At 41.2% G+C, this 144,179-nt stretch overlaps 7 protein-coding genes and 2 long non-coding RNA genes across 32 annotated transcripts in view; 2 read left to right on the top strand and 7 right to left on the bottom strand.

Moving 5' to 3' along the window:
• ift57 (intraflagellar transport 57 homolog (Chlamydomonas)) overlaps positions 1–5,580 on the bottom strand; it is a 16,633-nt gene extending 11,053 nt beyond the window's left edge. Inside the window, exons 1-7 of one of the 3 annotated variants that reach the window (XM_062023021.1) lie at positions 5,386–5,580; positions 5,080–5,251; positions 4,548–4,722; positions 4,297–4,448; positions 1,476–1,563; positions 1,342–1,410; positions 1,138–1,263 (exon numbers count right to left, since the gene is read on the bottom strand). In XM_062023021.1, coding sequence (XP_061879005.1) covers positions 1,138–1,263; positions 1,342–1,410; positions 1,476–1,563; positions 4,297–4,448; positions 4,548–4,722; positions 5,080–5,234 — 765 coding nt within the window. In that variant the 5' untranslated portion in view covers positions 5,235–5,251; positions 5,386–5,580. The remainder of the gene's footprint in view (positions 1–1,137; positions 1,264–1,341; positions 1,411–1,475; positions 1,564–4,296; positions 4,449–4,547; positions 4,723–5,079; positions 5,252–5,385) is intronic. The other 2 variants (XM_062023022.1, XM_062023023.1) reach the window with 2 other exon arrangements.
• A 20,170-nt stretch (positions 5,581–25,750) lies between these two features.
• LOC133631035 (uncharacterized) lies at positions 25,751–93,781 on the top strand. 14 transcript variants are annotated; one of them, XM_062023014.1, is made up of 6 exons: positions 25,751–25,785; positions 29,725–29,841; positions 61,081–61,165; positions 62,774–62,984; positions 63,135–63,290; positions 83,710–89,019. In XM_062023014.1, the coding sequence occupies exon 6, from the start codon at positions 83,735–83,737 to the stop codon at positions 87,800–87,802; it is 4,068 nt and encodes a 1,355-aa protein (XP_061878998.1). In that variant the 5' UTR covers positions 25,751–25,785; positions 29,725–29,841; positions 61,081–61,165; positions 62,774–62,984; positions 63,135–63,290; positions 83,710–83,734; the 3' UTR covers positions 87,803–89,019. The 14 variants fall into 14 exon arrangements, 13 of the variants coding, with proteins under 13 accessions (XP_061878998.1, XP_061879001.1, XP_061879004.1 ...); XM_062023013.1 differs by lacking the exon at positions 25,751–25,785 and adding an exon at positions 26,763–26,972 and having other exon boundaries at positions 29,729–29,841; XM_062023011.1 differs by lacking the exons at positions 25,751–25,785; positions 63,135–63,290 and adding exons at positions 26,763–26,972; positions 79,645–80,064.
• Positions 55,993–63,374, bottom strand: LOC133631214 (uncharacterized). Its single transcript, XM_062023372.1, has 7 exons — positions 63,345–63,374; positions 61,503–61,680; positions 61,350–61,430; positions 61,241–61,291; positions 60,813–61,163; positions 60,490–60,588; positions 55,993–58,319 (listed from the first exon to the last, which is right to left on the bottom strand). The coding sequence occupies exons 1-7, from the start codon at positions 63,372–63,374 to the stop codon at positions 58,237–58,239; spliced, it is 873 nt and encodes a 290-aa protein (XP_061879356.1). The 3' UTR covers positions 55,993–58,236.
• Positions 70,420–72,308, bottom strand: LOC133631381 (uncharacterized). Its single transcript, XR_009821458.1, has 3 exons — positions 72,139–72,308; positions 71,926–72,010; positions 70,420–70,451 (listed from the first exon to the last, which is right to left on the bottom strand). It is a non-coding gene; the product is annotated as an uncharacterized LOC133631381 (long non-coding RNA).
• On the bottom strand, positions 74,784–93,909 carry LOC133631036 (uncharacterized). The gene is made up of 3 exons (XR_009821387.1): positions 93,849–93,909; positions 75,211–75,261; positions 74,784–75,129 (listed from the first exon to the last, which is right to left on the bottom strand). It is a non-coding gene; the product is annotated as an uncharacterized LOC133631036 (long non-coding RNA).
• Positions 93,910–96,833: 2,924 nt separating this feature from the next.
• On the bottom strand, positions 96,834–101,659 carry cavin4a (caveolae associated protein 4a). Its single transcript, XM_062023575.1, has 2 exons — positions 101,144–101,659; positions 96,834–98,014 (listed from the first exon to the last, which is right to left on the bottom strand). Exons 1-2 carry the CDS (start codon positions 101,540–101,542, stop codon positions 97,439–97,441), a joined length of 975 nt encoding a protein of 324 aa, XP_061879559.1. The 5' UTR covers positions 101,543–101,659; the 3' UTR covers positions 96,834–97,438.
• A 2,078-nt stretch (positions 101,660–103,737) lies between these two features.
• tmeff1a (transmembrane protein with EGF-like and two follistatin-like domains 1a) lies at positions 103,738–122,530 on the bottom strand. The gene is made up of 10 exons (XM_062023005.1): positions 122,216–122,530; positions 110,122–110,231; positions 109,918–110,047; positions 108,191–108,220; positions 108,021–108,117; positions 107,808–107,956; positions 107,651–107,710; positions 107,461–107,584; positions 104,824–104,985; positions 103,738–104,743 (listed from the first exon to the last, which is right to left on the bottom strand). The coding sequence occupies exons 1-10, from the start codon at positions 122,337–122,339 to the stop codon at positions 104,650–104,652; spliced, it is 1,080 nt and encodes a 359-aa protein (XP_061878989.1). The 5' UTR covers positions 122,340–122,530; the 3' UTR covers positions 103,738–104,649.
• An 8,972-nt stretch (positions 122,531–131,502) lies between these two features.
• Positions 131,503–141,506, top strand: slc39a6 (solute carrier family 39 member 6). Of its 8 annotated transcripts, none has more exons than XM_062022994.1 (12): positions 131,785–132,015; positions 132,128–132,208; positions 132,386–132,591; positions 132,657–133,146; positions 133,222–133,456; positions 133,522–133,691; positions 133,758–133,931; positions 133,990–134,062; positions 134,136–134,498; positions 134,575–134,655; positions 140,448–140,638; positions 140,835–141,506. In XM_062022994.1, the coding sequence occupies exons 3-12, from the start codon at positions 132,404–132,406 to the stop codon at positions 140,985–140,987; spliced, it is 2,118 nt and encodes a 705-aa protein (XP_061878978.1). In that variant the 5' UTR covers positions 131,785–132,015; positions 132,128–132,208; positions 132,386–132,403; the 3' UTR covers positions 140,988–141,506. The 8 variants fall into 8 exon arrangements, with proteins under 8 accessions (XP_061878975.1, XP_061878981.1, XP_061878978.1 ...); XM_062022990.1 differs by having other exon boundaries at positions 132,128–132,232; XM_062022991.1 differs by lacking the exons at positions 131,785–132,015; positions 132,128–132,208 and adding an exon at positions 131,503–131,638.
• Positions 141,507–142,458: 952 nt separating this feature from the next.
• The window catches only part of crfb16 (cytokine receptor family member B16), an 8,091-nt gene continuing 6,370 nt past the window's right edge, over positions 142,459–144,179 (bottom strand). For both annotated transcript variants that reach the window (XM_062023002.1, XM_062023001.1), the window contains exon 6: positions 142,459–142,882. In XM_062023002.1, the coding sequence (XP_061878986.1) occupies positions 142,590–142,882 (293 nt within the window). In that variant the 3' untranslated portion in view covers positions 142,459–142,589. The remainder of the gene's footprint in view (positions 142,883–144,179) is intronic.

Here is a 144,179-nt window from a genome sequence, read left to right as displayed (position 1 = left end):
TTTTTGTCCTGTCCAGCTTCTCAGGCAAATCATATAGTTGATGTAGATGCCCATATAGGCTGTTGAAGTGAAGTGAAGTGAAATACATTTATGTTCAGATTTACTTTACAAAAGAGAAGTGTAGGATACTTCTCTTGTTGCCTTATTTGTATTTGACCACTACTGTTTTCTGTTTATTTGTTACTGACTGTGGCAGGACACCTCTGCCTCTGTTTCACTTTATGTTGCTGGTAAATAATATGGTTGTAGTAGTAGGCTAAAGTTAAATTTTTTAGTATGCACTAATTAAAGGGGCAGAGCTTTGAAAGACATTTTAGCTTTTATATTTTATAAGATATATTTTTTGTAAGAACCACTATTAATAAATATATTTCAGTGAATAACTTATTGTTCAAATCTGTATATAAATATGTACATAAAGTGTTGTAATTATATTGTAAAATGGATGGATGGATGGATGGACGTTTAAAACAAAACTGTTATTATTAATTAGTAAGTATAATTTTTTTTAGCCTTTTTAGAGAAAATCACATCATTGTAGTAAATTATGCAAATTATTCGATGTCATGGTGACCACGCCCATAGCCATGCCCCCACCGCCACAGGTATCTTGGCAGTTTATGGGAAACACTGCACATGGTACCTTTTTTTATCAAATCCACGGCAGCCCGCATTCTCGTTGACTCTCCTTCGACAAATGGACAAAGTTTTTCGGTAAGTAGAATCACAGCTGACCTGGACATTCCAAAGTTCTCTTGCCGTCTGAGAAGTGTTGTATCCGAAAGAGCTGCAATCGCTTTCTTTTAAGGTATTCATGTGTGATTTCCACAAGCATCTGTACAGATGACTCGCCTTCATATTTCCAATGGTTAGCTCCGAGTTACGAAACCGCTTTATTATGAAGCTGGCTGCGGGGCGTTCTTTCTGACGTCACTTCCTGTGTGGGGTGTGGTCTTTCTGGTGTCACTTCCTCTCCGAACTCAGTTTGTAAACGATCAATGAGTCCATACAACGCTAAGAGTCGGAGATTCAAGAAATACACGGCACACTTACCTGTGTAAAAAATTATCAGAGGATAAGGGGTTTTCTGTTTCTGTTGTTTGATTGGTTTGAATGATTGGAACGTTGGATTATTACCTTGTTGTCGGTCCTGATGGTGACTTTAAGCAGTGGCAGGACTCGTTCCACTTCCAGATTCCACTCGGCCGCGTCCACTGTGGACTGCAGGATGTTGTCGGGTTTAGCCAGCGCCGCGGCTGCTTCCTATAGTACAATCAGAGGCAACATTGTTGACTGTGATTGCTCACAATACAAGCTGTCAGGCAGTCCGCGTGAGCTCACAGTGCGACTGCTCTGAAGGGTCAGTGCCTCCAAGTCCACCAGGTTGACCTCGTCTTCATCAGGCTCCTCCTGAGAAGACAAGACAAGGTCAAATGACTGGATGGATGGAAGGAGCCTACGAGGAGACCACACACCATAATCTCTTCCACTTTGTTAAAAGTCAGCTCTGTGTCATCCTCCATCATCGACTCTTCTTCTGCGTTTTCAGTCGGGTAATTTGGCCTGAAATGAACGACACAAAGCAGGCACGTCACATTCTGCCATGTGCATAAACACACACAAAATAATCACATAATAAGCATTCATACATATGCACTTACACATTTTCACAGACGCACTTACACAATCATATATACACGTTTGTATTTGTTGTAATATGAAGTCACATGTCTTTCGGTATTGCCCTAGACTAGGGTTGCATGGAAGTCAACATGGGGTTTTATGGTCAAAAGTCGTTTATTTTTGAAAGACACTAACTTAAGGGCCATAAAAGGCTACACACACACACACACGCACGCACGCACGCAAACACACACACACACACACACACACACACACACACACACGCACACATTATACAGTATATATTTGCTAACCTATGCCATCCAATATTCCATCCATTATATACCACTTATCCATATCGCTCTAAGCATATAGATGAAACCGGCACTCAACCTTGATCACATGTGTCCCATGTTAGGTATACACCTCTGGCTAGGCCATAGCTAAATTCTTCACCCACGTCAGAATCAGGTGGACCAAACGCTACGTATGGCGCTATGCACATAGAACTCATTAAAGGGCCAAATACTATTAACCACGGTCCAAAACAAATGAGAGAAAGAGTCAAGATGACATTGTTAGATATTAGTATTTTTATTTTAGAAGAAGTCCTCCTAAAGGTCAGATAGGCCGACTGGTTCAAGCCAGCATTGTTTCTCACTTCATGCTTATACATACTTGCTAGTGAAGAGTTCAGCCTTAACACTATATAATCATGGCTCGGCTGGTGGAGCGGCTGTGCCAGCGACTTGAGCGTTCCGGGTTTGATCACCACTTCCGCCATCCAAGTCACTGTTGTTGTGTCCCTGGGCAAGACACTTTACCCACACTGGTTTAAATGTAGCTTAAAGAATGTAGATAAAGGGTTTCACTATGTAAAGCGCTTTTGAGTCCCTAGAGAAAAAGCGCCATACAAACATAATTCATTTTACTTCACAATGATTACTTTTCCTCATCTCGTTCTCTCTCTCTCAACAATGAGACCAACAATGAATCCAAATATATTGCTCTTATTCTTAATACAATTTGTAAAATATTTAAACTGTGTGATTATTGACTACACCCGCATTATCCTCCATCCTGGGAGGAGTTAAGCCAAGACCCAACACAAACGCCCACATAATCGCACACACGCAAGCATATATACACACACTACAGATGCAACGATTATAGATATTTACTGTATGATTATAGTCTTAGTAATAATCACAGTTTCACAATTATCATGAATATTATGCATTAATAGATTTATTTTACAATTGATGTGTTATTTATGACTGTTGGAAATAACAGCAATCAAAAAACATTAAAAAAGTACAAAATAATAAATATAAACAGAGTCTAAATAATAATACACAAATTGATTAATTAATAATTGTATTATAAATATATCAATCAATCAATGTTTATTTATATAGCCCTAAATCACAAGTGTCTCAAACTATGGTTAACTTTATTGATCCCCCATTGTAACAAACTCAAGTGGTATTGTCAACAACTGTCATCCATGCCAATTTATTCATTTTTAATTACCGGTATCCATTTTATGCTGTGTTAATAATAACTGAAATGCACATAATTATATCCCATGGTATAGCTCCTGACGTTATGTTAGTGTTTTTCACTTGCTATCTTAACTTACAATGCCTACAGTTTATTCAACACAGACAGGAAAAAGCAATCTATAACGTTAAATGGTCACTGAATGAAGCTCTTGACAGGAGTACCCGTTGCTGTTTGTTTACAATGAACTGACTCAACGCTAAGCTACTGATTGTAAATTACACGTTTATATTTAACTCAGTTCTTCAAGAAGTCACTTGCCACTACCATAATTTAACTCAGTTATTATGTCTTACCTTTACTTTGGCGTTTAAAGGAGATTCCGTGAATGCTGCACCATATTGGCAGGTTTTGCAAATGGGTGAGCTATCGTCTTAAATGACTCCCTGGTCATTTTTAAGTACACAAAATATTCCTACGCTGCTGACTTCGGCTTTTTTTCGGGTTGGTAACGAGTTCCTTACGTGTCTGGCCATAGATAAAGTTAGGGTCACTGGGCCTGACCTGAGCTACAGACTTCTGCAGTTGGTGCTGCCCTGAGTTAGGGACTAGATGTTTATCTTAAACTAAAACCTATGGGATACTGCATTCCTCCATATGGCTGCGGGCACCTTGGGACCACTCTCCTCACATCTTAGAGGGACGTGGCATTGACGAGTATGAACGTGTGAGTGGCACTTACGCACAACACTACCACCAAAACGAAAACCATGTCCCATCACATTCCAACAGATACTACAATAGTAAAACCAGTTAATTATTGCATCCTTAATACACACACACACATATATCCTAGCATACACAAAGACACACACACACACACACACACTCACTCACTCACGCACACGGGGCGGTATAGCTCGGTTGGTAGAGTGGCCGTGCCATCAACCTGAGGGTTGCAGGTTCGATCCCCGCTTCCGCCATCCTAGTCACTGCCGTTGTGTCCTTGGGCAAGACACTTTACCCACCTGCTCCCAGGCCACCCACACTGGTTTAAATGTAACTTAGATATTGGGTTTTCACTATGTAAAGCGCTTTGAGTCACTAGAGAAAAGCGCTATATAAATATAATCCACTTCACACGAATGAGATATAGATACATCAAGGCACCTTTTAAAGGAGAAGCCCCGCCTCCTGAGGGCCTCATCAGCAAGTCTGTCCAACACAAAGCAGACGTGCTCGCCCGAACCCGACTTCAGTTTAGAGGGCGGGATGTCCACCTTCAGCTCCTGCTGAGACACACACCTGTCAGCACATTTGTACTTCCACCAAGCAGAAAAAGTGAAAAGTAAAGGAATTAGTAAATGTGGTGGGCCCACTTAGAAAATGTTACATTAATGACTTTACAAAAGAGATTTTACAAAAGAACGCAGCTCTGCCAGGATGTTGGACACAATGGCGGTGGGCTCGTCATCTTCTTGAGGTATGGCGAAGGACTTCCCACACGCGTTGATGAGCCAGGCCGCCATGATGGTGAACATGTAGAACTGCTCGCCAGGATTGGACGCCAAGTACCGACTGGACACAAAGTAATGTCTGCAGTGTGTGGGAGAGAGGGGTGGGGGGCAACATAAACATATCAAGACATGATTTCTCTTTCTTTTCTTATATTCTATTCTGATATTGCTAGCTTGCTCACCATAGAGTCATTGCTATGTATCTGTGTAAAGAAAAATATTATATAAAGCAATTCATTACAATCAATTGAGAGAGCAGTCCATTCTGCTAAGATGGAAAATATTTCTCTATCAGTAGCATCATAATTTGAAAACTGTATTTAGCTTCTTAAAGCGTCTTCATCATCCCCAAATGGGCAATTTGTTTATTTTGGGTCTTGCATGAGTATGTTAAATGACATGTGTCGGGAATAGCTCTATACATTATTTGTCTCACCTGGACAGAGTCTTCATGTTGTGTTTGGACAGGAGCTCCTCTTCGTAGTTCAACACTTTTAGTTTCTCCAGCAAAGCCTCCATGAGCACAAACACCTGGTGAGGAGCTCCGGGGCCGCGTTCGTCCTCCTCCCCGCGGCGACGGTCGTCCGCCATGGCGACTAAAGATGAACCTTGCGAAGGACAAGAGGGACAGAATGAATAGGCTAGCGTTAGTACGGTGGCTAAGCTAACACTACTGTTTGTCGCCGTTGCCTGACAACGGCAAGCTAACTAGCTAGCTGAGATGCTAACATTAGCCGCTCACCTCTAGTCAATCTGCGTCAGCGACCTGGATCTATTCTGCCCAAGTGGATGTCCATAGCATAAATTCATAAGCAGACACCAGTAAGGAAGTTAAATAACCAGATACTCGACTTATTGTACTTTATTTATATCTCGCAAGACCCTGCCGTTTTTCTTCTACGGTTATTAATCACTCTGGATGCTGTACTGCCACCTAGCTGCCTTGTGCGTAACTTCAATTCACTGTTCAATTGTGTTTATATTGCTCTTCAACCTTCAAATTCGTGTTACAGAAAAAAAGCATCTGAATGTAGTGAACCTTTCTTCACAGAAAACTGTATTTTTAAGACTTTTTGAGGCCTTTGTTAGCTTTTGCAAACGTTAACAATAATTATTGGGTACAAATACACCCCCATCACAAGCAGAACGTTGGTTCAACTTTCCAATGTTTATGATTTTTGTTGTTGTTGTTTGCTTTTATTTTCTTTTTAAAGGAATACATTTTTATGCTGACATTTGTTTTCTTTCTCATCCTTTTTTATTACATTTTTTTATAAACCATTATTTATAAAATGCCTCATTTACATATAAGCAAAGAAATAATAATGATCAAAACATGTACAGAAACAGTGCAAAAACAGTACAAAACAACGCCAGGGGGTTGTAAACTCAATAAAGCAACTAAAATAGAATGCAAAATATACAAACCCCGTTTCCATATGAGTTGGGAAATTGTGTTAGATGTAAATATAAACGGAATACAATGATTTGCAAATCATTTTCAACCCATATTCAGTTGAATATGCTAAAAAGACAACATATTTGATGTTCAAACTGATAAACTTTTTTTTTTGTTGCAAATAATCATTAACTTTAGAATTTGATGCCAGCAACACGTGACAAAGAAGTTGGGAAAGGTGGCAATAAATACTGATAAAGTTGAGGAATTCTCATCAAACTCTTATTTGGAACATCCCACAGGTGAACAGGCAAATTGAGAACAGGTGGGTGCCATGATTGTGTATAAAAGTAGATTCCATGAAATGCTCAGTCATTCACAAACAAGGATGGGGCGAGGGTCACCACTTTGTCAACAAATGCGTGAGCAAATTGTTGAACAGTTTAAGAAAAACCTTTCTCAACCAGCTATTGCAAGGAATTTAGGGATTTCACCATATACGGTCCGTAATATCATCAAAGGGTTCAGACAATCTGGAGAAATCACTGCACGTAAGCAGCTAAGCCGGTGACCTTCGATCCCTCAGGCTGTACTGCATCAACAAGCGACATCAGTGTGTAAAGGATATCACCACATGGGCTCAGGAACACTTCAGAAACCCACTGTCGGTAACTACAGTTGGTCGCTACATCTGTAAGTGCAAGTTAAAACTCCTATGCAAGGCGAAAACCGTTTATCAACAACACCCAGAAATGCCGTCGGCTTCGCTGGGCCTGAGCTCATCTAAGATGGACTAATACAAAGTGGAAAAGTGTTCTGTGGTCTGACGAGTCCACATTTCAAATTATTTTTGGAAACTGTGGACGTCTTGTCCTCCGGACCAAAGAGGAAAAGAACCATCCAGATTGTTATAGGCGCAAAGTTGAAAAGCCAGCATCTGTGATGGTATGGGGGTGTATTAGTGGCCAAGACATGGGTAACTTACACATCTGTGAAGGCGCCATTTATGCTGAAAGGTACATACAGGTTTTGGAGCAACATATGTTGCCATCCAAGCAACGTTACCATGGACGCCCCTGCTTATTTCAGCAAGACAATGCCAAGCCACGTGTTACATCCACGTGGCTTCATAGTAAAAGAGTGCGGGTACTAGACTGGCCTGCCTGTAGTCCAGACCTGTCTCCCATTGAAAATGTGTGGCGCATTATGAAGCCTAAAATACCACAACGGAGACCCCCGGACTGTTGAACAACTTAAGCTGTACATCAAGCAAGAATGGGAAAGAATTCCACCTGAGAAGCTTAAAAAATGTGCCTCCTCAGTTCCCAAAAGTTTACTGAGTCTTGTTAAAAGGAGAGGCCATGTAACACAGTGGTGAACATGCCCTTTCCCAAATACTTTGGCATGTGTTGCAGCCATGAAATTCTAAGTTAATTATTATTTGCAAAAAAAAAATAACGTTTATGAGTTTGAACATCAAATATCTTGTCTTTGTAGTGCATTCAATTGAAAATGGGTTGAAAAGGATTTGCAAATCATTGTATTCCGTTTATATTTACATCTAACACAATTTCCCAACTCATATGGAAACGGGGTTTGTATATATGTAACAAAGTGTAAAGCCACAGGCTCACACAAGTTCTGTAAATAATCCAAATTTGGAGCACAGCATCATAGTTTTCACAGCGTTTTGGTTGTTGGAGGTAGAAAGCATTTGAAAGTAAAGTTCTAATTATTTTTTAAAAGCACAAAAGACAGGTCGGCTATTGAGAAACTTACATTTATGAATATACAACTTAGCCAATAGTATAATGTGTGTATAATGTGGTTGCAAAGATACAATTCATTTTCAAAAAATGTTTGATACTGTGTAAATCCAAATAGGACATCTTTAAAACAAAGCACAAATTTGTCGTGAATATTCTCCAGGATGAAAAGATAGATGCCCTGCCATAGTGATCGAGTGCTTTCACAAGTCCAAAACAGGTGGTAAACAGTCTCTGGATGCATGTTACATAAGGTGCAGGTAACATCAATGTCCTTCTTGTATCTAACCACACTCAAAAAAAATTACTCATTGGATGAACTCAATTAAAATGAGGGCAGGATTTCCATCCAACAAATATATGTTGCCCCAACTCAAAATTAGTACATTCTCACAATACAATAAAATGAGTTAATCCAACTAATTTTTAGCAAATAAAGCCAAACTGAAATTATTGCAATAACTAAGCGGAATTGATTTACATTTGTCAGACAAATTTTTAACAGATACAGCTAAAATAAAATTATTTTGTTTACTAAGTGAAATTGATTTATATGTGCCCAACTCAAAATTGATTGGAAATTAAGCAAGCTAAAAATCACCCTTGGTCCCATAAAAACACATCAGACAAAACCTGGTTGGTATTTTTAATGTAGAATAATCCTTAATTCAACAATCTTGAATATAACACCACAAGATGTCAAAGTTACTTGCAAACACATACCAAAATGTTGAGTTTGAGTGAAAACAAAACATCAAGAAGTCAATTTTACATAAAGACCAAGATGTCAGATTTGCGTACCAACACAGACCAAGAACTTAGTTTTATATTAACAAAGATGTCAAATTGACTTGATACAAAGCACAGAGAACTCATTCTTAGTTATAAAACACCAACAAACAGTTTTACCTTTTCTTACATAACTCGAGGCAAACTTTACGAGAAATGGTTGTCCAAAATAGCTTAAAGTGGTGTAAAATTAACACTCAGCGCCACAAAGGAAACTGCAAAAACACATTTGATGCCTGCGCAAGTGAGCTAACGTAGCCATTAGCTTTAATGTACTAGAGTTAAAGAAAAGAAAACAAGGCAAATACAAAATGGCAACAAACAAAAATAAATAAGAAAAACTTAACATTCACAGACCAGGGGCCGTACTTTTCAAGCTTCTTAGAGTGCCATTTTACACTTAAGTCCTGAGAATTTGCGAAATTTAGTCCTACTCTCAAACTTAAGAATAAAAGCTTTTTATCAACGTTCTTAAGTCTAAGAATCACTCCTACTCTCCACGATATTTAAGAGACCTTCAGAGGTGTCTTAAGTGGTTAGGAGTTGCCAGCAGGGGATGGCACTGAGGCGAGAGAGACGTGCGCGAACATTCAGGGAGCGGAACGATGTTCTGGATTTGTTTGATGACGAGCAGCTGATCAAACGGTATCGTTTAGACAGAGCGGGTATTATTTTTGTCACAGATTTAATACTTTTCGATTCCATGTTGATTTCTGCATGTGGCTGCAGTGGGCTAGTATATATAGAGCCACCCACACCAGTTTCAAATTAGTTTCCTAATTAATGAATTGGAAAGAAAATGTTATGACACTAGCGTATGTGTGTGGCCGTGAGGTGAGTGACGTCAGTGAGTGTGTGGGCGACAGAAGAGAGGGAGCGGTAGCGTGAGTGCCGGCGGGGACTAGTTTGTTTTGTATTATTTTGTAGTTTATTGTCAACATATACACTCCCATTGTCCACTTAAATATTTCCAAGATATTTCTTTATTCTTAGACAACGGATTCCCTTCCGTGATTGGTCATTTCTATGGACACAGAAATGACGTCACCTAAAATTCCATTTACGGCACATAGTAATGTCGTAATCCACGACACTTAAGATTCAGTCCTACACTTCGCTGAAAGTGTGAGTAAGACGCTTGATAACTAACTTTTAAGTGCAGCTTTCAGCAAGAATTTATTTACTCTTAAGTCAACTCTTAGCAGACTTCTTAGGAGTAATTCTGAGAAGCTTGATAAGTACGGCCCCAGGAATCTGATATTAATGGGATGCTAGTAGCAAATATCCTTTGAAAGTTAGCAAATAAAAACAAAACATGAGAACAGTACTAGCTATAAAAAATAAAAAAAATAAAAAATCCTAAATCTTGAATCGAACTCAATCCATTTATCCTGAGTTGAGTGATAAAACGGAGGAGAGAAATGGATGCGAGAAGTGTGGAGGGTAGTCACACTCAGAGATAAAATGGGGAGGTAAAGTGACCAAACTGTTCATCCAGTCTAAACCCCCCGTAATCGCTCTCCACTCCCCATGACTGCATTTCATATGTTGATAGTGTACTTCCAGCAGTTTAGTAAACAGCCTCTTCTTCCCTGTAACTTAGTCAATTCTGAGTCCAATTCTCAAGTTCAAAATGTTGTAGGTCATAGATTGTCTTTAAATGGGGTGAAAATGAAGGCAAAAACAATACAACCAAAAATAAAGATCCGATGATGAACTTTGTCAACAAGTGTTCACCTCACATGCAAACAACTTGATTTTCAGCTGCTGTATCTTTGTGTTCAGCTTGTGCCCATCCAGGTTCATTAGGATCTTCTGGAAAAACTCAAATGTGTACTTGAGGTTGTCTGGAAAGCTTAGATCAAGGGCATAAATGAGCCCAAACATCATTATGATCCCCATGATGATGGTGTCCACGTTGCTCAGGACTTTGATGCCTTCGATAACAACTCCAAACTCCTCTGGCTGCCTATCGCCATCTCCACGGATTATGTATATCCCCATGACTGTGAGGGCAATGTCCCTTTCTACATCCTCAGTGGCGGAGGCCTGAACAACAACACAAAAACAAAACACTTGTGTTAGGTAAAATGCTGAACACCACTAGAAGAAAATGAATTTATATATGAATTAGCTTTTTTTTTTTTTAAAGTCCTCATTGCTTGTCAAATCAATCATTCATGTATCATGAGTTAAACGCGATTGGAAAGTTAACCATATAAACTCCTTGGCTCCATTCAGACAGAGAAAAGTAAGAGCTTCCTGGTGACACCAGAGACCAACCGTCGTGAAGGCGTCCTTCAGTTGCCAGGCTCGTACACGATGCGGGCCGCCTCGCCTTCACCCCCGGGCCACGTGTGCCAGATCAAGTTGTCAGTCCGGACGGTGTGGTGCCTTACCAAGGTGTCTACTCGCTTGGAATCGACATCACCCCAGAGGACATCGAGCCGCCCCACCTGCCAGTCCCGCAGCCCGACTGCCCGACGCAGGTGGAGCCCCCTTCCCACCGTGTCTCCGGGGTTGCCCGCTTGCTGAACCACCGGTAGGCAAGACAGCAACGGAGTCCCCTCGGAAGTGAATCCCTGGGACTCATCTCGCTGTGGCCTTATTTTTCTTTCTTCAAACTTTCGCTTTTTGGACAATGGACTTTTTATCAGTTATAGTTCCTGGACGCTTTCTCTTTGATAAGTGTTCCTTTTTGTTTGTTTACTTTTTTCGCTTCTTTTTTGATGTTCCCGCTCTTAGTATGAGCTGAAGTCCCCTCCTTACAAGGAGAGAAGGGGGAGGAGTAGGGATTGACTCTAACATAAAACCAAGTACTAAGGACAAACTTGGAAATAGTCAACATGATGGCTGGGAGGATGAAGACTTACCAGCCACCAAACACGAAAACTAAAGTGTTGCTTGGGCTGCTTTCAGCACTGCTAGTTTTAAGCATTTGCTACCTTGCTGGAGACGTTCCTTGGGAACGAGAACATTTACACGTTGGACATTCTACAACAAGATTTTTGAAACAGATATGCTGGACTGTAAAACGCGAGGTGTTTGCTATCGAAAATTACACCAGCTTTTTTACTGATGAGCAAGGAAGAGCGTGTAAACATATCAGCTTTCCAGGAACACTTTTTCAACCAAGACTTTGACAATCAAGCCCCCGACAACCACGGACTGGTTGAAGGGATCGAGATTTTCGAAGGCAAGCTATTGGTGTCCACGTTGGAACCGGTACAGCTTGAATCAAGGGAAGTAAAAGTGAACTGGACCAAGACGACTGAAGGAGGACCACAGTGGTTCTACACCCAAGCTTGTGTTACCCTCCACAACCTGACGTACTGGGAGGATGAAATGGTGCTCCCAGCTCCGCATCTTCGTCATCGATGCCTTCAGCGGATCCGGGAACCGACGGAGTTCCTGGGCCGCATGAACTTTACCTGCACAGAACCGAAGGTGAAAACACAAGCTACAGCCAACATCCAGGAGGTGAACCAGACAACTGTGCAACCATCTGAACCACTGCAGGACGATGAGGATCCTCCGACGGTGAACATCACCCAGACGTGGCCAAAGAAAGCGGTCACCTGCATGAAAGAGAAAGCATTCAAGCTGGATCCATGCTTGTGGAACTTGGGTCCATACAGATGCAGGAAAGAACAGTTCCTGGTTCTGAGCCGTGTCACAGAAGAGCAACCAGTCGCTGGGGGTCACTTTGGACTAGCCGAAACATACGTCGTGCCCTACGCCGGGCGGGGGTCAGTACAGACTCCGCGAGGTGTACGTCGAGGCCTGGCTGAACGACTCCCTGCCATGGATCTGGAAGAGGTCCGTGGCACACCTGACGGCGAGTCAACGTGCCTCGTCAAAAGGGGACAATGTAAGAAGCTTACATGGCCCAAAGTTTTCCGACGTTTGGGTCCAGAAGGTGCCTACTCCCGATGAACTGTGGGGGGTGCCACAAAATGACTTTGCTAAAATTGATGAATGTGTCCTCGAAAAAATGTTCCAGGACCTAAATAACTCTGACTACTCCTGGGAAGAAGGCACTCACACGTAAGATGCCTCCCCCAGATGTGATATCTGGCAGCCGCCAATATCCATCCATACAACGGGGGGCTGGAGGCAGGATTTCACCCGTCATGGACTACACAAGACGATTGAAAGGGGCCCTGGAGCAGTGGCCACAGTTCATCTACCCCAACCTGCAGAGGCCTTGGTGGGGTCTCCAGGAGGTCGAGTTCAAGGCATGGGTTCTGCCATGCCTGGAACTGACTCGAAACTACTGGATCAAATACCAGTATGTGGCCTCTGTTTACTCGGTCGCTGACGGTGTTGCGGACTGGTACTGGTGGACTGGCTACCGACCGAGCGTCGTCATGAGCCCGAGATCCTGGAAAATGACCTGTAACAAAGACAACACCTCCTGCACCATTGGCCTGGCGCGACGACCGTGTGGGGCACTTGAAACTTGGGGACCGACACGTGAGTCGTGGTACCAAGGAAAGTACGAGACTTTCGCACAAGAGGTAACCTGGATTAAAAATAATGCCCGCCTGGAAAGAAACCTGTCAAGATCTACTACCCGCGACCAGGTCTGGCAGTGAGGTCCGTCTGAGGGGAACTATGGGTGTGCAAAGGTGTTGCTGGGTCCCGTGAGGCTCCGTGGGAACATCCATATGGACATGGTACCGCACGTGAGTTACGCCGAAATGACTCGCCTCGAGGGCCACGCATTTGGACAGAATCTGTGTATGGGCAAATAAATTGATGGGTTCCAGTGGGTCGGACGCAACAGGATCTATAACAATGGTACCTGTGCAGTGCCGCTCGAGCACTGGGTGAGTGCGGGACCCACGAATGCTCATTAGTGGAGATATCTGGCAAAGCCCTCATAGCAGGAGTAGAACGACTGTTGGAGGTGCCAGGAGAGATCCTGGGAAAAATTGAGGAAGGTGCGACCATGACTTGTGGGACTTTGTTAGACCCTTCGTGCTGTACGGGTTGGCGGGTCTCGGAGCCATCATCCTGGGGCTCCTGACCTTGCAACTACTCAGTTTCCTTCTCGGAGTGTAATAGCAGAAGTGGGAGGTTCCCCCGCCCATAAGGCGGGGCGTCCTCATGGTACTTAGGCAGGGACGCCGGCGTACTTCTCTCGGTACGGTTCCGGTTTCCACTGCGACAGAATAGAGTTGAAATTACGACATACAACCATGTCTGATAGAATCACGCCTGTGAGTGATCATGTTTCCAATACCATGGAGTCCATGCTATGGCCATGGTTCGTGACCTATCTGCTGGGTCGGGTCTCAATTGACTCCTCCCGCCTAGGCATGCTCCAAGGAGCGGTCATCCTCCTGTGGATGATGCTGGACACAGCTGCTGTGTTCTGGGAGCCTTTGGGGGTAGTGGCCACCGTCCTCGAAGCGGTGTCGGTGGTCCTCCTGGTGGCTGTTCTGCTGGCCCTGACCACCCTTTTTCGCAGCTTCAGACGACAGTGGCTGTAAAGACTCGGGGCCGTGATCCTCTGGGGCGTTGACTGGAGAGCCCTCACAGTCGTCTACTGGGTCGAAATGAGCTCCTCAATCCTGATGGCTGCCTGGTTCATGGTGTACGGTGCCCTTTTCCCGAGACGTTCGTCCCTGGGAGGGTCGAGCCCACCACCTAAAATCCGAAGTCCCTGGCTGAGCCAACTGGCAATGCGGAGGGCCATGGCACGCCGCGCCTCGACATAAGAAAATTACCGGAGGGCACTACTAAGTTGGGCCCTCGAATTTGCTTTTGCTTAAATGTCTGATGTATCTCGTATGTGTTTTGGGTTGTTTAGGATGCCACCCAGTGCGGCGAGTGTGAGCAGCTGTTTGATGGTTGTTTCTGGGATGCAAAAGGGCAGTTGGTGTGTTCCCGCTGCTACCTGACCCGCCCTGAAAGGGATTTTGCATGGGGCGTCCTCCACTTCCACCCTTGCAAGCTGCCATTTGTCATCTTATTGCTTGTGCAATGCCTATGTGGTGTAAGGCGGATGGGGGATCCCTGTCCGAGCCCCGCATGGTGGTAGGTGCCCTGTATTCATCAGTGTACACCACCGTTTGGGAGTTTCCCGATGGGGGGGGGGAGGGTGACATCTACTCACTCCAAGGGGGATTGCAGGTTTTTAGCAATCAGTGCCAGGCGCGCTCCGCCAGCGGACGGTCGAATGGGGGTACTCGGGGCCCAGCGTGCTCCGTTGCCAATGAGAAGGCACAGCGGATTGAGGGACCTAAAGCTTCCCCCTCTCCGGTGTCTGAACAGGACTGAGCTCCGCCCACCCCAGTGATGGACGAGCCTGACCTGGGACCCCCCGAACCGGCCGTGGTGGAAGTTACCCCTGAGCCGGCCGAGCTTCCTGGGCCTGAGCTTGCCCTGCCAAGTGCGGGGTGTGCTGATAGTATCCAGTTAGGCGAATCGGACGTTCCACCCGCTCCCGATTCTGATGATGACTTTAGCAGTTGAGCCTATGACCCTGTGCAGCAGAAGTTGAGGGAACTGCGGTAGAGGACGCATATAGAAGAGCTCGAAAAAGGGTTGCAGGAAGCGCTGGCTGGTCTAGATGCCTGCCTTACCAAAGCGCGCCTACATACACTAGCGGCCCTTAAGGTCAAGACGGTTACCCCTGTACTGGAGGCCGTCACTGAGGGATCCCGGCTCAAACGGCTGAAATTAGGGACCCCGCTGGGGTTCCCTGAGATCAATCCCGTGCCTGTGACGCCGGTGGCCTCGGTGGAACCTCCTAGGGCTACCTCGCCTCCGGATGTGGAGTTGTCTGCCCTCCTCTCTGACTTGAAGGAGTTTGCAGAATGTACCCCACCATCCCTGGTGATTGACAACGCCCCCTCTCCTGCTTTTCCCCGTGGTTGCATTGTCATTGACGCTGACAACACGGGGGCGCCCATCGTGTTTCTGGACGCCTCTCCGATCTCGGGGTCCCTTTCCCCTGGTTCCCCTGCTGGACCTGGTCACCCCTTTGGCGCTAATGTCCCTGGGGACGATATTGACACCACTGTCTGACCCCCCTACCGTGGGTTTCTAGAAGGGGGTGTCAAAATAAGTAGAAACCCCCCCAGCCCTACGATCCTTAGCGAGACTAGTTTCACCACTTCTAACAGCAACGCATGGCGAAACCGAAGGGCACAGTGGCAAAATCATTTATATAATTATGTGTGCAATCAATAATAATACTCACAATCAGTAATCATGTATGTTAATCATAGTAAAGCAAGTGTGTTAAAACAGATCAATCATATGGGAAGTATGTGTATTATCCTAGTGTGACAGAAAGAGAATACTTAGGAGTAAACAGATGTACAAGTAATGGCAAGTAGAAGAACGACCCTTGACACAATCCCATGTTTGTACAAACCTCCCAAAGTGACTTACGTCCATAACGTGACACTGATAAGGAACACGTGAATTAGAAACAGATGGAGAGGGAAAAACAGGAAGTTGGATAAGTCTCTTGGTTATCCAGAGTCTGCCGGTCGATGGGTAGTAACAAGTATACTGTGGCCACTAGAATGTAAGTACGTGGGACAAACTGAAACCATAACCAATGTACTGTTGAGAATAATAGAATAGAATAGAATAGAATAGAAAGTACTTTATTGATCTCTGGGGGAAATTCAGCACCACAGTTCGCTCACAATAGATAATAATGTGATGTATTATAACCCCATAGCAAGGAGAGAGGTGGTTGGCTTAGAGAGGTAACCACCCAGAAGCGAAGGGTATATAAGGATGTAGAATTCACTATTATAGGGGATTTCGTACTTGGACGTGGCATCGGATGGACTACAGAGAGGACTCTTGACCTGCTTGGACAAAAAGCACTTTTCCAACTCTCCAAGAAGGACTTGTTTCGACAAACAGGAGACTTGTCTCCATCTGATCTCCCCCTGCGACAAAAGCAGAAGAGGAACAGGTATCGACTTCTGCATTCTGGCACCAGAGGACGGACTTCCGAATCTACCAGAGGAACAAGGGCGTTGGCCACCCGGGCAACGGCTCTTGGCCCACACCACTTCTCCTGCTGGCCCCGCTCTTCTGCTGACGCAGCCGAAGCCTGGATGGGATCACCGGGCCCGGTGACCTATCCAGCTTCTTCTAAATTAGGGAGACACTTTTTTGGACAGTTTCGGATTTTCCCCAAAGGACCTTGCACAGTAAGATCCAAGCGAACTTCCATTTCAACTGAATTAGATACTCATTGATTAGCCATTTATTACATTTTTAAAATGTTTCATTATTATCATGAATTATTTATTGACACTGTGCAATGCTTACGCTATTGAGCCTGCAATAAAAAGCATTATAAAAAGTATCACGATTTCATCCCTTATCGTACTTTTGCATCTTAGACGTAAAAAGTTAGGACTCCTGTGTGTCCCACACCTAGCTCTGAAAGGTCACTCTAATGCAGTCCACTTACAAATATGTCCTGAAGGGCTTTTCTTTTCCCAGCCCTCGAATCTAACCTAGTGAGTAACAAAAGCCAAGATTCATTAGAGGCAAGCTTCCATTAAACAGCGGGATTTGGGGTTTTTGACTCGGTCTTAAAGGCCTACTGAAATGAAATTGTTTTATTTAAACGGGGATAGCAGATCCATTCTATGTGTCATACTTGATAATTTTGTGATATTGCCATATTTTTGCTGAAAGGATTTAGTAGAGAACATCGACGATAAAATTCACAACTTTTGGTCGCTGATAAAAAAAGCCTTGCCTGTACCGGAAGTAGCGTGACGTCAAAGGTTGAAAGGCTCCTCACATTTCCCCATTGTTTTCAATGCAGCGAGAGCGATTCGGACCGAGAAAGCGACGATTACCCCATTCATTTGAGCGAGGATGAAAGATTTGTGGATGAGGAACGTGAGAGTGAAGTACTACAGTGCAGTGCAGGACGCATCTTTTTTCGCTCTGACCGTAACTTAGGTACAAGGGCTCATTGGATTCCACACTCTCTCCTTTTTCTATTGTGGATCACGGATTTGTATTTTAAACCACCTCGAATACTATATCCTCTTGAAAATGAGAGTCGAGAACACGAAATGGACATTCACAGTGACTTTTATCTCCACAACAATACATCGGCGAAACACTTTAGCTACGGAGCTAACGTGATAGCATCGGGCTCAAATGCAGATAGAAACAAAATAAATAAACCCCTGACTGGAAGGATAGACAGAAAATCAACAATACTATTAGACCCTGGACATGTAAATACACGGTTAATGCTTTCCAGCTTGGCGAAGCTTAAAAATGCAGTTGCTAACGACGCCTTTGAAGCTAACTTAGCAACGGGACCTCACAGAGCTATGATAAAAACATTAGCGCTCCACCTAAGCCAGCCAGCCATCATCTACTCATCAACACCCGTGCTCACCTGCGTTCCAGCGATCGACGGAAGGACGAAGGACTTCACCCGATCATCCGTGCGGTCGGCGGCTAGCGTCGGCTAGCGTCGGCTAGCGCGTCTGCTATGCAAGTCAAAGTCCTCCTGGTTGTGTTGCTACAGCCAGCCGCTAATACACCGATCCCACCTACAACTTTCTTCTTTGCAGTCTTCATTGTTCATTAAAAAAAATTGCAAAAGATTCACCAACACAGATGTCCAGAATACTGTGGAATTTTGAGATGAAAACAGAGCTATTTTGTATTGGATTCAATGGTGTACTAATACTTCCGTTTAGCTAGTGACGTCACGCGCTTACGTCATCATACATAGACATTTTCAACCGGAAGTTTAGCTGGAAATTTAAAATTGCACTTTATAAGTTAACCCGGCCGTATTGACATGTGTTGCAATGTTAATATTTCATCATTGATATATAAACTATCAGACTGCGTGGTCGGCAGTAGTGGGTTTCAGTAGGCCTTTAAAGGCCCACGGCACATTCTAAAAATACTATTAAAATAAACAAAAACATTACAAAAGTGAAATAACAAAGCTTAAAGGTGAAATGTAATTTAGAAAAAGTTGCAATGTTGACTTATAAAACAGAGCTGTTTTTTTTGCTTTCAAACTGTCAATGCTCAAAACATAATATTGAATCAAAATCAATGTTATTATGAATTATTGACCTATCCAAGGTTCCGATTACTTCACATCAAAAATTCCACTTTGAAAAATATTTTTGGTGGAAGATTTTGCATATTTTGTGTGTTTGCCATTAAAAACATAGTTTTGTTTGACAAAAAATGGCGGAAACAACATTAAAAAAAAAACATTTTGAAATGAGGGATAGATCTGAAGTTGATGTAGACTCTAGAGATTCAAGCGTTAAATATAAAACGTATGTAAGCCCTGGCACAACATTATCATCATTTCATGACCAAAGCAAAACACTTTTTACAATTTTATACTGAAATAAATACACCTACAACTTATTAAATAAAAACATAGAAAAATACTACCAGCAGCGGTAAAGTTTAGATCCATGAAGGACAGAAGAAAGTTAATTAATGTTTATAACTGAATAAATGTACATATGCATAAAAATGTGTTTTCTTTTTTTTATTATTTTTTTTAATGAATTAAGTAACGTTTATGACAACCTTTTTCCAAAACACAATATAGAATGTGAGATAACAGGATCATGCATACATTTATCATTTGTTTTCAAAAACGCTTACAAAAAAGTGGGACCCCAAAAATTTACTGTGGCACCCCATTTTTAGGAATTTATGGCGCCAACCCTGCTGTCAACAGAGGAGAAAAATGCTTTATTTAAATAAATATATTATCTATAAAGCAAGTTCAAGTATCATTGGCAAATTTTCACCTAGTCCCGGCCTTGGCGTGCTGCCCGCCTTGGCACGCATATACAGTGTTGGGTTAGTTACTGAAAACCAGTTACTAGCTACAGTCACAAGTTACTTTATTTTAAAAGTAACTCGGTTACTACCTCAGTTACTTACACCAAAAAGTTATGCAATACTGTGAAAAGTAACTATTTAGTTACTTCTTTTTTTCTAGTTTTTTTTTAAAGCTCCCATTAATGCCCTTTTAGCCTTCATTTCAGTACTGTTATTGCACTGGAGAGTAATACAATCTGTTGATCAGCGCTAGGATTTTTCAAAATGGGGTCCCAGGTACCCCATCAAGTCATAAAAATGGGGTCCTACAGTAAATTTACTTTTTTGTGAGCATTTTGAAAAAAAAAAAAAGATAAACGTATGCATTATCCTGTTGTATCTCACATTCTATATTGTGTTTTGGAAAAAGGTTGTCATAAACGTTACTTAATTCATTAAAAAAAATAATAAAAAAAGAAAACAAATTTGTATACATATGTAAATGTATTCAGTTATAAACATTCATTCACTTTCTTCTTTCCTTCATGGATCTAAACTTTACTGCTGCTGATAGATGTTTCTATGTTTTTATTTAATAAGTTGTAGGTGTATTTATTTCAGTAGAAAAGTGTAAAAAGTGTTTTGCTTCGGTCATGAAATGGTGTGCCAGGGCATACATACATTTTATATTTAACGCTTACATCTCTGGAGTCTACATCAACTTCAGATCTATCCCTCATTTCAAAATGTTTTGTTTTTTTTCATGTTTTTTTGTTTGTTTGTTTTCCGCCCTTTTTTGTCAAACAAAACTATATGTTTTTTAATGGCAAACACACAAAATATGCAAAATCTTCCACCAAAAATATTTTTCAAAGTGGAATATTTGATGTGAAGTAATCGGATCCTTGGATAGGTCAATAATTCATAATAACATTGATTTTGATTCAATATTAAGTTTTGAGCAATGACAGTTTGAAAGAAATTGATTAACGTGGACCCCGACTTAAACAAGTTGAAAAACGTATTCGGGTGTTACCATTTAGTGGTCAATTGTAGGGAATATGTACTGTACTGTGCAATCTACTAATAAAAGTCTCAATCAATCAATCCACTCCCTCGCTCTCTCGCTCTTTCTGTCTCTGCCCCTCCCTCACCAATGCTGCGTGCGCACAATTTGTTTTGTTTTTAACCCTTTCTTTACCCTGAACGTACATTGAAAATACATGCAACCCTAACTCAAAATGCCGGACATTTGAGCATACTTGCCAACCCTCCCAGTTTTACCGGGAGGGCTGAATACCGGAGTATTCAGCGCCTCTCCCGATAACCTCCCGGCAGAAATTTTCTCCCGACAAACTCCCGGTATTCAGCCGGAGCTGGAGGCCACGCCCCCTCCAGCTCAATGCGGACCTGAGTGGGGACAGCCTGTTTTCACGTCCGCTTTCCCACAATATAAACAGCTTGCCTGCCCAATGACGTCATAACATCTACGGCTTTTAGAGAGTAGAGTGCACAACTGCGCACACAACAAGGAGACGAAGCAGAAGGACGAGGAAGTTACAGACATGGCGACGCCGTCGACGAGCAAGATGAAGAAATACGCTTGCAAGTTCCAAAACGAATGGAAAACAAGAATTTCAGTTCATCCAGGACAGTTCGAAGGGGAAGGGGTATGTTGCCTGTACATTTTGTAGAACAGATTTCTCCATGGAACACGGTGGCCGAAATGATATACTCATTCAGGAACGGAGAGCGAAGCACATGGCGGCGGCAGCGCAGCACCGTTCACAGCCCAGTATTATGGGCCACCTCGCAAAATGTATTATATATATAATAAAATAAATATATATATATATATATATATATAGCTAGAATTCACTGAAAGTCAAGTATTTTATACATTATATATATATATATATATATACAGGTATATATATATATGTATATATATATACAGAGGTGGGACCAAGTCATTGTTTTGCAAGTCACAAGTAAGTCTCAAGTCTTTGCCCTCAAGTCCGAGTCAAGTCTCGAGTCAAGACAGGCAAGTCCCGAGTCAAGTCCAAAGTCAAGACTGGAAAGTCTCAAGTCAAGTCCCAAGTCCTGCATTTTGAGTTTTGAGTCCTTTCAAGTCCTTTTAACCACAGACTAATATATTAACACAGATTGTGTATGCTTTTCAAACGCTGTATTTATTTATTAAAACAAGTGCATTTTAAATTGCAGGAAAGAAAATTGTGCTGACATTGCACTTTATAATAGCACTATTAACCAGTCATTTTAAACATTTGACTCATTCCTTTACAGAATAAACACATTTGAAAAATAAAGTGCAACTGTACTTATTTGTGCAAAAGTGTTAACATTGAAAAAACATGACATATAACATAACAAAAAGGTTGTACTTTTTATATGTCAGGGCCATATGCTGCATTGCATTTGCAAAAGACCAAATTGGCCAAGAGTCTGTCAGTCATTTGTGCACGATGGGGGCGTAGTATGATGCCACCATGGCTGAAAACTCGCTCCACTGGAGCACTGGAGGCAGGCACTGCCAAGACTCTCATGGCCACTCGGAACAGTGAAGGAAGAGTCTTCATGTTCAATGCCCAGAACAAAAGGGCATTCTGTCCTTCAGCTATGTCAAGGTAGTGACTTAGCTGTAGTGCTGGAGTAGTCCCAACATCCTTCTTCTGTCTCTTGTGGTAAGCAGCAAACAGCCCTTCTCCTTCTCCAAGGTCCCCTTGCTCTTTTTCATCAACAAGAGGCGCAGGTTGCTCAGTCTCTGCGGCATCTTGCAGGATCAATTCTGGTAAACATGTAAAAACAATAGCAGAAACAAGAGACCTTATCATTACCATTTGTGTTGGTGATGCAGTGTGCTAGACTGAAATACTTAGTTATTGCTGCAGTCAGTTAGATCAGATTATGAGGGAAAAAGTTACATTAGACTCAGTTACATTTACCTTTAACCTGTTGTGCCACCTCTGCCTTGACGTCACGACTGACCAGCACATGGGGCTCCACCCACAACAGAGAAAAGGCTGGATCCAAGACAGCTGCTTTGAGGTAGACTGGATCTGAAAAGGGAGCAGTGATCCCATCTTGTGTCCTGGCCATTTTCACATTGATGAAGATTCCAAGAAATCTTTTGTTCAGGGATGTCTGGAGACTTCTGACCAGGCCGCTCAGAAAACAGACCTGAGGCTTCAGTTTCTCAAGGTGGTGGTTGAGGGACAAGATGGATGGAACAACAGCACTGATTGTGATGACCTTCTCCCCCTGTGTCAAATCAGTTGCTTCTCCAAATGGCTTCAAGATGTTCACCAAATCTTTCAACAGATTCCACTCCCGTGCTGTGAATGACAACTCCCTGTGCCCAGCCTTTTCTAGAACAGCACAGAGCCTTACATGATTGCACTGGAGAACAGCCTTCGCTTGCCTCAGTGTTGAGTTCCATCTTGTGTTGACTGCAGCAGGGATGCCTTTCTGTTCCCCAAATTCAGCATCAAACACATCTTTGAATGTTGTGCTTGTGTGCAGCAGTGAGCTGAGTTTAGATAACTTCGAAAGAGAAGGAGATACCACTTTTGTTTCTTTCAAACCATCTCCCACCACCAGCTGAAGAGTGTGTGCAAAACACTGCAAGCGCTTTTTCTTTGCCATAGCAACATCTACCGTTTGCTGATCTTCCACGGTTAAATCACACCAGAGCTCAGGGTCATCCAGATGATCTCCATCATCGTCATCCTCTTGTTCACTGGGGAAGCACACAGTGAATGCTTTTCGCATGTTAGCAGCATTGTCACTAATAATGTAGTCCAGTTTAGCTTTAATGTTGTATTCATCACATATAGCCTCAAATTTGTCATAGATTCGTTCAGCTGTATGTGAGCCTTTGAAGCGCTCACAAGCCAAGAGATTGGACTTGAGCTCTATCCTCTCTGCCTCTTTGTCCATCCAGTGCACAGTGACACCGAGGAATCCCCTCATCTTTCGGTCAGACCAAATGTCGACAGTCACTGAAACATGGTCAGTGTGGCTCAATTGAGTTTTTAATTTTGATCGTCTTTCTTCAGTGAGGTTCTCTGTTTTTGATGTCAGTGTTCTGCGACACACTGGGGTGTACTTGCTGTCAAGTACTGTCAGAAAGTGGCGAAAACTCTTGTTTTCCACAATAGACAGGGGCAAGTTGCAATCAATAATCAAGTCAGACAGTATTGCATTGGTGATAGCTTTCTGCTGTGGATGAGTCATACTGTAATGCCCGACACGATTGTCCAGGAACTGCGAGATTGAAGGCTGTTGTGGTCCATTTGTGATGCTTTTGTTCATCAGGTATTCTTGAAATCTGTAAGCATATTAAACAGATGTCAGAAAATCCCTTATAGCCACATATGAAAAGTACTGAAACTACTCTTTATTACTCATTTTATTAATATCAATCTTAACAGTGTGTGTGTGTGGTAAACATTAGGTTACAGTTGCTGCACTAGTCATGTATTTTAAAACTTATTTCGAGTTGAAGGGATAGTTCGGGATTTGTGAAGTGGGGTTGTATGAGGGACTACACGGAAAATGGCGGGCAACCCACTCACAATAGAGAGAAGTAGACAGGCTACCAGCACACGACTTAGGCTTTACATTGCTGTGGATGGGGTCAGCAGCTATTGATTGATTGAAACTTTTATTAGTAGATTGCACAGTACAGTACATATTCCGTACAATTGACCACTAAATGGTAACACCCCAATAACGTGTTCAACTTGTTTAAGTTGGGGTCCACGTTAATCAATTCATGGTACAAATATATACTATCAGCATAATACAGTCATCACACAAGTTAATAATTGGAGTATATACATTGAATTATTTACATTATGTAAATTTGTATTTTATTTTTTTGTCATTAAAAAATACAATCATGTGTGCTTACGGACTGTATCCCTGCAGACTGTATTGATCTATATTGATGTAAAATGTAGGAACCAGAAATATTAATAACAGAAATAAACAACCCTTTTGTGCAAATGAGTGTGAATGATTGTGCCAATGAGTGTAAATGGGGGAGGGAGGTTTTTTGGGTTGGTGCACTAATTGTAAGTGTATCTTGTGTTTTTTATATTGATTTGATTTTTAAAAACAAAAAACCTTTTTTTTTTTTTTTTTTAAATTTCTTGTGCGGCCCGGTACCAATCGATCCACGGACCGGTACCGGGCCGCGGCCCGGTGGTTGGGGACCACTGAGGTAAACAACCAGCAGTATGTCGGAAAGCTAGCTAAAACGGTACACATATTCATAATATAGTATACATTTTAACTGACCTTTATTTTACTATTTTTGACTTTTTTTAGGTGGCTAAAATACGCGGTGCTGCTGACCGCCGTCTAACGTTACGTTACTTTGTGTGATATATTGACTAACGTAACCCTGCTTAAAAAAATCACTGAACAAAAAGTATGAATAAGGTAGTGAACTACAACAGATTCCCGTGTTTGCAATAACGTTATAACGTTAGCAGTGAGTTTACAGCCTCACTGATTTAACTACACAGCAAATAAAAGTCATGTTACTTAGCCAATAAACGTTAGCTTACATTCAAAACTTACCCTTCTTTGTGCAACTTCAAATGTTGGACGAAGTTGGAAGTTGTTGCCTCTCCATCAGTAATTTTCGAACCGCATGTGTTGCATACTGCAAACCGTTTTGTGTTGACCACCTCGTAATTTTTATACCCAAACGAAAGTATTTTAGGTATCATTTTTTGTTCACTGGCGTGTGGTTTGGACATTTCTTCTTCATCGGTTGTCCTGCAATTTGATTGGATGAATGCTGTGGGACGAAAACAAGGTAGATCAAATTTGATTGGCTATTGTACTGAGAGCACACACGCTTGACACGCAACGCTGATAGACAAGTACACAATGAAAAATACGAAGCGCGCCCGAATAACTTTTTAATCTTTGGGTTTTGGGGAAAGTAGCAAGTCATGTCAAGTCATGTCAAGTCAAAAAGCTCAAGTCCAAGTGAAGTCACAAGTCAATGATGTTAAAGTCTAAGTCGAGTTGCAAGTCTTTTTACATTTTGTCAAGTCGAGTCTAAAGTCATCAAATTCATGACTCGAGTCTGACTCGAGTCCAAGTCATGTGACTCGAGTCCACACCTCTGTATATATATATATGAAATACTTGAGTTGGTGAATTCTAGCTGTAAATATACTCCCCTCTTAACCACGCCCTTAACCACGCCCCAACCACGCCCCCACCTCCCGGTATCGAGGTCTCAAGGTTGGCAAGTATGCATTTGAGGCATTTAAGAAACTCCGCCCGGACAAAGAAGACATGTCCGGGGAAAAGAGGACGCATGGTCAGTATATATTTTATTATTGAATGTATCAAATGTGATGAATATTTAATGGACCACAATGGAAACAAGCCTTTTGGCTTTTCGTGCCATCCATTTGCCTTTTTAAAGCATTACATGGATTCAATTATTTAGGATGTCAATACACTTCTCAATCAATCAAAACCAGTTTTTAACTTTATTGAGCTATTACCATCGCAGTACAAAGTCTTGATTGGGTTGCGAAAAAAATTGCCGAAGCCAAATTTGTCAAGTGTCTAGAACAGGGGTCGGCAACCCAAAATGTTGAAAGAGCCATATTGGACCAAAAATACAAAAACAAATCTGTTTGGAGCCTCAAAAAATTAAAAGCCATATTACATACAGATAGTGTGTCATGATATATAAATTGAATCAAGAGGACTTAACGGAAACTAAATGAGCTCAAATATAGCTACAAATGAGGCATAATGATGCAATATGTACATATAGCTAGCCTAAATAGCATGTTAGCATCGATTAGCTTGCAGTCATGCAGTGACCAAATATGTCTGATTAGCACTCCACACAAGTCAATAACATCAACAAAACTCACCTTTGTGCATTCACGCACAACGTTAAAAGTTCGGTGGACAAAATGAGACGGAAAAAGAAGTGGCATAAAACACGTCCTAGAAAGTCAGAGGAAGTTATACATGTAAGAAACTACGGTGGGTTCAAGGACCGCCAAAATTAGTAGGACAAAACGGCGCTCGCCAAATACTCGAATCAGTGAAGCATGTTTAATATAAACCGTGTACTTTATAACGATTAGGGAGGTTTGTGTCATATTTGTCCTCCTACAGAAACCATATTAACACAAAAAATATATATATTTTTCCCCTCATCTTTTTCCATTTTTCATACATTTTTGAAAAAGCTTCAGAGAGCCACTTGGGCGGCGCTAAAGATGCGGCTCTAGAGCCGCGGGTTGCCGACCCCTGGTCTAGAAGATAAATTCATGTTCGATCGAGTCAAACGCTTTGTAGAAGTCCAAGAAAAGAAGGAAGCCTTTTTGTTCCCCCTCATCTTCTCGCCACCCACCCAGCCCCTCCGAGTGACGTCACAAGGAGTTGGGGGACACGGTTTCCATTTTTAGTTCAACGTGTAAAGAAGACGCGTGGACGTGAGGACTTTTTCTCTTCTTGCGTGCTTGTGTTGCTGCTCCAAAGGTAAGAAGCAAGTTTAATAAGATGAAACAAACACGGCATCAACTCGATGACTTCAGCGCATATTTTCCGGATGGCCATGAAGTAGTTTTAACGCTTGCATGTCGCCAAACTAACAGTCAAGAGCAGGAGGGTTTAAAAAAATGGACTGAGACACTGCATTTTCTCACATGTAGCCGGAGTGCGTGCAAACAATAAGTTACTTCCATGGATCTCCATAGCATAAAATTATAAGTAGACACCAGTAAAGAAGTTAAATAACCCGATACTCGACTTGCTGTGCTTTTTATCTAGGTTTTTATCTGGCCATTTCTCACTCAGCGATGCTCTATTGTCATCTTTCTGTCGTTTGCATAACTTCACTGCACTATTCAATTATGTTTATATTGCTTTGCAACCTTTAAATTCATGATTCATAAGTCAGAAAAAACATCTAAATCAGTGGTTCTTAACCTTGTTGGAGGTACCGAACCCCACCAGTTTCATATGCGCATTCACCGAACCCTTCTTTAGTGAAAAATAAAATGTTTTGTTTTTTTTCAAATTCAAGACAAAGTTATATGTTTTTGGTAGAGATGTCCGATAATATCGGTCTGCCGATATTATCGGCCGATAAATGCATTAAAATGTAATATCGGAAATGATCGGTATCGCTTTTTTTATTATCAGTATCGTTTTTGTTTTTTTAAAATTAAATCCACATAAAAAACAGAAGATACACTTATAATTAGTGCACCAACCCAAAAAACCTCCCTCCCCCATTTACACTCATTCACACTCATTCACACAAAAGGGTTGTTTCTTTCTGTTATTAATATTCTGGTTCCTAAATTATATATCAATTCAGCCTGCAAGGGATACAGTCCGTAAGCACACATGATTGTGCGTGCTGCTGGTCCACTAATAATACTAACCTTTAACAGTTAATTTTACAAATTTTCATTAATTACTAGTTTCTATGTAACTGTTTTTATATTGTTTTACTTTCTTTTTTATTCAAGAAAATGTTTTTAATGTATTTATCTTACTTTATTTGTTTCATTTTTTAAAAAAGTACCTTATATTCACCATACCTGGTTGTCCAAATTAGGCATAATAATGTGTTAATTCCACGACTGTATATATCGGTTGATATCGGTATCGGTTGATATCGGTATCGGTAATTAAAGAGTTGGACAATATCGGCATATCGGATATCGGCAAAAAGCCATTATCGGACATCCCTAGTTTTTGGTAACACTTTAGTATGGGGAACATATTCTAAGTAACAAAGACTTATTTTAGAGTTTTTTGGACACTAGGGGAACATATTCTAAGTCATTGGTTCTCAACCTTTTTTCAGTGATGTACCCCCTGTGAACATTTTTTTAATTCAAGTATCCCCTAATCGAAGCAAAGCATTTTTGGTTGAAAAAAAAGAGATAAAGAAGTAAAATACAGCACTATGTCATCAGTTTCTGATTTATTAAATTGTATAACAGTGCAAAATATTGCTCATTTGTAGTGGTCTTTCTTGAACTATTTGGAAAAAAAAGATATAAAAATAACTAAAAACTTGTTGAAAAATAAACAAGTGATTCAATTATAAATAAATATTTCTACACATAGAAGTAATCATCAACTTAAAGTGCCCTCTTTGGGGATTGTAATAGAGATCCATCTGGATTCATGAGCTTAATTCTAAACATGTCTTCACAAAAAAATAAATCTTTAACATCAATATTTATGGAACATGTCCACAAAAAATCTAGCTGTCAACATTGAATATTGCATTGTTGCATTTCTTTTCACATGTCTTTTTGACAGACATTTTAGTGAGGGTCAAACCATCATGGCATGGGGGAAACTCTGGATTTATGGTAATGAATGGAATAGCCTACTTGATTTGATGTTCAGTTTATGAACTTACATTCATATTTTGTTGAAGTATTATTCAATAAATATATTTATAAAGGATTATTAGAATATTTTTTTTAAATCTCACGTACCCCTTGGCATACCTTCAAGTACACCCAAGGGTACGCGTACCCCCATTTGAGAACCACTGTTCTAAGTAACAAAGACTTAATTTAGAGTTTTTTGGACACTAGGGAACACATTCTAAGTAACAAAGACTTCATTTAGATTTTTTTGGACACTAGGGGAACATATTCTAAGTAACAAAGACTTAATTTAGAGTTATTTGTTTAGGGTTAGGGTTAGGGCCAGGGTTAAAGGGTTAGGGTTATAATAAGGCCATAGATAAGTACTTAATAATGACTAATTAAGAGCCAATATGTTACTAATTTGCATGTTAATAAGCAACTAATTAATGGTGAATATGTTCCCCATACTAAAGTGTTACCATGTTTTTTTTACTGGTGCACAAAATGAACCGTGCATGAACATCACCTTGTTCAAAGAACAAAACCAACACAGTGCATGAACTCACAACAAATTACACACCTGCAAATCAGTGTGACTTCTGCTGTTGCCGTATCCGTAATACGCCGATAGGGAGAAGTTTTTATTTACACGATGAGTCGGGTGTGTCTTGACCTCCGCCGAACCCCTGAGCCCGACTCACCGAACCCCTGGGGTTCGATCGAACCCAGGTTAAGAACCACTGATCTAAATGTAGTGAACCTTTCCTGACAGGAAACTGTATTTTTAAGACTTTTATCAGGCTCTTCTTTCCTATGTCTTTTCTTTCGTTTTTTTAATTGATAATATTTTTTTATGCCCACATTTCTTCTTTCTCCTCCACTCTCGCCAGCCAGCGCCTCAGAGTGACGTCACACGGGATGGGGACACCGTTTCATTTTTAGTTCAATGTGTAAAGAAGACGCGTGGGCGTGAGGACTTTTTGTGTTCTTGTGCTGCTGCTCCAAAGGTAAGAAACAATTTAATACGATTAATCAAACATGCTGTCAACTAAATGACGTCTAAAGTCATACAGTAACAAGCAATTACACCTCTATTAAACTTAAATACCATAGATCAAATATATTTACCCCAGTAATATCATCAAAACTTACCAGACTGGATGAAGTCCTTGGGCTCTCATACTAGTGTGGCCTCAATAGCCCTGCTGTAGTGTGTAACATGCTGGGAATTATCTGTGCATGTGATGGAAGAATGCACTGCAAATGTGATGGAGGAATGCACAGTACAGGGTTGAAATTCTACTAAAATTTGCATTAAATCAGGTTGTATTAGCAAATAATCATGCAGCAAGATCTAGCAAGATTCAATGTTTATTCCCATTAATTCCCGTTAATTCCTATATATCAGCGCATATTTTCGAATGGTCATGAAGTTGTTTAACGCTTGTGTGTGCTAATGTGTTCTTATTTTAGTCTTGTTGGCTAACATGCATGTCGTCAAACAAACAGACAAGCGCAATAAGGTTTTAAAAATGGACACAGACACTATATTTCTCCCGTGTGGCTGCAGTGTGTACATACGAATAAACAGTCAAAATATGTGTTTTGCTAATGTGTGTTTTGCTAAAGTTCCCACTTTTATTTTTTACTAATGTCGACTTCATTTAGACTTGAAATGCTAGTTACCAAGTACATTCTAAATACGGTTTCTTCATTCTGGGCTATAGAATTAAGAAAATGTTTGGAGGAATCCTGTGGACTAGGGCTACCCAATTTTAAATTGTACTATTGGGCAGCAAATATTACCAAATTGTAAATGGGTTATACTTGTATAGCGCTTTTCTACCTTCAAGGTACTCAAAGCGCTTTGACACTATTTCCACATTCACCCATTCACACACACACTCGTGGTGGGAGCTGCCATGCAAGGCCCTAACCACAACCCATCAGAAGCAAGGGTGAAGTGTCTTGCTCAAGGACACAACGGACGTGACGAGGTTGGTAGAAGGTGAGGATCGAACCAGGAACCCTCCGGTTGCTGGCACGGCCACTCTCCCAACCGCGCCACGCCGTCCCCTCGTTCCAATTGTCACATTGGAAATATGCATATGAGAATGATGAATGGGAAAGTTGTCATCCAACCCAATACCTGTGTTGACCAAATGACGAACGCAGTTTTAAAATCTTCTCTTAAAATATAGCTACAGTGTAGAAAATATTTCTCTTTACAGAATCCACTTTTATACCACATTCAAAATTTGGCATAATAAAGTTTTGTGAGTCCGCTGTTCTAGAACGACTTGTTTAGTACTTTTGATGTTTTACTCAGAGATTGCAGTAGGTAATTAATACCTACAACACACGTTGAGACACCTACGACTACAGTCGTCCCTCGTTTATCGCTGTGAATCGGTTCCGGACATGACCGCGATTAATTAATTTCAACAAATTTAAATATTTTCAAAGCTAGAAACTTAAACCTTGTGAATACAATTTTCAACATGAGAGCCCTATAGACATGAAATAAGACCCTTTAGTAGGCCTAGGCGACATGGCCTAAAAGTTAAATCTCCCATGTTTTCACAAAACAATATGTATCTGAAATTTTTCTGATCAAGTAGTCAAACAAAATTGTAGTGATGAAGCTTAAAGCATCTCAAAAGGCACAGTTCACATTCATAGCTTGTGTGAAAGGAAAAGCGGGCAAAGTGAGAGATGTGTCATTCTTTTATACAATACAAGCGGGAGGGACGTAGTAGGCTGCTGAATAGATTACTACAAAAGACTGTATGCTTACAGGTGTATGAACCTTTGACACTGAACAAATGACTTAGCAGATGTCGCTTACAATTATATGAACCTTTGACACTGAACAAATGACTTAGCAGATGTCGCTTACAATTGTATGAACCTTTGACACTGAACAAATGTCTTAGCAGATGTCGCTTACAATTCTATGAACCTTTGACACTGAACAAATGACTTAGCAGATGTCGCTTACAATTGTATGAACCTTTGACACTGAACAAATGACTTAGCAGATGTCGCTTACAATTGTATGAACGTTTGACACTGAACAAATGACTTAGCAGATGTCGGTAACTTTGAACAACCTCCATAGACTAAAACATTGTACATTTGTACATTAAGTTCTCAAGGCTAAAGCATCATATGTTAGGTTTGATTCAAAGTTTAAAAGCACAGTACTTTAGGTTAATTCCTGACTAAAACAACGTCTAAATGTTATACGATGACATATAAATGTTTTCAAATACAATTCAATATACACATTTTTTTTGATTTTTTTCCCCTGGTATTTAAAGAAACCAATGAATACAAATGACAGAACTTATGACCTGACTTTAAATGATGACTAAGCGGATGCTGAGACTCTTGACTCACATTTGGTTTGGTGTACAGTATCTTGTTTAACGTTTAAGTGTGAAAATGGGCAACGGGGATTTGAACAAGGCAAGTGTCAGGTTCAAACACCGAACTATCTATTAAACAGGACAAGAAGCAAGGAATCAAACAGGATTTAATTTAGCTCATGAGGAGAGCGCATGGACCTGCACCCTCGTACAATGTCGCCCCACGCTCTGAGGAAAGAGTTCCATGCCTCCCCATTTATTTAGGCAGTCTCTGATTACATAGCTGCAGCTGCTTCCAAGGGGCGGGGTCTCATTAAGCAGCAGCCGCACTGGGTCATAAACAGTTCAAACAGAAGGTGCTTGGAGCGGTGTCAGGTTTGCTCGTAGATTTCGGCACATTCCATCGCACACAGTGGAGTTTTACAAGCTGTCCGCCTTTTGCTTGATAAAACCAGAGGCAGCTTTCTAAACACAAATGGATATAACCACAGGCCGCAAGGCAACCTGAACTGCAAGCAAACAAGTTGTGTGATAACTTATATACAATTATTCTGACAGCAAGCATGTATATTCTTCAGAGATTCGTAATATGTCTTCGACTTTGCCCAGATCACTGATCAAATCAGTCTGATCAAATCACTGGTTAACATTTTGCTCAGACGAGACTGGTAGAATCGCCAATAAAGAGACAGATAAAGTTATCAGAAACTGACAACAACTATACGCCTATCTTGTGAAATTCCCCCCAACTCGTTATAAGAACTGGTAGTTTTTGACATTCTGGATTATTCTCCTTACACGATCCAAGGAATGTTGGTGACGTGTATCGACAACAACCCAGAGCCTGTAAGTATATGTTTCTGTGTTGGTTCAAAAAAATGTTACGGATTGAATATTGAACTCCCTCTGATCAAACGAACACGCGGCTAGTGGGCTGAGTCGAGGTCTATGGGGTCTGTCGCTGAACAACACCACATCTTTAGCGGCATGCAGAGCGACCGTTTTAGTGGTCGTCTTCCAATGTTTACGCAAAGCGTACAAAGTAAAGGTATAGAATTTGAAGTAAATCCATATTTTTAAATATGTAATATAAAAACCTACCTGTTTAGTAAGTGTCAGGATGTTCTAAGTATATCTAAATATTTAAATTTAAATAATACAAATCGGTTTGTTAAATCTAAATGTCGAATATAAACATTAGATATAAATGTGAAACATTAAATATAAACCTTAAATCTAAATTTGAATGTTAAATGCAATGACTGAAGGAGGTACTGTCTTCCCTGCCATTGGAGAAGCTCAAATATAAACTATTCTCAACATAAATTCTCTTAATTCACTGAGACCTAGAACCTTTTTAATCAATTTGTGAAAACCTTTTCTTTCAATGTTTGAATAAATGTCAAAACTTGTCTTTTTTGGGAAAAAGCCAGGGAGGTTGGTATTTTGTCCTACGGAAAGTTAGTTGTAACAGTATGATGCTATTGTGAAAATTATAGTATGGTTATTGTTATGTTCGGCGGGGAAGGAGACGACACAGCAACAGGGGTAAAGCTCAACAGTTTTATTTTTGAGCTTGATGATGCGGTGGAGTGTGTATGCTACTGTGCATGTTTGCAGGACTATGTGAAGCGTTACAATGAATATTTACCAGTGGTTGTTGTAAGTGTGTGTTGAGTGAGAAGGCGGCCAGTCCAGTAGGGCGAGGCAGGTAGGACAATCCGTGATACAAGCGGGGGTCCTTGGGGCTGAGAGGGGCATCAAGAGGTCCGAGTCCAAAGGGGGGGTCGAGGACCGAGGGAGGCAGTCAGAATCCAGAGGGGTCCAGAGAAGTGAGGCGCACAGCGGAAGGTCACTTGGAGCGAGCAAACAAAGGTGAGGAGCCAGAGACGAAAGCTTACTGCAAGCATAGACTACGTTCCATCGTTGGTTCTCTGGACACGCTGGCTTTTATGGGGAGTGGTGTCATCAGCAGCAGGTGTGTCGATTGATGATTGCGCACAGCTGTGCCGGCTTGTGGCAGCAGAAGCAGAGCGTGTATGGGCGTGTCCTGCGGCGCGTGCTGACGAAAGAGCAGCTGACTGTGCACGCGCCGTAACAGTTATGATGTTAATGTATTTCGAATATGTATACAATTCCAATATGATATATCACATGAGAATCAGCACCTCCAAGTCCGAGTCCATGGTTCTCGCCCGGAAAAGGGTGGAGTGCCATCTCCGGGTTGCGGAGGAGACCCTGCCCCAAGTGGAGGAGTTCAAGTACCTCGGAGTCTTGTTCACGAGCGAGGGAAGAGTGGATCGTGAGATCGACCGGCGGATCGGTGCGGCGTCTTCAGTAATGCGGACGCTGTATCGACCCGTTGTGGTGAAGAAGGAGCTGAGCCGGAAGGCAAAGCTCTCAATTTATCTACGTTCCCATCCTCACCTATGGTCATGAGCTTTGGGTTATGACCGAAAGGACAAGATCACGGGTACAAGCGGCCGAAATGAGTTTCCTCCGCCGGGTGGCGGGGCTCTCCCTTAGAGATAGGGTGAGAAGCTCTGCCATCCGGGGGGAGCTCAAAGTAAAGCCGCTGCTCCTCCACATCGAGAGGAGCCAGATGAGGTTGTTCGGGCATGTGGTCAGGATGCCACCCGAACGCCTCCCTAGGGAGGTGTTTAGGGCACGTCCACGGGGAAGACCCAGGACACGTTGGGAAGACTATGTCTGGGAACACCTCGGGATCCCCCGGGAAGAGCTGGACAAAGTGGCTGGGGAGAGGGAAGTCTGGGCTTCCCTGCTTAGGCTGCTGCCCCCGCGACCCGACCTCGGATAAGCGGAAGAAGATGGATGGATGGATGGATATATCACATATATTTTCAGTTTCTTACTACAGCATGTCCGAAAAGGAGTAGGAGGAAGCAGAGCTTATTTAATCCTACCCCTTTTTGTTCCATAGCAATTTCTAACACATTTGTTTGCACTCCAACTGTAACACAACAGTGAATAAATTAATGAATACATTAATCAGTAAGTCAATAAATAAGTAGATAAATGAGTAAGAACCGTAAATAAAAAATTGAATACATAAAGAACTATTAAAAAGGTTCTCATAAATGAATAGTTTAATAAGTTATGGTTCACTCAGATGAATAAGATTCAAATTTTTTCAATAAGATTCAAAATGTTTGTCAGGGATTTTTGGCCCAGAACATATTCAGCTTTGTTCATTATTAAAGTATTTCTTACCACCATATTTTGCATATTTTTATATTAGGTTTCCAGTCCATTTTATCATGATGTACAACAGCCAAAAATTTGGTTTTACTGTGTCAATGTCTACTCCATCTATTTGTATTTGTGTTTGATTTTCTCTTCTACCATTACCGAAAAGCATTATTTTAGTTTTACTGAGATTCAAAGTCTGTTTTTGTCTAACCATCTGTTTAATTTATTAATTTATTCAGTTATTATTTGTATTACCTTCTGTGTGTGTGTTCACCCCTGAACAAAACACAGTCATGTCATCTGGAAATAATAACAACTTTTAAGTCATTTGAAACTTTACAAATGTCATTTATATAGAGGTTGAAAAATGTTGTTACCAATATTGATCCCTGGATATATTTAGTGCTGTAGACGTATGTTCACCTAGCTTCACGTATTGCTCCTTGTAGCTTCTTACCCATTTCAAAACCAACAATCTGATGCCATACTGTTAAACTCATTTGTTAGTTAAGATATTATGATTAATTGTGTTCAATTTCAAATGCTTTAGTCTGATACATAAACACTGCAGCTGCACACTGTTTACCGTATATTGCATTTGTAATCGTTTCCGTTATTTAGATTAATGCCATCGATGTTGAGATGTTAGCTCTATACAGAATAGAATAGAATAGAAAGTACTTTATTGATCCCTGGGGGAAATTCAGCACCACAGTTCGCTCACAACAGACAATAATAATAATAAATAATTATAAATAATATAATATATATAATATATTATATATATAATATATGAATAATATAAATAAATTCTACATATATTCTACATTTAAGTGCAGTCAAGGAACATATGCATTATACAGTCGGATGGCTGTCGGTATGAAGGACCTCCTGTGTCGTTCTGTGTTGCATTTTTGGGAGTCTGAGCCTTCCACTGAACGTGCCCATTCTCTCCGCAAGGTCCGAGTGTAGTGGGTGGGAGGTGTTGTCCATAATGGCTAGGAGCTTTGCTGGACTTCTCCTCTCTGACACCACCGCCAGAGAGTCTAGCTCAGACCTGGGCATTGTACGGCCCGCGGGCCGCATCCGGCCCTTTGCGCATCCCTGTCCGGCCCGCGTGAGGCCAATCATAAATTACAAAATAAATTTAAAAAAGTATCTATGTCGAGTGTGCAATACAACGGTGCTGCTTTTGTTTTGAAAAGCGTTATTTGTATTACTTCCGTGTGGACGTATGCGCGTGTGCGATTGTGAGTGAATTGAACGGCGCAATTACAAATTACAAAATAAAGTTTAAAAAACATCTATGTCGTGCGCGCAATACAACTGTGCTGCTTTTATTTTGAAATGTGTTATTTATGCCGTATGTCCGGAGGGGACCTGTGAGGGAAGGTGCATAGAGACAAGTGATGAGATGCTAAAAAAAGAAAAGTTGATGAGGAATGGCGTGTTTCCAACAAGAGATGGACTGCCAAGTATTTCTTTACATAAATTAATGGTAAAGCCGTGTGCTTAATGTGTGGTACACAGGTTGCTGTGTTTAAATATCATTTTAATCGCCACTACACGAAGAAACACGAGGGAAAATACCGGGATGTGTCTGATGAAGCGCGCGCAAGGGAGGCTGATGCGTTAATGGTAAAACTGCAAACCCAACAAGGACTTTGTGCCATATTTCACACCCCCAGAGATGCAGCCGTCAGGACAAGTTTCGTCATTTCTCACAAAAGCGCCAGAAAAAGTAAGGCGTTTTCTGACGGAGAGTTTATTAAGGAGTGCTTATTGGACTTTGTTGCGCTGATAATGCCCGGAGACATGGACTGTTTTTCGCTAACTTTGGATGAGAGCTCTGATGCAGTCAATTAAAGAGACAACCACAGGTAATGACTTGTTCACAGAGGTAAATGCGTGTTGGGACAAGCTGGCAGGTGTGACAATCCAATCCACTTTATTTATATAGCACATTTAAACAACAAAATGTTTCCAAAGTGCTGCACAACAATATTACAAACAATATTCAAATATTATCCTTAGCTCCACCAATGACTGAATAAAAAGAAAAAAACAATTACATATAAAACCAATATAAAAAACAATATAGAATAGATATGATTAAAAACTATTTTTAACAACAGATGGTTGTCCAAATCTGATGGGGAAAAATGTTGGATAATGCAGGATAAAGTGACCTTAAAAAGCAATCTGCTTTTGTATAAAGTTAAGTTAGGTTAAATGAAATTATTATTATTATTATTATTATTAATTATTATCATCATTATTATTTATCTTATGGTATATCAAAAATAATATTGAGCAAAATTTAATTGAAATATTGTCGTGTGGCCCTCCAGCAGTGCTCGGGTTGCTTATGCGGCCCCCGGTGAAAATTAATTGCCCACCCCTGGTCTAGCTCCACTCCCACCACGTTACTGGCCTTCTCTACCAACTTGTCCAGTCTCAATATACGTATTGGTTGTCTGCCAGTGTTTGACTTTTATTTATGAATTTGTCCGATTTAATGTTAACAAATTTTTCAATAATTAAAAAATTTTTTTGGAAATAAGGATAATTGATAAATCAAATGTTCAAAAAAAGAGAATAGCAAGAAAACCAAAGAGACAATGGCTATTTACAGGCAAAATACTGACTATTTAATGGCTATCTAACGGCTATTTACTCACTATTTGCCCACTGTGTTTAGACTCATATATGAATGTGGTATTGTAATTTGGAACACTGACATTTCTAACATTCTTTTTGTAGCTTAATAAAATATCTATGTATCTTTCTGTCCTTGAGCCAAAATGGCTGCTCACGTGTTGAGCGGTGTTGGATATTTTAGTAACTTATAAAATATAATTCATCATTTGACACAATGATAAGTAATCAATAACAGTAACATGAAATGACACACATCGACTATTAGAGGATAAAGTCATATTTTAGAGTTAGTAAACTGTTGAGTGTGTGTGAGACACGTTTTCAACAGAAAGGAATGTGTGAGAGGGATCCATCTTTCAAGGAGAGATCTGCAGATTGCCAAGTTGTACTTTGTATTTGCTTATTCAGAAATTTCCAAGTGCCTTGAAACAATGAAACTTTTTGCTATGATAATAATGTATTCAATGAAAATAAAGATTGTGATGTATACAATAAGCGTAAAAATCTAAGTCAAATTATCTAATCTCCAGTTGTTATCTTGTTGACCGCCTCCTTCTGTTCTTGCTACTTCACCCTCCAAGGTCTTCTTTGTCTGGTTAGTTATTTTGACTGTTTTGTTTTCATCATCTTTATGGCTCTTTGTGTTCTTTGATTCCTGAAGTGACCTTTTTGCCTGACACATCTACAAATAATGTTACTTACAATGAAAAGTGGCGCGTTATTATTGTACACGGTGGTCAAGGAAAGACACCGCTGTCGACACGTTACTTTTGTTAACACGTTCAACAAGAGCTGTTGTCTGACAACTCATACTAGTCTCAATACGTTTACATGCATGAGAGAAAACCACATGAACTGGCTTGAAACTAGCTTTATAAAACATAAACAAACGCTTTAATTTGATTGTGTTTGGCTTTAAAAAATCTGAATTAAACACTTTGATTATGCAATTGGAAACCAGTTCTTTCTGGCGTGTAGTGAACTATATGCGCCAGTTTCGATGGGGAAACAACTATCCATGCATCTATTTTCTAACGCTTGTCCCTTTCGGGGTCGCGGGGGGGTGCTGGAGCCTATATCAGCTGGATTCGGGCGGAAGGCGGAGTACACCCTGGACAAGTTGCCATCTCATCGCAGGGCCAACACAAATAGACAGACAACATTCACACTCACATTCACACACTAGGCAGTGTTTCCCACACATTCATTTATTTGTGGCGGCCCGAGAAGTGTAGGATCAAGATTTTTGGAGCTCTTTGTTCAGTGGATCAGATGTTTGATGAAGCTTTGTGTCTATCTACCACCACTACTGTTTTCTGTTTATTTGTTACTGACTGTGGCAGGACACCTCTGCCTCTGTTTCACTTTATGTTGCTGGTAAATAATATGGTTTTAGTAGTAGGCTAAAGTTAAATGATTTAGTATGCACTAATTAAAGGGCCAGAGCTTTAAGAGACATTTTAGCTTTTATATTTTTATAAGATATATTGTTTGTAAGAACCATAATTAATAAATATATTTCAGTGAATAACTTATTGTTCAAATCTGTATATAAATATGTACATAAAAGTGTTATTATTATATTGTAAAATGGATGGACGGATGGATGGATGGACGTTTAAAACAAAACTGTTATTATTAATTAGTAAGTATACATTTTTTGAGCCTTTCTGGAGAAAATCATATCATTGTAGTAAATTATGCAAATTACTCTGATGTCATGTGACCACGCCCATAGCCACGCCCCCACCGCCACAGGTATCTTGGCAGTTTATGGGAAACACTGCTAGGGCCAATTTAGTGTTGCCAATCAACCTATAGGGGGGTTGTAGCTTTATAGTCCGTGGTGACATGTATGCACTGCCACATTCGTCTGTTGTTCGTGGGGTTCTTGAAAGAGTCCTGCACTTCCTGACTGTGAGCACGCTTTGCAACCCTAATGGCACGGTTCAGGTTGGCTCTGGCTGTTTTAAGTGCCACCATGTCGCCAGATAAAAAAGTGTTGTTCCGAGCCTCAGCATTGCACGTACCTCACTCTCATCTAGGGTTTCTCATTGGCCTGTATGGAGATGTTCTTGATCACACTAGCATCCTCCATGCACTTCTGAATGTATGCGAACACAGACTTTGCATACTCCTCCACACATGTGTGATGATTGTTTGTGGCGGCTGCCTTGAACATGTCACAGTCTGTGGATTTGAAGCAGTCTGATTGATTGATTGATTGAAACTTTTATTTGTAGATTGCACACTACAGTACATATTCCGTACAATTGACCATGCACACTACAGTACATATTCCGTACAATTGACCACTAAATGGTAACACCCAAATAAGTTTTTCAACTTGTTTAAGTCGGGGTCCACGTTAATCAATTCATGGTAATGCTTCAAAGTCTTGTAATGCTTCCATTACTTCCTCTGGCCAGGCCCTCGCCTGCTTCACTGTAACTATTTTCCTGATTAGCAGGGGCTTGTATGCAGGAATTGGCATCACAGAGAGATGGTCTGAGGAGCTGAGGTGGGGGCAGGGTGCAGCCTTGAATGCCTGTTTGATGTTGCTGCAGACCCTATAAAGTGAAGGCCCGCGGGGGGGTAGGGGCAGGGTGCAGCCTTGAATGCCTGTTTAATGTTGCTGTAGACCCTGAATGTCAAAGTTGCGGCCCGCGAATGAACTATCTATGGCCCCCGGGATGATATTTGATTAGTATTAGAACCGTCCCGCAGGCCACAGCCGCCAGCTGCTGTTTTGCACGCACCAATACTCCATTCCCCACAATGCAACGGTAGCCCGCAAACTCACTACAGCGCCGCAAGTGGGCCTCGGCTTCATTATTCATCAGCATTCAGGGAAGATGTCAACTTTCAGCAACCCCCCTCCCCAATAATGGCTAAACGGAATGGGGATGGTGAGAACAGGGCGTTTCAAGCTAGGTGGGAGGCAGAGTACATGTTCATGGAGGTAAAAGGCAAACCTTTGTGTCTTCTGGGTGGAGAAAGTCTGGCTGTAATGAAATAATATAATCTAAGAAGGCACTATGAAACATCTAAGAAACACAAAGACAAGAATATGGACACGGAACAAAGGCTACAGAAGGTGGAAGAATTTAAAACAAGGTCTTAAGTCCCGGCAGGCTATGTTCACTAAAGCCACATCACAAAGCTATGGTGTCGTTTTGATAACTGACATCATGTTTAATTGTAACTGTAATATTTCAATGATTATAAATGAAGTATGCGGATTTCACCAATGCGGCAGTTTGCGGAAACAATTGGTTGCTTTTCCAAATATTAGAATTAGAACGTTAGAATGCTAAACAGGAAGTGCTTAAAGTTTAATGGCTTTGTAAAAACACAGAGTTCATTGTGTTCTTCATGGTGTTTTTGAAACTGCACCAATTTTGTCCTCAGAGTTTTCAACTTACGTCAAGTGTTTTGCCAAGAGGATTATTTGTCGTATGTACATTTTCAGAATGTACTTTTTGTTTTTTTGGCCAAAGTAAGAGAAAGAAAAGAATCTGAAGTTGCCTTTATTTTTAAGTTATTATGCCATGATTTTCCTTCATGCGGCCCTTGAGCTAAAATGAGTTTGACACCCCTGCTGTAGACCATGTCCAGCGTGCTTCCACCCCTGGTTGCAAAATCCACATATTGATGGAAATGAGGAAAAACACAGTTTTCATGTTAGCTTGATTGAAGTCCCCTGCCACGATGAAAACTCCCTCTGGATGCGTAGATTGCAGTTCACTGATAGAGCAGTATAAATCCTTCAGGGCTTCTCTGGTGTTTGCACTGGGAGGAATACTGCTGTGACGATCATAACTGAGTTCACGGGGTAAATAAAATGTCCTGCATTTCATAGTCAGTAGTTCTACATTGGGCGAGCAGTGACATCAATCAATGTTTATTTATATAGCCCTAAATCACAAAAGTCTCAAAGGGCTGCACAAGCCACAACGACATCCTCGGCACAGAGCCCACACAAGGGACGTCGATGTGAATGACTATGAGAAACCTTGGAGAGGACCGCATATGTGGGTAACCCCCCTCTAAGTACAGTCCCTAGTGGATCCACATAACAGTGAGAGTCCAGTCCATAGTGGGGCCAGCAGGAGACCATCCCGAGCGGAGACAGGTCAGTAGCGCAGAGACGTCCCCAACCGATGCACAGGCGAGCGGTCCACCCCGGGTCCCAACTCTGGACAGCCAGTACCTCATCCATGGTCACCGGAACCGGAATAACCCGGCGAGGGAGCAAAGGAGAAAAGAAAATGGCAGATCAACTGGTCTAAAAAACGGGGGTCTATTTAAAGGCTAGAGTATACAAATGAGTTTTAAGATGGGACTTAAATGCTTCTACTGAGGTAGCATCTCTAACTTTTACCGGGAGGGCATTCCATAGTACTGGAGCCCGAACAGAAAACGCTCTATAGCCCGCAGACTTTTTTTGGGCTCTGGGAATCACTAATAAGCCGGAGTTCTTTGAACACAGATTTCTTGTCGGGACATATGGTACAATACAGTCAGCAAGATGACATGAGTGACTTGACTATCTCCCCGTTGTTGCACCAGTTGTTGGTGTATATGCAAACACCGCCGCCTCGGGATTTACCGGTGAGAAAGCTGCTCCTGTCCGCCCGTAACAGTGTTAGCCCCTCTATGCTAACTGGCGCTAATATGGCGCAGCAGTCCCTCATCTCCCGTCTTGCATTTAAATCCAGCTTCAGGTAGTCCAATTTTGTTCTCTTTTATAAAGTTTTGTAAATAAAGCAAGATGGTGATGTTGATTCAGACTTTGTTTTCCTATCAGCAATCGAGCAGTATCTATACATCTGTGGCTTCTTAGCGCAACAACACACAACACTGGATATGTGTCCCGTGAAAACCCATCTGACCGTAACTTTCGAACAATAGCAAAAGTTCAATGGTTGAATTATGTAAAAACCCACTACTTTAATTTTCCTGAGGGAACTCTCCTGAAGGAATCAATAAAGTACTATCTATCTATCTACAGTATAAAAAAAAGGATCCCACCACCATTTGTTGAACGCTCGCCTTGGCGACAGGTAGTCGCTTTTCCTCTTGCCTAAACACCGCACAGAGTGCCGAAACAGGCTTGCTACTTATCATCCAGCTGGCTTACTGGTTGTCGCCTGCGTTCGCTCGCCGAGCCACAACGATGACGGCGCTCTACTTTGCTGCTATTCATATTTGGATGATTACAATCCAAACATTGTTAGTTACGAACCAGTAGTAGTTTGAGAGTATTTATTAGTAGCCAGCGAGAATTCATATTTTTATTGTGACGAGTGTAAACGGAGGTCACAACACGTTTTTTAAGTTCTTTGCATGCATGTTATAGAATTTTACATGACATTTTTTAATGATAATTGTCAGAGTAATTTTATGTATGTTATCACAAAAGTTTCCGTTTTCGGAAACTTCCGGCGAGCAGACAGAGGCTGTCTTTGTTGTACCAAGCCAAAGGCTCGTAAAATTCCATTGCATACGATGGGAGGAGACGGGAGGGGTTATCTATTGTGATTCAAGACCTGCCCAAGCTCAATCCAGGACCAGCCCAAACCCGAGGCATCTTTTTCTTTTGTGTTAATGTGACCGAAAACAATTGCTGTTTACATACCCCCCATTCGTTTAGAAACAGCTGTTGTTATGTAAACAGGGAATATCCAAATAAAAGAGGAGATGTGAACCTTTTTCCGTTAGAGCGTGGTGGAAGACTGTCCTGAGAGTACAGTCGACGCGTCTCTCCTCAAATTGAGCAAAATTGAATCCTGTCTCTGTTTATTTCCTTGCTTCTCGTCTGTTTTAATAGATGTCATCGATGTTTGAACCTGACAACAATGTTAGTAAATTATCTACAAAAAAATTCTGTGGTACATGACATGGGACATTAAAGTGTCAAAAAGACAGCTAAAATAGGCTGGTAGATGAGAGTAAACCTAAATGTAAAATATAGTGTAAAAATGCATCCAATTGCAGATAATGTAGTCTTGATTTTCAAAATTTACTTTCGGGGCATGCTTTTTTCATCAGTTTTCCTCTTTTTTTCCTCAAAGGGTGCTCACATGCCTGAACTTCCCTTAAAATCTTAAAAGTGCAATTTTAAATAACAAAGGAATGGCAGAAAGTGTATTTGTACTGCAACATTCCATTACTACAAATAATATCAAGGTAATGTTTGGTATCATACATAAGCTATTCTTCTAGTCTTCTTTTTAATTGCCTTTTAGATATTAAGTCCTGGATGGCAGATAACTTTTTACAGCTTAACCAGGACAAGACTCAAGTCTTAGTCATCGGCCCTGAGACCCTGAGAGAGAAACACATATCAAAACTACAATTATTGTCTTTAACTCCATCACTACAAGTGAACAATCTGGGCATCGTTTTCGACTCTGACCTTAGTTTTATACCACATATAAAAAATATAACAAAAATAGGTTTTTATTATCTTAAGAATATAGCCAGAGTTCGCCCAATTCTCTCTCAGGGCAACACAGAGACGCTAATGCATGCTTTTATTACGAGTCATATAGATTATTGTAACGTCCTGCTTTCTGGTCTTCCTAAAAAGGCTTTTACACCTTTGCAATTACCGGTACTCCAAAATTCAGCGGCACGTGTCCTAACGAAGACCAGATGGCGGGCTCATATTATACCAGTTTTAAAATCTCTGCATTGGCTCCCCGTGTGTTTCAAGATCAATTTAAGGTTCTTTTATGGTTTATAAATGTTTTTATGGTATTTGGCCTTCTTATCTTTTAGATTTGCTTTTACCCTATGAGCCTTCCCGGGCCCTGAGATCCTGTGGCACTCATCTACTAATTATTCCAAATGTCTGGGCACAAAGTCACGGGAGGGCATCTTTCCACCATTATGGCTCCCGTCTATGGAACAGCTTGCCGGAGGACCTCAGGGCTGCGGAGAACGTTCCTGTTTTTAAGAGCAGGCTTAAGACCCACCTTTTTGATTTGGCTTTTACCTGATAATCATTATTTTATTGAAGTCATTTGTATTTTACTTTTTATCCTATTAGTTTTATGCAATATTTTATTTAGTTCTATTTATTTATTTACTGTATATTCATTTTATTTTTCCTACTAATCTTCATATGTCTTACTTGTATTTTAATCTTTATCTCTACTCATGGTTCTTACTATTTTACAAGTTTTATTATTTTTACTTTCCAACGTTCCGCAGATGAGCCATCTGCCACAGGGGTTATCGGCCATGCTTGTGGGGGCGCTTTGTGTCAGCGTCCTGGTGGCCATGGTCTGATAACCTCCAGGTGTAGATGGCTGCTGTGATAGTGTTTACTCACATGTCTCCTCTGTACTCAGCCATGCAATCATTTGTCCGTATAGTTGCATATGTGTGTATGTTGTGTGTGTGTGTGTTTGTGTTTGGTATCTGTGTCCGTGCGTACGTATGTGATAATGGGGGATATGGGTCATCAGGGTATTGTTTTTAACTCTGTAAAGCACTTTGCTTTGCATTTCTTTTATGTATGGAAAGCGCTTTATAAATTAGATGAGGCAATTCCTGAATGCTCCAATGCTGAAGTTGAACTGGAATCCTGGAATTTTATTTAGAATTGTTGAAGTAGTGCACACAATTCCAAACAGGCTGAATATTTTGAAGTTGGAGCAGTTTGAATCAGGTGAACAATGTGGGAGTTGTGGAACTTTGAAAAATGTCCCATTGATTTCAATGGGAATTTCCCAAAGATTTGGGAAAAGCGGGAATTTTTTTGGAAAATGGTAAAAAAAACTTGAATGGTTTGAATGAATTGAAATGGTTGGTGTTGGAATTGTTCAAGTCGGTTGAGAAATGTTGAAGTAGTAACATGTTGAATTGAGAAATGGTATTACGGAATTCCTGGAATTTCGGGAAAACCGGGAATTTTGCCAGTTAAAAAAACAACGTAGTTTTTGTTATGATTAAGAGGAATGTTTTGACGGTGGAACGGTTGAAATGCGGAAGGAGTAGTCGCCGGAAAAAAGGGTGGGAATAGGGCTTTGGAAAAACAGGATTTCTGGAAAATCCTGGAATTTTTTTGAACTTGGAAAAAAGGTAGTTTAAATTTCCAGGACGGTGGAATGTGTTGAAGGTGGAATGGTTTGAATCGGTTGAAAAATGTGGACATGGTGGAAGTTTGAAAAATGGCCAATTCATTTTGAATGGGAAAAATGTCCTGGAAAACCTGGAAATCTGGGAATTTTTGGAATTTGTCAAGGGAAAGCCTGCGATTCCTGAATAGGCTGAACAGTTTGAAGTTAGAACGGTTTGAATCGGGTGAAAATGTGTAAGGAGAAGAGGAAAAAACATGTGTGAATGCTTTTGAGCATTCACACAATAACGTTTTATTGATTGATAGACTCTTGTAATGCACAGTAATTTTATTGAAAAGGCCGGAAGTGTGCATGGTTTTTCTGGCGCACTCTGTGAGAGAGATAAAGATGGGAACAAAACCTAAAAGGAACAAACACAATATCAATCAATCAATCAATGTTTATTTATATAGCCCTAAATCACAAGTGTCTCAAAGGGCTGCACAAGCCACAACGACATCCTCGGTACAGAACCCACATAAGGGCAAGGAAAAACTCACCCCAGTGGGACATCGATGTGAATGACTATGAGAAACCTTGGAGAGGACCGCATATGTGGGTAACCCCCCCGCCCCCCTCTAGGGGAGACCGAAAGCAATGGATGTCGAGTGGGTCTGACATAATATTGTGAAAGTCCAGTCCATAGTGGATCCAACATATCAACGAAAGTAAATCTAAACCATGTTGGTATGTTTGTCTTCTATAAATCACACACATAGTTTACTCCCTAGATTAGATGGCTATAGGAGGTGCCAGGTACAGACAGAGAGAAAACAGACCCAAAGCCACACTGCTTGGAAGGAGTAAGTAAACAGGATGGACAAAAGCTTGTGAGAGAGAACAAGGATAAACCTTTAGTCAAAAAAAGATTTACGACCTTAAGGTCAAAAGGTCATAGGGGGGTGGGGTGAAGGAAAGGTCAGAAGGAGGCGGGGCTGAGGGGGGAATACACTTTATGTCAAAATGTGATTGATGGCCCTGTAAGAGGAGGGGTGGGGTGAAGGGGAGGTCAGAGGAAGGTGGGGCTATGGGGGGAGACACTTTAAAATGTGATTGATGGCCCTGTAAGAGGAGGGGTGGGGTGAAGGGGAGGTCAGAGGAAGGTGGGGCTATGGGGGGAGACACTTTATGTCAAAGTCATCAGGAGTCTACGCAGGCCTATGTATGAGGAAGGTGGGGCTATGGGGGGAGACACTTTATGTCAAAGTCATCAGGAGTCTACGCAGGCCTAAATTCATTCAGGCCATTCAATGCTTGCTGATGCTTCGTTGCATCAAGGCTGAGGATTCAAAGGTTGAAGCCTATGCAGACTCTTTGCTGTCTCAACTGGGATCTGAGACAAATATCTGGGGGGCTATAGATGGCATGTACAGCGAGCTGGTGGGAAATGATGAAACAATTTTTGGACATTTGGGTATGGTGACAGAGTGTTGGAAAAAATAAAAAAAGATGGGTAATTATTGGGGAAATCTTGTCAACTTTGTGGAGAACCATGCTGTTGTATACCCATTGACGGACATGATAGAAGCATTTATTTTAAAACGCGACAAACCTCAAAAACTACAAATTATTCTTGACTTTGCCCGCTCTAAGCCCACCTGGGAAACTGTTGTTTCTTATGCTGAGGGGGGAATACACTTTATGTCAAAATGTGATTGATGGCCCTGTAAGAGGAGGGGTGGGGTGAAGGGGAGGTCAGAGGAAGGTGGGGCTATGGGGGGAGACACTTTATGTCAAAATGCGATTTACGACTTTTTGAGTATTAACACATGTACGTACACACACACACACACACTGGTGACAGAGTGTTGGAAAAAATAAAAAAAGATGGGTAATTATTGGGGAAATCTTGTCAACTTTGTGGAGAACCATGCTGTTGTATACCCATTGACGGACATGATAGCCCCACCTTCCTCTGACCTCCCCTTCACCCCACCCCTCCTCTTACAGGGCCATCAATCACATTTTGACATAAAGTGTATTCCCCCCTCAGCATAAGAAACAACAGTTTCCCAGGTGGGCTTAGAGCGGGCAAAGTCAAGAATAATTTGTAGTTTTTGAGGTTTGTCGCGTTTTAAAATAAATGCTTCTATCATGTCCGTCAATGGGTATACAACAGCATGGTTCTCCACAAAGTTGACAAGATTTCCCCAATAATTACCCATCTTTTTTTATTTTTTCCAACACTCTGTCACCATACCCAAATGTCCAAAAATCGTTTCATCATTTCCCACCAGCTCGCTGTACATGCCATCTATAGCCCCCCAGATATTTGTCTCAGATCCCAGTTGAGACAGCAAAGAGTCTGCATAGGCTTCAACCTTTTATAAATTGAAACTGGCGTTTCGCTAATCATGCCTACTGAAACAACAGCTTTCTCCATCTTTTCCATTTTCTCTTAATGCTCGTACTAACAAAGACTTACCATTCACATATACCAGTGTGTGTGTGTGTGTGTACGTACATGTGTTAATACTCAAAAAGTCGTAAATCGCATTTTGACATAAAGTGTCTCCCCCCATAGCCCCACCTTCCTCTGACCTCCCCTTCACCCCACCCCTCCTCTTACAGGGCCATCAATCACATTTTGACATAAAGTGTATTCCCCCCTCAGCATAAGAAACAACAGTTTCCCAGGTGGGCTTAGAGCGGGCAAAGTCAAGAATAATTTGTAGTTTTTGAGGTTTGTCGCGTTTTAAAATAAATGCTTCTATCATGTCCGTCAATGGGTATACAACAGCATGGTTCTCCACAAAGTTGACAAGATTTCCCCAATAATTACCCATCTTTTTTTATTTTTTCCAACACTCTGTCACCAGTGTGTGTGTGTGTGTGTGTACGTACATGTGTTAATACTCAAAAAGTCGTAAATCGCATTTTGACATAAAGTGTCTCCCCCCATAGCCCCACCTTCCTCTGACCTCCCCTTCACCCCACCCCTCCTCTTACAGGGCCATCAATCACATTTTGACATAAAGTGTATTCCCCCCTCAGCATAAGAAACAACAGTTTCCCAGGTGGGCTTAGAGCGGGCAAAGTCAAGAATAATCACCTGGGAAACTGGTGCAGGAATAATGCAGGAATAATCACCTGGGAAACTGTTGTTTCTTATGCTTCTGACTTTGACATTTTTGAAATGATTTTGTCTGAATGGTCTAAAGAAAAGTCTTTTCAACCTTCACCTTGTCATGTGTTTGTTTTATATGCTCTGTTTGTTGATATGACGATGTATCGGCTGCGCTATGGCATCTCCGTTAATGTTTTGTTTGAACTACAAAAACTACATAATGCGATTAAATGTACCTACGGTATACCTGTTTTATATCAAACGTTGATTATAGTTTATAGTTTATAGAAAAATTGTTTTAGATACAATGTGTTGTTTTTTATAATAAAAACAAAATGTTTTAGATACACTGTGTTGTTTTTTATAATAAAAACAAAATGTTTTAGATACACTGTGTTGTTTTTTTATAATAAAAACAAAATGTTTTAGATACACTGTATTGTTTTTTCATGAATGAATAAAAGAAATGTGTACCAAGCAAACCGAGGTCATTTTTCTGTGTCTTTCCACAATGAACAAAGCTATGGAAAAAGCGTACTATACACCCGCACACCCTGGTAGTTTTGGAGGGGTAGATCGACTCCGTAGAGCTGTACAGGATGAAACGGGGCAACATGTCAAAAGAGAAAAAGTTCAAGAATATTTAATGGGTCAAGATGCCTATACACTCCATCAACCGGTTCGCATCAATTTTCCAAGAAACAGAGTCTTTGTACCTAGACCATTAAATCAATTTCAAGCTGACCTTTGTGACATGCAAGCCTTGGCTAAATATAACGACGGTTTTAATTATTTAATAACGGTCATTGATGTATTTTCCAAGAAGGCTTACGCAAGGGTTTTGAAGAGAAAGACAGCCGAGGATGTGGTTAATTCGTTTCAATCGGTGTTAGAGGAAAGCCAAATCCCTCTTAAACTACAAACTGACGCGGGAAAAGAATTTTTTAACAAAAGTTTTCAAGCTCTGATGAAGAAATACAATATTGTACATTTTTCTACAGCCAGCGATCTCAAAGCCTCGGGGGTTGAAAGATTTAATCGTACTTTGAAAGGAAAAATGTGGAGATATTTTACAGCCAATAATACTAGGCGGTACCTAGACGTCTTACAAGACTTGTTAAAAAGCTACAACCACGGATATCACAGCAGTATTAAAATGAAACCCGCTGATGTAACTTTGGAAAATACTCCTCAAGTGTTTGAAAATCTTTATGGTTCAAACACAGCGTCCAAACACAAATACAAATTTGTCACGGGAGATACGGTGAGAATATCCAAAGTGAGAGGAGTATTTGATAAAAAATACGAACAAAGTTTTACAAACGAGGTGTTTACAATAAACAGACGTCTCCCTCGCACTCCCCCTGCATACAAACTGAAAGATTTTGACGGAGAAATAATAGAGGGTTCTTTTTACGAAGCCGAACTCCAAAAAGTAAAAGAGAGCGAGAACAAGCTCTACCACGTGGAAGAAATTTTAAAACGACGGACGGTTAATGGCAAAAAACAAGTTCTAGTGCGCTGGAAAAACTGGCCCGAAAAATTCAACAGTTGGGTGGACGCTGACCACCTTACAAATGTATAAAACAATCTGATGCCATGATGAGACTCCCAGTCGTGAGGACAAAAGATCAACGAGCATTATGGATCATTCCTACGAGGGTTTTTACCTCACCTTACCTTCAAATGCCAGCCTCAATGTGTTTAAAAAAAACAAAAGTTCCCATTACCAGATAGATTTGACTCAACATATAGATTTAGCAGGGTCATGGGAGGTGGCCTTAACAGAGATTTCATACCCTCACTCATGGTATAATGTTCGTAGCGGGGTGTTTTATGAATGGATGAAGATACCCCCACCTGAGCCCAACTCTTCTAAGGATTCTAGCAAGAGCCCTGTATTTAACTCACAAGTTTTTCATTCTCATACTTTATACAAAGAAGCGGATAAAAATTCTAACAGGCGTCCCGTAAACATCCCTCAAGATGGGGTAGTTTTACCCCTTCGGGAGCGCGAGACCTTTAAAACCGGGCACACCTTTAAACGAAGGGAAGGAGGGGTACACCCCGCACAAGATGATGCCACATCAGAAGACGACTCGCAAGTTTTTCATTTTCCTACCTTAAACACAGAAGCGGATGAGGATTCTAACAAGGGTCCCGTAAACATCCCTCAAGATGGGGTAGTTTTTTGTCAAGAAATGAGAGGAGGGTGTTATGAGACCGTTAAACGGTTCATAAATGAGCTGAATGAATCTTTACAAAAAATTGACCCTGATGTGAGGATAGCCTTTGACGACGTTAAAAAACGAATCTCCTATCAATCAGGGGGTCAAACTATTTTTTGTTTTCCCCCTCCCCTGGCTTACATTATGGGAGTGGAACCAGGAAAGTGGATCAAGTTTGACCGAGGGTCGGCCCCCTATCCGATGGATATAAATGCTGGTTTCAACCACCTTTACTGTTACAGTGACGTGGTGCGTCCTCAGATAGTAGGCGACGTTTATGCACCTCTCTTGAGAATCGTGAGTGTACAAGGAGCTTATGGAGACGTTGTCACCAAGTATTTTAACCCTGTCTACTATTTACCCGTCTCGAAAAATCACATTGAAAACATACGGGTGGAGATTAAATCTGATCAGAACAAATACGTCGACTTTACCTTTGGCAAGACTATTGTGAAGCTCCACTTTAGACCCGTCAGAAAGTAAAAACAACAACATTGAAAATGAGTCAACCCATGCACAACCCTCTACGTTTAGTGGGTTATTATGAAAGCCAAGTGGGGGGTTCCCTCCCCGGTTTCGCAGGTTCGCCTGTGATGTACGGGCGTGGGATAGGCTCTGTGTTTTCAAGGTTGTTTCGTTTTGTTTCGCCTCTGGTGAAAAGAGGTTTCGCCTTGGCCAAACCTCATCTTAAAACAGCGGCAAAAAATATCGCTTCCGACGTATTCAGTCAAGCCGTTGGAAAAACGGGTCGAGGAGTACAAGATGGATCGGGGGGAATAATGGTCCTGGCTAGACAACCCCGAAAGAGACCCCCAGGGCGACGTGTCTCGAGGGTTAATAAAAAACGTAGACGCCTAGGGAAAAAAAAATCAGTCGGCGAAAGACTTACAAAGAGAAGGACCACTGACACCTCGCACGATATATTTTAAAAAAAGATGGCTCTTTTACATCAAAATTCATCCGAATGCACGATGGCTGAACTGGATTTATTTTCAGCTCCTATGACTCAAATGTCTATCGAAGATAAAACCTACACAGAAGTACGACCGTTATCTGCCATATCAGATGGAGGACCTATCGAATTTTTTATCCCGGGAGAAGGTGAAAAGTACTTGGATCTGAATGACACATTACTTTACCTGCGGGTTAAAATTACCCGCGCCGATGGAACAAATATCCCCAACGACGCAAACGTGGGTCTCATCAATTATCCTCTAAACACCATCTTTAGCCAATGCGACATTATGCTCGGGGATAGACTGATTTCTCAATCCAGCGCCACTCACCCCTACAGAGCAATAATTGAAACGCTACTAAACTATTCTGAAGCTACCCTCAGAAGTCAATTTTCTGCTGGTTTATTTTACAAAGACACCGCCGCCTCTATAGACTCTATAGCAGGGGTAAATGGACCCAACAAAGGACTTAACATTAGAAGCGGTTACACGGCCGAATCTAAAGAAGTTCACCTGCTGGGACCGCTTCATGCCGACATTTTTTTCAGCGAGAGACTCCTTCTCAACTCGGTGGATGTGAAAATCAAACTCACGCGCGCCAGTGACGCCTTTTGTCTCATGGGGGCTGTGGACAGTACTTTTTGTCTAAAAGTGCTGGGCGCTTCTCTCTTTACAAAAAAGGTCACCGTTTCTCCGGCCGTGCGATTGGGGCACGCCTCAGCCTTACTCAAAGGAAACGCGCTCTACCCTTTGTCAAGGGTCAGCGTAAAAACGTACTCTATCCCTGAAAATTCCAGAGTATGTACCCAAGAAAATTTGTTTTTGGGGACGATGCCTAAATACGTTGTTTTGGGCATGGTGAATCACGAAGCTTTCACAGGAAGAAGGGATCTCTCCCCCTTTAATTTTCAGCATTTTAATGCAGAATACATCACTCTCTGTCAAGCAGGAAAACAAATTCCCTCCAAAGCTTTTCAACCTCAATTTAACCAGGGGGCTTCAGTTAGAGAGTTTTACAACATTTTTAGTGCTACAGGGAGGCATCTGAAAGATTTACCTCTATGCATAAACAGACAAGATTTTGAGCGGGGGTATTCGTTGTTCGTGTTTAATCTTAATCCGGGAGAGGACAGCGACGCATTGTCCAGGGTTTCAAACGGAACTTTAAGACTGGAAATGAGATTCAGAGTGCCCTTACCCAACACGGTCACTCTTGTGGTTTACGCCTGCTACGACTCTATTTTGGAAATTGATTCTAAACGACAAGTGCTGGTGGATTATTATTGATGTTGGAAATGAATAACCATCAATTGGAGAAGCTTTTGCAACAAGTGTTGGGGGATGTTTTTTGTGGTGTATGGGCCTCCGACCAACTCATCTCGCTGACTCACTCCTTCACCCCACCCTCCTACTTTATCGTCAACACTCACGAAGGACATCGGCCGGGGGAGCACTGGTTATCGATGACTCTGGAAGAAGATGGGACCGCCACTTTTTTTGATTCTTATGGATTTTCTCCCAATTTCGACTACTATCCACGGAGCATCTTGAGCTTTTTGGAAAATCGGTCTGATCGGATATTGTACCATGACCTCCAGCTTCAACACCCTTTGTCCGTAGTGTGTGGTCAACACTGCGTTTATTATCTGTACCATCGATTTTGTGGACTGTCTTTTAAACAAGTTTTGTCTTTATACGATGATGATGTAGTAAAAAATGATCTTGAAGCATATACCCTGGTTAAAAAATTGCAACGATGTACTTGCTTAAATAAGAATAATAGTAGGAGCTGCAACGTACAAACCGTCTGTTGTTTAGAAACTTTTTTGAATCGTTGAAATGAAAATGCTGTACACAATGCGTTTGATGAATAAAAACATTTTATTAAAACAAAAGTTTATGTCACATCATTCAAGGTTTAACCAACGCGGGGATAATGTCACTTTTTTACTTTTTCTTTTCCTCTCAGGGGTTAGAAATGTTTCATTTTCCAAACCAACCCGTTTCTCTTCTTCATTCCATGCCGGTTCAAACTCCACACCCGCTTTTAGACGTCTGTATTGATCTCGTGCTCCTGGGTTATGAATGGTTGAGACAGGGACGTTTAGCTCCGACAACGCTGTTAAAAATGTTTTCCATCCCTCGGGTGGACGGTTCTGTGGTCTTTTGGTCCGTTGCATTAGGTGTTTTAGTAAATCGATCATATGAGATCCTTGCACCGGTGTTCCGCTTTGAACAAACTCTCCTTTGGCGGTCCATCCCTTATCATTCTCGGATAATTTTTTCATAATGTACTCGGCATTGCTACGATCGCGATGGGGGAGGTTTTTTATAACTTGGGCCATCGTGACATCCTCCGGCTCCCCGGCTGTGTTCCTTGGTTTATCCAGCGTTTTATCATCAGGGAAGTTCCACGGGTCATCCTTTGAATCCTTGTGTAAAGTCACAGTCATCTTTTTTTCCTCACGCTGGCCCTGCTTTACCAAACTAAGATATCTTTGCATTAAGGTGTCGTACATTTTTATTTTTTCATGAGGATTCATTCCATGTTCGTTTAAGACGGTTTTCATTTTAGCGTCCAGATCATCCTCTGCCGAGTGTCTGATGCTCTGCTCAGTTCGAGTCAAACGATTTAATTGGTGGGGAGATAGGAGAAACATTTTTTGAGCCTTTTTCATCTTTAACCTTTTCCACTCAATCCTCCGATAAGACTTCCTATAAACGGTATGATTGTAGAGAGCAAGGGTAAAAGAAAACCGCCCGACTGTTTCATTAGAGTCTGACGTTTGCGTTTTAGTCCGGTCCTTTTATCAGCCAGCAGTCTGATGATTTTCTTTTGTTTTTTAAGTTTAGCAAATTGAGATGGAGATAAGGGAACATTACCCTTTAAAATGTTTAAAGCAATTTCACACAGCGTCCTAATAAAGTCTGGAGACCCGTAACTCAAAATGTCTCGACGTTTTTGAGGCGATGCATGGTACAGAGCTTTTAACATAGGACCATTCCTTTTTACACGCTTTGACATTTTTGAAATTATGTTTTTGGCACGTACACAACAGGCCACTGATGCGGAAGCAAGCCCGACCTTAGTCTGTATTGATCTGGGCAAAAAGGTGTCAGGTCAACCAGTAAATACCCATGCTCGTCCAAAGTAGCGTCCGCAAAACTTTCCAAGAAAAAACTTTTTTGTGAGGGAAACATTTGCTGAGCCAACACGTTAATCTGCAATCTGTCCCTCGGGTTCTTAAACAGTATCATATAATTACAGTTTAAGCTAATTGTGCGTGAAAATTTACCTTGATGAAAAACATTCTGGGTCAGCATCATAACGCTCATATTTCGATGATGTCTGTACTGAGTGAAAATTTTAACCACTTCAGGATGATTGGAAGCTTCAAAAATAACATCGTCCAAAATAACCAAATGAGTCTGATCGTACGGAAACAAGTTTTCATCTTCAAAAGAATCAGGCAATCCTTTAACAAATTTTATTTTTTTATTCATCTTTTTTAGTTCAGCATAGATGGGCTGGAAGGAAGTATAAATCCACACAATGTTATCGGGTACAGAATTCATGACATGTTCACAATTTTCTAATATACGTTTTACAAAAAAAGTCTTTCCACAACCGCTAGGCCCTACAATCAAGCATGAAAAAGGTGTATAAAATCTAGGCTCAAAGTCTACTTGTTCCATTTTTTCAATATTTTTTCTAATACCCAAATGGCAACGTTTTTCCGTTAGAAAAGAGACGTCTCTTGTCGTACACCACTCTAAACTTCTTTTCAAATGAAGTGTTTTTTAAAAGGAAGCCCCTTTTATCGCGAACAATTTGTTGATGTGGCGTGTATATCTCACCCGTTTCCTCTCCCTGTAGATAACCCTCCACCAAATCTTTGACACTGTCAAAGTTGACCCTCTCGCAACACTCACGGGTTTGAGTGATTCCCTTGGCACGCAGCACAGTTTTTTTACCCTGAAGGGTTTGGTAGGCATAACTCTTTGGACCGGCAGAGGCAAATTCTTGAATGCTGTCGCCCCCCAACTCATCCGTCAACTCCCCTAGATACGAACCCGTCTCCAGAGAAGCTTCCCCCTCATTTACCGTGTAGATTAAACTATCGGTGTCTGTGTAAAGAACTCTCTCTTGCAGCCTCTCTAGGTACCCGTACATTTTTAAGCGTGCGTAAGCGGTGGTAAAAGCGGCGATAAATACATTATTTGTGCTACCGGGAAGCACCACGCTGTTTTTGCCATATCTCCACTGTACCATAGCAATCTTATCGCTGAGAAAGGAGAAATATTCAACCTTATATTTTCCTGAAAATACAAAGTCGAAAAATTCAGCACTTTTTTTCACCAAGGTGGTCTGAGTTCTATTGTGTCTCTCCGCAAACTTTCCCCAAAGACTGTTTAAAAAGAGTTTTGACATTTGTCTCTTGGCAGGGTTGAGCTCGATTTTTTTTAGCATCCAGCAGTATTCCCTGATTTTCATGATATTCACGAATGTACTTTTCCCTGCCTTCTGCATCGATGACTTCTTTAGGATACCCAGAAGCTTCTTGCTTCCCCTTTAGAAAAGTTTGAACGTAACCCGTAAAGACGCTACGGCTCTGCTTTTCAAAGTGCCACACCTCCATAATCTTACCAACTCTGTACCCCAACTGCAGAGCTTTGGTAAATTCGACCGTGACCCAAACTCCCGTCAGCGCCCTACCTTCCTCATCATGCTCGCAAGACCCCTGTTGGTTATTGTTTTCGGCGCATGTACGACAAAGTGTAAACACTAGTTTGCCCTTGACCGTTCTGTGGGGTAGCATTGGAAAATAGAGACCGCGAGGAGGGTAAACCTTGGCTCTGACCAGACCAAAATAGTTTTGAACATTGTCAAAATCCGTATGGATGATGATGGGATGACCCAGCGGATAAGAAAATGCACTGTTGACATACGGGTAGAGAGAGGTGACATCCTCGTACAATACACGCTGCTTCTCACCCGCCGTGTACCTCAATCTAAACGCGCTCGTCCTACCCCCAAAAAGAGCATCTCGTGGAATGAGAGGTTCGGGGAAATTGTGAGTTTTGAGAAAGTTTATTACCACGGGGTGTGATTTTTTCATCTCATTCCACTCATGCTCTCTAATGATAATGGTGTTGACCTTGTGGTCGCGCTTTAAAGCCTCCTTTTTTTTCCTCGGTAGCCCTGTGCAACTCTTCAAAACGAGTGTTTGTCAAAGGACAAATGGCACTGGGTTCAAAACACGTCGGGCAGCCATGATAAAAACATCCCTGAAATTCCCAGACAAACGGTTTGTCGCCGATTACAGCAAAACCGTCTACAAAGTATGAACCCATCTGTTTTTCTCCTTTGTTTAAAGCGTGCTGTATAAAAATTCCACGACGATGCGCCTCCCATTCTAACCATTGGATGCCGGCATGTGAGTATTTTTTACATGTCCCTCGGTAGTTATCTGAGGAAGGTATGGCTAGAGAGTCTGCTTCGAGAAAATTAGTCACAAACACCTTCATACATGCCGAGGCTATGGTAATTTTACTAAAGGGATCAACATGCGTTTCGTTCATAAATTCCTCTCTAAATTTGATGCATCCTGCCCGCAAAACGTCAACATCATTTTTACAGTAATGTATCGCCTGTTTTTGAAAATCAAAGACCTCTTGACTCTTTTCATGATACCACATCTCAAACTTGTACAGCTCGTCAGCCGTCATGCGTTCTACTCCGTAATTGGTGATTGGGGGGTATTTTCCAACATAGTTTAAATGTTCCTCCGAACTAAATTTATGAGGAAAATACCCCTTGGACCAGCAATCATCGAGTCCCATCGCATTAGGCATGGCGCTGAGTGGCATGGTAAGGAAAGAAACCGAGTCAATGTATTTTAGCCTAAAATCACGGTCTTCAAAAAGGAGAACTTTACTCCCCTGCATAATGATAGAGGGTGCTATGCCCAACTGTACCATACCACTCAAAATCAAGTATCCGTCAAATCCTCTGGAATTGTGGGCAATAAATGTAGATTGACGAAAACGAGCTTTCCTAAAATGTGTGAGAAAAACCGCAACGCAGTCCGTCCCAAAAGCACACCACTCTTCTCCTTGCAACGTCTTTGTACAGACTAAAAAGGGAATGTGCGTGTTATTGGCATCGACAAACGTCTCAAAATCGTAAAATATGATGTTATCATTGTGCTTTACATCGCATGGTAGTTTTTGTATATAGCAAAGATGTCCTGTTCCTGCCGCCTCTGTGTCACTGCGGGGTAACGCCACTTTACATATTTGACATTTTGACTTGGGGCACTTGTGATTGACAATACCTGTAGCAACGGGTACATCGTAATATAGCCCACATTCAAGGCATTTTTTTCGACGATCGCAAATGCTGACGAGTTTACCCCTCACCAGCTGTTTTTCGCTATGTTTGAGTAGACATGTAGGTGACCTGGCCCACATGTTGCAATCCTGGCAAAAGACCATTTTTCCCGTTATTTTTACGCAGTCGTTATTATTACACACTACGCAATGGCCGTCGCATTGGTGTCTGCTGTAATTGGTGTACCCTCTGTAACAGTAGTGGCAAACGTACGATTTTGACAAAAATCCTTTAATGTCAGAGATACCGTTGTAATGATTTTGAGATAAATACAAATACAACGGGTTATCTGATTTTGGAAATTCCGTCTCAAACAGTGAAAAGGGACGTTGATCCTCTTCTCTGTACAGTATAACAATTTTACGTCGTACAACTTTTTCAAATTTAGAAATATCACTAAAAGTGACGGCTGTTTGGTCATCTAAGCCGGCTTTTCTCTGTATTTGTTTAGCCATCGCCACAGCCTGACTATCTGTAATTTTAGAATGAATCAGATGGGCTAGACTAATGGCAAAACAAAGTTGATTATCTGTATTGTATGGTTTATACAGATAGCGAGCTTTCTTTTTGTATAGTTCGTGTTCTAAAAGGGTATCAGATTTTCTTCTAACACCGCCTCTAGGGTTATGTGCTATTTGAACTACTACATGTATTTCGTTGTCATTCATTATCGACGCATTTGATTGTAGCAGTAAATCTAGCACTTCTTGAAAAGCATTCATTACTTCCCCGGCATCGTTTTGAAACGTAAACGAAGTATGATTTCTTCTACCGTCACCGATTAACTCTAATTGAACAGTGTCATTGGGTCTAGCCTCCTCAACTACCCTTTCTGTCAAGTTTTCAAGGTTTCCCATAACTCGGCGGTAAAATGTGGCATAATCTGTTACACCATTGTTTTGAGGAAAAGATAAAACACTTTTTAACTCAACATTATTAAACACTTCGCGTCTCAAGACATTTATACCCGCGCCTCTCTGGGTATCATTTAAATTTGGATGGTCATGAGTGGGGCTCTGCTGTGGCGTCCTCACCATTTCACCTTGCGCCCCCACCTCCTCAAAATCGTCATGCTGTTGTGACTGTGTGCGTGCGTCTGTGTTTTCGCCTCTCTGGGTATCATTTAAATTTGGATGGTCATGAGTGGGGCTCTGCTGTGGCGTCCTCACCATTTCACCTTGCGCCCCCACCTCCTCAAAATCGTCGTGCTGCTGTGGCTGTGTGTGTGCGTCTGTGTTTGTGTTTAAATTTGATATGTTATGAGTATCTTGCAAAGATGGATCATAGACTGCTCTCCAGTTTAAACGAAAAATCGCATTGTGTAAAGAATGAAAAAAGTCTGAATCACATTCTGCTTGGTTATTTGCTTCGACCTGACGAAGCGCACGATGTAATGGAAAAAAATAGTCCGAATCACATTCTGCCTGGTTATTTACTTCTAAACGTTGATTAGAAACGTTTTCATTTTCTATTTCACTGACATCCCCCGCTAATTCAGACGTAACTACACATTTTTCCTCAGCCATTCTAATTCTCTAAAAAAACAAAACAAAAAAAAACAACAAAAAAATATCAATAAAGCGGTTATATCAATCAAACATGTATTAAACACTGTTAAACAACGTCTCAAAGGTACGAGCCAATATCTTGTAGTTTTGTTTGATCTGTTGTATTTTTCGCTCCAGTCTCCTCAGCTCACGACTCTTCCTCTTCTTCTTCTTTATCTTCTTAGCGCCTGCAAAATAAAAATAAAAAACAAACGACTTTAGCCGCATGTGGCGCTGTCGATTTCACTCAACACTTTCACATTCGTACTCGGAAACAAACCCCCACCTCCTAAGTACGACCCCGCCTACTTCTAAGAGCGCCAAATTCATTTTGCAAAAAGACAGTCTAGTGTGAACATCTCCTACAGCCGCTTAAAAAACATGCAAAAAGCAACAACAAAAAAAAAATTACCGCAGATAGGTGTAGGACTTTTGTCGTCTTTTTCGATAATGTTGTCCTCGAGCAAGTCTTCGGTGTGGAGAGTATTTTGTGGGAAAAACCCCTCTTCTTTCACCGCGAGTAAGCCTTCAGCCTCCGCTGGAACGTCATTGGTGAGTAGCTCTTCAATGGCGGGACATTCGGCGTCTTTTTTGACAATGTTGTCCCGGCACAATTCTTCAATGATGGCACTCTTTTGTAGTAAAAAAGCTTCCTCGTCTTCATCCTCTTTTGCAACCAGTTCTTCAATGTCAACCTCCTCGACACTTTTTGGCGGGAGACCCGTTAAAGGCGTCCAACGCGCCAGAGGCGTAAAAGAAACATCTGTAAGTAAATGTATATATATATATATATATATATATATTGTATGTTTTTTCTTGTAAAATAAAAATCGTACCTACCAAATTGTGATTGTAAAAAAGCAATCACTTTAGATTCTTCCCACAAGCCCTCTATAAAACAAAATAATGAATACGCATAATATTACACATTTTAATAGTTTTAACTCACCCTGTGAGTCATTTTCCAACTTTGTAAGATCAATCGAACAAAGCTCGTCGTCTCTTACTTCATCGTCGATTAAATCATCGTCTAAATAAAATATACCAATAACGTTATAAAACAAAGGTAATAAAACAATGTAAAAAAATAATCTGTACTTACGCAAAATGGATGAAGGTTCTGCTAGAACGTCCCTTGGTTGAGCGTAAATTTCCGCGCAATGAATAACTGTTTTTGTTAAAAAATAAATACTTGTTATTATATAAACTGCAAACAAATATATTACAATCAGTAAAAAAATATACCCTTCATTTTCAAAAGCCTCTGGAGACTGTGTGCGCTAGCAGAGTTTTTTTCTCTTTAAATATGCTTGAGTACCTAATCTAAAAAACATATGTTTGTTAAGAACCTGTTTTAAAAGACATGGTTGCTTGCTTCGACAAATTCTCCCGCCTTAAATCTGTCTCTACCACTCTCTTTGAGCATGGTTTTGTCAACAAAAAAGCACCTGTCAACAATAAATCTGTCTCTACCTATCTCTTCGAGCATGGTTTTGTCAATAAAAACCAGCTGCCAACAATAAACCGCATACCAACCAATTTGCTGTGTGTGTGTGTGTGTGTGTGTGTGTGTGTGTGTGTGTGTGTGTGTGTGTGTGTGTGTGTGTGTGTGATTTCATCCCGCCAAAAACAAAAAAATAAAAACTATCAATAAAGATGGTAACTTTGCTTAAAATATTTATTCATACCCTAATTGTGCTGTTTCTTACGCGTGTATTTTTTAAACATGTTCATGACTTTTGCTGTGCATGCCTTCTCACAGCTGCTGTGCTGCTGTGAAAGTCCCAAAAGGGTGTTCTTACCCCTCCAAACTCTCTCTCTCTGTTTATAATGCATATTTTCTGCTAGATTTACTCTCTATTTAATCCAAAGAAAAAAACTAACCATCAATAGTAAATTTTTACCATCGGTCTCCAAACTACGGCCCTACCCCAAACGTGGTACGCCGACGTCCAAAATCCGGCCCCCTATTTTTTGAGATATTTTAGATTTTTCTGGACATATTGGGCATCCATAGACTCACGAGGTCAGCGGCGAGACTTATGGTAATGGTATCAGGTGTAATTTTTGAACATTTTCATGACTTTTGACTACTTTTCCAACAAATTAGTCAAAAAATGAGGGGCGTATTGTTTTTAAAGGGGAGGAGCCCCGTAAAAAGTTTCGACCAATCAGACTAGTAGAAAGATTGTTTTCAAATACTATTGGTTGATGTATTGGCAGGGGAGGTCCTTTCGTACTCCGTCGGGGGTGTGGTCTCAAAAGACAACCTTCTTTTCGTCGTCAGTACGCATTTCCAATTTCGACTGCTTCGAAACAAGACGTCTATCTTCTCCTTCATTTCTCCCATACACTCTCGCCATGCCGCTATAGGAACCACCACCACCGGAGTAAACACCCCGCATTCAGAGTTAAAAGACTCCAAAGAAAAGACGTCTGGTTCGGTCGACTGAGGCTGATAGGATCCGTTGATTTTAGGAGCACGGAGACTGGCACGAAAAAACCAACGACCTGAGGCAGAAGATTTCGTCTCCCAAGTAGCGCTAAACAGAATTCTTCTCTCACGCAACTCATCCAGCGTCGGGTAAGTAAACAAGCTTCCTTTTACACGTTTTTCCATCGGAAAACGATCATGCCACAAAATATCAGGCATTGTCAAACTTAAAACATCCCAATCCACGGTTGATAGCGACGATGCAATCGAAAAAGGGCTTTCGTCTCTTCTCTCTTTCAGCTGAAACAAACAGATATCTCCCATCTGGTATCGGAAAACGTATCCAAAAGATCCAATCATTCCATAACCCTCCAAGCACCACTTCTCCCGCAAAGACTCGGTTGGAGGAATTTGAGTACGATTCAAAAAAATCCTACTTTTTCGAGGAGCGTCGTAGTAAGTTTTATCATTTTTATAAATTGAAACTGGCGTTTCGCTAATCATGCCTACTGAAACAACAGCTTTCTCCATCTTTTCCATTTTCTCTTAATGCTCGTACTAACAAAGACTTACCATTCACATATACCAGTGTATGTGTGTGTGTGTACGTACATGTGTTAATACTCAAAAAGTCGTAAATCGCATTTTGACATAAAGTGTCTCCCCCCTTAGCCCCACCTTCCTCTGACCTCCCCTTCACCCCACCCCTCCTCTTACAGGGCCATCAATCACATTTTGACATAAGGTGTCTCCCCCTCAGCCCCGCCTCCTTCTGACCTCCCCTTCACCCCACCCCCCTATAACCTTTTGACCTTAAGGTCGTAAATCTTTTTTTGACTAAAGGTTTATCCTTGTTCTCTCTCTCTTGTGGGGGTGAAACTATCTTCAAAGAACGTGCCTGACCTTGCAGGGCTCAGTCTTCTCTGCAGTGCTGGTATTGCTAATATTTATACTTACACCATTTGAAGAATACGTTGGTAAACTTCAATTCTAGTCTCCTCGCTTTATCAAGACAGGTATAAAAAGGAATAACCTGGTAGGACAATGCCCCTTTATAAAGGAAAGCGCGAACAATTGCAAATGCATCTGAGAAGCAAAAATGATCGTCGATAGGGAAGTCTTCATCCTCTTTAATGGACAAGGGCAGACAAGCCTGGTGTGTTTAAAGTTCAATGATGATGGGTGCCATTTCTGGGGCTGGAGTGATCCAGCTGCAGAGGCTGGATTTTCAAGGTTTGTTATGGAAATGAGAATGTGTAGCTATAAACATTACGGTCTTTGACGCCTAAAATCCTGTATTTTTGTTTCTCCTATCAGGGATTCTCACTTTTTTTGGGGGGGGCGTAGGTGAACTTTGTTATTGCAATAATGACCAACATGAACATGCGAGACTAAACAAAATCAACCGTCATTGATGTAGCATGGGAAGGAAAGAACACAATGACCTTTTAAATTAAAACAATAAACTACATTATCTGTGTGTTCCTACTTTTAGTCCAAGGAATTAATCTAGTGAAGTAAAATGAAATGTAAAGCAAAAGCGTAAAAACTATTTTTCAAAATATTCCAACACTGTGTACAAAGTCCAGAAAATTGACAAATCTCTCCCGCCTGGCCACCGGACACACACTTTTATACGTAGACCAGAAGCATTTTACTTCAACAAAAGGACAGTCGTAGCCTGGTCCCTAATGCTTCTACCAAGCCCACCAGGGGATCCTCACTGCTCAGCTTTGAGGTTGTACCAGGGCGGCATCACAGGTGCGCACACACTGTATGGTGGAAATACTGCTACTTTATTCTTCATCACGGTCTCATGTAAAATGTGCAGACAAATGGGGGACAGAACTTCTCCGTCAGGACGCTGTTCTGTTCGTGTTGGAAGTATATCAGATCAATAACATTATATCATGATTGTGAATTTCACAATCATATATGATATATGTTACACCGAGACAGTGGAACAGGTGACAGCTCTACTCGTTATGTTACTGAATGTGCGTTCAGAAGAAGAAAACTAAAATAATAATCATAATAATCCCCTCAATTCCCCCAAAAAACGGATTAAAACTCGCTGAAATATAAAGACAATATAACATACAACCGTAAACGTGGATGCATATGCAAAAGTGCAATATATTTATCTGTACAGTAAATCTTTTTATATCTGCACCTTATTGCTCTTTTATCCTGCACTACAACGAGCTAATGCAACGAAATTTCGTTCTTATCTGTACTGTAAAGTTCAAATTTGAATGACAATAAAGGAAGTCTAAGTCTGAGTCTAAAACGTACAGTAAGCCACAAAAAAAAATATTTCCTCTAATTGAAATAGTAATTACATTGAAAGGATTATAAATACAAAAAATGTCCTGGTCAAAAAGAAAATGGAATGAGCAAAAATTAAGAGTAACAAAAATAAAATATACAATCACTAGAAACAAGACAAAAAAAAAATAGGTCTTCATATACACATGCATGCATTTTAGTGTGCGTGTGTTATAAAAAATAGTTATAAAATATCAATAGAATTAATAAATCACTTGGTGCTATACACTCCTCCCTCACCACATTGCACTTCAGAGACTGCAGCTTCTGGAAAAATTATATAATTTTTAAAACCATATTTTATGTAAAGTTTGTCTTAGAAAGTTGCGATCGATTGAATGCCCTGAATGACCTTGATGAATGAGAACAGCCAGAGACACATATTTTATGTATTTTGGGCCTGAATCAAGCATTTTCAAGCATAAAAATATCAATACTACTGTAGTATTGAGACCAAAGCAATCAAAGCTTTCCCCTAAGTATAGTGGCCACGGATTGACTCAGCCTCAGGCAACAATACTGTATTGGATTATAAGAGTGTAAGAGTGATTAAAATGTCATGTCTAGAGGGCTATCATAACATTAAGGATCAACAATTAGAAGATTGTAAACTATATAAACTAGCTATGAAAATATTTGATTAATAAATATTGAGTCCTATTTTGCGGAAAATCAAACGAGGGTTTACCATACATATACAGTACAGGCCAAAAGCTTGGACACACCTTCTCATTCAATGTGTTTTCTTTATTTTCATGACTGTTTCCATTGTAGATGGTCACTGAAGGCATCAAAGCTATGAATGAACACACGTAGAATTATGTACTAAACAAAAAAAGGTAAAATAACTGAAAACATGTTTTCTATTCTAGTTTCTTCAAAATTGTCAGGTTCAAACACCGATGACATCTATTAGACAAGACAAGAAGCAAAGAAACCAAACAGAGACAGGATTCTGGGCTGCAACTTTGTACAGTCTCCCACCACGCTCTGAAGGCAGTCCCCACGCGCTCCTCTTTTATTTCGACATTTTCTGATTACATACACGCAGCTGCTCCTAAGGGGAGGTGGTCATAAATGCTGTTGCACTCGGTCATAAACAGTTCAAAGAAAAGGTGCTTGGAGCAGTGTGAGGGCCTGCTCTCTCTCCGCTTTGTAGATCTCGGGTCAGGACAAGATCTTCCTGTGACTGACAATAGATCAAAGAAACAGACACCTCCATGTCGCATCCCATCGCACACAGTGGAGTTTTACAAGCCTTTTGCTTGATAAGATGAAAGACAGCTTTTGTCTTCTCGCAAGGAACCTGAACTCAATGGAACACAAAGTTGTGTGATAACTTGTATACAATTATTCTGACAAAAATAGCCACCTTTTGCTCTAATTACTTTTTCGCACACCCTTGGCATTCTCTCGATGAGTTACAAGAGGTAGTCAGCTGAAATGGTTTTCACTTTACAGGTGTGCTTGAAGCTCTTTGAGAGAATGCCAAGAGTGTGCAAAGCAGTAATCGGAGCAAAGGGTGGCTATTTTGAAGAGACTAGAATATAAAACATGTTTTCAGTTATTTCACCTTTTTTTGTTAAGTACATAACTCCCCATGTGTTCATTCATAGTTTTGATGTCTTCAGGGACAATCTACAATGTAAATTGTCATAAAAATAAAGAAAATGCATTGACACGCTCCACAGGTGTCCAGCTGACGAGACTTAGACAGAACAAACAACAATTTAAAACTTACAATAGTCGCTGATAAACTCCTGTGACTCCTCCTGGCAGCTGGCCAACTAGCTAGACCAGGGGTCGGCAACTCGCGGTTTAGCGCCACCATAGTGGCTCCCTGAGGGAAAAATATATTTTTTGTTTTACTATGGTTTCTGTAGGAGGGCAAAAATGACACAAAAAAATCCACTGTTTATATCAAACATGCTTCACTGATGACAGTATTTGGCGAGCGCAGTTTTGTCCTACAAATTTTGGCGCCCCTTGATCTCCCCGTTGTTTGTTTACATGTACAACTTTCTCCGACGCTGCCACAGTAAGACACGTTTTATGCCACTCCTTTGTCTCATTAAGTCCGCCAAACTTTTTATGCGTGAATGCACAAAGGTGAGCTTTGTTGATGTTACTGCCTTGTTGGCGTGCTAATGAAGCATATTTGGTCACTGCATGACTGCAAGCTAATCGATGCTAACTTGCTATTTAGGCTATCTTTATGTACATTTTGTATCATTATGCCTCGTTTGTAGGTATAGTTGAGCTCATTTAATTTCCTTTACTCATGTCATCTGTGTATTTAATTTATATTTGCATGTCTCAATGACATATCTGATTTCTGATAGTTGTTTGTGTGCCGTTACAGACCACAGCAAACGTCACCGAGCTTGCAAATATTGTAATAAATCGACTACATACTAGTGACTAGAAGACGACAGCCTGCAGTTTCCTTTAACTTGGACACACATGTCTACACATGGCCATTCTGAGCCAGTAGTTTCCAGAAGTTTTCTCACCCTCTGAGAAGCCTCTATTTTACTAATGAGTTCCAAGGGTGTAAAAATGAGTAGAGTAAGTATTACACTCCTGTCAACAAAGATTTGTGTCCGCCTGTGACACATAGTCATTTTGATAGTGGGCTATTATTGCTAATATAGACATTTGCATCATGGGTTGCCTAGTGGGCTATTATTGCTAATATAGACATTTGCATCATGGGTTGCCTTCATTATTGCACTTCTATAAGACTTTTTTAATTTTTTGCGGCTCCAGACCAATTTTTTTTTGTATTTTCGGTCCAATATGGCTCTATCAACATTTTGGGTTGCTGACCCCTGAGCTCGACTGACAACAGTGATGGCCAATCACATGGTAGCAAAAAGCTGCATAGCCAATAGCTGTAAGTTGTATCAAGTCACTTGACTTTTACTGACAAAAGTGTTGGGCCACCAAACCAATATGGCTATTGTGCCGCAAACAGTATGCACACTATCTGAGTACCCAAGGGCCTAGATCTTACCACTAAAATGCGAACTATGCAATACAGTTGATCCCTATAAGAAACTTTTATCCTTTTCGCGATTTGAACAGTTCAAACTAAAACAATGCAAGCATGTAGATGTTTATATTTTACTTTACTATACTATCCAAGTGCATGCATTCCTCCATCTGTCTCCTGTGACTTTTAGGGCCTCCCAGGTCACATTCCTTGGGAGATTGGCCTGTGAGACCACTCTCCCAAGGACGGCGTCGCGCGTTTGGGAGAGTGGCCAAGCCAGCAACCTGAGGGTTCCTGATTCGATCCCCAGCTTCTACCACCCTAGTCACGTCCGTTGTGTCCTAGAGCAAGACACTTCGCCCTTGCTCCCGATGGGTCGTAGTTAGCGCCTCGCGTGAATGTGGAAATAGTGCCAAAGCGCTTTGAGTGCCTTGAAGGTAGAAAAAGCGCTATACTAGTATAACCCATTTTACCATTGAGTTGGAGTTTGAGTTTATTTCGAACATGCAAGCATACAACATGATACATCGCAATTTCCAGTTTCTCTTTTCAACATGTTCGAAAAGGAGTAGGAAGAAGCAGAGCCTATTTAATCCTACCCCTTTTCCTAAAACTTAAGTTCACTTCCTGTTCTCAATTTATTCACAATATACTCCATAAGTAATCACAATACAAATAAATAAAAAATACTCGGTGAAGTAAGTTACATTTCATATGGTGAGATGAGTGACATTATTTTGAAAATGAACGGATGGATGAAATAAATTCTGAATGTTTATCATGGTTCTTCTTCTTTGTACTTTGTAAACACTTTAAGTTTGAAGAGTTTTTTGAAGTGGATCATATTAGTACATTATTTGATTGCTTTGCTTAATCCATTCCATAATTTAATTCCACATACAAATATACTGAAGGTCTAAAGTGTTGTACGTGCAAACAAATGTTTTAAATTAAAATTTTCTCTAAGATTATATTTCTCCTCTTTTTTTTGAGAAGAATTGTTGTATATTCTTGGATAGCAGGTTATAGTTTGCTTTGTGTATAATTTTAGCTGTTTACAAATTCACTAAGTTGTGGAATTTCAGTATTTTTGATTCAATAAATAAAGGGTTTGTATGTTCTCTATATCCACATTATGTATTATTCTAACTGATCTTTTACATTTACATTTTAAATGTGACTGACATCTGGTACTGGGTGTAATATATTATGTTCCCTTTTTAACTAAACAACACTGCAAAGCAACTATAGGGCATACATGGGATGTTTGCAGACACACAATGTTCTAAAGACATGTTAACAGATAAGTTAAAAGGCAAGTTAACAGATACTACCAGTGCAAACTCCGGCAAGACTTCCTTCCCCATTGGAGTTTATGTTGTTAGGCTAGCTCTACACCAGGGGTGCCCACACTTTTTCAGCAGGCGAGCTACTTTTTAAATGACCATGTCGAGGTGATCTACCTCATATATACATACAATATGTATATATATATATATATATAAAACGGGCAACAAATAAATAAATTAATACATATAAATTATTTATTTATATATGTATTGCAGCTGAGATAGGCTCCAGCGACCCCCGCGACACCGAAGGGAATAAGCGGTAGAAAATGGATGGATTGATATATATTTTTTTATTTATTTATTTTTTTTAAATTTTTATTTATGTTGCCGTTTTTGTTCACGTGTCAAGAGAATTGAAACCCTCAGCCCACCAGAGAGAGGATAAGGATAAACCTTTAGTCAAAAAAAGATTTACGACCTTAAGGTCAAAAGGTCACAGGGGGGTGGGGTGAAGGGGAGGTCAGAAGGAGGCGGGGCTGAGGGGGGAATACACCTTATGTCAAAATGTGATTGATGGCCCTGTAAGAGGAGGGGTGGGGTGAAGGGGAGGTCAGAAGGAGGCGGGGCTGAGGGGGAGACACCTTATGTCAAAATGTGATTGATGGCCCTGTAAGAGGAGGGGTGGGGTGAAGGGGAGGTCAGAGGAAGGTGGGGCTAAGGGGGGAGACACTTTATGTCAAAATGCGATTTACGACTTTTTGAGTATTAACACATGTACGTACACACACACACATACACTGGTATATGTGAATGGTAAGTCTTTGTTAGTACGAGCATTAAGAGAAAATGGAAAAGATGGAGAAAGCTGTTGTTTCAGTAGGCATGATTAGCGAAACGCCAGTTTCAATTTATAAAAATGATAAAACTTACCACGACGCTACTCGGAAAAGTAGGATTTTTTGGCCTCAGGTCGTTGGTTTTTTCGTGCCAGTCTCCGTGCTCCTAAAATCAACGGATCCTATCAGCCTCAGTCGACCGAACCAGACGTCTTTTCTTTGGAGTCTTTTAACTCTGAATGCGGGGTGTTTACCCCGGTGGTGGTGGTTCCTATAGCGGCATGGCGAGAGTGTATGGGAGAAATGAAGGAGAAGATAGACGTCTTGTTTCGAAGCAGTCGAAATTGGAAATGCGTACTGACGACGAAAAGAAGGTTGTCTTTTGAGACCACACCCCCGACGGAGTACGAAAGGACCTCCCCTGCCAATACATCAACCAATAGTATTTGAAAACAATCTTTCTACTAGTCTGATTGGTTGAAACTTTTTACGGGGCTCCTCCCCTTTGAAAACAATACGCCCCGTAATTTTTTGACTAATTTGTTGGAAAAGTGGTCAAAAGTCATGAAAATGTTCAAAAATGACACTGATACCATTACCATAAGTCTCACCGCTGACCTCGTGAGTCTATGAATGCCCAATATGTACAGAATAATCTAAAAATATCTAAAAAATTAGGGGGCCGGATTTTGGACGTCGGCGTACCGCGTTTGTGGTAGGGCCGTAGTTTGGAGACCGATGGTAAAAATTTACCATTGTTGGTTAGTTTTTTTCTTTGGATTAAATAGAGAGTAAATCTAGCAGAACATATGCATTATAAACAGAGAGAGAGAGTTTGGAGGGGTAAGAACACCCTTTAGGGACTTTCACAGCAGCACAGCAGCAGTGAGAAGACATACACAGCAAAAGTCATGAACATGTTTAAAAAATACACGCGTAAGAAACAGCACAATTAGGGTATGAATAAATATTTTTAAGCAAAGTTACCATCTTTATTGTTAGTTTTTGTTTTTGGCGGGCTGAAATCACACACACAGACGCACACACACACACACACAGCAAATTGGTTGGTATGCGGTTTATTGTTGGCAGCTGGTTTTTATTGACAAAACCATGCTCGAAGAGATAGGTAGAGACAGATTTATTGTTGACAGGTGCTTTTTTGTTGACAAAACCATGCTCAAAGAGAGTGGTAGAGACAGATTTAAGGCGGGAGAATTTGTCGACAAAAACCAGATGTTATTTCTCTAGACACTAAAAGGTCTGCTGTTTGTAATGTTACCAAATTACTGATTTTTAATATTTTTTACTTAATAAAGGGTTTGTATTGTGGTCAAAAGTTTCCAAAATGTTTTAAAATTACACCCGTTATTTAGTCCCACAAGACCCACCGCAGGCCTCACGAACCCCAACAAAGTTGCAGGAGGAGCGGGGGGAGAAAAGTTGGACAAGTGGTCAAAAGTCCCCAAAAAGTTGTGTAATATTATGCGTATTCATTATTTTGTTTTATAGAGGGCTTGTGGGAAGAATCTAAAGTGATTGCTTTTTTACAATCACAATTTGGTAGGTACGATTTTTATTTTACAAGAAAAAACATACAATATATATATATATATATATATATATATACATTTACTTACAGATGTTTCTTTTACGCCTCTGGCGCGTTGGACGCCTTTAACGGGTCTCCCGCCAAAAAGTGTCGAGGAGGTTGACATTGAAGAACTGGTTGCAAAAGAGGATGAAGACGAGGAAGCTTTTTTACTACAAAAGAGTGCCATCATTGAAGAATTGTGCCGGGACAACATTGTCGAAAAAGACGCCGAATGTCCCGCCATTGAAGAGCTACTCACCAATGACGTTCCAGCGGAGGCTGAAGGCTTGCTCGCGGTGAAAGAAGAGGGGTTTTTCCCACAAAATACTCTCCACACCGAAGACTTGCTCGAGGACAACATTATCGAAAAAGACGACAAAAGTCCTACACCTATATGCGGTAAGTTTTTTTTTGTTGTTGCTTTTTGCATGTTTTTTAAGCGGCTGTAGGAGATGTTCACACTAGACTGTCTTTTTGCAAAATGAATTTGGCGCTCTTAGAAGTAGGCGGGGTCGTACTTAGGAGGTGGGGGTTTGTTTCCGAGTACGAATGTGAAAGTGCTGAATTTTTCGACTTTGTATTTTCAGAAAAATATAAGGTTGAATATTTTTCCTTTCTCAGCGATAAGATTGCTATGGTACAGTGGAGATATGGCAAAAACAGCGTGGTGCTTCCCGGTAGCACAAATAATGTATTTATCGCCGCTTTTACCACTGCTTACGCACGCTTAAAAATGTACGGGTACCTAGAGAGGCTGCAAGAGAGAGTTCTTTACACAGACACCGATAGTTTAATCTACACGGTAAATGAGGGGGAAGCTTTTCTGGAGACGGGTTCGTATCTAGGGGAGTTGACGGATGAGTTGGGGGGCGACAGCATTCAAGAATTTGCCTCTGCCGGTCCAAAGAGTTATGCCTACCAAACCCTTCAGGGTAAAAAAACTGTGCTGCGTGCCAAGGGAATCACTCAAACCCGTGAGTGTTGCGAGAGGGTCAACTTTGACAGTGTCAAAGATTTGGTGGAGGGTTATCTACAGGGAGAGGAAACGGGTGAGATATACACGCCACATCAACAAATTGTTCGCGATAAAAGGGGGCTTCCTTTTAAAAAACACTTCATTTGAAAAGAAGTTTAGAGTGGTGTACGACAAGAGACGTCTCTTTTCTAACGGAAAAACGTTGCCATTTGGGTATTAGAAAAAATATTGAAAAAATGGAACAAGTAGACTTTGAGCCTAGATTTTATACACCTTTTTCATGCTTGATTGTAGGGCCTAGCGGTTGTGGAAAGACTTTTTTTGTAAAACGTATATTGGAAAATTGTGAACATGTCATGAATTCTGTACCCGATAACATTGTGTGGATTTATACTTCCTTCCAGCCCATCTATGCTGAACTAAAAAAGATGAATAAAAAAATAAAATTTGTTAAAGGATTGCCTGATTCTTTTGAAGATGAAAACTTGTTTCCGTACGATCAGACTCATTTGGTTATTTTGGACGATGTTATTTTTGAAGCTTCCAATCATCCTGAAGTGGTTAAAATTTTCACTCAGTACAGACATCATCGAAATATGAGCGTTATGATGCTGACCCAGAATGTTTTTCATCAAGGTAAATTTTCACGCACAATTAGCTTAAACAGTATCATATAATTACAGTTTAAGCTAATTGTGCGTGAAAATTTACCTTGATGAAAAACATTCTGGGTCAGCATCATAACGCTCATATTTCGATGATGTCTGTACTGAGTGAAAATTTTAACCACTTCAGGATGATTGGAAGCTTCAAAAATAACATCGTCCAAAATAACCAAATGAGTCTGATCGTCCGGAAACAAGTTTTCATCTTTAAAAGAATCAGGCAATCCTTTAACAAATTTTATTTTTTTATTCATCTTTTTTAGTTCAGCATAGATGGGCTGGAAGGAAGTATAAATCCACACAATGTTATCGGGTACAGAATTCATGACATGTTCACAATTTTCCAATATACGTTTTACAAAAAAAGTCTTTCCACAACCGCTAGGCCCTACAATCAAGCATGAAAAAGGTGTATAAAATCTAGGCTCAAAGTCTACTTGTTCCATTTTTTCAATATTTTTTCTAATACCCAAATGGCAACGTTTTTCCGTTAGAAAAGAGACGTCTCTTGTCGTACACCACTCTAAACTTCTTTTCAAATGAAGTGTTTTTTAAAAGGAAGCCCCTTTTATCGCGAACAATTTGTTGATGTGGCGTGTATATCTCACCCGTTTCCTCTCCCTGTAGATAACCCTCCACCAAATCTTTGACACTGTCAAAGTTGACCCTCTCGCAACACTCACGGGTTTGAGTGATTCCCTTGGCACGCAGCACAGTTTTTTTACCCTGAAGGGTTTGGTAGGCATAACTCTTTGGACCGGCAGAGGCAAATTCTTGAATGCTGTCGCCCCCCAACTCATCCGTCAACTCCCCTAGATACGAACCCGTCTCCAGAAAAGCTTCCCCCTCATTTACCGTGTAGATTAAACTATCGGTGTCTGTGTAAAGAACTCTCTCTTGCAGCCTCTCTAGGTACCCGTACATTTTTAAGCGTGCGTAAGCAGTGGTAAAAGCGGCGATAAATACATTATTTGTGCTACCGGGAAGCACCACGCTGTTTTTGCCATATCTCCACTGTACCATAGCAATCTTATCGCTGAGAAAGGAAAAATATTCAACCTTATATTTTTCTGAAAATACAAAGTCGAAAAATTCAGCACTTTCACATTCGTACTCGGAAACAAACCCCCACCTCCTAAGTACGACCCCGCCTACTTCTAAGAGCGCCAAATTCATTTTGCAAAAAGACAGTCTAGTGTGAACATCTCCTACAGCCGCTTAAAAAACATGCAAAAAGCAACAACAAAAAAAAACTTACCGCATATAGGTGTAGGACTTTTGTCGTCTTTTTCGATAATGTTGTCCTCGAGCAAGTCTTCGGTGTGGAGAGTATTTTGTGGGAAAAACCCCTCTTCTTTCACCGCGAGCAAGCCTTCAGCCTCCGCTGGAACGTCATTGGTGAGTAGCTCTTCAATGGCGGGACATTCGGCGTCTTTTTCGACAATGTTGTCCCGGCACAATTCTTCAATGATGGCACTCTTTTGTAGTAAAAAAGCTTCCTCGTCTTCATCCTCTTTTGCAACCAGTTCTTCAATGTCAACCTCCTCGACACTTTTTGGCGGGAGACCCGTTAAAGGCGTCCAACGCGCCAGAGGCGTAAAAGAAACATCTGTAAGTAAATGTATATATATATATATATATATATATATATATTGTATGTTTTTTCTTGTAAAATAAAAATCGTACCTACCAAATTGTGATTGTAAAAAAGCAATCACTTTAGATTCTTCCCACAAGCCCTCTATAAAACAAAATAATGAATACGCATAATATTACACAACTTTTTGGGGACTTTTGACCACTTGTCCAACTTTTCTCCCCCCGCTCCTCCTGCAACTTTGTTGGGGTTCGTGAGGCCTGCGGTGGGTCTTGTGGGACTAAATAACGGGTGTAATTTTAAAACATTTTGGAAACTTTTGACCACAATACAAACCCTTTATTAAGTAAAAAATATTAAAAATCAGTAATTTGGTAACATTACAAACAGCAGACCTTTTAGTGTCTAGAGAAATAACATCTGGTTTTTGTCGACAAATTCTCCCGCCTTAAATCTGTCTCTACCACTCTCTTTGAGCATGGTTTTGTCAACAAAAAAGCACCTGTCAACAATAAATCTGTCTCTACCTATCTCTTCGAGCATGGTTTTGTCAATAAAAACCAGCTGCCAACAATAAACCGCATACCAACCAATTTGCTGTGTGTGTGTGTGTGTGTGCGTCTGTGTGTGTGATTTCAGCCCGCCAAAAACAAAAACTAACAATAAAGATGGTAACTTTGCTTAAAAATATTTATTCATACCCTAATTGTGCTGTTTCTTACGCGTGTATTTTTTAAACATGTTCATGACTTTTGCTGTGTATGTCTTCTCACTGCTGCTGTGCTGCTGTGAAAGTCCCTAAAGGGTGTTCTTACCCCTCCAAACTCTCTCTCTCTGTTTATAATGCATATTTTCTGCTAGATTTACTCTCTATTTAATCCAAAGAAAAAAACTAACCAACAATGGTAAATTTTTACCATCGGTCTCCAAACTACGGCCCTACCACAAACGCGGTACGCCGACGTCCAAAATCCGGCCCCCTAATTTTTTAGATATTTTTAGATTATTCTGTACATATTGGGCATTCATAGACTCACGAGGTCAGCGGTGAGACTTATGGTAATGGTATCAGTGTCATTTTTGAACATTTTCATGACTTTTGACCACTTTTCCAACAAATTAGTCAAAAAATTACGGGGCGTATTGTTTTCAAAGGGGAGGAGCCCCGTAAAAAGTTTCAACCAATCAGACTAGTAGAAAGATTGTTTTCAAATACTATTGGTTGATGTATTGGCAGGGGAGGTCCTTTCGTACTCCGTCGGGGGTGTGGTCTCAAAAGACAACCTTCTTTTCGTCGTCAGTACGCATTTCCAATTTCGACTGCTTCGAAACAAGACGTCTATCTTCTCCTTCATTTCTCCCATACACTCTCGCCATGCCGCTATAGCAGGGGTCACCAACCTTTTTGAAACCAAGAGCTACTTCTTGGGTACTGAGTAATGCGAAGGGCTACCAGTTTGATACACACTTAAATAAATTGCCAGAAATAGCCAATTTGCTCAATTTACCTTTAACTCTATGTTATTATTAATAATTAATGATATATACACTTAATTGAACGGTTTAAAAGAGGAGAAAACATGAAAAAAATGACAATTAAATTTTGAAACATAGTTTATCTTCAATTTCGACTCTTTAAAATTCAAAATTCAACCGAAAAAAAGAAGACAAAAACTAGCTAATTTGAATCTTTTTGAAAAAATTTTAAAAAGAATTTATGGAACATCATTATTAATTTTTCCTGATTAAGATTAATTTTAGAATTTTGATGACATGTTTTAAATAGGTTAAAATCCAATCTACACTTTGTTAGAATATATAACAAATTGGACCAAGCTATATTTCTAACAAAGACAAATCATTATTTCTTCTAGATTTTCCAGAACAAAAATTTTAAGAGAAATTCAAAAGACTTTGAAATAAGATTTAAATTTGATTCTACAGATTTTCTAGATTTGCCAGATATTTTTTTTTGAATTTTAATCATAATAAGTTTGAAGAAATATTTCACAAATATTCTTTGTCGAAAAAACAGAAGCTAAAATGAAGAATTAAATTAAAATGTATTTATTATTCTTTACAATAATAAAAAAAAAAAATACTTGAACATTGATTTAAATTGTCAGGAAAGAAGAGGAAGGAATTTAAAAGGTAAAAAGGTATATGTGTTTAAAAATCCTAAAATCATTTTTAAGGTTGTATTTTTTCTCTAAAATTGTCTTTCTAAAAGTTTCAAGAAGCAAAGTAAAAAAAATTTATGAATTTATTTAAACAAGTGAAGACCAAGTCTTTAAAATATTTTCTTGGATTTTCAAATTCTATTTGAGTTTTGTCTCTCTTAGATTTAAAAATGTCAGGCAAAGTGAGACCAGCTTGCTAGTAAATAAATACAATTTAAAAAATAGAGGCAGCTCACTGGTAAGTGCTGCTATTTGAGCTATTTTCAGAACAGGCCTGCGGGCTACTCATCTGGTCCTTACGGGCTACCTGGTGCCCGCGGGCACCACGTTGGTGACCCCTGCGCTATAGGAACCACCACCACCGGGGTAAACACCCCGCATTCAGAGTTAAAAGACTCCAAAGAAAAGACGTCTGGTTCGGTCGACTGAGGCTGATAGGATCCGTTGATTTTAGGAGCACGGAGACTGGCACGAAAAAACCAACGACCTGAGGCCAAAAAATCCTACTTTTCCGAGTAGCGTCGTGGTAAGTTTTATCATTTTTATAAATTGAAACTGGCGTTTCGCTAATCATGCCTACTGAAACAACAGCTTTCTCCATCTTTTCCATTTTCTCTTAATGCTCGTACTAACAAAGACTTACCATTCACATATACCAGTGTATGTGTGTGTGTGTACGTACATGTGTTAATACTCAAAAAGTCGTAAATCGCATTTTGACATAAAGTGTCTCCCCCCTTAGCCCCACCTTCCTCTGACCTCCCCTTCACCCCACCCCTCCTCTTACAGGGCCATCAATCACATTTTGACATAAGGTGTCTCCCCCTCAGCCCCGCCTCCTTCTGACCTCCCCTTCACCCCACCCCTCCTCTTACAGGGCCATCAATCACATTTTGACATAAGGTGTATTCCCCCCTCAGCCCCGCCTCCTTCTGACCTCCCCTTCACCCCACCCCCCTGTGACCTTTTGACCTTAAGGTCGTAAATCTTTTTTTGACTAAAGGTTTATCCTTATCCTCTCTCACCAGCATAGGCCACATACATAACCATAGGGACCATATCTGCAGTATTCAAAGGGTTAAACGAAGTGTTTTATTAAAAGTTACTCATTAGTATTAAAACAGTAAGAAAAGGGAAATAATCTAACAGTATTAATGAAATAAAAAAGTGTATTCACTGTACAAAATGAAAAAGTAAGTAAGTACATTTTATTTATAAAGCGCTTTTCACAGATAAAATCATAAAGCGCTGTAAGTGAAGTAAAACAACAATTCAATTAAAATAACAGGAGAAACATCATAAAAAGGATACTAAGTGGATTAGAAAATGGATTGTTAAAAGGTGCATTAACTAAAAGCTTTACTAAAAAGAGAAGTTTTCAAACGTTTCGTAAAAGTTTCAACACAGTCAAGATCACAGAGGGACTGGTGCAACTTGTTCCAGAGCCTGGAATGCCAGGTCTCCACGGGTTTTAAAACTAGTTTTTGGGATCTTCAGAAAAAGGAGTCACATGCAACGTACGTGACCAAGATGAGGATGTTCATGTGAAAAAGGGAAGTACCGGACATGCAGCTGAACAGATGGTTCCCAAAAAGAGGAACATGGAAAAGTACCTAAATTTCCCATTAGATGTTTACTGCTACTAACTGAATTAACCAATTAGGACCTGTGTCAAACCGAAGTAACTAAATTAGGAGTTTACCCTGTCCATACTTGCCAACCCTCCCGATTTTTCCGGGAGACTCCCGAATTTCAGTGCCCCTCCCGAAAATCTCCCGGGGCAACCATTCTCCCGATTTTCACCCGGGCAACAATATTGAGGGCGCGCCGTGATGGCACAGCCTTTAGTGTCCTCTACAACCTGTCGTCGCGTCCGCTTTTTCTCCATACAAACAGCGTGCCGGCCCAGTTACATGTTGTATGCGGCTTCTAAAGACACACGTAAGTGACTGCAAGACATACTTCATCAACAGCCATACAGGTCACACTGAGGGTGGCCGTATAAACAACTTTTAACACTGTTACAAATATGCGCCACACTGTGAACCCACACCAAACAAGAATGACAAACACATTTCGGGAGAACATCCGCACCATAACACAACATAAACACAACAGAACAAATACCCAGAATCCCTTGCAGCCCTAACTCTTCCGGGACGCTACAATATACACCCCCGCTACCACCAAACCCCGCCTCTGAACACTTTTGTGAACCAATGAAAAGATGACAGCATGTAATGGAATGTATACTGTATCCAATGAAAAGTTAACATAATGTGATGGGCTGTACTCCAAGACTAAAAAAGGAGTTGTTTGTCTTAAAATGTACCGGCCCACTACGAAGGGCATAAAAGGGTGCAGAAACAGCTATTATACGGGATTCGTGCTTGGACCAGCCATCGGATGGAAGACAAAGAGGACTCCTGCCTGCTTGGACAAGAACTTATCCAAAAATCCAAGAAGAAATAATTCGACGAAAGAGACTCTTTTTCATCTGGGATCCCCCTGCTAAAAAGCAGAGAGGAAACAGATTCCGATTCTACACTCTGACGACAAGGGACTGAACTTGATCTGTCGAAGGACATCAAGGGCGTCGCCCACCCGAGCACCAGCTCCTGGTTGACGCTGGTCCTCAGGGCTTCCTCTTCTGTGGAGCAGCCAGAGCCTGGGTGCGGTCGCCCTGATCCTGCGACCTGCCCAGCTCCTTCCAAACAAAGAGACACTTTTCGGACTTTTTCGGACATTCCCCAAAGAACCTTGCACAGTAAGAAACGAACTGAACTCCAATTTAAACCGAATTAGAGATTACATTGATTTGCATTTATGTACATTTTTACAATTATATGTGAATGATTATTGACGCTGTGCAATGCTTACGCTATTGAGCCTGCAATAAATGCCATTACAAAAATACCAAGATTTTATCCTTTATCGTACCATTACATCCTTGACGTAAAAAGATAGAAATCCTGTGTGTACTACAACTAGCTCTGAAAGGTCGCTCTAAGGCAATCCACTTACACATATGTCCCGAAGGGCTTTTTATTCCATTCCCAGACCTCAAATTTAACCTAGTCAGTAACAAGAGCCAAGATTCATTAGAGGCAAGCTATCTTTAAACAGAGGGGTTTGGGGTTTGACTCGGCCTTACAGGATAGGCTTCTCAGCCGAGTCGACCACAAAAGGAAGCGGGACAGACGCTGAACCAAAGGGTAGTTAGAACTAAGCGAATTGCCTCGCCATCCAGCTGAGTAGATCCGTCGGAGGAGCAGCCTGTTAAGACCGACCGCGCCGAGAGGACGGGACCCTGTGAACGGAGAGCTGGACCTGATTCGCAAGTTCTGGGAAGAACTTGTGGGTTACCACCGGAATCTAACAACCCTGACTTGCTAAGGCCAGCCAGGGTGGAGTAGAGTATAAAAAGGCATAGACACAGACAAAATAGGGGATTCGTGCTTGGACCACGCCCATACTTAAATAAAATAACACGGTTCAACGTCTTATTGACTGCCTGCATGACATCAAAGCCTGGCTTTCAGCTAACTTCCTGAGCCTAAATGAAGACAAAACAGAAGTTATGTTGTTCGGTCCAAGTCGCTCACCCTCCCCCAACGTTGACCTCGGCACTCTGACCCCATATCTCAGCGACTGTGTCACAAACCTGGGGGTAAAGTTCGACTCAGATTTTAAATTCGAAAAACAAATCAGCAGCGTCGTACAAAAAAGCTTTTATCAATTACGCCAAATAGCGAAAGTGAAACCGCTTCTATCAGGACATGATCTCGAGAAATGAATCCACGCCTCTATCTCGACTCGTTTAGACTACTGCAATGCCCTGTATGTAGGCATTAGCCAGGCCTCCCTCGCCCGCCTGCAGCTCGTGCAGAACTCTGCTGCTCGTCTGCTAACACAGACCCGCAGACGTGAGCACATCACCCCTATATTAGCGTCCCTTCACTGGCTCCCTGTGCGTTACAGAATCAATTTTAAACTCCTTTTATTTGTTTTTAAATGTCTAAACAACCTCGCGCCAACATATCTCTCTGACCTCCTTCAGCCTTACTGCCCCACCCGATCCCTAAGATCAGCCGATCAGCTGCTACTGACGGTCCCGGACACAAGGCTGAAGCTTAGAGGTGACAGAGCTTTCGCTGCTGCTGCTCCCAAGCTCTGGAACGACCTACCTCTGAGTGTTAGACAAGCCTCTTCTCTTCCTGTTTTTAAATCTCTCTTAAAAACATACTTTTATTCCATGGCTTTTAACACTGAGTGATATCCATCCTGCAATGGCGCCCCATAATACACCTGCTGTGAACCTGTTTTTATATTTTATTTATTTATTTTTTATCGTGTTCTGTTTGTGTTGTGTTGTGTTTGCTCGGTTCTCGTATTATTTTTAACCTGCCCATTGTACAGCACTTTGGCTACCCCTGTGGTAAATTTTAAATGTGCTTTATAAATAAAGTTGATTTGATTTGATTTGATACTTGTCATCCTTGAGACCTCCGAATTCGGGAGATTGGGGGGGGGTTGAGGTGGGCAGGTATAAGGAGTATATTTATAGCTACAATTAACTGAAATTTAAGTATTTCTTATATATATATATATATATTATATATATATATATATATATATATATATATATATATATATATATATATATATATATATATATATATATATATATATATATATATATATATATATATATATATATATATATATATATATATAATTTCAGTGTTAATTTATTTACACATGCAGGAAAGGAGTGAGTTTAGGGTTCAATTGTCCATCCTCGTTCTATTCTCTGTCACTATCTTTCTAACCATGCTGAGCACCCTCTCTGAAGATGCATTACTGGTTGAGGGGGGCGGGGTTTGGTGGTAGCGGGGGGGAGGAGTTAGTGCTGCAAGGGATTCTGGGTATTTGTTCTGTTGTGTTTATGTTGTGTTACGGTGCGGATGTTCTCCCGAAATGTGTTTGTCATTCTTGTTTGGTGTGGGTTCACAGTGTGGCGCATATTTGTAACAGTGTTAAAGTTGTTTATATGTCTACCCTCAGTGTGACCTGTATGGCTGTTGATTAAGTATGCCTTGCATTAACTTGTGTGTGTGTAAAAGCCGCATATATTATGTGACTGGGCCGGCACGCTGTTTGTATGGAGAAAAAGCGGACGTGACGACAGGTTGTAGAGGACGCTAAAGGCAGTGCCTTTAAGGCACGCCCCCGATATTGTTGTCTGGGTGGAAATCGGGAGAAATTCGGGAGAATGGTTGCCCCGGGAGATTTTCGGGAGGGGCATTGAAATTCGGGAGTCTCCCGGGAAAATCGGGAGGGCTGTCAAGCGCCATTCATATAACACTCGCGGGCCGCACTAACATAAAGTTTTCATATTAAGGTGCGGGCCGCAAAATAACGTCTCGCGGGCCAATTCGTGTTTGAGACTCCTGGTTTAGACTAAATAGTTATTTGTTTAAGGCGTTATCCGGCTTCATGTAGACAGGGCCTTAAAGGCCAAGCTGAAATCTGTGAATATAGCGCTCCTGCTGCTCCAAGTGTGTCAGGAACAGGGTTCACAAATACAAAAGTTTGTATATTGAAGCACATTTCTCATTAAAAAACAACGTAAACATGAATAATTGGTTTTAACCTCAACAAAAGTAAATGTTTTAGTAAAGCTTTTTGAACACAATATACAGTAGTGCTTTATAACTAACATAGCAAGGGGGTGTTGGATCAACTTTCTATTTAACAAGTCAAAACTACAACAAGAAATTTAACTGTCCTCCTTTGCAGCCATCCTGCCATCACGTACGCACACTGTCACTAGCCCTGTGGTGCAATCAGTTTGAAATCACAAAACTCCTTAACTTTAACAGTCAGGTCGCTAAAATGATAAAGAACAAAAATAGAATCCACTTTACCTTGTTGGTAAATCTTCTTGGGCTGCAGTGGAATGGAGGGGGAGAGGGTTGTAAGGCAGTGTCAACAATGCTGTGGATACTTTCTGATTGTTTCAAACCACATATGGCTTGTCCATAACTTTCTTGTGACTCATTATGAGCCAGCAAAACTATAAAAATGTCGTTAAAAGGCCAAAAGCACTTGAAAGACACAGAAAGTAGCACAGTAGCTAACAACAGCTCTACGGTCGATCAGCCCGCCTACAATGGCTGTGCTGCCAGGCACAAAATGGCTGAGCTGCAAAACACATTTGCCAATAAAACGTTCGTACATAGAAACAAGGTTTGTACACCAAAGCTTATTTTTCTTCACTGTGTAGTTGGATTGCTAAATCAAGGTTCTATTGTAAATGTCATGTAATGATTGTTGGTCAGAAGTTTAACAGCAGAAGGAAATCTTCACTGAGTGTGTTAATGTTGTCACATGTTTGAACCTCTTTCAGGGACGTTCCCTGGTGAGAAGACGCGATGCAGACGTGTGCTCTGATGAACGAACTCTCGTGGCAGTCGTCCAACAGAATTAAGACCCACGCGAGCACAAACAACTGCTACCTTTACTCTATTGGTCAGTCGTCGCTTCCTAGTCAGGACGGCAGGGTCTACCACAATGTGTCACATGACCCCCAGTCTGGAAGCCATGGACACCAGCTTGTCCCCCCGAGAGAGTTTCAGCACAGTGTGGGTCAGGACGGCAGGGTCTACCACAATGTGTCACATTACCCCCAGTCTGGAAGCCATGGACCCCAGTTTGTCCCCCCGAGAGAGTTTCAGCAGAGTGTGGGTCAGAACTTGTCAGAGTGGAGCAGACCTGTCACTTCCTGTTCCCAGAGTGATGCTGTGGTTCACTGGAGGCCAACAAGGCTCCACAGTCACTGCGTTGTCAGTGACGCCTCACAGCACAGGTTTGCATTCTACCACAACATGGCCACGCCCTCACAATACCCTGATAATAGCATTGCAAACTCTCCATCAGCTGGGCAGAGCTTATTGAACACCAACGCCCATCAGAAATCTGAACAATGCTCACCTTCGACCCCTGTGGTGTCCAAGCAGGTGATGCATCCTGCAGCCGCATGCCACAGTCCTATCACCAGCGCTCATGGCAGGACACCACAAGCGTGTCCCAGTTTGAGAAGACATCTGATGGACATGATCGTCTCTCAGCAGTCACCACCTCACCCCCCCCAACCTCTTCAGAACAGCATTCCAGAAACAATACAGTTACAGACAAGTGAACTGGACTGGTCCAAGACCAGAAGACATCATCAGTATCAAATAGACCACAAGCTCCAAGCCCCTGAACCTCTCTCATCCCATTGCACAAATACTGAACTCGCTCCTGAGACCATGCAAACGGCCATACAGCTAATATCTCAGAAATATCCGCTGATCTTTAAGATGCTCTCACCAACTACAAGAATACCTGAAAAGAACCAGGACAGAAGTTCCTTACCAGTTTGTGATCTGGCCACTAAAGGGTGCGCAAGTTCTGGTCAAGGTTCTACTGGGTTGTCCTTCGAGGTATTTCAACACCAGAAAGACTCGTGTTCAGGTGATTCTTTAGGTCAGACCGATAAGAAGGTTCCAGAGACCCATCAAGACAACCCAGAGCAAAATAAAAGGACACTCCAGAGTCTCACATCAAGTACATGGACTACAAACAATTTAGTGGCTCTGGTCCAGAAATTCCAACAAGCTCAGATTAAATCTGAGTCTTCTGCCTTCTGTATCAGTCATTTAACCGACTTGTTCTGGAACAACGATTCACAGATGCTGCGCCACCAGATCAAGTCATCCTGGTACAAAAATCTCATGACTGACATTTTAGCCTTCTTGTCCCAACACTGGACCGCAGACTCCGTGGTTCTGACGCAAGCAAAATGCAACCTGAATGTTGAAGGGCTTCACGTGCTGCAAGACGGCGAGGAGTATGTGGAGCCGCATTACGTTTCATCATGGAGGAATGTCAACGAGCAACTGGACGACATCGATAAAGAGTCTGGCTGTGCCATGACCTTTGATAGCTGTCTTCCTGACCCACTTGTGCCAACAAGCGGCGCCCCAGAAACTGCAAACACTTCCAAAGTTGTGGAAGAACAGGAACATGGAGAACAAGAAGACGAACAGGAAGTGAAACGGATTGAAGATGAAGAACAGAGGACCTCATCTGTAACAGTTGCACATGCTAATGAAGATGACATCTACTCCTTTGTCATCCAGGTTCTTCCACAGGAAGAGGCTAAAGCCATCTATGAAAACTCTAAGCTTGTAGGAGATCATCCTTTCATGCAGGTTCTTCCCCCAAAAGAGACCCAAACCATCTATGAGAACTCCCAACCTGCAGGAAAACATCCTGTCATTCACGTTCTTCCCCATGAAGAAGCCAAAACCATATACGAGAACTCTCAGCCTGTAAGAGACCAACTTTTCATCCAGGTTCTTCTCCAAGAGGAAGCCAAAACCACCTACGAAAACTCCCAGCCTGCAGGAGACCATTTTGTCCTCCAGGTTCTTCCCCAAGAGGAGGCCAAAAACATCTGCGAGAACTCCCAGCCAGCAGGACAAAAGTCTTTTATCCATGTTCTTCCCGAAGAGGACAAAACCATCTACGAGAACTCAGAGTCTGCAGGACAACCGTCTTCCATCCATGTTCCACCCCAGGAGGAGGCGAAAACCACGTGCGAGAACTTCCAGCCTGCAGGACAAAAGTCTTTTATCCATGTTCTTCCTGAAGAGGACAAAACAATCTACAAGAACTCCCAGCCTACAGGACAAAAGTCTATTATCCATGTTCGTCCCCAAGAGGAGGCCAAAACCATCTACGAGAACTCCCAGCCCGCAGGAGACCGTTTTGTCATCCAGGTTCTTCCCCAAGAGGAGGCCAAAAACATCTACGAGAACACCCAGCCTACAGGACAAAAGTCGTTTATCCATGTTCTTCCTGAAAAGGACAAAACAATCTACGAGAACTCAGAGTCTGCAGGACAACCGTCTCACATTCATGTTCCACCCCAGGAGGAGGCCAAAACCATCTGCGAGAACTTCCAGCCTGCAGGACAAAAGTCTTTTATCCATGTTCTTCCTGAAGAGGACAAAACAATCTACGAGAACTCCCAGCCTGCAAAGCAAAAGTCTATTATCCATGTTCCTCCCCAAGAGGAGGCCAAAACCATATACGAGAATGTCCAGCCTGCAGGACGAAAGTCTTTTATTCATGTTCTTCCTGAAGAGGACAAAACAATCTACAAGAACTTCCAGCCTGCGGGACAACATTATTTAATCCATGTTCTTCCTGAAGAGGACAAAACAATCTATGAGAACTCCCAGTCTGCAAGACAACCGTCTTCCATCCATGTTCCTCCCCAAGAGGAGGCCCAAACCATCTACGAGAACTTCCAGCCTGTAAGAGACCATCCTGTCGTTCAGGTTGTTCCCCAAGAGGAGACCAAAACCAGCTATGAGAACTCCCAGTCTGTAAGAGACCATCTTTTCAACAAAGTTCTTCTTCAAGGGGAGACGACGTGCATCAACAAGTACTCCCTGCCTGCGGGAGATCATCCTACAAAGGAGCTCCTGAAAGGTTCAAAAGTGGACCAAGTAGATTCCAGAGCAGACAAGGATCTTTCAGCTGAGTCAGAGGTGGAGTTGTTCTTTGCTCAGTGGAAAGAAGACTTTTTGAGCTGCACACCAACCACGGAGAGCGAGGAGGATTTGAGCCACACGGTGCTGGAAGACGAGGAGGCGGTGCTTGATTGCGCCTCCTGCACAGATGGAAGAAATCCATCAATTAATCCAAATCATGCTAAAGACTCTTCTCTATTTCAACATGATGATCAAGAGACAGGAAATGTCCCCCAGCGAAGGACAGACATAATATCCAATGCTTTTTGTCGGGAAAGAATTTTGACATCAAAGTGGCGTCAGTGGTGCACAGAGCTCAAGAGGTCCAACAAGAGCGAGATGGTGCCATGCTTTGGCACCAAGCGGAAGAGAGCGAGACACTCTGCCATCAACGTTCCTGTCCTTAAGAAGCTGAAAACTTGTAAGCGTCGTAGTGATCTGCGTTCAGCCCGCAGGAAAGATTCAGCCAAAAGCGTCCAACCTGTCAAGCTGGTTTTATTTGGTACTGCTGGACGCAGGCCAAACTGGACCAGACCTATGTCTGCTCCAGAGGTGCTCAGTGTGAGTCGCAGAGGTATGAGTGCGGTCAAACAACGCATTTACCAAGAGTGGAGTTTACCGCCAACCAGAATCGAGAGCAGAAGCAAACTGGGAAACCAGAAGAGACCTTTCACGGAGAGATGGAAAAGTGAGGACGGTCGGGACAAGGAGAAACTTTTGCCGGAAATGATGTTCAGGAAAGACAACAACAAACTGAGCCGGAAAAAGAGGAGGCCCCGCTCAGACGGCCAGGGCATCAGAGAGAAGGACTGGTGGAGGCGGTCCAAAGACGGAGAGGTCAGGAAGTATACTGAGGATCATTCCGGCAAGTTCTGGAATGCTTCAAAACCAGCCAATCCTTCTGGAAGAAAGTGACATCACTGTTTAGCTTTGTGGTGTTCTGCCATCCCCTGGTGGCTTGGAGACACTTTTCAATGAGTGGACAATGAAAAAATATATTTTTTAAAGAGGTTCAGTCAAAACTGAAGCGGAAGCTAAAATACAATTATATTGCCAAAAGGTAACAAACACATGCTAAAGGCTATGTTGTCAAATGCTAGTCGCGAGCCTTGACGTGCCAATGGCAATCTTGTCAAATGCTAATGGCTAGTAACCTGACTCTCGCCAGATCCTTGTAGTTCTCTGAGCTCCACACAAGGATCTGAGATCGAGGGCAATGCAAACTCCTTCAAGCCAGCAAAAAATAATGAACCAATCAGGATCGTCGGGCGGGATTTCATAGATGTGACGTAGCGCCGAAGCAACTGTTTGATTCAAACAACAATGGCGGCACACAGCGAGGAGTCGTGTGCTGACATTGATTCCGCTATTGCAACTGTTTTGTCGAATCTATCGAATGTTAATTATTTAAAAGATGAACAGAGTACGGTTTTGAAGGCATTGATTAACTTTTCGCTCTCTCGTTATCCAATATGTCGGCTGTTCTGTTTCGGATTTCCCAGCCTCGCTCTCATAAGTGTCACGGGTTGAGTTGGATGTGAGTGGTTGAAGTAGCACGTCATTCAAGATAACGAACACAAGGTTCATCCAATCACATACAATTCTTTTTTTACAAGGCCCCACATTCTGAAATACATCTCTTATTGAGAAGTCCCAGATCCTTGTGTAGAGCTCAGCGAACTACAAGTATCTGGCGAGAGTCAGGTTAAATGGCTAGACTTCACATGCCAATGTCTATGTTGTCAAATGTTAGTGGTTAGCCTTGACGTGCTAATGGGTATCTTACCAAATGCTAAGGACCAGTTTTCACATGCGAATGTCAATGTTGTTAAATGCTTGTTACTTGCCTTGACGCGCTAATAATATCTTTGTTGTCAAATGTTGGTTGCTAGCCTAGAATGTTCATGTCCAATTGTCTCCCATGACTGACGTGTATATTCATGTACATAACAGGTTTATTTTCATCATTTGCTGAATAAAAGTAATTTTATACATTTGTTCTATTTTCCTGTCAAGTCACTGTAACTGTTACCAATGTTCCACCTGAAGGAAATTATTAGTTAGATTAGCATGCTGATGTCAAATATAAATAGTAGAATGCAGTTATTAGACACATACATACATTTGTGATTGTATATATGTATACATACATATGTAATATAACGAGTGTGTGGGGATAGGTTGATTGGCAACACTAAATTGGCCCTAGTGTGTGAATGTGAGTGTGAATGTTGTCTTTCTGTGTTGGCCCTGCGATGAAGTGGCGACTTGTCCAGGGTGTACCCCGCCTTCCGCCCAAATGCAGCTGAGATAGGCTCCAGCACCCCCCGCGACCCCAAAAGGGACAAGCGGTAGAAAATGGATGGCTGGATGTGTATTGTGCATGTTACTGAGCTATCATAGAGGATCTGGGAATAATAGCAATTTCTCAGTGTTTCTTAAAGCCCTCATATGCATCAGCTAGCAAGGGACATGTAATTAGCCTCATGGTAAACTTTATGTCTGGCTGGCAGGAAGTTTGAACCAATGCTCAAACCAACCAGAAATTCCAAAGATCAATTATTACAGGAGATAACATGACAGCCTGAGGAATTTCTACAAGACTAAGCCAAATGGTATGAAGAAATGGACTGTCGAGGTTGGGCGATCACAAAGGACCCTTGGTGATCAAAACTTGCTTTGGCCGACATGAGCGCTGCAGAGGAAGAGACCAGACTCTTCTTGCTGACCAACTGCTTGGTTTGTTTGCTTAGTGATGTACAGATCGATATTGAAATATAAATACCGCCGATACCAGATCTTTGTTTTGTTCTCCCCGTGACTGCGTGGGTTCCCTCCGGGTACTCCGGCTTCCTCCCACCTCCAAAAACATGTACCTGGGGATAGGTTGATTGGCAACACTAAATTGGCCCTAGTGTGTGAATGTTGTCTGTCTATCTGTGTTAGCCTTGCGATGAGGTGGCGACTTGTCCAGGTTGTACCCCGCCTTCCGCCCGAATGCAGCTAAGATAGGCTCCAGCGACCCCGAAAGGGAAAAGCGGTAGAAAATGGACGGATGGATGGATTTTAAAATCAAAATATCGATACTTTAGTTATTTCAGTTCCGTGTACCTTCCGTTCATTCGATTTCCAATTCTTAAATGCAAATCAAAAAACCTAATTTCGGGCCATTTTTTGTATTTTCATTTCTGAAACAAAAGTTGGACAACTATTTAATGACACTTTTTTAAAACGACAACAGGACTCCTGCTGAACAAAGATGTTACCGTTATGCTAAAAACATGCTAAACGCAAAGGAAAAGCTCAAATACTGCTTCCGGTTCAATTTGTCATCACAGATGAACACTCATTTTCGCATTTTGGATGAACATATATTTGATTTTTGTGTTTATCTGGAAAAATAAAAACCCATAAAAGGAAAACAACACAAAATCCAATTTTATGGCAATATTTTAATGAAAATCAGCACTTTTTTGTTTGTTTTAAAATCTGCCATATAAAATAAAAATCCAAAAACGGCCCTAATTTTAAATCAAAAAATAAAATTAGGGCCGTTTTTCGATTTGTATTTTATATGGCAGATTTTAAAACAAACAAAAAAGGGTATATTTTCATTAAAATATTGCCATAAAATTGGATTGTGTGCTGTTTTGCTTTTATGGATTTTAATTTTTCCATATAAACGCCAAAAAATGTGCAAAAATTTGTCATCAGTGTGATGACAAATTGAACCGGAAGCAATATTTTAGCCTTTCCTTTGCATTTAGCATGTTTTTAGCATAACGGTAACATCTTTGTTCAGCAGGAGTCCTATATATAAAAACGTGGAATTAAATAGTTGTCCAACTTTTGTTTCAGAAATTAAAACAGAAAAAATGGTCCAAATCTTGTTTTTTAGGACTCCTGCTGAACAAAGATGTTACAGTTGTGCTAAAAAAAAAAACATGATAAACCCAAAGGAAAGGCTAAAATACTGCTTCTGGTTTAATTTGTCATCACACAGATAACCACGCATTTTTGCACATTTTTGTGTTTATCTGGAAAAAGAAAACTCCATAAAAGGAAAACAGCACAAAATCCAATTGTATGGCAATATTTTAATGAAAATCAACCTCTTTTTGTTTGTTTTAAAATCTGCCATCCATCCATCCATTTTCTACCGTTTGTCCCTTTTGGGGTTGCGGGGGGTGCTGGAGCCTCTCTCAGCTATAATAAAGTCGAAAAACGGCCCTAATTCTATTTTTTAATTTGCGTTTCAGAATTGGAAAACAATGAACATGTACCTACACGGACCATTTGAGATAATGTGGATAATTATCAGGAAAAGTGTCAAAAGTAACTAAACTTATGAATAAGTCAACATGTCAATGTTGAATGCTTTTGTTTACATGTTCAGTATTTTCACATCAACATGTTCATGTCATCTTCACAATGAATTGTGAAGAACTATTTATTCTAATAGTAGTGAGATATAATGCTGGTTTTGTCATCCTCTTCCGGATATGAGGATCACATAGTGGTGTCAATGGATCTAAGATGACGCCGGCGAGGAATCAAACCAAAGTTTTATTTGGTCAAGGGAGGCTCGAACTTGGAGCTGCAGGTTCCAGGAGAAGAGTCTAGATCAGAGGTGTCAAAAGTCGTTTTCACTGAGGGGCACATCGCAGTTATGTTTGGCCCCAAAGGGCCGCTTCTAACAGTAAACACTATTATTACACAATTTATTTAATGCATTTTATTAGTAGATTTTTTTTAAACTAAAATGTAAAAAAATATGGTAAATTGCAATAATTTTACCTCAAAATGTAGTGTATATTACTGTAAATGGAAAAACACTACTGCTATTTTTATGGTAAAAAAAAATGTGGCTCAATTGCCAGAATCTCACTGTAAAATGTACGTTTGTTTTTTTTACAGTAAATTAAAAAAACATTTTTACAGTGAAGTTTTGGCACCTTAGCTGCCAGTTTTTTTTTACCGCAAATTATAAACTGTAGATTTTTCCATGTATTACTGAAAATGCTAAAATGACACCACAGTTTATTACAGTAAAAAAAGTACTGTTTTTTTCATTTATAGAAAAATTCTGTAAAAAACACAGTACATTTCACAATTTTACCATGAAATCTATTGCTACTTTTACATTGCACAATTTGATGGATAACTTGCTTTGAAATCATTATTATTAGTATTTATTTATATTTGAATTTTTAAAAATATATTTTTGCATAATTAGACAATATTTAAGTTAACAATTTGCGATTACATGGAGTACTTTTTTTCCCCTCCCAAAATAGAAAGAATACATTTAGTAAAAAAGGTGACAGTACTTCATTGATACATATTCTTTCCAGGCTTTCGAGGGCCAAGTAAAAGGAAGTGGCAGGCCACATCTGGAGTTTGACACCTGTGGTCTAGCGTCTAACAATCCTCTCTCTGCATACTCTTTTTTTTTTTTTTTTTGTTCTAGACTTGGAGCTGGGCAGTCTGGACAAAGCCCGCCAATGTCGATAACATCTGTGCGTGGTCACTTTGTTCCCTGGAGTCGGGTGACCTCTGACCCCTATCGGTGAGGGCTCCTACCAGATGTTACTAATGTGTTCATGCTATCATCCTAAAATCCAAACCCCACATTCCTTTAAGGTCCCCAGCGGCCTTGGGCACTATACGGTCATCTCTTGGTGAACTCTGACATCTGGACCTGGAGCTATTGATTAATGGAATAATCCCCCTCCGGAATTCTGGGACCTGGGTTAGACGAATGTAGGCCCAATCTGATAATAAATGTACATGCTAAAATTTACAGATACTACAGTAGCTCTAGTTTTAATGTTATTTCCTTTTTTTGTGCTTTGAAACACCATTTTTGTTACTTTCTATGATTTTGTCATGTTTTTTCCTTTTGTATTAGCTTGGCTATATAGTTATTCACGCCACTATGTCAATATACTTCAGAGTTTAAAATAAATACCTCTGTATTGTATTATCTATCCTATCAGATATTGTATTATCTAAAATACAGAATCATTTAAATTTCTGCAGACATATTAGGTATATTTGTGTAACAGGGTCAATTATGTCATGTAAATATTGTATTTCATCACTGCCATTGTAAAAAAAATACAGTGTTTTCAACTGGGACAGCCTTCACACATTTGCAGACTTAAAACTGACCTATAAAGTACTGCATGAATTGGCTCCAGATCCTCTGGCAGAGTTCATCAGCCAAAGAAACAGCCGTGAGCGTGTCACTCGAGGCTCTGTCAGAGGTGATTGTTATATTCCTCTGCGCAGGAGCACTTTCATTAAGTCGGCCTGGTCAGTAAGGAGCGCAAATGTATATAAAAAGGTCAGTAAATGATTCTATATATTTGTAAACGCTTTGAAGTGGGAAAGGGGCAGGATTAAATAAGCTTTGCTTCTTCCTACTCCTTTTCGGGCATGATGTAAAATGAAATGATATGATTGTGTGATGTATTATGATGTAAGTGTGTTCATGTTCGAAATAAACGAAAGAAAGAAAATAAAATAGAAATGTGTGGAACTCCGTACCTGAGGAGGTTAAACTGGTCACAACTTACAAGGACTTCACAAAAATTGAAAATGTGGCTTAACGCCTACAGCTGCCAGAACTAAAAGATGAGCCTGTTTTAATGGTAAGATAAATGTTATGTTGTATTTTATTTTTTAACATATTGTGTATGTATTGTGTGCTTTTTTTTCTTTTTCTCTCTCTTTCTTTTAAATTGTAATCTTACTGCCTTTTTCTACATCATGGCCAGAGGACTACAGATGAAAACTAGCCTTCTGGCTAATTCTGGCTTTTTTAACCATGTGTAGTCATGTGTTTCATGAAATTGCATTGTCCCCTTTGAAATAAACTAATCTAATCCAATCGAATATTTTATAATGTTTTATTATTGTTATAATTACACAAAATGTGTAAGTTACATGTAAATACCTGAAGGGTTGTTCGATGTTTTGTCGATGTGGAACCATTGTCTCCTTGTCCCTCCTACTGCAATGATTGCTGTGACACCTGTCTCTTTATTTGCGTTGGACACGCCTTCCTACTTCCTTTTTGTCCACGATAACGGGAGAGAGGTAGTCGTCCATGCGACGACAGAAAAGTGCATTTATTGTTTCGGTAAGAACTTAAGTTCACTATTTCTTGTTTTGTACTATTATATTTGTGTAGGGGCTCGACGATGACAGACACGTTTTGACAACAATTGTATTTCCTGTATTGTCAGTCACCATACTTGCCAACCTTGAGACCTCCGATTTTGGGAGGTGAGGGCGTGGTTAAGAGGGGAGGAATATATTTACAGCTAGAATTCACCAGCTATATATATATATATATATATATATATATATATATATATATATATATATATATATATATATATATATACATGTAAAGCGACTTTGGGTACCGGTACTTAGAAAAGCGCTATATAAATCCCAGGTATTATTATTATATATCTACATCCTGAAAATATGCAAACAAAACTGTGTTTAGATCATTGATACTTCAAACTTGCATAAATAAATCTTAAGGAATATAACATAACTTGGCTTCTGAGAGCTTCAAAATGTAATGAATAAAATGTTAAAGTTGTTGATAAACAAGCAATTACTTTAATAATTAAATATGGTCATTTTAAATTAATTATTATGATCATTTAAAATTAATTATTTCAAATATGTTTATTTTAATGTATAATTCTATGGCTGGATGTAATAAGGAGTCAGAAAAAATACAATTAATTTAGATGTTTTTAGCAAAATATAGTAAAAAAAATGTTTTAATTTTTTTTAAAATTAATAAATATATTTATTTTTAGGTAAGATAAACATAATAATACAATTTATCTCTAGTCTGGATGATTTAGTTCTTGTCACCCTGTTGTCCTCCCGTCTCTTCCCCGAGGATGGCTCCATGAGCTGGGCAAACGCCTGAAGATGCCCTACGTCAACAACACGGTCGGCGGCCCGTCGGTGCGCAGCTCGTACATCGCCGCCCTCTACTTCACCCTCAGCAGCCTGACCAGCGTCGGCTTTGGCAACGTGTGCGCCAACACGGACGCCGAGTAGATGTTGTCCGTCTGCACCATGCTCATCGGCGGTATGGCAGACGCCTCGTATGGAATAACGTGATTGGGCAGGCACGCTGTTTGTATCGTGGGAAAGCGGACGTAAAAACAGGCTGTCCTCACTCAGGTCCGCATGGAGCTGGAGGGGGCGTGGCCTCCAGCTCCGGCTGAAAACCGGGAGATTTTTGGGAGAATATTTGTCCCGGGAGGTTTTCGGGAGAGGCGCTGAATTTCGGGAGTCTCCCGGAAAATTCGGGAGGGTTGGCAAGTATGTCAGTCACTAAAGTGCAGCTGAGCAGCAACCCCTGGTGGCGGTGCATCCATCAATCCATTTTCTACCGCTTGTCCCTTTTGGGGACGCAGGGGGTGCTGGAGCCTATCTCAGTCGTGTTTATTAAATACACAACGCAGGGGAAGAGACCACCGGTTACATTTGCACATAAATGTATCGTATCGGTATCGCCGATATACCAGCCTGAATTTTAGTCGTTGTAGGATCGGAAAGAAAATCAGTTGTATCACACTCACTATCGCTGAGACCGTCTTCACCCTGGAATGGACTATCTTCTTCTTCAAGCACATAGTAAAATACATCTAAAATGGTTAATCTGAAAATCGGCACGGACTTGGTGAGCTTTATTATAGATTAAACGAGTATAGGAGGAAAAAGTTCTCTTTTCCCTTCACCTTATTTTTTTAAAAAATTTTTTTTAATGTATTTATTTTATTAAATCAACATAAAAAACACAAGATACACTTATAATTAGTGCACCAACCCAAAAAACCTCCCTCACCCATTTACACTCATTCACAAAAAAGGGTTGTTATTTCTGTTATTAATATTCTGGTTCCTACAATATATACCAATACAGTCTGCAAGGGATACAGTCCGTAAGCACACATGATTGTGCGTGCTGCTGGTCCACTAATAGTACTAACCTTTAACAGTTAATTTTACTCATTTTCATTAATTACTAGTTTCTATGTGACTGTTTTTATATTGTTTTACTTTATTTTTTATTCAAAAAAATGTTTTATTTATTAATGTTTATTCTATTTGTTTGCAAACATTGACTAGAAACCAACGAGCATATTAAGTGGAAACCTGTAGAATGTTCTCGTTGATGTCACTAAAATGCAAGAAAAGTTCCACTCTGAAACATTTTATTCACCATCTTTGTCATGACCATCAGGGGGCGGTCAGAGCGCACTCTTATAAGTACAGTATATTTTGTACTTTGTTGCCGAGTGTGTCAATATAGTACTGTTTCACATCAATTACTGTCATTGTACATTTGCCTAAAAGAATACTGTAATATTTACCCTCTTTTTTCCCCTGTTAATGTTGAATTGCAACCTCTCAAATTAATCCCCTCCCCTTCCACCGTGGAGCCGAGATGGCGACAATTGAGTGTGCTGAGTGTCCGTCAGTGCACACTCACCGTTGTGAATGTTATCCACACTGCAAAAACTGAAATCTAAGTAAGATTAAATATTTCAAATAAAGGTGATATTTGCTTATTTTCTGTCTGATAAGATACTTCTTCTGACAAAGCAGATTTTAGAGTGTTTTACTTGTTCTAAGTGTTTTGGTCCTAAATGATCTCAGTAAGATATTACAGCTTGTTGCTGAGATTTGATGACCTATATTGAGTAAAACATGCTTGAAACTAGAATATCAACTGTTGCAAAGCTGTGTCATCAACACAAGTATAAAACTACTTTTTTAAAGTAATAATTTCTTATTTCAAGCATGTAAAAAAAAAAAATCATGACTTTGACACAATTGTGTATTATATTAAAACAGATGACAGCCAAATGGACTTTGCAGTTTTATTTTCAATGAAACAATAGAAAATACGTACTCATATACTAGCACAGTTGTTATTAGTGAGAATATACTTATTTGAAGGTATTTTTGGGGTCATTGAGGTTAGCTAATTTTACTTGTTCTGGAAAGTCTTGACAAGCCAAATTTTCTTGTTCTATTGGCAGATAATTTTGCTTAGTTCAAATAAAATACCCCTAATTTTTGTATTTTTTTCTTTTCTTGTTTTTGAACACTGACTTTTTGCAGTGCAGGTACTGACTGCTGCGTTTGAACATACTTCCGAATGTGACTTAAAACACCAAGTGCGAGTATAAAAGTGACTTAAGTGTTTAAGTACACAGGTTTAGACACCCCCTTTGTGTAAAAAGCCAAACTCTCGTCATCTTACCGTGTGACGTCATCCGGGCACAAATGGGGCCCCAGCCACGAAGCAAGCTGCACTCTAACTGTCAATCATGAGGTCACACCCCCCCTGTCTTAATGTTTTTAATTAGAATATTTTTCATGAATATTGTCCTGTCACAGCAATGCTAAAAGTAGCCAGCAGGTGGCGTGAGAAAGTGGTGCTGTGTTTAGTCCCCATGACGACAAGGACACCAGCAGGCGTCAATCTTCTTTGGTCGATTACTCCTGGTCTACTGCGCCCTCCTTCACCGGCACCGCTTTCTTGGTGTCGGAGACCACTTCGCTGTAGGCCACTCCCTGGGCCTGGGCATCCTCCTGGGTACCCTCCTCGGCAACTTCCTGGGCCTCCTCTTGGGCCACCTCCTGGCCCTCGGCGACGGCGCGCTCCTTCTTGGTCTTGATGCGGAAGGTGTCCTTAGCGGGGGCCTTCTTGGCGATGTTCTCCTTGAGGCGTTCTCCGCTCTGCTTGAGGCGTTCTCCCGCCTGGTGCATCTTCTCGCGCCGCTCGGGTGGCATGACCTTCTCTCCCAGGTGGTGGAACTTGGTGCCCAGGTTGTCTTTGGTCTTGCTCATGTTCTCCTTGGAGAAGGCGGCCTTGAGGGTCTCTGAGCTCTTCACCATGGACTTCTTAAAGCGGGCCGCTCGCGAGGGGTCCGCCTCTTCCATGCTCAGGTACTCCTCGTCCGAGGAGAGGTCGGCCGGAACGTCGTAGGCGTCGGCCTCCAGCTCCAGAGCCTCCAGGCCCACCGCCTTTGGGCCCTTGGTGATCGCTACTGACGGAACCTCAGCGTCCCCCTGAAGACATCATCATCATTATAAGAGATCTTCTATAGCAGGTATTCTCAAACAATTGCATGTATGCAACACAGGCGCCATCTAGTGGTACGCCAAATAAACCACATCATTTAATATTCAAACACAGTGTTACTGTTCAAAATGTGTGTAATTCAATATACTTGGTTTAAAAAAAAACTCTGCCTTGATTTTAAATAATACTTAGACGCACTATGCTACTGTATTTTAATGTTGGTCATTACAGTGGTACTTCTTTTTCTGATATCGTACTTGGTGAAAAAAAAGTTTGAGAACCTATATGTATTATTTTATTTCACCTCTAAACTGCCATCTACAGGCCACATTGGACATTACAGCAAAACCTTGCCTCAGAGGAAGTGATCGCTATGACGACCACAGCTGTCCCTCGCCACATCACGCTTCTAATATTGAGGCTTCACCACGTCACATTTGTTTTTTGGCATATTGTACAACATTTTGAAGTGAATTAATTAACGCATAACATGTTTTGCTTATGGTGAAGATGTACATCCAACTTGGAGAAGGCAAACCACCAAGTTTAATTAAATAGTTTTTGATTGATTGATTGAGACTTTTATTAGTAGGTTGCACAGTGAAGTACATATTCCGTACAATTGACCACTAAATGGTAACACCCGAATAAGTTTTTCAACTTGTTTAAGTCGGGGTCCACTTAAATTGATTCATGATACAGATATATACTATCATATATACTATCATCATAATACAGTCATCACACAAGATAATCACATTGAATTATTTACATTATTTACAATATGATATTTATAAGTGATATTTCAATTTGAGCACATAATAAGATAAGGCCCCGCAGGTGGATTGGATCACTTCTCGTAGGAAAAGAGGCTCTAATAGGGACTTTGGAATGCAAAAGTGATAGCCCTATCCTTGAGAAGAGACTACCTGTCTTGCTTAACGCAAACATTTAAGTTAAAGTTAAACTACCACTAATAGTCACACACACACTAGGCTTGGTGAAATTACTCTCTGCATTTGACCCATCCCCTTGTTCCACCGCCTGGGAGGTGAGGGGAGCAGTGAGCAGCAGCTGTGGCCGCGCCCGGGAATCATTTGTGGTGATTTAACCCCCAATTCCAACCCTTGATGCTGAGTGCCAAGCAGTTATGACTTAAAGCAGTTGTTTTCCAGACACTTACACGCGAACATCTCCTTTTATGGTCAGGATGTGCTCTCCTGACTTAGCACACACATACACAGAGACAGGAAGGAGGAATATCAAGTTAAAGTACCAATGATTGTCACACACACGCTAGGTGCGGTGAAATGTGTCCTCTGCATTTGACCCATCCCCTTGTTCACCCCCTGGGAGGTGAGGGGAGCAGTGGGCAGCAGCGGTGGCCACGCTCTGGAATCATTTTGGTGATTTAACCCCCAATTCCAACCCTTGATGCTGAGTGCCAAGCAGGGAGGTAATGGGTCCCATTTTTATAGTCTTTGGTATGACTCGGCTGGGGTTTCAACTCACAACCTACCGATCTCAGGACGGACATTCTAACCACTAAGCCACTGAGCCAAAACTGATGTTTTGGCTTCTCCAAGTTAGGACAGACTAATATAATAAATAATAATATATTATAATATATAATATAATAAACTAAAACTATCACTACGGCAGCAAGCCTATCAGAGCACGCTGTGTTAGTATGGTGGCCACTGATTGGCTCAGGCAGCATTAGAATGTTGAATTAAAAGAATGTAAAGGTGACAAAAGAGTGTCCTTTCATGTCTCATAATGTTGGAGAACATATTTAGAAGGACGTAACCAGTTTTTTTATGCTCTAGCTAGGAAAATAGTTTATGTATAATTAATGATTCCTATTTCAGGGAAATTAATTGATCGCGATCATGCCTGGAACCAATTAAAAGCGATAAACGAGGGATTACTGTACATTCATGCGGCTTTGTTTCAGGAGTAAATTATAAACAGGCAGCATCTTTGTGAGAGGCCTTGACGTGTTATCAGTTAGCATTGACGAGCTACCCAGCAGGCACAAGACATTGATACAACGTTGATCATACGTACATGTCCAACAATGTCGCAAAATAGTTGTATTTGTAAATGGGTATTTTTTAATTCAGACAGCATGGATGTCCAATGTTGGATTTTTGATTGATTGATTGAGACTTTTTTCAGTAGGTTGCACAGTGAAGTACATATTCCGTACAATTGACCACTAAATGGTAACACCCGAATACGTTTTTCAACTTGTTTAAGTCGGGGTCCACTTAAATTGATTCATGATACAGATATATACTATCAGATGTTGGTTGGGAAATGACCAAATGTCAATGGTCAAATCAATGTCAGAACCCAACATTGATTCAACGTTGTCATAAAGCATGTTGTTTCAGCGTCAGGATCTAAACAAGTTCTTAACGTTGTTTTAATGTCTTGTGCCTGCTGGCTCATGGTAGATTTGACACGCTAACGGCAGTGAAGCTAGCTGACCGCTGGCCAGACGATTGTTTACTTTAGTTTTATGAATAAAGTTGTTGCTAATTTGAGCTAAGTGTCCCGATCTGTGATTGGCTGCGGTGATGCTGGCAGACAGGTGACGGGGGCCGGGGGGGGGGGGGGGGGGGGGGGTCTGTCATAGTGATCTGCGAATAGAACTTGATGTCAAAAATACACAGCAGCTGTCAACTTTACTCTTGTTGGTTGTTTCCATGTCAACCACATTTAAGTAGAAAAACATCAAACTAGAACTTGGCTTGTTGGATTAGAGTCCTCAGCCAAGGTCTAAACGTTCTAATTTCAATCCTTTTGAGGAACCGTTTAAAAACAGGTCACCAAACTAAGTAATGATGTCGTTTTTGAAGAGCAGGCGTACTTTGACCTATGGAAGATGTTTTCAACTAGCTAGCGAACATTGGAGGAAAGCTTCTCTGATCTCTAATGTAGAATGTGAGAAGAACGAGAACTTCGAGAAACTTCTTTTTAGGCAACGACATCACTTCCTGTCTTTTATAATATGACACCGGCTGGTTCTGCAGGGTTCTCCTGGACTTGGACATGAAGGAAACCTGGGTTAGCTGGGCTTTTGTTTGGGAAAGGACAAAGGGAGCTACCTGGTAGATGACCACTCTGAACTTGTTCCTGGTAAGCAGCTGGTCCTGGGCGCTCTCCACCTTCTTGACGCGCACGTTCTGCTTGTCCACGCGCGCTCGCACTTCCTTGACGTTGGCGCTGACCTTGCGCGTCTTCTGCAGGAGTTTGTCCACGCAGGCGCTGGCGTCGGCGTGGTCCTTGGCCAGCTTCAGGACGTCCCCCTGGACGCTCCTGATGCTGTCGTCCAGCTCCAGCTGCCGCTCCTCCATGCGGCGCTGGCCCGCCTGCACGTTGTCGATGATGCCGGCCACGCGCTCCAGCAGCGACAGGATGCTGAGGGCGCTGATGGGGTTCCCGTCCTCATCCTCCATCCCCGCGATCTCCAGCTTCTCCTGAACGCCGTATTTCACCTGGTCCATCCTGCTTGCTGCTCGAGGCTCGCCTGCTTTTAGGAATGAGCGGCCGGGAGAGTCCGCCGCAACGACCTGCCTCGACGGGCCGCGAGGAACGGGGAGGACTCCGCCCCAGCGCCCCAACCCTCGTTAAAAAAGGGAACGCGATGCGGGCTTGGCTAAAAATACTAATCTGTAAGGAGACACTTTAAGAATGATGGACATCCAAAGCCACGTCCTACTAAAGCTAGCTAGCTAGCTAGCAGCTGACTAAATGTATGTCAACTATTTCACTTCAGACTCCCCAAGAGACCACTTGATTTATTCTAGAATATATTTGTCTTCTAAAAGGACGTCTTGTTCTAGCTGCTTAGACTTAGACTGTACAACAAGCTGTGGCCAAAGGTCATGTGACCAACACGTCACCTAGCAACACCACACACACACACACACAATTAGATGCACAGATTTAGCACGATGCGCCCCCCAGAGGAATAAAAGCATTTGGGGACCTCTTCTTTACACGCACACTCACGTCTAACAGGTAGACCAGGGATGTCAAACTCATTTTAGATCGGGGGCCACATGGAGAAAAATCTACTCCCAAGTGGGGTCGGACTGGTAAAAATCACGGGACGATAACTTAAAAATAAAGACAACTTCAGATTGTTTGCTTTGTTTAAAAATAGAAGAAGCACATTCTGAAAATGTACAAATCAGAATGTTTTTTTTATTTTACACTTGCTTATACACATACATTAATAGTATTCTATCTTTATTTGTCGTTATTTATACTTTAACCTACTCAGTGGCCTAGTCTGAGATCGGTAGGTTGTGAGTTCAAAACCCCCCGGCCGAGTCATACCAAAGACTATAAAATTACCTGCCTGCTTGGCACTCAGCATCAAAGGTTGGAATTGGGGGTTAAAAACACCAAAAATGATTCCCGGGCGCGGCCACCGCTGCTGCTCACTGCTCCCCTCACCTCCCAGGGGGTGATCAAGGGTGATGGGTCAAATGCAGAGAATAATTTCGCCACACCTAGTGTGTGTGTGACAATCATTGGTACTTTAACTTTATGAATAAACTATGTGATAATATTCATCAGTCAACTCATTGGTGTTAATTTTCAATCTATCAAGATAAAAAAATGATATCAAAATCAAATTACAGGCTGTTATCCATCCTGTAATTTATCATTTGTAATTTACTGTACCAAGGACTGTTTTCACTGCTGGACTCTAGAAAGAGGTTCCGCAGCCTCCGAAGCAGAACCTCCAGGTTCTGTAACAGCTTCTTCCTTCAGACCGTAAGACTCTTGAACGCATCATAAAAATCCCCTCAACTCCCCCCAAAATGGATTAACTCGCTGGAATAAAAAAGACAATATAACATACATCCATAAACGTGGACGCATGTGAAAAAGTGCAATATATTTATTTGTACAGTGACTTATTTATTTATTTATATATGCACCTTATTGGTTTTTTTTCCTGCACTACCATGAGCTAATGAAATGAAATTTCGTTCTTATCTGTACTGTAAAGTTCAAATTTGAATGACAATAAAAAGGAAGTCTAAGTCTTATTTATGTAGTTTGATCATTTTCCTCAACTGGTGCACTAACTCAGTGGCCCACTCGGTGGCCTAGTGGTTAGAGTGTCGGAAGGTTGTGAGTTCAAACCCTGGCCTATAAAAATGGGACCCATTACCTCCCTGCTTGGCCCTCAGCATCAAAGGTTGGAATTGGGGGTTAAATCACCAAAAAATGATTCCCGGGCGCGGCCACCGCTGCCAGGGGGTGAACAAGGGGATGGGTCAAAATGAAGAGGACAAATTTCACCACACCTAGTGTGTGTGTGACAATTATTGGTACTTTAACTTTAACATCATGTGGTTTATTTTATTTTTTTACATATGTAGCATAATCTACAAAGATACAAAGAATTGCTATTGCGACATCTAGTGGACATATTTAGAACAGCGGTTTCTTTCATTCCAAAAATTTCGGCTCATTTTTATACTTAGCAAACTCATCCCGCGGGCCGGAAAAAACCCTGTGGCCCCGCGGGCCGTACGTTTGACACCCCTGAGGTAGATGAAGTGTTGTGATGTTGACCACACCCCTTTTTCCAAGTCAGCTTGTATAAGCTCCTCCCCCGCCAGTGTCAAGACATTCCAGATGAATGACCACATGAGCGACCGACTCATAATAGAGCAGATTTGTTTGTTTATAAAGAAAATTTATTTGATTAATTCCAAAAGTATCCATGCAACAACTTCAAGACTTTTTAGTAACGTTAAGACACGCCCACGAGACGAGACAAGGGGAAGGTCGGGGGGAGACGGGTGTTGCTGGTGATAATAAAAAGCAGAAAGAAAAAAAGATAACAGTTTTAATGTCCACGCAGTACGACATGAAAAGACGTGGTGGACAATTCTAGAACGTCCTACGAGATACAACGAGCATACGTGATTGTCCCTGGAATTCACTTCTTTAACATTTGTGCTTTTCATCGGCTGCAAATGACCACATAGCTAGCTAAGGTAATGGTTTAGCTAGCGTCGGTGTGGACCAGCCATGACCGCTTCAAATGACTCGAGCACACAAGCCAGCTGTCTTTTGAGCGAGTCGAGCTAACATTAGTTAGCATCACCGCTAACCCAAAGTTGAACCAATTTGTTTTCCAGACTGGATGCTATTAGCATCTTAGTTATCTTTGGATGAGTCATTTTTAAAGTAAGCACAACAAAAAGGTTGATTGATGCAAACAAACAATGTAAATTAGTGCTTTGGATTTGGCTTAAATAGGTGGAAATGTCAGGTCTGAAGGAGACTTTAGCACCCCCTGGTGGACAGTTTGCTTGCAGCACATAAGTATTGGGTCACATTCCACAGCAGGGCGAAAGAAAAGCTGCGTTTGAGGACGGTCTGGGACACACGGGACACTTGACAGCAGTCATCATGCCAACAAAGTCACAGCGATAATAAGAAAGCATGACGATTGATGATTTTTACAATGTCTTCAGCGCTGATCAACATTCAATGAGGTCCAAACATTCCTGATCACATTCCACAAAGTGTCCCACAGGAGTTCCAGGACAAAAAGGTTCTTGTACAAAAAAGATGGCGGTTAAATCATCCCAGAGTTTGTGTCAGAGGACGAGAAGTGTCCGCCCACGTTGTGTTTGTGGCGGCGTGCTCCCCGCTTGTTTTTGGGACATTTCCTGGAGGGACGCAGACACACGTCGTCTTTTCAAAAGACAATCCACTGCCTGTCCAGCGTCACATGACTGCCCCAACTCACCTGCTGATGCACATCACCACAGCGACGATGATGGCGATCTGCACGGCGCCGATGACGGAAGCGATGAGGACGTAGTGCAGCTTCTGTCCACTAGGGACCACGTAGAGGACGTTGAAGTGCTGAAGCTCATCGCAGCGAACACCTTTGTAGCCCGACTCGCATCTAAAAACATTGAAACACATAAATTATCCTATATCGACTGTAACAATATTATACTATGTATTTATATATTTACAGTACAGGCCACAATTTTGGACACTCCTTATCCTCATTCAATGCATTTTCTTGACTATTTGCATTGTAGATTGTCACTGAAGGCATCAAGATGTGGAGTTATGTACTTAACAAAAAAAGGTGAAATAACTGAAAATATGTTTTATATTCTAGTTTCTTCAAAATAGCCACCCTTTGCTCTGATTACGGCTTTGCACACTCTTGGCATTCTCTCGATGAGCTTCAAGCACACCTGTGAAGTGAAAACCATACCTCTAGAAGCCCATCTAGAGAATACCAAGAGTGTGCGTAAAAGTAATCAGAGCAAAGGGTGGCTATTTTGAAGAAACTAGAATATAAAACATGTTTTCAGTTATTTCACTTTTTTTTGTTAAGTACATAACTCCACATGTGTTCATTCATAGTTTTGATGCCTTCAGTGACAATCTACAATGTAAATGGCCATGAAAATAAAGAAAACCCATTAAATGACAAAGTGTGTCCAAACATTTGGCCTGCACTGTACACACATATATACACATACATCGACACACACATACATATTCGAGCTTTCAACGTCAACATGTAAAAAAAAATTACCGCGTTAACATAAATGAAGGAATATTAATCACAGGGTTTGTTTCGACTTGATCAAGCCAGTGTAAAGTACCCTATAATCTTTTGACAATAACGTCTAACGTCACGCCATTTGCGTCTTCAAACCTCCGTTTGGACATCGCTGTGTGGATTGTGCGTTTTTCCCCGTGCGTGTGTGGGTTTTCTGCATGCACTCCAGTTTCCTCCCACATTCCAAAAATATGTATGTTGCCTTCATTGGAGACTGCAAATAGTGCACAGATACGAGTGTTAGTGTTAATGAGCTAGTCCAGGGGTGTCAAACTCAAATACAGAGTGGGCCAAAATTTAGAACTGAACAAAGCCGCGGGCCAATGTTGAACAAATTAACCTTTTAATAGGGACCCAAACAAGTTTTGCATTGAATATTGAACAAGCAAGGCTTATATAACTTTATAGTGACATGTAAAATCGAGTTTCAAATAATAATAATAATAATTAAAAAATATCAATTGCATATCAAATACAATTTAAATAAAAATGGAATGCCTCTTTTCTATTTGCAGCCTTCTGAGGTAAATATCAACATTAACTTTTTCCACAGGCTAAAAAATTAGAAAATAAAATAACAATAAATAAAGCAACCATTCAGGACTTTAAACTGCTCCGTTTGCAACACACTGATCTAATCTGATATGCCCAAGCCAGATACCTGCCATCTTTTCTTGGATGCTAGTTCATTAATGTCAGGGCTCAGGCTTTTAGCTGAGGCAACCTTCATTATCGAACGAAGGTGTTCATCAGTCATTATATCTCGTAGTCCACCCGGACCACAGTCCTGGGGGTGTGCTTTAAAGGCACTGCGTTTATCGTCCTCTACGAGCTGTCGTCACGTCCGCTTTTCATCCATTCCAACAACGTGCCGGCCCGATCAGAAAATATGTGCGACTTCAGCACGCACACACACGTAAATGCAAGGCATACTTGGCCAACAGAGATACAGGTTACACTGACGGTGCACGTATAAATAACTTTAACACTGTTAGAAATATACGCCACACTGTGAATCCACACCAAACAAGAATGACAAACACATTTCGGGAGAACATCCGCACCATAACACAACATAAACACAACAAAACAAATACCCAGAATCCCATGCAGCCCTAACTCTTCCGGGCTGCAATATACACCCCCGCTACCACCAAACGCCCCCTCTGTGCGTCGGTTGAGGTGGGGGCGAGGGTGTATATATGCTCAAATATAAAGTAGTGCAGTCAACAAATGATATATATTTGAATCAGATTAATCAAAGTTTGAATTTGGATTAATCACAGGTCATTACTGGCTTACATTATTCAAATTAAAATTAAAAAATGAGCCCAATTTGTTTGGGTTAGAACGTCAATGAATATATCTACGGTCAAAATAAGTGGTGTGATAACCGGGGTGGAATAGCTCGGTTGGTAGAGTGGCCATGCCAGCAACCTGAGGGTTCCAGGTTCGATCCCCGCTTCGGCCATCCTAGTCACTGCCGTCGTGTCCTTGGGCAAGACACTTTACCCACCTGCTCCCAGTGCCACCCACACTGGTTTAAATGTAACTTAGATACTGGGTTTTACTATGTAAAAGCGCTTTGAGTCACTAGACAAAAAGCGCTATATAAATACAATTCACCAGACACTCACAATTCACACATTAATCTGCGGATATACATGATTAAGGCATTTAAAAATATATATATATTTACCTTGTTATTTTTGCCAGCCCTAATACTAATATTAAGACTGCAGTAATCTATATGAATTATTATAGAATAAAAGCGGTAGTTGTACTGTGTGACGGTACCTGCAGGTGGCAATGTTGTAGTGTAGTTCACAGCGACCATGGAGACAAAACCCAGCATAGGAGTCGCTGCAAGCCATGGCCACGCCCCCATAGAAGCTGTCTCCGTGCTCCAAACCGGTGGTCTCTGCAAGATTGACGTGTGTCACGTGACAGCACAGGAAGTCACGTCAAAAGGTCAGCGTGGACTCACCTAGGACATTTACTTTGAAAGGGCCACCGTCATCTATCCTGCCCACTTTGTCTTTGTCAGCTGACAACACACACACACACACACACACACACACACACACACACACACTCAGCGACAAATAGAAGGAGTGAGAGTTGTAAAAGTTGAGAGGTCAGACCACGACAGCGTCCCAGGTGTTCCACGTCGATCTGCTCCTGCTTCATGCAGGACGCCTCCCGCACCAAACACGGACTGTTGTAGGAGTTGCCGTCGGTGGCGCACACAGGGTTCTGGTTGTGACCGCTGCAGTCGATGTTGCAGATGCACCTGGCGTCACAGGTCACAGTTCAGTTACGTGGCCACCGGAGCGGCGATAAAGACAAACACTCACCAGACATCTTCAGAGTCTTCGTCGCATTCTGCTCCATATTTACACGTGCTGCACTTGGAGAACTTCCTGCTCACGTCAGAAGCAGAACCTTCCTGGTCTGAGAGGCCAAGTAATAAACACTCACGTTGAAGGAGACCCGGACAGGAAGAAGAAAAAGAAGAAGAACTTACCATCTGGATCCCCTGAACCTGAGCCTGCATCTGTGAAGACATGGAAAGCAGGAAGTCACCTTTCACTGCATCAGGTATGAAGATACAAAACCCAAAACCAGTGAAGTTGGCACGTTGTGTAAATCGTAAATAAAAACAGAATACAATGATTTGCAAATCATTTTCAACCTACATTCAATTGAATGCACTGCAAAGACAAGATAGTTAACGTTCGAACTGAGAAGCTTTGTTATTTTTTGCAAATATTAGCTAATTTGGAATTTGATGCCTGCAACATGTTTCAAAAAAGCTGGCACAAGTGGCAAAAAAGTTTGATGAGGAATGCTCATCAAACACTTATTTGGAACATCCTACAGGTGAACAGGCTAATTGGGAACATGTGGTTGCCATGATTGGGTATAAAAGCAGCTTCCAATAAATGCTCAGTCATTCACAAACAAGGATGGGGCGAGGGTCACCACTTTGTGAACAAATGCGCGAGCAAATTGTCGAACAGTTTAAGAACAACATTTCTCAACGAGCTATTGCAAGGAATTTAGGGATTTCACCATCTACGGTCCGTGATATCATCAAAAGGTTCAGAAAAACTGGAGAAATCACTGCACGTAAGCAAACCAACATTGAATGCCCGTGACCTTCAATCCCTCAAGTGGTACCGCATCAAAAAGCGACATCAGTGTGTAAAGGATATCACCACATGGGCTCAGGAACACTTCAGGAAACAACTGTCAGTAACTACAGTCGGTCGCTACATCTGTAAGTGCAAGTTAAAACTCTACTATGCAAAGCGAAAACCGTTTATCAACAACACCCAGAAACGCCGCCGGCTTCGCTGGGCCCGAGCTCATCTAAGATGGACTGATGCAAAGTGGAAAAGTGTTCTGTGGTCTGAGTTCACATTTCAAATTGTTTTTGGAAACTGTGGACATTGTGTCCTCCGGACCAAAGAGGAAAAGAACCGTCCGGACTGTTATAGGCGCAAAGTTGAAAAGCCAACATATGTGATGGTATGGGGGTGTATTAGTGCCCAAGGCATTGGTAACTTACACTTCTGTGAAGGCACCATTAATGCTGAAAGGTACACACAGGTTTTGGAGCAACATATGTTGCCATCCAAGCAACGTCTTTTTCATGGACGCCCCTGCTTATTTCAGCAAGACAATGCCAAGCCACATTCTGCACGTGTTACAACAGCGTGGCTTCATAGTAAAAGAGTGCGGGTACTAGACTGGCCTGCCTGTAGTCCAGACCTGTCTCCCATTGAAAATGTGTGGCGCATTATGAAGCCTAAAATACGACAACGGACACCCCAAACTGTTGAACAACTTAAGCTGTACATCAAGCAAGAATGGCAAAGAATGCCACCTGAAAAGCTTCAAAAATTGGTCTCCTCAGTTCCCAAACGTTTACTGAGTGTTGTTAAAAGGAAAGGCCATGTAACAAAGTGGTAAAAATGCCCCTGTGCCAACTTTTTTGCAATGTGTTGCTGCCATTAAATTTTAAGTTAATGATTTGCAAAAAAAAAACAAGTTTCTCAGTTCAAACATTACATGTCTTGTATTTGCAGTCTATTCAATTGAATATAAGTTGAAAATAATTTGCAAATCATTGTATTCTGTTTTTATTTACGAATTACACAACGTGCCAACTTCACTGGTTTTGAGTTTTGTACTTCATTTGTTATGATGGACTTCCAGAAGAACAGGTAGGAGCTCTGAAAGACTCACCAGGAGAACACGGGCCGTCCGCCACCCTGGAGATGAGCCTCTGCTGCTTGCAGGAGGCCTGGCGCCGGTAGCACTCGTTCTGGTACGTGTCTCCGTTGGAGCCGCACACGGGCACATAGTTCTTTTGGCACTGCAAAGTACACATCAGCTCACGGAAACACGCCTCAAACAGAGCGCTACCATCACATACTTTATACCACCAACCTGGAACTGACACGCACACTTCAGCTGAGAGCCGTCGTCTCTGCAGACGCCTCCGAACTTACACGACGACTCGTCACACACCCTAAGGTCGCTCTTCTTCTCGGACGCCCCTAAACCAAGAAGAAGAACACACCGGCGATGTGTCTTAAATGAAACCGAGTACTCTTCAAAAAATATACTGCATACACTGTTGTTATTAGCTGTCATTGTACACACTGAAAATGACGATCACAAAATATTTACATACTACTTCTTCGCTCCTTTTTAATGATGAATAGCAACCACTACCTGTATGTGTGTGTGTATATGTGTATGTGTTTGTTGAAGCTTGGCAGGCAGGGAACACAGCACGAAGGAGAGTTTTTAACCAATTAGACAAAAGCTCTCAGCATGACGAGCCGACAGGATCAAGTGAACATTTGGAATCAATGTGAGGATTAAAGCTTCTCCTTCCTAAAAGCTTCTTAAAATAATAATACCTATGTGTTCTTTGTGGCGGCCTGCAGGGGACTAATACACTACTGTCACTCAAACACAGTGATTGAATGGCGACAGGTGAGAAACAACCCGAACACAGCCGATAAAAAAATTGCAACATCCTGGTGATGGGATAATGTCCTCTTTTGTAGTAGTACTACTGTTAGCACGTTAGCATGTTGGATTCAAAAAAGTGTTTTCCTTCAGCTTTTTGCTGTTTTGAGAAAAATAATAATAATTGCTGTGTATCATTCTGTTAGCTCAGATGCAACTACAGTAGCATGCTGCCGTTGGTATGCTGACTGCCATCAGCATGCAATCAGCAGCATGCACAGGATCCATGAGGAGGAGAGTGCCGTGAAAAAAATAGATGGCGGCTGCAGGGAGGAGGTCCTGGGGTCAGAAAAAAACAAGGCAAGTGGTTATGCTGGAGTTAACTGTTCCCTGGGAAGACCAGATGGAGGGGGCTTTTGAGAGGAAGAGGGCCACGCATGAAGAGCTGGCAGGTGAATGCTAAAGCAGGGGATGGAGGACCCGATGCAACCCAATCGAGGTTGGGTGCAGAGGATTCGTTGGCCAGTCTCTCATCAGAGCACTTAAGATGTTGGAAGTGAAAGGACTGCGCAACAAGAGAGCAATCAAAAAAATAAATAAATCACTGACGCGGCAAAAAAGGCATCCAGATGGCTGTGGATCAAGCAGGGCGATCCGTGGACAATAAAATCTACTTTAGACACAAGCCGGGACTTGATCACACAGGCTGGGTCGCCCGGGCGAGGGTGTCTGATGTTGTGACACCATTGCAACACCTCGTGAACCCAGGATACATCACTGAGGATGTGTCTAAGTTACACCAAAAGTGTATATTAGAACTCAACAATGAATACATGAATAATACATCAATCATAAAGTCATCATGCTGGAAAACTGTGTAGTGTTCATTCATACATGTGCGCTCACACACACACACACACATATATATATATACACAAATACATATATACATACATATATATATATATATATATATATATATATATATATATACACAGTATATATATACATATATACATACTTATATATATATATATATACATACATACATACATATACATATATATATATATATATATATATACACCTACATAAATACATATACACACACATCTACATATACATACTGAACAAAAATATAAACGCAACACTTGTTTTTGCTCCCATTTTTCACGAGTTGAACATAAATATCTAAAACTTTTTCGACTTATTCCTCTCAAATATTGTTCACAAATCTGTCTAAATCTGTGTTAATGAGCACTTCTTCGATGCCAAGACAATCCACCCCACCTCACAGGTGTGGCATATCAAGAGAGGCTGATTTAACAGCATGATTATTGCACAAGTGTGCCCACAATAAAAGGCCACTCTGAAATGTGCAGTTTTGGCCTACTGCCCTCGGTATTGGCACCATTGCCAAATTATGTGGGCTCCATCGGTGACTTCACTAACAACTTTAGCTGTGCCCTGCGCAACATAGTGTAGCACCACAAAAAGGCGTACCCCCTGGTTAACAGATAAAAACATAGCTCTTAAATTATCAGGTAGAAAGCTGACAAAAGGTGGCCACAACAGATAAAACAATGTTTGTCAACACTGTTGAATTAGTGTAACGTCTGTTGAGACGCTTTAAGGAGGACAGGTATTCCATCGATCCCTTTTAATAAGAGAAATTGTCTGTCGGCCATAACCACACCAAATAAAATTGTAAAATACTGTACATCTATCTAGCAAAACTGGTCATTGTCTACCGTACAAACCAAGCCAAACGCAAGTCTTTGTCATCTGTTATATCAACAGCAGCCGCTTGCTCTCTCTCTCTCTCACCTGCACCAACACACACACACTGATGCGTTTATGGCCACACAAAAAGTTGGACAACTCCAACACTACACAGAGTGTAAATTCCAGGTCGTTACACAATGACTCCTCAATCAGATGTGTGCTTATTCTACTGTCATTTATTAAGAACGCAAATTTTGGGATATTAATCATGAAAAGATGTTACTAGATTACAGAATTGCAAATAGAAATACTTATTTTACAGACAGAAAGTTACAGGAATGTACACTTCATCTCATGCAACATGTGAATGTTTTAAAGGGAACTAAATGAGATCGCTGAAAAGGGTACACAATCTTTCCAAAGCAGGACCCCCACCCAGGCATAGAATATTATAGTACATAGCTGATTAAAAAAAATATATATTTAAGTGGGCCAAATCACTTATATTAGAAAATCTCATGAAAATGACTACTGTCACTTGAATATAATAATAAGACATTCCTCTTCCTCCTATCCAGGAGATCGCAAAAAGCCGCTGCCTGACCAGGGCTCAGAAAATCTGCAGAGACTCCTTCCACCCCCACCAAGGACTGTTTTCACTGCTGGACTCTAGAAAGAGGTTCCGCAGCCTCCGTAGCAGAACCTCCAAGTTCTGTAACAGCTTCTTCCCTCAGGCCGTAAAACTCTTGAACGCATCATAATAATCCCCTCAATTCCCCCCAAAAATGGATTAACTCGCTGGAATATAAAAGACAATATAACATACATCCATAAACGTGGATGCCTATGCAAAAGTGCAATATATTTATCTGTACAGTAATGTATTTATTTATATCTGCACCTTATTGATTTTTTACCCTGCACTACCATGAGCTAATGCAACAAAATTGTGTTCTTATCTGTACTGTAAAGTTCAAATTTGAATGCAAATAAAAAGGAAGTCTAAGTCTAAGTCTAAATTGTCATGTTTGATATAGATGTGCTGATGGTATGGCCACAGTGTGCACGTATGTATTCCACTGAATACCCAGGGTGTTTTTGCATTTGCTCACACACATGAAAAACTACAGGGAACATTGATTAGCACGTATCAAAACATGTATTGGTTAGCCTTTTCTTGGTTTAACTCCTATCTTACTGACAGAATGCAGTGCGTCTCCCATAACAACGTGACCAGGAAGTAGGTTAAGGTAACGTGCGGAGTTCCACAGGGTTCAGTTCTTGGCCGTGCAGTCTTCAGCATCTATATGCTGCCGCAAGGTGACCTCGTACGCAAATACGGTGTCAGTTTTCACTGTTATGCTGATGATACCCAACTCTCCATGCCCCTAAAGCTGACCAGCATGCCAGATTGTAGTCATCTGGAGGCGTGTCTAAATTAAACAATGGAGGTCCAGCAACTTTTTGCATCTTAACGCTAAGAAAACGGAAATGTTGATTATTGGTCCTGCTTGACACCGGCACGTATTTATTAATATCACCTTAATATTTGACAACAAAACAATTGTACAAAGCGACTCGGTAAAGAAACTCGGTATTATCTTCGACCTAACTCTCTCATTTGAGTCACATATTAAGAGTGTTACTAAAACGGCCTTCTTTCATCTCCGTAAAATCACTAAAATGTGTCCCATTTTGTACACCACCGACGCTGAGATCATTATTCATGCGTTTGTTACGTCTCGTCTCGATCACTGTAACTTATTATTTTCGAGCCTCCCTACGTCTAGCATTAAAAGCTTACAGTTGGTACAAAATGCAGCTGCTCGACTTTTGACAAGAACAAGAAAGTTTGATCATATTACGCCTGAACTGGCTCACCTGCACTGGTTTCCTGTGCACTTAAGATGCGACTTTAGTATTTTATACGTTAGAAATGGTCTCGCTCCATCCTATCTTGCGGATTGTATTGTACCATATGTTCCGGCCAGAAATCTGCGTTCTGAGAACTCCGGCTTAGTGATTCCCAGAGACCAAAAAAAGTCTATGGGCTATAGAGCGTTTTCTATTTAGGCTCCAGTACACTGGAATGCCCTCCCAGTAACAGTTAGAGATGCTACCTCAGTAGAAGCATTTAAGTCCCATCTTAAAACTCATTTGTATACTCTAGCTTTTAAATAGACCCATTTTTAGAGCAGTTAATCTGCCGTCTCTCTTTTCTGCTTGGCCCCCCTCCTGCGTGGAGAGGTTATCAGGTTGCCCTCTCCTCTGTGCATCAATTGGTGATGTCTCTGCACTGCTGATCTGTCTACATACAAGAGGATCCCCTGCTGGCCTCACTATGGACTGGACTCTCACGTTAATAACCATATCCACTCAGCATCCATTGCTCCGGTCACCCGGGGTGGAGGGCTCCCCATGTCTGCGGTCCCTTTCAAGGTTTCTTATTGTGCCCATTGGGTTTAGTTTTTTTTTTTCCCTGATGTGGGATCAGAGCCAAGGATGATATTGTGGTGTGTGCAACCCTTTAAAGCATTTGTGATTTAGGGGTGTACTGTATAAATAAACTTTGATTGATAGACTTTGATTACATTGTTTAAGTTCTTTACTCAATCTATTCCATAGTTTAATCCCATATAAAGATACACTAAATGCTTTCATCATTGTGTGTGTGTGTGTATAAATGCTTTAGGTTTCGTTTATTCCTGAGATTGTATTTCTCTTTTGTCTTTTAAATTTTCTTGAGAAATACTGTTGTTATACATGATTTCTGCAGTTTGAAAGTGTACGGGATCAGTTAATTTCAATATTTTAGATTTCTGTGTTCTCTATATGCAGCCTTATGTATTATTCTGAGTGGTCTTTTCTGCAGTACTGTTAGTAAATCAAGTGTACTTTTATATTTGTTGCCCCATATCACCACACAGTAACTCGGGTATGATAACACCAATGAACAGTATAGAGTATCGTGTGACTTTTGGTTTAGGAGTTATTTTGCCTTACTCAATACTGGAATATTTCAAGCCACTTTATGTTGTATGTACTTGATGTATGGTTTCCAGCTCATCTTATTAACTATCATAACTCCTAAAAAAAATAGTCAATGTCAATATGTTCACAATTTACTTTTTCCAAATAGCATTATTTTAGTTTTACTTAAAGGCGAACTGCACTTTTTATTTTTTTTTTGACTGTCGTCCACAATCATTATGAGAGACATGACGACGGATGTATTTTTTAAATGCATGATAACTCGTAAATAAACGTAAAGTCCGCTTACAACGGAGCCAATGGGAGGTCCTCTATTCCGCCTACAAAACCCAATACATAACCCTCCAAAAAAAACAACAATACTCCATTTACATTTTATGATTTGAATATTAACCAAGTATTAGAGATATTGTTGTTATAAGCGCTAACGCAGACAAACTATGTATAGCAACATCGTGATTTCAAGCTTGTGTAGCTATGTTAACATCGAGTGGTAAGCGGTTTCCTAGCTTCCTTGCCTCACCTGGATAGTAGGAGGATGAGGACATATTCCGACAAATTGGTAAACTTTAGACCCAAAAATGGCAAGAACAACACAAAGAGATGCTTGGTTCCACCGCCTTTTCTTCGCAAGGATTATAAATCACTCTTCATCTAAACAAGAATATAACAAGATTCTTTCAATCTGCATTCCTAATGACAGCAGACATTGTACAGTAAGTGATGTTTTATTATGTTTGTTGGCTCTCATGAAGTCTGCGGTGAGTAATAATCAGTGATGTTGTTGAAGAAAAAAGTGAACGTTGTGATGCGTTTTTGAAATTAATGCACCGCGTATGCTTAAAATTAACAACATAAACGTAAATATTAAATGTTATTTTAAATGTGCTTGTTACTACATTACATATATACTTACATCATGTACATAAAACTTTAATGGAGGTGTTGGGATGTTTTTAAGGCCTTTATAGGCAGAATAGAGCGACACCTGTAGGCTCCATTTGATGGCATTTATTTACCATTTAGAATGCAATAAAAAAAAGAAAATCAACGGTGATCTTGTCTTACATAAGGATTGTGAATGATAGGCAACATTTTTTTTTAAAAGTGCAGTTCCCCTTTAAATTCAAAGATAATCTGTTTTTATCAAACCATTTCTTTGGTCCATTTCTAACTGCACCGTTTTTATTACTTAATGTGTGTTTTCCCCTGAGCAGGATGTTGTCATCTGCAAATTGTATTAACTTGAGGTCTTTTGTGCTTTTATTGGTATCATTTATATACAGATTGAATAGTTTTGGTGCCAGAACTGACCACTGGGGTACGCCACAAGATATATCCTATCCTTACGCATTGCTTCCTATTGGTTAAGTAGCTTTTCACCCAGTTCTAAACAACTCTCCTAATGCTGTATCGTTCTAATGTGTGTATTGGGATATTGGGATTGATTGTGTCAAATGCTTTTGATGGGTCCATAAATACTGCAGCTGCAGATTGTTTATGACCTATTACGTAGGTCTTTTCTTCAGATATTTCAATTAGTGCCATTAATGTTGAGATATTTTCTTGGTATCTGTTCTGGCTAGCTGACTGTACTTCATACTTGTTTCTAAATGTGTCTATCAACCAAAGTTTAGCCCTTAATCCCAAACGTCTCAAAGAGTTGCAAAATCCACGACATCCTCGGTTCAGATCCCACATCAGGGCAAGAAAAAATCTGCTGTTAAATATTTTTTCAAGAATTTTAGATAATTGTGGGAGTAATGAGACTGGTAATGACTGAATTGATGTTTATCGCCTGTCTTGTAAATTGGTATTATTCAAGCTATTTTCATCTGGTGTGGGAATTTTACTGTTTGAAATGATTGTTACTTATGCACATTAATGTTTTTTTTAATCATAAATCTTTTATCTGTTATTGGAAATTGTACCTGTGTTTAGAGAGTAGTTGAAAATGAGTTTCCCCTATTTGAAAGACCAGCAGCCGCCACTGGTATACGGCCTCTGTTACATTGTACAATAAGTAGCAACAATTGAGCGAAATATATGTATGTTAATACTAATGACTAATAACTAGGGGTGTGGGAAAAAATCGATTCGAATTTGAATCGCGATTCTCACGTTGTGCAATTCAGAATCGATTCTCATTTTTTTTAAATAGATTTTTATTTTTTATTTATATATTTAAAAAAGATATATTGTTTTTTATTTTATTTTTTTAATTAATCAATCCAACAAAACAATAAACAGCAATACCATAACAATGCAATCCCATTCCAAAACCAAACCCGACCCAGCAACACTCAGAACTGCAATAAACAGAGCAATTGAGAGGAGACACAAACACGACACAGAACAAACCAAAAGTAGTGAAACAAAAATGAATATTATCAACAACAGTATCAATATTAGTTACAATTTCAACATAGCAGTGATTAAAAATCCCTCTTTGACATTATCATTAGACATTTATCAAATAAAATAAAAAAGAACAATAGTGTCACAGTGGCTTACACTTGCATCGCATCTCATAAGCTTGACAACACACTGTGTCCAATATTTTCACAAAGATAAAATAAGTCATATTTTTGGTTCATTTAATAGTTGAAACAAATTTACATTATTGCAATCAGTTGATAAAACATTGTCCTTTACAATTATAATACAAAAATCTACTACATGTCAGCAGACTGGGGTAGATCCAGCTGAAATCCTATGTATTAATTGAATAGAGAATCGTTTTGAATCGGGAAAAAAATCGTTTTTGAATGGAGAATCGCGTTGAATTGAAAAAAAAAAAATCTATTTTGAATCGAATCGTGACCCCAAAAATCCATATTGAATCGAATCGTGGGACAATCAAAGATTCACAGCCCTACTAATGACGCAGATTTGTTTTTAAATATATGCACAACCTTTTTTAAGCCTTTGTAAAGAAAATATATGCATCATCGCCGATTGTGCAAATACTATGATGATGTCCCTACCCCAGGAGTCGGCAAGCTTTTGCATTTAAAGAGCCTGTCGCCACCTGACAATTAGTCAAGATCCAACTTTGCTGGATTTCTGTTTTATGATCCGTTATGTTTTCAACAGTTTTAGGCAAATTACTTTGAATAGTAAATTATAGTTGATACAGCGATTGAATGTGCTGAGGTAGCTGTATCTCTCCTTGTCAATAAACTGAATATTGTGGGATTACATGATTATCACTTCATTGAGTTGTTATTATTCCATGGTAGTAGTTAAAGTTGTGTGTGTGTGTGTTAGTAATGCCATTATGCCAAACACTAGTTTCTCCTTAACTAGGTTTGTCCATGTTTCTGTACTATTGCTCTTTTCTACAGATAAAAGAACTCCAGCTCTGTCATCCCCCTCCAAATCTTATTGTGTAGCGTGACGAACGTCGAAAATAAGAAAACTAACAAGATAAATCACGTTAAGTGGCATGGTTTCTCACCAGAAAACACTGCCCCGAGAATTGAATAGCTGATGCAGAACTTTGAAAGACTCACAACGGTGCCTCAAGGGACAGCGTAGTGACTACAGTACACAGAAGCATTAAACTAGCTGGAGCCACAACAGCGGGATGAAAGAGCTGCAGGTTGCAGACCCCTGCCCTAGCCATAACCCTACCGCCACAAGTATATTGGCAAGCTGGGGCAAAACCTGAGAGTAAAGTGGTATTTACAGTGTACGTGTAAATAAGTATTTGCAATAGTTGCTGTGGTATAGATGTATACCCCAATATTTACAGTGGTACACATGCACAGTATTATTAACAGTAGTGCAGTATCCATCTATCCATTTTCTGCCGCTTGTCCCTTACAGCAGTGTTTTTCCAACCACTGTGCCGCAAGATATTGTCTGGTGTGCCATGGGAAATTATGTAATTTCACCTAGTTGGGTTAAAAAAATATTTTTTGCAAACCAGTAATCATAATCCGTAAATGTGCCGTTGTTGAGTGTCTGTACTGTCTAGAGAGCGGCAGAGTAACCGTGTAGTACTCTTCCATATCAGTAGGTGGCAGCAGGTAGCTAATTGCTTTGTAGATTTAAGGAACATGGTTTGTCCTGATCACAAATATGCAGATGAGAGCGTGAGGCAGCGTGCAGGTAAAAAGGTATCTAACGCTTAAACCAAAAATGAACAAAAGGCATAGAAGCTTAGGGATGGCTATGCAAAACGAAACTAAAACTGAACTGGCTGCAACGTAAACAAAATCAGAATGCTGGACGACAGCAAAGACTTACAGCATGTGGAGCAGACGGCATCCACAAAGTACATCCGTACATGACAATCAACAACAAAATAGGAGCGCAAGACAATAACTAAAACAATACACACAGGAAAACACCAAAAAACTCAAAATAAGTCACAGTGTGATGTGACAGGTCGTGACAGTACACCTACTTTGAGACAAGAGCTATAGTGATGCATGGTTGGTTATAGTTTGAATTCATATCCAACAATTGCGAGAACAACTTTTTATTGTCAATATCGGCTGCTGTGTTTCATTTTTTTATGTTTTCTGCCGGTGGTGTGCCTATGCATTTTTTCAATGAAAAAAATGTGCCTTGGCTCAGAAAAGGTAGAAAAAGCGGTGGTCACGGGGGGCAAGGTACACCCTGGACAAGTCGCGACGTCATTGCAGGGCCAATATTATAATATTAATATTATTTGTGTAGCAGGGCTATAGGCTCCAGACCCCACACGACCCCAAGAGGGATAAGTGCTGGAAAAAGGATGGCTGGGTTATTTACAGTTGCACACATGTATAGTAATATGTATGTACATCATGTATAGTAGTAGTAGTAGAAGCTGAAAGTGATAATGAAGGCTTTAGTTCAGTGGTTCTTAACCTGGGTTCGATCGAACCCTAGGGGTTCGGTGAGTCGGGCTCAGGGGTTCGGCGGAGGTCAAGACACACCCGACTCATCGTGTAAATAAAAACTTCTCCCTATCGGCGTATTACGGATACGGCAACAGCAGGAGTCACACTGATTTGCAGGTGTGTAATTTGTTGTGAGTTTATGCACTGTGTTGGTTTTGTTGTTTGAACAAGGTGATGTTCATGCAAGGTTCATTTTGTGCACCAGTAATAAAACATGGTAACACTTTAGTATGGGGAACATATTCACCATTAATTAGTTGCTTATTAACATGCAAATTAGTAACATATTAGCTCTTAACTAGTCATTATTAAGTACTTATTAATGCCTTATTCGGCATGGCCTTATTATAACCCTAACCAGCTAAACATCGCCCTAACCCTCTAACCCCAACCCTAACCAAATAACTCTAAATCAGTGGTTCTTAACCTGGGTTCGATCGAACCCTAGGGGTTCGGTGAGTCGGGCTCAGGGGTTCGGCGGAGGTCAAGACACACCCGACTCATCGTGTAAATAAAAACTTCTCCCTATCGGCGTATTACGGATACGGCAACAGCAGAAGTCACACTGATTTGCAGGTGTGTAATTTGTTGTGAGTTTATGCACTGTGTTGGTTTTGTTGTTTGAACAAGGTGATGTTCATGCACGGTTCATTTTGTGCACCAGTAATAAAACATGGTAACACTTTAGTATGGGGAACATATTCACCATTAATTAGTTGCTTATTAACATGCAAATTAGTAACATATTAGCTCTTAACTAGTCATTATTAAGTACTTATTAATGCCTTATTCGGCATGGCCTTATTATAAGCCTAACCCTCTAACCTTGGCCCTAACCTTCTAACCCTAACCCTGACCAAAAACTCTAAATTAAGTCTTTGTTACTTAGAATATGTTCCCCATACTAAAGTGTTTCCAAAAACATATAACTTTGTCTTGAATTTGAAAAAAAAATGTATTTTTATTTTTCACTAAAGAAGGGTTCGGTGAATGCGCATATGAAACTGGTGGGGTTCGGTACCTCCAACAAGGTTAAGAACCACTGCTCTAAATTAAGTCTTTGTTACTTAGAATATGTTGCCCTAGTGTCCAAAAAACTCTAAATTAAGTATTTGTTACTTAGAATATGTTCCCCATACTAAAGTGTTTCCAAAAACATATAACTGTCTTGAATTTGAAAAAAACCCAACATTTTATTTTTCACTGAAGAAGGGTTCGGTGAATGTGCATATGAAACTGGTGGGGTTCGGTACCTCCAACAAGGTTAAGAACCACTGCTTTAGTTACAAGTCATCCTCGACCTTTTGACCTGTCAGCAGCACACATGAAGTTGGCCCCTGCCCCCTCCAAACTTTGACAGCGAAGTCTTAAAAGAGGAGACAACAGCGTTGGGGCGTCACCCTCTCGCGTACCTGAACAACAGCAGGCCACCAGACACCTGCACAATGTGCAGGTTACATGACCTGAGCTTCCTCCGACGGGAAGTCAGAAGACGAACCTTCAAAATAAAAGCTGACCTCAAGCCAGATATTGGCTGAACACTAAACCCCACGGTCCCACTCACCTCGCAGGGTCACGTGGAAACATGTCAAAAAAAAAAAAGGTCACTGGGGGGGTTCCTAGGATGCTGAGGCAAGTGACCGTTTAAACATTTCCTGTCAGGACCAGCACAAATCACGTGACATCAAAAAGATGGCGGCGTGTGTAATGAAGATCAGTGTGTAAGTAATCAATGATTGTCTCCATATCGACGCTAACCTTTTGAATAAATGATGTCTTACCTCAGGCAATATCAATGTTTCAAGATGAAATATGCTCATTATTGAACATTATCACCTTCGTAAAAATGTACCTAATCAAGTGGGCAAGCCTTCCCCACGCGCGTGCCGGAGGCTGCGTCACCTAGCTATGCATCACCATCATCATCATCATCATCCTCATCCTCCTCTTACCTGCAGCACAGTCTTTGTTTTTACATTCAGGCTGGTAGGACGCACGCGCCTCGGGCACGTCGAGCAGCAGCGACAACACGCACGCGAACACGAGGCACCGGAGCGCCGTGCCCGACGCCATCATGGTGGAAGACGGGGGAGAGAGCTCGGCAAAGCTTCAAGGAGCGCAGCGGACGCTACGTGGAAGCATCCTTGCTGTTCTTCTTCCGGCCGGAGGAAGAGTGGGGAAAGGAGGAAGAGGAGGAGGTGTCTGCCGCCACAACAAAGACCAGGAGGAGTGGAGACGCTGCTCACGTGACTGGAAGACTAATTCCCCCTCCCAGCCACGCCCACCAGGTCCACATCTCCTATTGCTGGGATGTTACTGACGTCACGTCCGGCTCACGCCCCGCCCCATAAAAACGCGTGGTGGTCAAGCTAGCTCGGTTTTCAATGGGTACTAGGCGCCATTTATGCTTGTGTTGTTTTTCGGCTCTACGAATCGTACAAATCGCGAAAATGTTAAACGTTTTTTTTAGAGTTCCTCCAGAGGTAATTAAAAAGGTAGGGAAAGTGCAAGATATCACGAAACTACGAGAAAAGCGCCACTCCAGTCTTCGAATGCATACATTTGCAGTGGTCACTTTTTTAAAGGTTTGTTTGATACGCATTTCATGTTTATTATTTCCCATTTAAGTATTATTTTGATATTATTTTTTATTTGTTTAACCCTTGTGTAATGTTCATATTGTTGTTACTCAGCCAGCGTTTGTGGGTCTGATGGACCCATTGCATTTTGTGGCTTTTAATGCCTCACAATCAAACCCTTTTATGTTAAAATACTGAACAGATGTTTACCTTATCCCAATAAACATCTGTTCAGTATTTTGCAAAATGCAACGGGTCCATCAGACCCACAAACGCTGGCTGAGTAACAACAATACGAACGTTGCACGGAAAATTTCTCTGCCAGTTTCTGCATCCCACCGGGATTCTTCTTTTGTGTTTCTGCACCTGCGGTTCCCACACAAGGTTGCAACATTGTTTGTCAACACGGTCTGCTCTCATTTTCTCGCACATTTGACCCTCTGATGTTCTGTGTACCTACACCCTGTCCTCCTCCTGTCTAGGCCTGCTGTGTGTGTGGGTGCGTGCGTGTGGTACACAGAACATCAATTTCCACACTTCTATAAGCCCTGGGTCCAGTGGACTCCATCCATCCCATCCATTTTCTACCGCTTATTCCCTTCGGGGTCGCGGGGGGCGCTGGAGCCTATCTCAGCTACAATCGGGCGGAAGCCAGGGTACACCCTGGACAAGTCGCCACCTCATCGCATGGCCAAGACAGATAGACAGACAACATTCACACTCACATTCACACACTAGGTCCAATTTAGTGTTGCCAATCAACCTATACCCAGGTGCGTGTCTTTCGAGGTTGGAGGAAGCCGGAGTACCCGGAGGGAACCCATGCAGTCACGGGGAGAACATGCAAACTCCACACAGAAAGATTGAACTCACGATTACTCAGGACCTTTGTATTGTGAGGCAGACGCACTAACCCCTCTTCCACCGTGCTGCCTCCAGTGGACTCGGACATCTTATATGTAATAGAAATGTGTAGGGGGGTTGTATGGTGTGGTCATTAAATATGTATTCTGATATATGTTCTTCACAGAAAATGAGCCAAAGTCAGTGAGTCTCAGTTTGAAAAATTAATTAAATGTATTATTTTTCTTTGAATAAAAAATGAAAACGGGTCCCACAGACCCGAACACCACACAAGGGTTAATACAAGTGTTTGAAAAAGCAACCAAATCGGCGAGTCTAAATAAAAGAAATCAAATGTGAGACGTGAAGTTAAATCATAAAATGCAACCTTGCCCGAGCAAAAACAACGCAGGATTTATCCCGAATCTTGATACTAATTTCCTTGACGCAGCCACACACAAAGAAGTTGTAGACCTCCATGCTATTCCAAGTTTCCATTTGTTTTGTCGTGTAGAATGGCGTCTGGAGCACAATAGTCCGATATGTCTAAGAACGCGACCAACGTACAGTATAATCCTTGATATCACTTGACAAATCTTTTTTTTTTTTTTTATAGAATAGTGATCTATTCCATTGCATAGTTAAATTTTTTGCTCGTATCTGCTTTTTGCAGGAAGATTTAAGCCTGTTTTGCACTCTAATAGTTCTCGCGCTGCTTGCTGTATCAATCAATCAATCAAAGTGTATGTATATAGCCCTTAATCACAAGTGTCTCAAAGGGCTGCACAAGCCATAACGACATCAGGGCAAGAAAAAACCGGGCGACCGGTGCAATGGATGTCGAGTGGATCTAGTTAATAGTGGGAGAGTCCAGTCCATAGTGGGGCCAGCAGGGGTGGAGACAGCGCAGAGACGTCCCCAACTGATGCACAGATGAGTGGTCCAAACTGAAAACAAAGTGTTGTTGTACTTGTGCAATGACAATAAAGACCTACCTACAACCCGGGTCCCGACTTTGAACAGCTAGCGCTTCATTTGTGGTCACCTAATAACCTCTCCATGCAGGAGAGAAGGGAAAAGCGGAAAAAAGACGTCAGATCAACTGGTCTAAAAGGGGGGTCTATTTAAAGGCTAGAGTATGTTGACCACCACTGGTTTTTACTTCCGGGAAGAAGTCACCTGTTGGAATATCAGCTACGAATGCTGTGGCAAACACCTGGTGGAGCCCAATATGACTCTACAGGAAGTGTTGACATGTTCACACATAATCTATTTCCACTTCTTTTACGGTCACACTTGCTGCTAAGCATCTTAGCATCTTATCATACATGACTAAGAAGACTCCATCAGGTCACAGCCAAATTTGGGCTGCATGTCCAGTCATCTTTGAGAATCTTCTCTTCACTAGAAAGAAATGCTGACTGTTCATCATCATCAGTTTATCATAGCAATCCCCAGATGCACCTCCTAGTGCAGGGGTGTCAAACAAATTTTAGCTCTGGGGCCACATGGAGGAAAATCTATTCCCAAGTGGGCCGGGCTGCTAAAATCATGTAATGATAACCTAAAAATAAAGACAACTTCAGATTATTTTCTTTGTTTAAAAACAGAACAAGCACAATCTGAAAGCATACAAATCATAATGTTGTTTTTTTTACACTTAAATGTTGCTGGTCATAGTAGTCTATCTTTATTTGTCGTGATTTATCATTTCTGAATAAATGATGTTCATCGGTCAAATAGGTGTGAGTCTGGCAGAGTTTTAAAATGCTCTCATTGGTGTAAAATGTTAATCTATCAGAAGATGTAATAAATACAACATCAAAATCCAATTACAGCATGTTATTAATGTAATTTACTGATTTTCCTCAACTGATGTACTAAACATGTGGTTTATTCTGCGCATATGTAGCATCACCTACAACAAAACCTGTGAATTTGGACTCATTTCATGAATCCCACATGAAGTTAGAAGGGGATACATATTATTTCAGCATATTCATGTGCGCCCAGATATTGTGTCCCCAGTCCTCTATCTCAGTATGTTTCAACCACTGTGCCGTGGCACACTAGTGTGCCGTGAGATATTGTCTGGTGTGCCGTGGGAAATTATGCAACTTCACCTAATTTATCCCAAAAATATTTTTTGCAAATCAATAATTATAATCTGCCAATAATGTGCCGTTGCTTAGTGTCTGTGCTGTGTAAAACTCGGCAGGGTAACATATAATACTCCATGTCAGTAAGTGGCGGCAGGTAGTTCATTGCTTTGTAAAAGTCGGAATGTGTCCGGTGAGACGAGGATGGTTTCTTGTGATCTCAATATGCAGACCACAGCGGGAGGCAGTGTGCAGGTAAAAAGGTATGTAATGCTTAAACCCAAAATGAACGAAAGGGAAAGGAAAAGGCAAAGGCTATGCAAAACGAAAGTAAAACTGAACCGGCTACAAAGTAAACAGAGACAGAATGCTGGACGACAGCAAAAACTTACGGCGTCACAAAGTACATCCATACGTGACATGACAATCAACAATGTCCTCACAAAGAAGGATAGCAACAACGTAAATAGCCTTGCTTGCTAACACAAAGCAGATGCATGAAATAGGGCTCAAAGGAAGACATGAAACTGCTACAGGAAAACACTAACAAAACAGGAAGGGCCACCAAAATAACAGCGCAAGACAAGAACTAAAGTACTACACAGGAAAACACCAACAAACTCAAAATAAGGCACAACGACCTGGTCGAGTTACATTTTTTTAACGTTTTCTGCTGGTGGTGTGCCTCCGTATTTTTTAATGAAAAAAATGTGCCTTGCCTCAAAAAAGGTTGAAAAACACTGCTCTATCTTAACCGGGCACATAGCTCCGCCCCCTCTGAAGTCATGCGCACTCCTGCGGTAGGGGATACAACTAATTGCTATTGCGACATCCAGTGGACACATTTAGAGGAGCAGTTTCTTTCATTCAAAAATGTCAGCTTATTTTTATACTTACCAAAATCATCTCGCGGGCCGGATAAAAGGGCCAGCGGGCCATATGTTTGACACCCCTGCCCTAGTGACTGCCTTCCAGACTCATGAAGTAGACAAACTAGTATTTTTACTACATTCAATATGGCCGCAGCATTCCAATTATGCTTCTGTTCTAATGGCCTCTCGATTCAGAGGAACCATTAGAACCAGAAACACTGACCAAGCTAGAACCTTCCAGAACGTCATTTTCTGAGGTTTCGTCTTCTTGCTGTCCACATGGAAACTTTAAACCAAATCTCAGATTAATTTGTCGCCATATGTCCTGCTCGTCCTGCTGACTCGGCACCAGCCAGGCCTATTATGCCATCAGTGGGGGTTGGTGATGGTGGCGTGCATTCCGCCATCTGTAGATTCTCCACCTCCTCCGCTGCCCCCAGCAGAGACAAGAATGGATAATCCCAGACGTCCCGCGGGGGTCGAAGCAGGGGGTTGAAGTTCATCTTCCGCTAATCGCCACACCATAAAGCCCCCCTACCCGCCCTCGCTCTGGGCGACATATCAATGGCCTTCTTCACCAGCAACATAGTCTTTCCTGTGACTCACAGCTGCAGGTCAGAGCTCAAATCATAAGACGAGCCGAAGCACTTTGGTCCAAAGAGTTAGGAACCAACTACACCATGTGACCATCAACTGGATAACGTGACCATCAACTGGAGCATGTGACCATCAACTGAGCCATGTAAGTGTCAGCTGGACCACATGACCATTAACTGAGCCATGCACATGTAGTACATACAGTACATGGCCCAGGTGGATTTGAGTCCAACTTAAAGGAGTGAGGCTGAACCGGACCAGAAGAATTGAATTGGCTCAGACGGGACAAGTGAGACACACTCAGACTGAAACATAGAACAGAAGGTGGATTTTCTCTCAATCCACTTAGGAGAATCTGTCTTGTTTAAGCTATCTATTATCCACCCTGTCTTTTACACAGTAAACAACTAGAATACAGGTATTGTCCTCATTAAGGTCATTGGTAAGCCAAAACCTATCCCAGCTAACTTCAGATAAGAGGTGGTGTACAGCAGGCTCATGCCAAATTTTAAAATCCGATTTCCAATTGAATTCCATGAATTTGAATGGCCATTCCAATTCCAATTGAAAGCAACGTAATTGAGATTTAATTGAATTCTAATTAATAATTTTGGTGAGCAGTATTTCAGAATCATGCTTCACAATATATTCCATACATTTACATAATTTAATTATTGCTATTAATCATACTCATGTACACTTTAATATTTTAATTACAGCAAAGGTTTTCACCGATTCTATAAAACACTATGTCATTGTGTAAATGCTAAAAGCATAACATATATACACTTCATTTATTATGTATTCATTGTGTGTATTGTGCATTAACACATCTTTTAAACGTGCATGAGAGAGAAAGAGAGAGATACACTCACCACTTGAACACATCCATCTTTCAAGCAAAATGCTATAAACAATAAAAATAAAAGGATGAGATTACCTGGCAAGAGCATATTTTCCTCTTTAGTAGTACTGTATGCTGACCATATATATATATATATATATATATATATATATATATATATATATATATATATATATATATATATATACATACTTGTCCAGGGTGTACCCGCCTGATTGATTGATTGATTGATTGAGACTTTTATTAGTAGGTTGCACAGTGAAGTACATATTCCGTACAATTGACCACTAAATGGTAACACCCGAATAAGTTTTTCAACTTGTTTAAGTCGGGGTCCACTTAAATTGATTCATGATACAGATATATGCTATCATATATACTATCATCATAATACAGTCATCACACCAGATAATCACATTGAATTATTTACATTATTTACAATCAGGGGTGTGGAGGGGGGGGGGGGGGGTAGGATATGGACATCAAGTAGTGGACAGAGAGAGAGAGAGAGAGAGAGAGAGAGAGAGAGAGAGAGAGAGAGAGAGAGAGAGAGAGAGAGAGATCAGAAGGCATAAGAAAAAGTACCGGTATCTGCATTTGATTATTAGCAATCCGGGGAGGGTGTTAGTTTAGGGTTGTAGCTGCCTGGAGGTGAACTTTTATTGCTGTTTTGAAGGAGGATAGAGATGCCCTTTCTTTTATACCTGTTGGGAGCGCATTCCACATTGATGTGGCATAGAATGCAGCTGACCCCAAAAGGGACAAGCGGTAGAAAATGGATGGATGGATGTATATATATATATATATATATATAAAACAATTTGGGCCGGGCTGTATATATATATATATATATATATATATATATATATACAGTATATATATATATATATATATATATATATATATATATGTATATGTATATATATATATATATATACATACATACATACATACGTATGTATATATATATATATATATAAATATATATATACATATATATATATATTTATATATATATATATATATATATATATATATATATATATATATATATATATATATACATACATACATAAATACATACATACATATATAGATATATATATATATTAGATATATATAGCGCACTTTCCGTGCGCGCGATGATGTCACGTTATCGATGAGTAAATGCATTTTTAGACAATATGATTTGCCTGAGCGGCTAGGAGACACAGTGAGTAGCAAGCGGTATTAAGTGGATAAGAAAAGACATACATTTTTTTTATTTTTTTTATACTTCGGACTTCCCGCGGGCCTGATTTTGGACGCTGGGCCATAGTTTGGGGACCCCTGATTTACATTGTCGATTGTCCCTGAAGGCATCAAAACTATGAATGAACACATGTGGAGTTATGTACTTAACAAAAAAAGGTGAAATAACTGAAAACGTGTTTTATATTCTAGTTTCTTCAAAATAGCAACCCTTTGCTCTGATTACTTTTTCGCACAGTCTTGGCATTCTCTCGATGAGCTTCAGCAGGTAGTCAACTGAAATGGTTTTCACTTCACAGGTGTCATAGTTTTGATGCCTTCAGTGACAATCTACAAGGTAAATACCGTAGTCTTGAAAATAAAGAAAACGCATTGAAATGAGAAGGTGTGTCCAAACTTTTCGCCTCTACTGTATATAAATATATATAGATATACGGCATATCTTTGGTCACATTTAGATTTAAGATTCGATTTAGATTTAACATTTAGGTTTAGGGGCAGCACGGTAAGAAGGTCCTGGGTACGATCCCCGGGCTCGGGTCTTTCTGTGTGGAGTTTGCATGTTCTCCCCGTGACTGCGTGGGTTCCCTCCGGGTACTCCGGCTTCCTACAACATCCAAAGACATGCACCTGGGGATAGGTTGATTGGCAACACTAAAAATTGGCCATAGTGTGTGAATGTGAGTGTGAATGTTGTCTGTCTATCTGTATTGGCCTTGTGATGGGCTGGTGACTTGTCCAGGGTGTACCCCGCCTTCCGTCCGAATGCAGCTGGGACCTCAAGAGGGACAAGCGGTAGAAAATGGACGGATGGATTTAGATTTAAGATTTAAGATTTATATTTAACATTTAGCGCTCACATTTATATTTAACATTAGTAACATTTGGGTTTAGATTTAACATTTATATTTTGGATTTAGAATTAGATTTAAGATTTAGCGTTTAGATTTAGATTCAACATTTAGATATACTATTTAGAGTCAATAATAAAAAATATACAAAAATTTTTTTTAACTTAAATGTGATTAAAAATGAGCAATTTACACACGGGCGGAGTGGTTCATTCAGTGGCCGTCCAAAAACTTGAGAGTTCTTGGTTCGATTCCAGCATTTGCCATCAGTCGCTGCTATTGTGTCCTTGAGCAAGACACCCACCTTTCTCCCAGTGCCACCCACACTGGTAGAAATCTATCTTACCATGAATTGATTAACGTGGACCCCGACTTAAACACGTTGAAAAACGTATTCGCGTGTTACCATTTAGTGGTCAATTGTACGGAATATGTACTGTACTGTGCAATCTACTAATAAAAGTTTCAATCAATCAATCAAATCTTGCCACCACCCGGCTTGAATGTATGGGATTCCCAATGCAAGGCGCTTAGGGACAATTGTGAAAAAGCGCTATATAAAAATCATCCATCAATCCATTTTCTACCGCTTGTTCCTTTTGTGGTCGCGGGTGGTGCTGGAGCCTATCTCAGCTGCATTCATCCATTCATTCACAGCAACACGTGAATAATAATACCAACAATTTAGGATCATTAGAAACTGATGGACTTTTGCTGTAAACGAGTGACAGCTCATTGAATATTTTAATTATTCCGATTTTACAATTATCCATAATGTCACATGTTGTTTTTTTGTGTTTGTTGATCTAAACGTGTTTATCCTTGAGAACAAGTTAAGTCTAGTTAGATATTAACGTTGCCTTCCAGCTGGTGGGAAACTACAAGCTGTGACTATAAACATGGTGTGATCGAAACTTGATGGTTTTACTTTGAGACTAACATGATGTTTGCTAAACAGCTAAATGTCGTAGTAAACGTACAATAAGTCAACTAACTTACCCCACGGCAAACAAAACTATTAATGACAACTGTCAACAACATTCCTGTGTCCCATGCAGTGGGCGGGGCGCAGGTGATCACTTTAATAAAATATGTTTTTGATGGGATCATGTGAATATTATCAGGTTATACAAAGTTTAGTTTTACTTTAATTTGCTGGTGTATGAGCAGAAAGTGACATACTCTACTAGTTTGATTAATTCTTTAGACAGCCAATCACAATGCGGCCGTAGTATTTGCCGCGCCCTTCCCCCCCCCCCCCCACCCCCCGCCCCCCACCCTATGCTGTCTTTCTGATTTCCCGCAGTCATTGAAGGCACCACAGACCTGAGCCGTTATCGAGTAATTTTGGACTGGGATACGCCAAAGAAGAGCCACCACGGAGAAGAGACGTCCAAAACGTTGTACATACGCCGCATGTAAGCTGCTTCTATTCGTCGAAATGTTCGTTTCGGACCGCTTTGCCAGCCGCAGACGAAACATGGCGCCGATGGCGGCTTGTTTCCGGGTTGAGCGCCTTTGTGCACACGGCACTGGGCTGGTGCCGAGCGCATAAAACAACGTGCTTGTGTTTATATGCGCACGGCGGGAGTGAGTTGGACGTCTGGCAATCAATTTGTCCCCCAAATGTACATGTAATATGCGTTTGTTGACATTTACCGGTAAATGTGATACAGGCCGGCGGGCCTGCGGGCACCCGGCTGCGACGTGCAATGGAAGTTTAATTGGAGCTAGCACTATGCTAACCGAGCTAGCTCACGGAGGACGTGAGGCTACTTCAGCCATAATTACATTTGTAAGTGGCCCATCTGTTAAGGACGAGCAGCTTCTGACAGTCTGTCGACTCCACGCAGAAAGTGTGAGGGTTCTTCAGTACGTTTAATATCACAATATCTTTTTAAATACAGGTCGGAATTATTCTTGGCAACATTTTTCACCACTGAACAATTTGCATTCGTCCTGTCGCTGTCCAATGGTCAGCAGATGACGTGAGGGAAACCTTTATTTTGAAAGTATGTTCATTTTAAAGAGATAGCCCCAATAATATATCACTTAAAATTTTGCAGGATGATGTCGCAGTATAAGTACAGGAAGCCAACCTAAATATTAAGAAAATGTAAACATGTTTGCAAGCTCTTAATGTGAAATATTCTGATCTTCTGCAGAGTGAATTGTATTTTGAGATGATCTTTGAGGACTGGAGGGGGGCCGTCGCGGTCCTGATGTTCCTCCTCACCGTGTCCTCTGTGGCTGGAGACGACTCAGGCATCTCAGACTGCGGCACGTCCACTGCGCACGTTCTGTCAGCTGTTGTGGACCTGCAAAGAGCTGAGCAGAACCAGAAACGACAACTGGAGGCTCTATTCAACAGGTGAGCACCTTTAAACAGAGGGCCGAAGCAAAGCCAGACTTTACATCTGTCAAGCGATGTTGTAGGTATGGACAAAATGGAACCATCTCCCTGGCGGGCCTGAAGCGCCTTCTCCAGAGCGTGGGTTTGGAACATGTCAGGAGCGTGACCGTACAACACCACCACCATGACGACGATACATCGCATGAACCCTCTGACAGACCCAGAGAGCATCAGAAGCGGAGCATGGACGCCGGCTCGCAATTATTTAGCAACGGCTCTGAAGTTCGACTGCTCGCCGGAAGTTCGATGCACGCAGTGGGAAACAGCTCGGATGACCATCATGAACATCGTATTCTTGATGACCACGCCCATGACCATCATAATCATGATCATGATGACCATGCTCATGAGCATCATGATCATGATGACCACGCCCATGAGCATCATGATCATGATGACCACGCCCATGAGCATCATGATCATGATGACCACGCCCATGAGCATCATGATCATGATGACCACGCTCATGACCATCGTGACATAACAAGAGAGCAGGTGAACCATGCTGTTGAGGTGCGTCTACAAGTTACATTAAATTGGCAGCTGTCAGTCACCATAGCAACAAGTTTGTGTCTTCTCTGGTCTCAGTGTCTGAACGCCTCTAGCATCCTCTCCTTACACGGGATGACAAAAGAAGGGGGCGTGACCCTAGCTGACTTCCGGTACCTCTGCCCCACCCTCCTCTACCAGATAGACACCGGCGCCTGCATCCTTCATGAAGGCAAGGGTGAGCTTAAGCACGTGCATGGTGAGGTCAGCACCACCATTTCTTCAGACCCAACGCACCATGGACACGAGCAAAGCATCAAGGACATCACAACAGGTGAGCTCGTGAGTACAAAGTGGCGTTGGCGTGTGCGGCTGACACGAGTGTTTTGTGTGTGGCAGCGTGGCTCGGCGGCTTTGTGTCCATCACCGTCATCAGCCTCCTGTCGCTGCTGGGCGTGGTCCTCATTCCCCTCATGGGCAAAGTCTTCTTCAAGTTCCTCCTTAGCTTCCTTGTGGCGCTGGCCGTCGGCACGCTCAGCGGCGACGCCTTTCTACACCTCATCCCCCACGTGAGTGTTGGCCGTGCGCTTATCTTGTTTTTCGTTTCATGTGTTCGACCCCACACTTTCCTCCAGTCTCAGGGCGGACACCATCACCAACATTCCGGGCTGGAGCACGCACATGGCGAGCACGAAGAAGACCTGGACGCCGTTTGGAAAGGTCTGACCGCGCTGAGTGGCGTCTACTTCATGTTTCTCATCGAACACTTCCTCACCCTGGGAAAAATGTACAAGGACAAGAAACAGAAGGTTAGAGGGCTTTTGCGGTTGTCATGGTGATGTGCTGACATGTGTTGGCTGTGTGCAGAAGAAGCAGAACCACAAGTCGGACCCAGAGAAGCATCTAGCTCTGGAGGATGACGACGTGAAGACGAGCCAAGGTGAATTCACTTGACAACTTATTTCTTATTATTCAGGAAGTAGTCTGAGCCCGCTCGTCTTGTCCTTACACAGACCCGGAGACCAACGGAGGCGGGGTGTTCGCCGACCATCCAGACACGGAGGACGACGGCGTGGTGGAAGAGGAGCAGGTGATGCTGCAGACCTCTGCGGCGGCGCAGGGTTACACGGCCGAGGACTGCGAAAACAAATGCCACTCCCACTTCCACGACACGGTGGGCCAGGCGGACAGCTTGCACCACCATCACCACGACTACCACCACATCTTGCACCACCACCACTCCCAGAACCACCACCCCCACAGCCACGCCCACTCCTACCCTGAGCACCATTTCCAGCAGGCGGGCGTGGCCACATTGGCCTGGATGGTCATCATGGGCGACGGCCTGCACAACTTTAGCGATGGCCTGGCCATTGGTGAGCCTCTAAATTCCTGTTTATGACTCACTTCCTGCTCAGGAGGTGATTGATCGATATGTAATTTGATTGGCAGGAGCTGCATTTAGCGAGGGGTTGTCCAGCGGCCTTAGCACGTCTGTGGCAGTTTTCTGTCATGAGCTGCCCCACGAGTTGGGTGAGTTTCATCGGCTCCAATGTGGATATGAGGGTCAGAAGTCTGGCAAGAAAAATATGGCCAGTTTTAGAGATATGGCCTAAGATCTGTAATGCGAGATAGATATATATATATATATATATATATATATATATATATATATATATATATATATATATATATATATATATATATATATGTATATATGTGTATGTATATGTATATATATATATATATACATATATATGTATATATATGTATGTATATATATATATATATATATATATATATATATATATATATATATATATATATATATATATATATATATATATATATATATATATATATATATATATATATATGTATATATATATGTATATGTATGGGAAAAAAATCACAAGACTATTTCATCTCTACAGGCCTGTTTCATGAGGGGTTTTCCTCAATCCTCAGGAGAAAAATCTAAGCTACTGTAGTGTAGCGGCTGGGTGGCTAATAAGTACTTTTAAACTTAACAGCCAGTGGCTTTCACCGCAGTGAGTGAGTAGAAGCTCCATCTATTTCTAAATTCATAAACAAAATTAACAAAAATTGCTCTGACATAGTCACGGCTAACTTATTACTTTTTAAAGAATAAACAACACATTACCTTACTGCTTACAACAAAAATAATCTGAGTGCTCTCAACACTGGTTATCCAGCCATGAAACACTGAGGCAATCTTAAGCAATTTGAACGTTTTTAAAAATGTATTTTAATATATATTTATATAGGGACGGCGTGGCGAAGTTGGTAGAGTGGCCGTGCCAGCAATCGGAGGGTTGCTGGTTACTGGGGTTCGATCCCCACCTTCTACCATCCTAGTCATGTCCGTTGTGTCCTTGGGCAAGACACTTCACCCTTGCTCCTGATGGGTGCTGGTTAGCGCCTTGCATGGCATCTCCCGCCATCAGTGTGTGAATGTGAATGTGGAAATAGTGTCAAAGCGCTTTGAGTACCTTGAAGGTAGAAAAGCGCTATACAAGTATAACCCATTTATTTATTTATTTATATACCGGATACGGGTATTCAAACTAAAAATATCAGTTTTGGTCCATATTGCCCAGCCCTATTGTCACGGTGTTAAGGCTACAGTATGATATTATTGCGATATATGTCCAAAAAAAGACTTATAAATAATATAGTGTGTAAAAATAAGTATTTTTTTTAAAAACTCACAGCTGAGTGTCTTTTAAAGTGACAATGTAAACATTGTGTGTAAAAGAATAATGTTCACTTTAGTGTCTTTCAACTTTTACTTTCTGAGAAGCAGTGTCCTCCACAGTGGACATGTTTATATCAGTCTGGAATATGTTGTTTCTCAGGAAAATTAACTAACAATTTAACTTTTAATAATGTCAATACCTCACAAACTGATGTTTGGCTTCACTGGCTTCAAATATCCTTTCTGGGTGACAGTTTATAAGGAGGCGACTTGTCCAGGGTTACACTGCCTTTTCGCCGAATGCTGCTGGACAGGCTCCCGCCCCAGCGCGACATCCAGAGAAACCAACGAAAAATAAATGAAAAGATGGATTGAGGATGTATAAAGTAGTTTTTCAGTTTCCTCATATTTCCTGCGTAGATTTTTTTTTTTTTGGTGATTACCTCCTTTTGGTGCGACGTGACTGGTTGGCTCTGTGTTGTCTTGGACACGTTCAAGACGAACAGTTGGCTTTGTGTTGTCTTGGACACGTTCAAGACGAATGGTTGGCTCTGTGTTGTCTTGGACACGTTCAAGACGAACGGTTGGCTCTGTGTTGTCTTGGACACGTTCAAGACTAACGTGGCATGCATTGCTTTGCAGAATGCAGACTTTCTTACCTTCGCCAGGGTTTTTGTTTGTTAGCAACTAACTAATTAACTATTTATGGAAAGATGTTGACATTTTCCAGGAAATGTCCAAAAAAAACGAACACACCTCACTTCCTGCTTATGGTGTTCCATGCCCGCACCTTGGCGCCCCGCGCTGCGCAGAGGGTTCTGGGAGATGTAGTTTATTTACTGACCAGGCCAACGCTAAAATGCTGGAAAAAAAATTCACACCAAGTTTTTGTTTGATACGGTCAGACATCACTTTATTATTGTGAAGACTTTGAAACCGATATCCGCAGTATCTACAATACCATTACACCCCTACTAAAATGTAATTATCACTGTAATCTGGAGTCTTCTAAAATTTTATAAAAACTTTTTCTTCTGTTTGATACTTCGTGGAGGGCAGCGTTTATAAACATTGCGGTAAAAGTGAATGGAATGATAATGTAAAAGTAAAAAATTCCGGGATAAGTTCTTGTCAAAAGATGCTAAAACACCACAAACACCTGCACAACTGGAGAAGGATTAACTTAACCACCCCCAAAGGAGCATTATGTGGGTGAAGTGAATTATATTTATACAGCACTTTTGCCTCTAAAGAGACTCAAAGCACTTTACATAGTGAAACCCATTATCTACATTTTTAAGCTACTTTTAAACAAGTGTGGGTGGCACTGGGAGCAAGGCGGGTAAAGTGTCTTGCCCAAAGACACAAAGGCAGTGACTAAGATGGCGGAGGCTGGAATCGAACCCTGAACCATCAAGTTGCTGGCACGGTCACTCTACCACGGCCTAAAAAGCGGCGGAAATTGCCAAAGGAGATCCATATGCGATGTTTACAAGTGAAATCATACTATTACATAAAGTAAGCACATGCTCTTTTGTCTGTGGTGTAATGACTAATAGTAGTGCACAGTATAACTATTTAAAAAGCCATCAGTCTACTATATTATTTCTATTATTTATTCCAATAATTTCAGGTCCGCTTCACATAATAATAATAATAATACATTTTATTTGTATTGCACTTAACATTAATAACAAATATCGAAGTGCTACAAAGTAAAAACATCATAAAAGCATTAAAACAAGACAATAAAAAAAACCTAGTAAAATTAGCTATATGCTTTTTTAAAAAGGTAGGTTTTTAGCCCTTTTTTTAAAAGCATCCACCGTTTGTCGGGCTCTGAGGTGGTCAGGAAGGGGTTCCACAGATGGGGAGCGGCAGATTCAAAAGCTCTGTCCCCCATGGTCTTGAGCCGTGTCCTCGGCGCGAGTAGACTGTGCTGTTGGCCTGACCGGGTCCTAGCTGAGATTTGAGGAGGTCGGTGAGGTAAGTGAAGGCATCACCATGCAGACAGTGGTGGGTGAGCAGGAGGACCTTGTACTCAATTCAGGTGGTGACGGGGAGCCAATGAAGCGTCGGAGGGGGTGATTTGCTCATACTTCCACACCCTCATCAGGACCCTGGCAGCGCTGTTCTGAACATACTGGAGCTTTTGGAGGCTCGTGCCAGGGATCCCGATGAGGAGTGCGTTACAGTAATCCAATCTGGAGGAGACAAAGGCATGGACAAGCTGAAACTGAGGTTGTGTGGGAACAATGGAGTTGTTGGCTTCTGTTTTTGAGCCGTTCAGCCGCAGGAAGTTTTGACTCATCCATGGATTTATCTCCTCCAAGCAGGAGCTGAGACGAGCAACAGTGGCAAAGGTGGACCCAGAGAGGGAGACCTTAAGGTAGAGATGTGTGTCGCCAGCATAACAGTGGAAATTAATTCAATGTCTGCTGACGACACACCTGAGGGGAAGCATGTAGATGGCGAAGAGGGTTGGACCGAGTACGGAGCTCTGGGGGGACCCCACAGGTGATGGTCTGAGGACGAGATTTAGCATCCCCCAGGACCACGTGCTCGGTCAGTGAGGTAGGAACAGAACCAGTGAAGGGCAGTATCAGAGAGGCCGATGAAATGCTGGAGACGGTGGAGAAGGATGTTGTGGTCAATGGTATGAAACGCGGCAGAGAGGTCGAGAAGAATGAGGAGGGATGTGGAACCGCAGTCCGAGAATCAGCAGATCACTGGTGACTCTGATGAGAGCTGTTTCTGGGCTGTGGGAGGGGCGGAAACCGGATTGGAATTTTTCATAAAGGTAGTTTGATTTGAGGTGGTTGTGAATGGAAACAACCTTTTCTAGGATTTTGAAAATGAATGGGAGATTTGAAATGGGTCGGTAATTTGAGAGTTCGGGTTTAAGGTTGTTTTTTTAAGCAGGGGTTTTATTAGAGCTGTTTTAAGAAAGGGTGGAACGTTGGCTGTTTGGAGAGAAAGATTATATATTTTTGCTATGGGAGGGGTAATGGAAAGGTTGTGTGTTTTGAGCAGAGGAGAAGGGAGGGGATCGTGGGAGCATGTGGATGGTTTTGATCTGCAGATGATCTTCTCAACCTCCTGCTGCGATGTAGGGATGAAGTGTGAGCAATGTGTGCTGAAAGTTGCTGGGATGTCTTGAATGGGACTATGCTATGTTTGTATGATAAATAAGCGGATATTTTAAATTTTGGAGGTAAAAAATTTAAGGAACTTGTTGCAGTTATTGTCTGAATGAGTAGTACCTAATTTTTTCTCCAAGTTGATACAGCAACTGACATTAAAAACTATAAAGATTGTCTGCTTACTCTCAGTTAATGGTTGGGTGAGGACAGCAAATAAGATATGTTAATGTCATCGTCACGCCAAAGTAATAACTAGTTTTTGTTTAGTTGCAAGATATTTTCCAAAAATTCACGAAAAACAGGTGAAAATGTATTCAACATTAAATGTATACCAGATAGAAAATGAGCTAAATTACTTTGATTTTGAATTTGTGGCTCTGATGATAGAGCGACTGTCCAGAAACTTAAGGGTTCCTGGTACAAAATCTTAGTAACTTAAGTTGTGTCCTTGGGCAAGACACTTTACCCACCTTGGTCCCAGTGTCATTTACACTGGTGTATGAATGTGAAATGAGTCGCCGTTGGCAGGTGTGACTACAAAATGTAGCTTATCACCATCAATGTGTGAATGTGGAGTAAATCTGTCTCACTACAAAAAGTGCTATAAACTAAATCCATTATAATTATTAATATTATTATTATTATTATTAATAATAAAGAGCAGCATTCATATACTAACTTACAATTCATTTTGGGTTTCTGATTATCCTTCATCGGTTTGTACTTTTTTGTCCTTATGGATGTGAAATGGTCCTAAATTTGATTTAATATTGTCTTAAAAAAGTCTTAAATTTGACTTGTTGAAACCTGCAGACTTTGTTTACATCTGTTTTGGACGATGCTACACATTTTTGTTACTGATTTAAGTGATACCAAGTAGTTACAGGGGTAAGGCAATGTTAATTTTTTAGGCTCATTAAATGATTTAAGTTTTAATCACAACTGCAATCCCAAGAATATAAATGATTACATTTTTTTGTGATTATTATAGTGCAAAATAACTAAGCTATAGCAAAAACTACTATTGACTTTTTATTTCCTGAGTTTGAAAACAACAACAACAAGGACAGAATAAGATTTAGTGATAATAAAGATATCGTTTAATCACTGTAGTATTGACCAGATACAGCTACTTTACTTGGTTTCATTATTGTTGATATTTATATTGAGCCGCTTACCTTTGTTTACATTCAAGAGCTCTGGTTTAGCGGTGCATTGTAGCACGTTTAGCCAGCTATTCCTCATTTTTTTTAGTCCTCCAGTGATAATGTTACTTGTAAATAAAGTAGTTTATATGCTGCCAGGTACGTGGAAATTTGTGATTTTTTTAAGTTGCACTGTGAAGGGACGTTAGCCGCTAGCGAGGACACTTGTGTTGAGTGTGCACTATTGTCGGTCAAATTTATATCGTCAATGTTGCGCAACCACTGTCAGTTTGATTGACAGCTTGACCGGTCCCCCAGGTGACTTTGCGGTGCTGCTGAAGGCAGGAATGACTGTGCGTCAGGCCATCCTGTACAACATGCTGTCGGCCGTGATGGCGTACTTTGGGATGGTGGTGGGCATCTTAATCGGACACTACGCGGAGAACATCTCCATGTGGATCTTCGCCCTGACAGCGGGACTCTTTATGTACGTGGCGCTTGTGGACATGGTGAGTGGATGATTGACAGCCGGTCAACAACAGGTGACTCTTCGCCATTACCAGCTGGCCTCTTCACAGGCACCATCACTGCCAGCTGCTATGTGGGGGGTAGAGGTGTACAGCGTCGCCCCCTGGTGGTGTGATGTTGTCTGACAGTAGGGTTTCCTGTACCCTGTCCTGCTGACTCCACCCCTTGTCCCCTCAGGTGCCGGAGATGTTACATAACGATGCGGGCGATCACGGCTTCAGCCACTGCGGCTACTTCCTGCTGCAGAACGCCGGCATCCTGTTGGGCTTCGGCATCATGCTCCTCATCGCAGTCTTCGAGCACAAGATCCAGCTGCACCTGCAAATCTAATGGCGAGCAGCTACATTCCAGTGTTTTTATTTATCCTCCCTGATAATGTCACTTCCTGTTGATTAACGCGAGAACCTGTCTGTTACACCCGAAAGCGGCGTCGCTCCGCCCACTTTCCAAAGCGGATTGATAGACTCCGACAGCCGGGTTTTTGTAGGCCTTCCTCCCTAAAATGTGATTTGACTGTTACACTCCCTATTCTTCTTACTCCTCTCCGAGCACAGTTCTGGTTCACATTAGGTCAAAACATAATTTTTTAAGTTTAAGTTAATTTATTTTGATGTATGAGTGACCAAACTGACATCTTGATTTTTGCCTTTATTGGGTCAAGAAGTACAAAAAAAGTTTTTTAAAGTGCATACTGTCCATGTAAATGCTGCTACTCGTTTGAAGTCTAAATGGACCCGTCTTCGTATTCCCACCATTTAAAGTTGACTTTGACTGCGGCCATTTAAACGGGGTCGGATCCACATTCCTCCACACAAATAAACATTGGCTCTCTGTCAGAGCTCCCACTGAGTCTTGAGTTGCTTTCATGGATCCAGACATTTCTACAGGTTCTGGTTCAACATGTCGCATGAAAGTCCTGCGATGGTTCACATCAAGGACATTTCTGGTTCTGCTGCATGCGAGGCCAAAGAGAACATGTCTTTCAGGTTCTGGACCAGAGCCCAATAACATCCCATGTAGGTTGAGGTTCTGAGTGACATGTCTGAACCAACGGTGAAGGTCCAGCTTGGTTTCTTCAGATGGCGTAATGTACCGGTGAAAGGCCAGGTCTGAAGTGGTCCCGCTCACCACTGTCGTGCGATTCCACGCACACAATATCGCACTCCTCGACCTGATACGTGCTCAGTGCAGTTTGCACACAGTCGTTGCTTCTCTGTGGGTGAGATGAACACAGGCAGCTGTCAATCATGTCATGTGACCACTCAGTGGACACTTCATTAAGTACCCCTTTTGCCAACGGCTCAGTGAAAGACTGTCTATGAGCCAGCTAGAACCAACTGAGCATGTTTTCAATGTCATCCCCTGGCACCAGAACCTTTATCTGAGTCCAGAAGAAGTTGCTGGATCTTTGTTGTATAGCACTAAGGCAGGGGTGTCAAAGTCAAGGCCCGCGAAAGAATGATCTATGGCCCACGGGATGATATTTGATTAGTATTATAACCGGCCCGCAGGCAACAGCCGCCTGCTGCTGTTTTGCACGCACCAATACTCCCATCAGTTCTGGCGCTAGGAATTTTCCAAATGGGGTCCCGCAGTACATTTTTGGGGTCCACTTTTTTGTAACCGTTTTGAAAACAAGTGATAAATGTATGCATTATCCTGTTATATCTCACATTCTATATTGTGTTTTGGAAAAAGGTTGTCATAAATGTTACTTAATTCTTTAAAAAAAAATAATTCAAAAGAAAACACTTTTTTATGCATATGTAAATGTATTACGTTATAAACATTCATTCACGTTCTTCTTTCCTTCATGGATCTTAACTTTACCGCTGCCGGTATTTTTTGCTATATTTTTATTGTAACATTTTCAGAATGTGTTTGTTCTATTTTTGGCCAAAGTAAGAGAAAGACAACTTTTATTTTTTAGTTTTAATGCCATGATTTTAATAGTCCGGCCCGTCGGTGTGCACAGATTTTCCTCAATGTGGCCCCTGAGCTAAAATGAGTTTGACACCCCTGAACTAAGGTGTACCTAATCAACAGCTTCATCATCATCGTCATCAAACTAACCAGGGAGCTTGGCAGCGGCTCCTTGTAAGTACACTGGTGGGAGTCGTGTGCCCGGCAGTGGACCACGGTCCAGAAGGTGGCAAGGAGGACACCCGCCATGAGGACCAGAGTGACCACCACAGTCGTGGTGCTCTTCCAGGGAGCGTGTGTACCTGCAGACAGCGGACAATCAAGTCGTGGACACACTCAACAGTGGTCACTTCATTAGGTGCTGACCTTGACAACATATGAGGAACACTTTTATGTCTTTAGCAGGTGTACCTAATGAAGTGTCCAGGAAGTAGATATTTGTGACCTTTAGGGAGTCAACTTTTGATTGCGACTGTATGCTAAAAAAGTCGGGCAAAACATACCAAACATGTGATTTCTTATAGTGAAATAGGGTTTTTTACAAATGGGTTTGTATTCATCACCGTTCTGGGTAACTCACTCCAATAGTGTCTTAGCATTTCAAGTCTGTGTGAGTGAGATGACAATAAAACTGCATTTTTACAAATGCTTGCTTTATTTTTGATGAATGGGCATATGTTTTGACTAGAGATGTCCGATAATGGCTTTTTTGCCGATATCCGATATTGTCCAACTCTTAATTACCGATTCCGATATCTACCGATACCGATATAAACAGTCGTGGAATTAACACATTATTATGCCTAATTTTGTTGTGATACCCCGCTGGATGCATTAAACAATGTAACAAGGTTTTCCAAAATAAATCAACTCAAGTTATGGAAATTATTTGTTTTTCTAAACATGCCTCAAAACAGCAGCTTGGAGTTTGGGACATGCTCTCCCAGAGAGAGCATGAGGAGGTTGAGGTGGGCGTGGTTGGGGGGGAGGGGCGGGGTTGAAGTGGGGGTGTATATTGTAGCGTCCCGGAAGAGTTAGTGCTGCAAGGGGTTCTGGGTATTTGTTCTGTTGTGTTTATGTTGTGTTACGGTGCGGATGTTCTCCCGAAATGTGTTTGTCATTCTTGTTTGGTGTGGGTTCACAGTGTGGCGCATATTTGTAACAGTGTTAAAGTTGTTTATACGGGCACCCTCAGTGTGACCTGTATGGCTGTTGACTAAGTATGCCTTGCATTCACTTGTGTGTGTGTGAAAAGCTGTAGATATTATGTGACTGGGCCGGCACGCAAAGGCAGTGCCTTTAAGGGTTATTGGCGCTCTGTACTTCTCCCTACGTCCGTGTACACAGCGGCGTTTTAAAAAGTCATACATTTTACTTTTTGAAACCGATACAGATTTCTTACATTTTAAAGCATTTATCGTCCGATAATATCGGCAGTCCGATATTATCGGACATCTCTAGTTTTGACCGAAGTGTGTCATTTTGCAAATAATCTAGGAATTAAGAACATTTTAAGTTGTGTTTGGAAAAGTGTGTACATCCTTTAGAAAAAAGACAGTTAGTAAAATTGTGTGTAAGCGAATGGAAAAAAACTGTAAT

Source organism: Entelurus aequoreus, linkage group LG16 (assembly GCF_033978785.1).
Source record: "Entelurus aequoreus isolate RoL-2023_Sb linkage group LG16, RoL_Eaeq_v1.1, whole genome shotgun sequence".
NCBI classification, from domain to species: Eukaryota; Metazoa; Chordata; class Actinopteri; order Syngnathiformes; family Syngnathidae; genus Entelurus; species Entelurus aequoreus.
The sequence above is the reverse complement of the archived record's forward strand: the minus strand, read 5'-3'. Positions and strand labels throughout refer to the sequence as shown.

Excerpts from the sequence above, each read along its gene's own strand:
- LOC133631214 (XM_062023372.1), bottom strand. The coding sequence starts at position 63,374 with ATGGAAAAGATGGAGAAAGCTGTTGTTTCA. Across the intron at positions 61,164-61,240 it reads TTTTTTACAATCACAATTTG|ATGTTTCTTTTACGCCTCTG; the intron begins GTAGGTACGATT and ends ATTTACTTACAG. Across the intron at positions 60,589-60,812 it reads AAGTCCTACACCTATCTGCG|GCGCTAAGAAGATAAAGAAG; the intron begins GTAATTTTTTTT and ends TTTATTTTGCAG.
- LOC133631035 (XM_062023017.1), top strand. The coding sequence starts at position 83,735 with ATGCAGACGTGTGCTCTGATGAACGAACTCTCGTGGCAGTCGTCCAAC.
- cavin4a (XM_062023575.1), bottom strand. The coding sequence starts at position 101,542 with ATGGACCAGGTGAAATACGGCGTTCAGGAGAAGCTGGAGATCGCGGGG. Across the intron at positions 98,015-101,143 it reads TCAGAGTGGTCATCTACCAG|GGGGACGCTGAGGTTCCGTC; the intron begins GTAGCTCCCTTT and ends TGATGTCTTCAG.
- tmeff1a (XM_062023005.1), bottom strand. The coding sequence starts at position 122,339 with ATGATGGCGTCGGGCACGGCGCTCCGGTGCCTCGTGTTCGCGTGCGTG. Across the intron at positions 110,232-122,215 it reads AAACAAAGACTGTGCTGCAG|GGGCGTCCGAGAAGAAGAGC; the intron begins GTAAGAGGAGGA and ends TTCTTGGTTTAG. Across the intron at positions 108,118-108,190 it reads AGGTTCAGGGGATCCAGATG|ACCAGGAAGGTTCTGCTTCT; the intron begins GTAAGTTCTTCT and ends TTGGCCTCTCAG.
- slc39a6 (XM_062022989.1), top strand. The coding sequence starts at position 131,860 with ATGCGTTTGTTGACATTTACCGGTAAATGTGATACAGGCCGGCGGGCC. Across the intron at positions 132,592-132,656 it reads CTGGAGGCTCTATTCAACAG|GTATGGACAAAATGGAACCA; the intron begins GTGAGCACCTTT and ends GCGATGTTGTAG. Across the intron at positions 134,499-134,574 it reads TAGCGATGGCCTGGCCATTG|GAGCTGCATTTAGCGAGGGG; the intron begins GTGAGCCTCTAA and ends TTTGATTGGCAG.